The 137865-nt window shown below is 43.4% G+C and overlaps 15 protein-coding genes across 18 annotated transcripts in view; 7 read left to right on the forward strand and 8 right to left on the reverse strand.

Annotated features, from left to right (window-relative positions):
* The window catches only part of tmtopsb (teleost multiple tissue opsin b), a 43943-nt gene extending 21029 nt beyond the window's left edge, over positions 1-22914 (forward strand). The window contains exons 3-4 of the mRNA XM_012821264.2: positions 9936-10169; positions 20719-22914. Coding sequence (XP_012676718.2) covers positions 9936-10169; positions 20719-21012 — 528 coding nt within the window. The 3' untranslated portion in view covers positions 21013-22914. The remainder of the gene's footprint in view (positions 1-9935; positions 10170-20718) is intronic.
* Positions 22915-51001: 28087 nt separating this feature from the next.
* Positions 51002-66028, forward strand: adipoqa (adiponectin, C1Q and collagen domain containing, a). Its single transcript, XM_042710237.1, has 4 exons — positions 51002-51103; positions 63171-63260; positions 64397-64526; positions 64715-66028. The coding sequence occupies exons 1-4, from the start codon at positions 51002-51004 to the stop codon at positions 65293-65295; spliced, it is 903 nt and encodes a 300-aa protein (XP_042566171.1). The 3' UTR covers positions 65296-66028.
* Positions 66029-66551: 523 nt separating this feature from the next.
* and1 (actinodin1) lies at positions 66552-70251 on the reverse strand. Its single transcript, XM_012821259.2, has 4 exons — positions 70191-70251; positions 68610-68654; positions 68267-68400; positions 66552-68138 (listed from the first exon to the last, which is right to left on the reverse strand). The coding sequence occupies exons 1-4, from the start codon at positions 70249-70251 to the stop codon at positions 66555-66557; spliced, it is 1824 nt and encodes a 607-aa protein (XP_012676713.2). The 3' UTR covers positions 66552-66554.
* Positions 70252-72846: 2595 nt separating this feature from the next.
* Positions 72847-75260, reverse strand: cops9 (COP9 signalosome subunit 9). Its single transcript, XM_012821303.2, has 3 exons — positions 75123-75260; positions 74553-74625; positions 72847-73037 (listed from the first exon to the last, which is right to left on the reverse strand). Exons 1-3 carry the CDS (start codon positions 75183-75185, stop codon positions 73000-73002), a joined length of 174 nt encoding a protein of 57 aa, XP_012676757.1. The 5' UTR covers positions 75186-75260; the 3' UTR covers positions 72847-72999.
* A 310-nt stretch (positions 75261-75570) lies between these two features.
* otos (otospiralin) lies at positions 75571-76684 on the reverse strand. Its single transcript, XM_012821258.3, has 2 exons — positions 76669-76684; positions 75571-75927 (listed from the first exon to the last, which is right to left on the reverse strand). The coding sequence occupies exons 1-2, from the start codon at positions 76682-76684 to the stop codon at positions 75743-75745; spliced, it is 201 nt and encodes a 66-aa protein (XP_012676712.1). The 3' UTR covers positions 75571-75742.
* A 991-nt stretch (positions 76685-77675) lies between these two features.
* On the reverse strand, positions 77676-79772 carry apodb (apolipoprotein Db). The gene is made up of 5 exons (XM_031584116.1): positions 79700-79772; positions 78787-78926; positions 78538-78659; positions 78361-78446; positions 77676-78084 (listed from the first exon to the last, which is right to left on the reverse strand). Exons 2-5 carry the CDS (start codon positions 78898-78900, stop codon positions 77852-77854), a joined length of 555 nt encoding a protein of 184 aa, XP_031439976.1. The 5' UTR covers positions 78901-78926; positions 79700-79772; the 3' UTR covers positions 77676-77851.
* Positions 79773-80460: 688 nt separating this feature from the next.
* LOC105894760 (apolipoprotein D-like) lies at positions 80461-81936 on the reverse strand. The gene is made up of 5 exons (XM_012821305.2): positions 81848-81936; positions 81616-81742; positions 81315-81436; positions 81142-81230; positions 80461-80767 (listed from the first exon to the last, which is right to left on the reverse strand). The coding sequence occupies exons 2-5, from the start codon at positions 81724-81726 to the stop codon at positions 80532-80534; spliced, it is 558 nt and encodes a 185-aa protein (XP_012676759.2). The 5' UTR covers positions 81727-81742; positions 81848-81936; the 3' UTR covers positions 80461-80531.
* Positions 81937-82531: 595 nt separating this feature from the next.
* On the forward strand, positions 82532-89472 carry LOC105894770 (putative uncharacterized protein MYH16). Its single transcript, XM_042710238.1, has 15 exons — positions 82532-82680; positions 83228-83419; positions 83588-83618; positions 83749-83780; positions 83860-83932; positions 84066-84221; positions 84450-84567; positions 84698-84748; positions 84846-84923; positions 85093-85149; positions 85271-85330; positions 85449-85501; positions 86624-86726; positions 87349-87638; positions 88293-89472. The coding sequence occupies exons 2-15, from the start codon at positions 83233-83235 to the stop codon at positions 88519-88521; spliced, it is 1518 nt and encodes a 505-aa protein (XP_042566172.1). The 5' UTR covers positions 82532-82680; positions 83228-83232; the 3' UTR covers positions 88522-89472.
* A 1209-nt stretch (positions 89473-90681) lies between these two features.
* mynn (myoneurin) lies at positions 90682-98884 on the forward strand. Its single transcript, XM_031583742.2, has 8 exons — positions 90682-90758; positions 91400-91672; positions 92681-93672; positions 93898-94057; positions 94281-94498; positions 94804-94881; positions 96351-96437; positions 97974-98884. Exons 2-8 carry the CDS (start codon positions 91407-91409, stop codon positions 98183-98185), a joined length of 2013 nt encoding a protein of 670 aa, XP_031439602.1. The 5' UTR covers positions 90682-90758; positions 91400-91406; the 3' UTR covers positions 98186-98884.
* Positions 98885-99060: 176 nt separating this feature from the next.
* On the forward strand, positions 99061-103754 carry lrrc34 (leucine rich repeat containing 34). 2 transcript variants are annotated; one of them, XM_031583743.2, is made up of 10 exons: positions 99061-99269; positions 99416-99528; positions 100912-100976; positions 101940-102023; positions 102122-102250; positions 102352-102447; positions 102533-102687; positions 102762-102917; positions 103114-103240; positions 103433-103754. In XM_031583743.2, exons 1-10 carry the CDS (start codon positions 99172-99174, stop codon positions 103661-103663), a joined length of 1254 nt encoding a protein of 417 aa, XP_031439603.1. In that variant the 5' UTR covers positions 99061-99171; the 3' UTR covers positions 103664-103754. The 2 variants fall into 2 exon arrangements, with proteins under 2 accessions (XP_031439603.1, XP_031439604.1); XM_031583744.2 differs by lacking the exon at positions 99416-99528.
* Positions 103755-103891: 137 nt separating this feature from the next.
* LOC116224368 (leucine-rich repeat and IQ domain-containing protein 4) lies at positions 103892-105285 on the forward strand (the record flags this gene model as incomplete). Its single annotated transcript, XM_031583736.2, has 1 exon — positions 103892-105285. A coding segment is annotated over exon 1 (1071 nt), but the record flags the coding sequence as incomplete, so codon positions are not given.
* Positions 105286-106202: 917 nt separating this feature from the next.
* Positions 106203-114096, reverse strand: lrrc31 (leucine rich repeat containing 31). 3 transcript variants are annotated; one of them, XM_042710221.1, is made up of 11 exons: positions 113848-114096; positions 113409-113436; positions 113097-113309; positions 112289-112438; positions 111944-112111; positions 111505-111675; positions 111133-111300; positions 108464-108631; positions 107945-108109; positions 107614-107784; positions 106203-107523 (listed from the first exon to the last, which is right to left on the reverse strand). In XM_042710221.1, the coding sequence occupies exons 2-11, from the start codon at positions 113419-113421 to the stop codon at positions 107207-107209; spliced, it is 1704 nt and encodes a 567-aa protein (XP_042566155.1). In that variant the 5' UTR covers positions 113422-113436; positions 113848-114096; the 3' UTR covers positions 106203-107206. The 3 variants fall into 3 exon arrangements, with proteins under 3 accessions (XP_042566155.1, XP_042566156.1, XP_031439597.1); XM_042710222.1 differs by having other exon boundaries at positions 113103-113309; positions 113409-113453; XM_031583737.1 differs by having other exon boundaries at positions 113409-113453.
* A 1443-nt stretch (positions 114097-115539) lies between these two features.
* On the reverse strand, positions 115540-125224 carry skilb (SKI-like proto-oncogene b). The gene is made up of 8 exons (XM_012821297.2): positions 124956-125224; positions 122350-123579; positions 118913-118990; positions 118719-118807; positions 118230-118411; positions 117779-118014; positions 116567-116761; positions 115540-115767 (listed from the first exon to the last, which is right to left on the reverse strand). The coding sequence occupies exons 2-8, from the start codon at positions 123484-123486 to the stop codon at positions 115540-115542; spliced, it is 2145 nt and encodes a 714-aa protein (XP_012676751.2). The 5' UTR covers positions 123487-123579; positions 124956-125224.
* Positions 125225-127911: 2687 nt separating this feature from the next.
* zgc:194621 (uncharacterized protein LOC795037 homolog) lies at positions 127912-129925 on the reverse strand. The gene is made up of 4 exons (XM_042710250.1): positions 129342-129925; positions 129040-129098; positions 128478-128561; positions 127912-128040 (listed from the first exon to the last, which is right to left on the reverse strand). Exons 1-4 carry the CDS (start codon positions 129677-129679, stop codon positions 127961-127963), a joined length of 561 nt encoding a protein of 186 aa, XP_042566184.1. The 5' UTR covers positions 129680-129925; the 3' UTR covers positions 127912-127960.
* A 573-nt stretch (positions 129926-130498) lies between these two features.
* The window catches only part of LOC116224369 (alpha-protein kinase 1-like), a 10944-nt gene continuing 3577 nt past the window's right edge, over positions 130499-137865 (forward strand). The window contains exons 1-8 of the mRNA XM_031583738.2: positions 130499-130660; positions 133801-134145; positions 134398-134637; positions 135003-135089; positions 135482-135637; positions 136531-136611; positions 136826-137078; positions 137540-137835. Coding sequence (XP_031439598.1) covers positions 130634-130660; positions 133801-134145; positions 134398-134637; positions 135003-135089; positions 135482-135637; positions 136531-136611; positions 136826-137078; positions 137540-137835 — 1485 coding nt within the window. The 5' untranslated portion in view covers positions 130499-130633. The remainder of the gene's footprint in view (positions 130661-133800; positions 134146-134397; positions 134638-135002; positions 135090-135481; positions 135638-136530; positions 136612-136825; positions 137079-137539; positions 137836-137865) is intronic.

Below are 137865 nucleotides of genomic sequence, written 5' to 3' on the forward strand. Positions count from 1 at the left end.
CCACCCCCCACCCCCCCATGCCCACAGCCACACACACACAAACACACACACACACACTCACACACAAACTACCCAATTCTGAGCTCATTTGGAACAGGGAGCGGAGATGACAAAGCTGCACCAAGCTCATTTGTTGCTGCTGCTCGGCGTGCAAAACATAATGAGCCTTATAGGTGTGTGTGTGTGTGGGTGTGTGTGTGTGTGTGTATGGGTGTGTGTGTGTGTGTGTGTGTGTGTGTATATGGGTGTGTGTGTGTGTGTGGATGTGTGTGTGTGGGTACTGTTTGAGGGAGAGAGACAAAGACAGAGAGAGAGAGAGAGAGAGAGCGAGAGAGAGAGAGAGGGAGAGAGAGGGAGCATGTTGAGCCCCTCCCTAGAGGTGGTGTAGCAGTTGGACGTTATGAGGTGTGGGGAATGAAGCAGGCTCTCATGGGATTTCTTTAAGTAGTCACACTGCCAAACCTCCGCACCCACCTGTCGTGGGGGGGACTGCAGAATGACAGATTCTCCGGACTTGCTCAGCGCATGGGCGGAGGTGTATTGTGTTTCGCTCTGAATCAGTCAAGATTAAGATGACGCCAGTGTCCACGTTCCCCTCGTCTCCTCTTTCTGTTGTTGTAAGTAGGTCGACCCAGGAGCTGGAGTCGGCCTGAGATAATGGCCTGGCAACGCGCTGGGATCCCTCTCTTTCAACCAACCCCTCGTCCTCTTCTTTCACTCAGTCTCTCTTTCAACCAACCCCTCGTCCTCTTCTTTCACTCAGTCTCTCTTTCAACCAACCCCTCGTCCTCTTCTTTCACTCAGTCTCTCTTTCAACCAACCCCTCGTCCTCTTCTTTCACTCAGTCTCTCTTTCAACCAACCCCTCGTCCTCTTCTTTCACTCAGTCTCTCTTTCAACCAACCCCTCGTCCTCTTCTTTCACTCAGTCTCTCTTTCAACCAACCCCTCGTCCTCTTCTTTCACTCAGTCTCTCTTTCAACCAACCCCTCGTCCTCTTCTTTCACTCAGTCTCTCTTTCATGTTCTCACTCTATCGCTCCCTCACAGCTGCCCCTGTTTGGTCGTAATTGAAGTGGAAACTCTGTCCGTCCGTGTCCCTGTACTTGCCTCTGGTCGTCCACGTTGCCGTGGCATCCTCTGACAGTCGCTGGGCCAGCGCCACCCGCCTGGCATCCTCCCCTCGACATGCCCACTCTCATGCCCACTCTTGCAGCTGGCGTCTGTCTCCAGAGGCCACACTTCATGCCTCTTTAGCTCCTACCCCTAATGCGCTTGACACAATATCAATAACAGTTGGTGCTGTAAAAAAGTAAAAAAAAAAAAACATATTGACATTTAGTTACGTAATAGATTGGTGTGTTTGGATTGCATCACTTTTGAGCATGCAATATTTAAGGTCACCCTTATGAAATGTATTCGTGCAAATGAAAGCAGCTAGCAGCACCGCAGCCACAGAGCAGAAATGGATATCTGTTCATCTGAAAGGCACCACCTGCACGTTCAGATACACTGCAGTTTTTTTTTCTTTTCTGAAATTCACACTCCTGGCGAAAAGCAGGCCGTATTGTCTTGCCTGGTGTCCAGTGGTTGGACATGCTTGTCAGGAGAGATTACTCTGCAGGTGTTTGTGCTGAGCAGAGCATGCTGGACTGCTTATGGGACGTGACAGCTCCGTGGAGTCTTATTTATGAGGTGTAGACGTGCGTCTCTCCCTCTTTCTGTTCTCTCTCCCTGTCTCCCCTGGCTCGCAATGTGTACACACGTGTGCTGGTGTGTGTGTGTGTGTGTGTGTGTGCTTGTGTGTGTGTGTGTGTGTGTGTGTGTGTGTGTGTGTGTGTGTGTGTGTGTGTGTGTGCTTGTGTGTGTGTGTGTGTGTGTGCTTGTGTGTGTGTGTGTGTGCCTGTGTGTGTGTGCTTGTGTGTGTGTGTGTGTTTAGTTTGAGTGTGTATTTGTTGCTGTGTGGTGTGCAGTCTTTCCTTTGTGTCTTTTGAGTTTTGTTTTTCTGGCATGTGGAAGTTGTGCAGCTGGCTTACACAATCCATCTTTGTCAAACTCCATCAACACTACGTGAACCCCCCAGGAGGGATCTCACAGCTTAATCAACTCCTCCAAATTACAGCGAGCGAAGTGAGTCCTCCTCTAAAGAAGTCTTGATCACTGAACGTCAGCGATAGCTCTCTCAGCAGGTTTCGTGCACAGGCGCCGAAGCGTTCGATGCAAGACGGGCGAGGAAAAAGAAAGGAAAAGAGAATCGCAGTGAGCATCGCTCTTTCATGTCCCTCTCTCTCTCGCCAAAGTCTACCTGGCAACAGCATGGGCTCCGACGCTCCGACGCTCCCCCGCTCCGACGCTCCCGGGCCTCCCACCTCGAGCCGTCCTGCCGGGCTGACCTTCATCACGGCCCTCCTGAGTGTCCCCGACGGCCGTGGTGGGGGGGAGGGATGGTGGGGGGTGGGGGGGTGGTGAGGCGGTGATCTGCCACATCCATTACTCTCTCCAGTAGGTGCATGTGGAGAGGCTTCCCCTGCTGTGACATCTCCTAGCTGCGCGCAGGATTAGCCTCCAGAGCAGGAGCTCATTATGCCTGCATTGCCATAGGAGGGCCAAACGTGCTATGAGCTGCTACATGCAATTTGTGTATATCAACACCCCCCCCCCCCCCCCCCCCCCCCCACACACACACACACACACACACACACACACACACACACACACACACACACACACACACACACACACACACACACACACACACACACACAGGCACAGTATTCTCACACCTGGCCACTTTGAACTGAGATGCAGTACGACTCTCATTATATGTTGGCTGCCTGTTTGCTGGGATTGGTCGGCGTCTGTGCTGTTGGCGGTTAGAGAGGGAATAAAGGCTGCTTTAGAGAGCCGTTAGGACGTGCAGAGCACAGCATACAACTCAACGTCACCAATCTCATGGGGAGTCTGCAAGCTAAATGCATGCAGGGTCCCAGATGACATGGACTAGGAAAGTTGTTTTCGAATTAGTAACACTAAGACCCTTGAAAACACTATAAGTGAATAAAACTGATTAAAGTTCCTCTCCTGGCATTGATCAACCACTAAAAACTCACCTCATGTTTGCCTCATTTTGTATTTGTGGAGCTATGAATATGCAAACTAGTCCCACCTGGCTTCGCCTCTGATAGCTCTCGTTTGAATGTAAATATCGATATGTAGAGCCCCAACCCACAGGTTGATGGGACTGGTTCCTCAGGTATGTGACGTATGAAACCCAGGCTGTCTGAATTCCGTGTTTTTGAGACGATCATTGGTGCCGCCCCAAGGTGGAAATGCCCAGCAATGGCGTTGACTGCTTATTTTGCTCATGATATTTCGTGTATCATATAAAAAACACTGTATGGACATGTTAACGAGGTTAAAAACTGGAGGGGGTCTTTAAGCAAGCTGTTCAAATCTCATTACTCTGAGAACATTAAAGGATGACACTGATATTGTGTGACAGCATTTGTACCCTTAACAATGCAGGCATGATGAGAAGCATAGGCTGTTGACTACTGAACTGGGCAGTGAGGTGAAAATACTCTGTGACAGACAACAGTCTTCTTTGCCAGTGAGTTCAACCTCAAACAGATGACTTGCTTAGCTGGATTTCACACTGGCACGTCAGTGAAGGAGCAGTGAAGCTTTTCTTCAGGCCTTCTAAAGCCCTATTAAGATGTATTAAGGACCTATTAAGACATTTAGACACTGGTGAAGTATCTGGACTGGATGGAGATGGATTGCTGTGGTGGTGGTGGTGGCTGTTGTGTAACGTAGTGCGCAGCCAGGTTTTTTTTTTTTAACCCAGTTTTACATGTTTCCCATTTCATGGCTGCTGTCTGTAATCCATTTAGCTCTCGAATCATTGCTTTTAATTGCATTTCACTTGTCTTAATAGGGTGTTCAGAGATTTAATTACAGAAACACAAGTGTGGCGCCAGACACCCAGTTGCCTTCATACACACACACACACACACACACACACACACACACACACACACACACACACACACACACCAATTTGGATATGCAGGGCTGTGATTGTGCCCAAAGAAACACTCACACTGAAAACCACACTCGTCCTTGAGCCCAGGCTTCTGTTACTACTTTGTCCAACCTTTGCTGTCACATCTGCATCCTTCAGGCTCTCTCTCTCTCTCTCTCTCTCTCTCTCTCTCTCTCTCTCTCTCTCTCTCACTAGCTCACCCAGTGCACTGTCTCTCTGTCTCTCATCAACATCCACACACACACACACACACACACACACACACACACACACACACACACACACACACACACACACACACACCTCTCTCCTCTCTCTCCTCTCTTGTCCCGACCCCATCCCTCCCAGGCTTGTGCTCTTGGTTGATGTGTCCAGAGACAGCGGCAGCTGGTGGGTAATACTCACAAATCACAAAGGCTTCCCATTCCAAAGTCCCATCATGCCTTGCAGGCAAAATCACAGCATGTGTGTATCCTGCTGATCCTTTCCACACCCTGAGCTTCTCTCTCTGCCTCTGCCAGCAAATTTAGGAAAACTGTGGGTAGTTGTTTGGGGGGGCTGGTGGATCCTGGGGCGACAGTGGTACAGGAGGTAAAGAAGTCGTTTAGTAATCAGAAGGTTGCTAGTTCGATTCCCTGTCGAAGTGTCCTTGAGCAAGGCACTGAACCCCTAATTGCTCCTGATGTGCAGTGTGCCATCAGTGTAAAATGTAAAATGTGTATACATTGTAAGTCGCACATATGTAAGTTGCTTTGGATAAAAGCGTCTGCTAAATGACTAAATGTAATCCTGGTAACATATATATAATCAAAGAATGGCAAGACAGCAGTCCTCCAATTGCTTGACTTACCTAGCTTGTTACTTATCTCAATTAAATGTCCAGACCGCGATTGAATACCACTTCTGAGCAGCTACCTGTTCAGTGTTTTCACTCAAACAAACTCTTTTGGTCTTCGTGCACAGTTCTGGTTCTGTAAATGGGAGACTAACACAGTGACTTGGACCGAGCCATAAACAGCCAAGCCAATCAGCATGGTGCTTCAGGAGCACGGAAGGGAGGGCTGTCATTTGATTGGCTGTTGAGCTCAAATATCAACAACCTTTCGGGAAACTGAAAACTGAATCATTGAAAATACTTCTTTAATCAGCCAAATCAGTGCATATGTGAACACAACACGTTATTTACTTTGACCAATATGACCCCATCAAAACTTGATTAATCGTGATCTCTCGCTCTGAGGTTGTCTTTCTTGCTTTCTTAACCCTCTGGAGTATGAGGCCGTCTCAAACATGACCTTTGTCAAATCTGGTTTTCATGTTCATCTAGTTGTGGCTGTAACCAATTTATGGCCATTCAATCATTTAGTTACACTTCTTTTGAATTCATTCTTTATAATGCATTACAGGCTGTAGGAAAATGGATGTGTGTCAGGTGGTTGATGCAGCAATCTGTCTTTATTCCAGTAAAGTGCAGTAAAGTAGCATGTGGATTCAGCAGTGCAGATCTGAATAACAAGTATCTCCAACTCTAGCCATATATACTGTTTAAGACACCTCCTAGGCTTTTAATGTAAATGAGCTAGGTTTCTAATGCAAACAGGTCTGGCAACCTTTTGTTGTTCTGTATGATAATCAGGTTTCTCTGACCCGCTGCCTGAGATGGTTCTCAATGGCCTACCCCCATTCCCATACTATGATTGGTTGCAGTCACTCACCCCCTCAGTTTGGGCGACAGTGGTACATGAGGTAGAGAAGTCGTTTAGTAATCAGAAGGTTGCTAGTTCGATTCCCTGTCGAAGCGTCCTTGAGCAAGACACTGAACCCCTAATTGCTCCTGATGTGCATTGTGCCATCAGTGTAAATGTAAAATGTGTATACATCCTTGTAAGTCGCTTTGGATAAAAGCGTCTGCTAAATGACTAAATGTAATGTAAAAATGTAGTTTGTTTCCTGACCCCAGGTGTCTGAGCAATGCCCCTGTGGGGTCCTGTCCTTTCTTCCTAATAAAGGAATAACATTACCATTTTGGAGATGATGCTGACCAACCTTTGGTGGTCACAGCAGCTGCTTGATCATGAATCTCCTGTTCACTCACTGGATATATAACTGTCATTTCTTACAAGGCACATTTGTAATGTATTCTAAAATCATGCCTAAGGGATTGCAGTTTTTCTGTAGAATCTTACAATTTTTCTAGAGCAGTTGTAAATATTGTAGTGTAAGAATCTATACAATGCTTCATGAAGCAGCTGCTTTCTCATTAGGATATTTGTCATGAACTTACACTTTTGTGGTTATTATTATTGATGTCAGCTTAGGCACAGTGACGTGGTCAGGTAGAACACACTGCAACTGCAACTGCATCAGAACTGAACAGCACAGCCTGTATGGTCTTGATTCTGCTGTATATACACAGATGAATGACAAAGGCAATATAATATACCCAATATAACCTGAATGAGCAAAAGTATCTGGGTAGAATAACGTTAGATCATCACCCAGCGACTCCGAGGTTCAAACTTAGCCTCTGAATCTGTATGAGCAAGAAGTCATTGCTGAACCAGAGGAAAGCCCAGACTATGGTTTTGTTTTTTCATGTCACTATTCTATGCAGCTAGTCCTTCCTGCCATATATGGATTTGAAGCTTTAAGCTATGTTGAGATGTCTTTTGATGGACTCCTCTTCCTTTAAGTTATGTTGAGCTTTCTTTTGATGAGCTCCTCTGTCTTTTGGCTAGGAATATGGAGGTGAAAAGCACGTGACTAATTTATTTTCTATTTAATTCCATCAACCCAGATATTGTGTTTGTGACTTGAGATTAGGTTCATAACATCCTAAAGGGCATGGCAAGCCTGCTTTCATATTTTCATTTTCAAATATTTCTTTCTTTATTATTATCAATGTATTGCTGCACCACATGTACATGTATGTCTATATGTTTACTCACTTATGTATGTGCATCGACTTCCCTTTCTTGTTATTTTCTCTCCCTTATTCCCTCCCCCTCCTTTTCTCTTCCATTATTGCATTCACCAGTCAGCCTTTAGCAGAGTTGTGTCCTGCTCAAATTGTTTAAAAAATATTTGCCAGTGTGTGCTTGTTCTCAGTTTAGTCTTGGGCATTATAAAGCACCTTGAGAAAGTGTCCATTCTCAGTAGCGCTGTTAATAAATCAAATGCAATTGAATTTAATTGATTTTGATGAGCCTTTAAAGCACTTGTTTGTTTACTTAAATTTGTATGCCATTCGGTGCCTCTGGTCTATCTCTCACAGCTGCAGAGCTATTTGACCCTAATATCGGTTTGAGTTTTCAGAGTTAGCTAGCACACCTCAGGACCACCTCTTCCTTCATTACAGCAAATCACATGTTTGTCTTGTCACAAGTGACATGTAAGAGCTATTATGATTCATTTTCACAAGCCATGTGTCTGGGTATTGTTTTAAGGCACTGCAACTTTCACTCGTTTATTCAAAAGGCTTCCTTCTGTGGCATCAGCTGTGGAAACCTCACTAGCCAGTCGCTAGGTTCCTTTTTTTACCCAGAGAGGTTTAGCCAGTAGCTAGCCGTTCTCACCGGACATAAGTAAGTGTCCAAGGCAAGCAGTTTGAGCAAAGCCTGTCCTCACTTGTTTTTTGGGGGGGACATATGGTGTCAGCTGAACAGGAGAGCTGATTCTCAGCAGAAAAGGGCAAAACGTTGAGAGAAGCACAAGTGGGCAGTAATTGCAGTAGATGCTGAGGGGAAAGAATATTCCTACATTCATCCAAAACATTCTGGCTTTGAAGAAACGTGTACTAGATTGGATCTACTGTTTCTTTATACCTCTGTATTTGTCAGTGACAACCTGGATGTTATTTTTACAAGGAGAGAGTGATTACTCATAAGAGATCATGCTGAGTACTGATTGACATTTGTTCTTTTGTACCACGGTGAAAACAGCTGATCAAGCAGCACTTGCTATGTTTGACCTTACAACACACCCCTGATACGCACACATAAAACCTTTACCTGCCCTTTCCTGATGACTTCTCACCAGTCACCTGTAAATAACAGCTAAAGCCTATGCATGGATCAACAGGGTGCCAATTAAAAGCGTGTCAATCAGCTTGTTGAGCAACGAATTGTGAAATCAGGCTGAATTCCCTGATGAATGTGCTTCCCCTGAAAGAGCTCTGTGATCACCTCGTTTATTTGCCTATAAACATGCCAAATTGATCTAGGAAAAAAATCGCTGGTGCTGACAATCGTTGGGTCTACTGGCCTTGAAAAAGTATGAACATTATGGTTATGAGCTTACGGCTGTCTCTACTGAGGTAAATCAAGGAGCTCTTACTTACTCTCAGGAAATGAGCAAACACTGAGGGGAATATTGGCTGATTGTCAGTGGAGTCACAATGTACTGTACGGAAGGAGAGGCTGACTATAGGTGAATTCATTACAGGGATGTCGGGGTCGCACATTAGGGTCATTGGTCACATGCTGGGTGGGCTCATTTCAGAGGTTTCCTGTCAGGAAAAGGACAAACCCCATTAAACTCAATTAGTCTCCTGCAGTCTGTCTCTCTCCCACTGTGCCCCATGGAAAACTATAGCTCAGTAACTCAGAGATGGAAAATACATGGTGTGGGGAGTCATGCAGCTGATGCAGCTAATATGATTTCACCCCAGTAATCACCTGTGATGTGAAGCACGGATCCAATGGTTTGCCCTGGCTGGGATGACCAGATAGAGATGCATATTCATGCTGCTTAAATCAAGGCCGACAGCAACAGGGCGGCTGGAGCCCAGCTGGACCATGAAACCGAGCGAGCAAATATCCCTGTGCCAGCCAGCCATGGAAAAAGAGGAAGAGAACTGAACCGAAAGAGAGAGGGTGGGGGGAGAGAGAGAGAGAGAGAGAGAGAGAGAGAGAGAGAGAGAGAAACTGACTTTAGAGTTGTGGCAAGCATGCCACATGACAGCCGAACATGTGCCCACACAATGGAGCTGAATCACCATACAGAGGAATTCCACCGTGTTGAAAATCAGCACGTACGCATGCATCTGTCTGTGTCTACAGTGTCCTCCTGCCAGAAAAGAGACAGGGTTCTCAACAGTGTCCTGCTGGAGAAAAGACAGGATTCTCAACAGTGTCCTCCTGCCAGAGAAGAGACAGGGTTCTCAACAGTGTCCTCCTGCCAGAGAAGACACAGGGTTCTCAACAGTGTCCTCCTGCTGGAGAAGAGACAGGGTTCTCAACAGTGTCCTCCTGCTGGAGAAGAGACAGGGTTCTCAACAGTGTCCTCCTGCCAGAGAAGAGACAGGGTTCTCAACAGTGTCCTCCTGCTGGAGAAGAGACAGGGTTCTCAACAGTGTCCTCACTAGTGTTACCACCGGTGCCAACTCTGGTTCTCAAAAGCTGCCATTGGCTTTACAGGACTGTGCTGACAGCACTGTATGAAGCAGGGATATCAACGCTTTTGAAGAACAAAGGCGCTGTAGATATTTTATGCAGTCCCAGCCACTGCAGTAATTAAGATTGCAGGAGTTCCTGAACAGCAGCAGAAGGTCAAACAGCTTTCTCTGAATGGTTGCCATTTATTAGCAATTTAGTTTGGAACTCGGCACGGCAGACTTTGTGTTCGGAGCTGCAGTTGAGACATTGGTGACTCCATTGTTGGCGTAATTGAGGCCATTTTAACGAATGTGCTGTTTGGTACTTGCCTGCTTGTTTGAGAAGCTGCTTTGTCTAGGTTATGTCATTTTCAAGAATAGCCTCTGTAACATTTCCTTTCTCGTTCTTGTTCCTTTCTCGTTCCCCCCCTATCCCCCCCCCCCCCCCCCCCCATCCCCTTCTCCTTCATCTCCTCTTCCTCTCCACTTCCTGCGCTCCATCTTCCTGCGGTTTTGAAGGTGAGCCGCATCAACACGCCCGTCAGCCGTAAGCGGGAGCAGCGTGTGCTGCTGATGGTGATCACCATGGTGGTGGCCTACCTGCTGTGCTGGCTGCCCTACGGGGTCATGGCTCTGGTGGCCACATTCGGGCGTCCGGGCCTGGTGACCCCGGCCGCCAGCATCATCCCCTCGATCCTGGCCAAGCTCAGCACAGTCATTAACCCCATCATCTACATCTTCATGAACAACCAGGTGAGTGGAAAAGAAGTCATATTGTGGAGGCACTCTGCATGAATACATGTGTTTTGTGGTTGTGAATGTGTTCGTTGATGTGCACATATTTGCGTCGGAGGTTGGAAGTACTTGTATGATTTTACACACGTTTTCTTAAAATTAAAAGGTAAAAGGACATTTATCCCCTCAAGTTAATGAGATCATTGTATAAACAAAGTGGCTATTTGCACAGATTTCGTGGCGATGAGCTTAGCACAATTGTTACAGATCCGTGTGTCAATAGTTCGTTAATAGTCCGTTAATAGCCCTTAGTTATTAGCGCCCACTCTTCTAGTGTTTTGGTGGTATTAGCGTAGTTGCCTTCCAAGCAGATGGCCCAGGTGGTGGTTGGCGGGTCCCGGGCCTTGTTGATGAGGCCAACCGCAGATGATTGAATGGGCTATCCCAATATTCTGAGGTCTGATGTTTCTTTTTTAATTACTGATGGAAAAATGATATGTCCATTGGCAACAGGTTTTTTGCTTCTGATTCACATCTTTTGTATCATTCCACAAGTATTCCATTCACTTAATGTAACAGGAATTCATTGAAACTTCATCGTAAGTCAGCTAGTAATACATTGCTACACAACACCTGAAACTTTAAATTCTATTTGTGTGAAGAACAATTTTTTTCTCAGCGGAAGCCACGAAACAGCAACAAAATCATTAAAAAGACATATTCTGGAGGCAAGTCTTTCATCATTTTGGCCAGTAACTGTATAATAAGCAGGACAATGTATAGTCCGCTGGTCAGAATCAAAAAACGAAATTCCTTCAGGACAAACTTGTTCATCCTGTCAGGACTGGTTGCCTATACATTATCCCTTACTTAACTGATTTCCCATGCAGTCATAAGCATTTAGTGAAGATGTGACTCTCCTTAAAGAATAACCTGGGAGGAAACTGAACAGTTCAAACTGGACACACACTGGGGGGCACTGTGACGCCAGCCAATAAGCCCCCCATTTACGGGCGACAATGCCCGCGGGGACACAGGTTCGATTCCCGCCTGCTGTCGTTTCCCGATCCTCTCCCCACCTCTTCACTCCTCCTCACTTCCTGTCCAAAATACTTCACTGTCCTATCCAAATAAAGGCTAAAAAGTATATATATATATAAGTATAAATAAATCTTAAAAAAGACACAATAGTGAGGAATTGGTTGAGCCTCCATGAAGACAGCACTTCTACCCGCTAGACAGAGCCAGGAAAAGTAGAACTTCATGAAAGTAGAAAATTGACAGTGAGTAATTTGATAGAAGAGAATGGCCAAGGGCAGAAAAAGCTGGGAACACAGGTGTGAAACTTGATAATGGAATGAAAGGTCCCAAGAAAAGAATAAACTTAAGGGCTAAATGGTTGTAACTTCATTCATTATATATATAATAACCAATAATATATAATTATAGTAATACATTGCTACACAACACCTGAAACTTTAAATTCTATTTGTGTGAAGAACAATTTTTTTCTCAGCGGAAGCCACGAAACAGCAACAAAATCATTGGACAAAAGCGTCTGCTAAATGACTAAATGTAAATGTAAATGATATAATAATGGATGATATGCTTATGAAAACTCTTAAAAGTGAGATAGCTGTCTTACTACCTCGGTGTCTCGTCAAGGCTGGTGTCTTGCGCGAGATATTTCTACGGGTGAAGGTATCTCAAAAAAACGTCACTTTGTTCCTTCTTTCTCTCTTTTTCCTTGTTTTCTTACTTCTCTCAGTACCCAAGACCCCCCCTCTCTTCTTCTCTTACCTCCCCCCCTCTCTCTCTCTCTCTCTCTCTCTGTCTGTCTCTCTTCTGTCTCGCTCTGTCTGTGTGTGGAGAACAGTGCTGCTCACATCCTCTCAGGCAGGTTGAGGGCCATGACGGCTGGTGTGCATTCTGCTCTCCAGCTGAGGGTCATACCGACACAATCAGACATGTTTTCTTCCTTGAAATGCTGAGATGGGTCAGGTCATCCACACTTATTACGTCGATTCTGTTGTCTGTAAAGAGAGAGACAAACATCTCTCAAAGACAAACACATCCACTGAATGTCAGTCTCATTTAGTCTCTGTGGGAATAGAAGTGTCTTTACGTCTTTAAGTCTTTATTTCCTCAGTTGCCTGCTCATTATTTTCTCTGCATAACAAGTGTTTTTATGATCATTTTAAACTCTGTCCTTTGATTTCACAACACTGTAATGTCTGTCTGAAATGCTTCAATGAATTGTACCACACGTGAAAACTGCCATGTTGGTGTTGCCCTATCAACGGATGGTACTTGTTACTCTGTGCTGAAGATTCTCTGACAAAAAAAAGTGTTTCCCCTTCGGTCACTGAAGAAGACATCACTGCCCTGTATGTCATTTTCAGTCTTCAATTCCTCCCAGCCCGTAACCATGGCAACTGTGAGTTGAGGCGAGTTGAAGACTTAAAGTGCTGTACAGATTCAAGTATTCATCGCCTTCGAAGACAATCGGAGGAGGGAAGCCCTTCGGAAAAAAAGGAGGAACGAGGTTGATATGAAAAAAAAAAAAACAGAAGCAGAGAGCACTTGTGTATGTGAGTGTCTGTCTATCTATCTCTTTCAGTGTGTGTGTGTGTGTAAGAGAGAGAGAGAGGGAGAGAAAGAGGGAGAGAGAGAGAGAACTCTTCCTTTCTATTTGGAGGTAGTTGGTGACTAAATAGGGATGCTTCTCATTTCACTGGGCTCTCTGGGGCCAGCCAGCGCAGTGAGATAATTACATTTACTGATTCCTCCCTCCTTCCTTAGGGATCCCGAGAGTCTCCACACCTCTCTCTGTTAACATTCTCTACTCAAACGGCCACACAAGGCTCACAAGGCTCGCCTTGGCTATGGCTTAAGCTGGCTAGCTAACAACACTGTTAAGTGTTAAGTTAAGTTAAGTCTCCGAGCACACACACACACAAAAGGGAGTGAGAGACAGGTGAAAGTGAAAAGGGTGGTCGTCAAGGTGATGGCGCTGACAAACATGGTGACACTCTGAGATGTGACGCATCCAGTTCCTCTCACTATTCAATTTCTTTTAACGTTTCTTCCAGCGTTTGTCTAGACCTGACTGACTGACAATTGAAGAAGGTCTTTTGTAGTCAAGCTTGGCCTTGTTCCTTTCTTTTTTTTCTATTCACACCTGTAACACTGCCGAGGATAATTGGTGTGGAAATTCAGCTACCTCCACACACGCACGTACGTACGCACAAACACACGCACGCACGCACACACGCACGCACGCACACCCACACATACACACACACACCCTCCACGGGCCAATCATGTCTCTGCCAGAACCTCCACAGCTCATTAGTCTGACACTGCTCCGGCAAACCCTGGAGCTGAGGGAGAGAGTACACTATTCAGGGGAATATTAAGTCATACACTATGAATGTCACAACCAGGTGTCATCCCAGTGTCATTTGGATCTGCCAGGTTAGGAAGAGAGAGTAAGTAAAGTGGGGCAGGACAGGAGTGGGGAGCAGACTGTTCAAATAGTTTGATCGTATTTTATGACGGAGTTTGAAAAGATATCAGCAGAGAGGTCAGCATTAGGGCTTAGTGATGACAGACTGATTAGGCTTTTATTGACAGAGCAGCATCTGGTCAAGTAGCAACTGCTTGTAATCAAACAGCACAATACTTGCTAAAAGTAATGAAAAGATAGAATATTTTGCTTTCCAGGAATAATTTGGAAGGCTTTATGATGTGCACTGAAGAGACGAATATATAACCATTAAGGCTAATGTCTCTATTTTATTGTATCGTTAGGGAACTTTTTATGCAGAATTGAACATTTTCTCAATGTTAAAAACATGTAATGGCCGATGCAGTAAACGCAAGTATGAATCCTCAGTGGTTTCCATCCAGTGCCTTGATGCGGTCGAGCTGAAATAATTGGTGTTCAGTCACCAATTCAGCTGTGAGGTTTTAAAGCAGCTCTGCTCATATGCTTGTACCGCTATCAGTCTGTTACCGCAGGGTCGCAGCCTTAAACAGAGTCACCTTGAATTCAAGCAGAGAGGTACGGGGTGTCTGTGGCGATGCTGACAGGAGGTGATGCATTCTCCCAGAGGCCCCCACGTCAATTAGGAACCAGAGCTGGCACCTTTGGAAGCCCAGGGAGGTCCTCAGCCACCCTGTGGCTTCCTGTAATGAGCCGGAGCATCAGAGCACATTTATAACCTCCCATCACGTCCCCTTCATGCCAGCCAATGAGCTTGTTGGAGCACCCTCAGAACTCCTGTGATGGCAGAGAGGGTCATCCTGTGATGGCAGAAATCTCCCAGTCTCAGCCCCTCAGTCTGTTCTGGTGAATGAGAATCCATGACTTTAGAGATGGCTGTTCATCAGTATGGGTGTGTTGACAGGATCAAAATGAAAAGATAATGACCACATTGAGGCATGATGCTTTTTCTTTGGCTTTTCCTGATGGCAGGGGAGTGGGGTTGAAGTGCTACATTTCTGATTTAAACAGCACTGAAGTGACAGGTACTGGCTGTCTGAAGCGGATCAGGCTCCCTGCCACCTCTAGTGTACTGTTCCTGCTACGTGTTTTGCACCACCAGTGCGTTAACGTAGGTAAACAGACAGCCAAACTCGATTACACAAGCCAGGTAGCGAGCGCCTTGCTCCTTTAATGATTGTCAGGTGAAATGTATTGAGTGAAACTGTAATACAGAAAAAACGGAAAATACTTAGAAGGTATACTAAACACAGCAAGTTACTATTATATTCGTTACATCAAGAATCAGAGCAACAACAGATTACAGCACAGCTGGCTAACAAGTGCTAACGTAAGCCATTAATGGAATTATGAATGAATAACGGTCATATCGCTATCTTGTATATTAGAACGTAAAGTAAATTACTAATAACTAACACTAACGCAGTTCATAGAAATTTAATTTAGGTCACATGTTTATCACAGTATGAGACAGTCAAAAAACTTACAGTCATTGTTTTCGAGGGTGTGAGGGAAAGCATAACACAAGACTTACTATGAGCATAAGTATGTTTCTAGATAACTGTCTGTATTAACTGTCACAGCATTGCCTTTCCCATGAGACGAACATTTGAATGATGACAAAGTAAAAGTCCAATACTATACTGTGTGCGTGTCCATAACAACATTACAAGCAATATACATTTGCTGACCTAAATAAGCAGGGGGCAGAGCATCTAGGATGTGGTCTTTTATTCTGCCACTCCAGAAACAGCACATTGGTGCTAAGTCCAAAGTGGACAGGATATGACATAGATATTTAAAACGTTATTAATGTCACAGAAATTGTAGCAAATTTTAAGCGCGATTTGGACAACATTTGCACATCATTAGACATTTGGCATCATTTGGCTGACATTGATTGAGTAATCAGTCATGAAGTGTACAAATCTCATGTCTGTCCTCCAAGATATTTGTGACATTCTGGTTGCCTGATGTATGCAGATTGCAAAAGAGGAAGGCAGCTCCCACAGCAGATGTCATCAATATGTGTCTGATTTAGTTTGTCATTCCTCTTTGGCATCACACTGTAGCGGCCTGTTTCAAGGGGAGTGCAGCATTACTGTTACAATGGCACTTCTACAATGGCTTACTAACGGAAATACAAAAAATAGTTTCATATTTCATTAATATCTTAAATAAAGACACTCAAGAAAGCAAACTCATTATAATAATATAATTAAGTACCAAAGAAAAGAAATACTAAAGAAATACCTAAAAAGAAATACCAAAAATTGTGACAACAAGAGGTGCTAAAAAAAATATTGGACGTTTTAGACGAGATTTTCAGAGAGAAAAGAAGGACAAGGAAGTGGAAGGCCCAAAGGCCTGGTGGAAACGGTCTTTGATTTAGTAAAACGAGTAATCTATAGCGTATATTATCGATCGGGTTTCTCTTCATCTCGTGAAGATTGTCATACAGTGGCACATCCTGATCTTGGACATCAGTGTTTGGACCCTCTAAGATTCATGTCCTTTGACTAAAGACTGGATTTTCTTGGCAGCAGGCCCAGACGAATTTCCATAGGGTCAGAAACAATCTCTTCTTTTGGACTTAGAAAACATAGAGAGAGTAAGCAAAGTTCCCACGCTCACCTGGCTTCTACAACATCTTTTCCTTTTCTATGCAGACCACTGCACATAAACACATCCACGCACAGTAAACACTGGCACGCACACTCCCACCTATTTAAATGACTAAAGTTTTAAAGGTTTGAGTGCGCACTGTATAATGAGTTGCAGAAATGTTATGTTTATTTCCTAAATTACCTGTATTGTTTCAATATTCTGTTCCAATTGATGAAGGTGTCCAAACAGGGTGACTAAATGCAAACACACAACATGTGTGACGAGTGTGGGACATGCAACCAGTGCTGAGGCAACCTCAAACTTTAATATAATATATTTAATCTCAATGAATAAGAAACATTAATATAATGTATTTAATCTCATTGAATAAGAAACATTAATATAATGTATTTAATCTCATTGAATAAGAAACTTTAATATAATGTATTTAATCTCATTGAATAAGAAACATTAATATAATGTATTTAATCTCATTGAATAAGAAACATTGGTATTCTGCCTTTCAGCACGTAAACACCTATACTTTGTCCTCAAGTCGATGAGCGATGAGCACAGTGCTGTTTGTCATCCCAAAGGCTCACTCATTTTGCAACGTAACATGCCTTTATTGATAGACATCAACATGCATTGGCCACTACAGGCCCATCAAAGAGAACTGTCCTCACACAAAGCAGCAGGCATCAGGCAGCTCAAGTCTTTCAAGTTTATTTCTTGAACTACAACATAAAGGCACAAAATATGATGTGAAATAAAACGATTTAAATGCAAATTTTTCTATCAAAACAAAATCTCTATTGAATGAATTGCATGGCCAGAAGGGCTAAAAATAAAAAATAAAAAAATTACTCTTTTCACTTTCTGTCATCACCACAATTAACAGGCAGCAGGCTGACACAGTCCATTCTCCTCCAGCACCACGGAGAGCACTTGGCTGAGACAGAAGCACCAACCAAATATTAATCTAGTTCTAATCTAAATATTAGTATTATTATATTAAAACTTTTTGTTTGACCATGCAGCAGCTTCTCCTTCAGTGCATAGCTGTAGAACTCTTCACAACTGTATCCAAAAGTTGTTCTTGACATTCATTCCACTCTTGAGAAGATCCACGGAGCCGATCTGTAGAAATTGGGAAAATCATGTTTGCTGAAAGTCGTGTTTTGGTCTGGAAGCTGTTGGAGGAGAGCACGGGTCTCTTCTCTAAAAAAAAGTAATTCAGCTGTCCCTGCTGGAGCTTTGCCCTGAGAGTGGAGATCATTTTATATAGCTCACAGACAGTCCTGTCCTCTCCCTCCAACACCAGAACAACCTCATTGAATATCTTCAATGGTTTCAATGTCCAGCCTGGCACAGTTCACTATGTGAGTCTTACAGTTTGCCTTTATAATACCACCGTTAACTGCTTTTAGCGTCTGGAAAACAAAAATTGTGTTTGCCATAATTTACACTTGCGTTTGTAATTGGCAGTGTATGTAGAAGTCATGTCCAGTCGTAGGTCATTTTCCTTTAGCTTGTTTGTCATCTGGCGAGTGTATGGGAGCAGATGACTCGGTGCTATCCCATAATAGTCAAACAGCTTGCTTTTCAATCCCAACTCCGTCCAGTATCTCACTGACAGCAGGAGAGGGGGCTAGCTTGATACCACAGTCGGCTCATCTGTATGAATGGGAAAGTATGTGTAAGTTTGTTTTCTGTGACGTAACAGAGGAGTTCACCAGCCCCACATCTGCGCAGTTTGATTGATGGCCATCCAATGACCGCCTTTACTGCTCTCTTCTCAGCCATAGGATGAAAGCCAGGCCAAAAACATTCACCAAAGCCAGGCCAAAAACATTCACCAAAGCCAGGCCAAAAACATTCACCAAAGCCAGGCCAAAAACATTCACCAAAGTGGCTCATGTGATGTGACGGTATTCAATAGAATAGATGCTGTGCTGCAGCAGTAATAGCAGCTCATGTGATGTGACGGTATTCAAGAGAATAGATGCTATGCTGCAGCACCAATAGCAGCTCATGCCGGATGGGACGCATCCATGTGTTCTTATTCTGACAATTAAAAAACAAATGACCAATGAAAATGTGGGCCTTTATCTCAATATGCAGGATGCAAGACGAAGGGTCAAAATGCTGTACAGGACAACAAAAAGTGGGACAGGTGGTCACCTTATTCCAAACAGAGTCCAAAGATCAGTTTTTTTCCGTAGAAGACTTACTAAATTGTATAAATTAGATTTTTTTTTTTAATCGTATAAATTAGATTTTTTTTTTTAAATCGTATAAATTAGATTTTTTTGTTGTTGAATGAATGTTTGTTGTGCCAGTAAACTGAGTTCTGAGGACTAGGTTGGACTCGCACATTGTAGCAATAAATTGAACTGAACTGAACTGAACTGAACTGAACTGAACTGAATTATTTAAATTGTGTGTTGGTTTCCTTTTTGTGTTTGAACGCTGGTGAAGTCTGCCTTGAAATTTAGAAATTAAAAAATTTGACAGGATTACAACCAGACTGGCTCCTGAACTTGAGACTGCATGGAATGAACAGGCTGGCCGCAGCTCCAACCCGAAGGTCAACACAAGGGTTTATGTCTCGACGTTTCCTGTGGAAATGTAGTTGACTATACGTATACATGAGGGACTGAAGAGTATACTAAGTACACTACATTTTCTCAAGGGATGTGATGTGTCAGTGTATTTGGATTAGGATTGAGAGAGTGTGTTTTTGCATGTGGTGATGCAATGAAAGAACTCTTCCTTGTTTGTAGTGAACCACAGCATTTTTGTTGCTTTTTTCTTCTGTAAGATTTTGTTGAAATGTGTCTAAGCCCCCAGTACCTTTGTTTTGAAAAAAAAATGAAGAAAGCAATAAACTGGTACTGGGTAAGGACTATACTCAAGGGAATGACTACGGTCTGTGTGTGTGTGTGTTGTAGTATGGGTATAATATATCTCGTCCATGGGAGATTTACTGTCATGACAATCCCCCCCACCTGGGAAATGTATTCTGCTGGTGTAGTGAAGCCTCAGACAGTTTAATTATGATAACTTTATCTATAATGAAGTGATTGGCCCCCGAAACAATGCCTTACTCAGACCACAATGCTCCCCGGGCTTCTGATTGGCTGTTATCTGTATCTGTAGCATTCTGCAGCCAACATGACATTTCCAATACAGTTCTCTGTGTGTGAGGAGGCAGGAGGGGGAGGAGGGCCGGTTGAAAACTCTTCACAATGGTTTCATTCGACTTGGTCCACTGATTAGCGGTGCAATCAGGGGCGGCCGCCTTAGAAAATCAGCCAGAGGTGGGCAGAGACATCAGCCGCCGGCGCTGATGCACCCCGCTCCGCCGTGGAGACGAGGCGTCTCAGTCCTCCGCCCATAATCAGTGTCCTCACGCCCCACGGCGAGGTCTCTCACAAGTTAATGAATTTCTCCAAACAGGAAAGCTTTCAATTTGCAAAGTGAAGCCAGGACCCATTGGAGGCGACTGAGCCAGCGTCTGCTCCTCTGAACGCTTTCATTATTTGTTTTCCACCTCCACTCTGTTGTTCAGCCCAGCATGAGACTGCACATACAGCACAAATGGGACATCAAGCAGCACTCATTAACAGGGAAGCAAAGAAAGGGTGTTATTGCAGATTGTTATTATTGCCTTATTATACAGCCCTTCAGAATGCTGCTTTCCATTGAATTGAATGGGCAATCCAAACTTTCAGTGATTTCGATATTTCTTGATAATGACTGCTGAACAAGAATTAATGACTGCTGGTATTGGCAACGTGTTTTGTGCGTCTAATTAATATCTTTCACATCATTCCGCAAGTAGACCATTCATAGTTACTTGAAGTCAGCATGTAATATGTTGCTACACAACACCTGAAGCTTGAAAGTTCTATTTTGCACTAAGAACAATTTTTTCTCAGCGGAGGACACAAAACGACCACAAAAAAAGAATTTAAAGAGATATTTTGGAGGAAATCAATTTGGCAAGTAACTGTATAATAAGTAGGATAATGTGTAGTGCACCTGTTAGTCCTGTCGGGATTTATGTTTCTAGGATGACCAGCGGACTATACATTATCCCTTATTTACAGCTCAGTCAGTGGTGCGAAAACAAGCCAAACCAAGGGCAGGCTTTGAATTCGAGCAAGTAAGAGCACACTGGAATGTAAACGTACCCATTCTCTTTAGTGCGTAGCTTTCCTTTAGTGAGGGAAAAGCTGTATGCAAGTGGTCAGTAAAGAGGTCATGAGGGCTTTATTTTGATAAAATATTATTTGTTTGTGTGTGTGTGTGTGTGTGTGTGTGTGTGTGTGTGTGTGTGTGTGTGTGTGTGTGTGTTTGTGTGTGTGCATTTCTGCCCGTGTGAGTGTGTCTGTGTGCCTGTGTGCCTGTGTGCCCCCCCCCTCCCCCCCTCCCCTCGTGGGTCAGTTCTACAGGTGTTTCCAGGCCATGCTGATGTGCACCGCCCCGGAGAGGGGCTCCAGCATGAGAGCCTCCTCGCGGGCCACCAAGACCCTGCGGACGGTGCGCCGCGCCAACGGCCACAACATCAATACCTTCGCCATGGCGTCCGCCGGCTTCAACACCACCTACGCCCCCGAGAGCCCCAGGCAGTCGTCAGCGGGGGGTGCCACCCCCTCGTCCGCCCCGGCCGCCCTGCTAGCGCTAGCGCCAGCGCCAGCCAAGCCCACTCTCTCCCTGGTAGCCCATTACAACGGCTGAGCAGGGCACACAAGTCTGTACCTGTGCGTGCGTGTGTGTGTGTGTGTGTGTGTTTATGTGTGTGTTTACGGGGGCGACACACCCATGTCCGCCAGGCTTGGGGGGCAAACTGCTGACTGTGACAGTGAGGGTGGCTGTCAGTGGTGATAGGATGATAGGGAGGCGTGTGGGGAGATGTATACGACATGACATGAGTGTGAGAAAGGACCGGAAAGAGGGGGCACTCAAGTCACGCTGAAGGTTGCCACCATTGAGATGAGGATGAAAGCAAACACGTCGGCTCCTGAACGCATGCTTCCCTGCAACCTTTCTAATGGTATTCAAATGTGCGGTCAAATGGAGAGATGGGGAATGAGGAAGCTATGTGCTCATTGAGAAAAGGACAGCTACGCGGACATTCATTTCTTTTCACAACATGAACCACACTTCAGCCTTGAAGTTCTCAAGGAGACGCCTCAAGCCCTGAACCACCGCGCAAACATTCATGAACCCACTTTGTGGAAAGTGAACATTCCAGTAAGTCAATGCGAACGCAACTGCCAGGCCACAAAAGGTTACGGTTAACCCCTATGAACCCTTTAGTTCTTTGCAATGGCCAAGGATGTCTGACTGCCTGTCATTCTGCTCACATGGTATTTGTCCTCATAGGTACCTGGAGTGGTTTTATGATTGCAGAAGCACCTGTTGGTAAAACGCTTCTGCAGCCGCTTGCTTTCTTGTATAATGCTGTGTATAGGGATGAACCCCAATCTGAATATGTTATTCAGGAAAGCACAAATAATGCAATGCAAACAGATATTTCTTCTACTCAAAATTGCTCGTTTTCTATACAGAAAAAATAATCCATGATTGACACGTCTTTGCGTCAGCTAGCATGTTTCTTCAAATCCATTCATTGTGGATGGCCGCAAGATAAAAAAAATGACTATTTAGTTGGCAACCCAGGACTTTGATTTCTCTAACTAGTCATTTTTTATTTTCTACACATTGTTGAAAAGTGATCACTATATTATCTTCAGTCACCAAGTCAGCACGGCAGAGAGTGGGCTGAGAGCTAGCCGTTCCCTGTTAGCACTCAGGGAAACTATTGCATCAAGGAGGAGGCGTCATGAATCCTCCATTTGAAACAAACCCACTCAATATATTGTTTAAAAAATACATTTTACCTTGTATTTCAGTCAATATTTATCTGTTTAAGATTTACCTGTTTAAGAAACGTGCTGTTTTTATCAGCCGTAGGTTTCATGGAATTTTGATTTAGCTAGCAATGGACTCTGTTGTTGTAACAAAGTTATGAATGTTTCCCTATTGAACTGCAGTAGCATTAACACATCAAGAAACATGAATGCAATATTATTAGAATTTAAGATTATTCCCTTCAACTGAAGGATATTTTTCTATATCTCTTTACTCTAAATAAGTTCTATTTCCAATGCAGAACAGAATCTTTTGATTTATAAAACACTTTCTGTTTTTGATTGTTCAGTTCTGACAGTTCATAAAACTTAGTTTAGCTAAAAATAAAGATAAATTAAAAGAGGGAGAGAGATGAGACGTGTACAGTATGAGGATGTGCAAATATATTTCACAATTAATTATATGTCAATCAATTTGTTGCTTTGAAGGCACAACAATTGCATTGCTGATGAATATTAGGTTTGAAAATACAACCCTCACCTGATTTAACATGACTTCTGGCCTAAACCATGCCCACCTGCGGTCTTCTATCTGAATGAAGCTACAGAGACAGATAATGACATCTGTGTGCACCTCTAATGCTGAAGCACATTGTATTTTTTACTAAAGACCACACGGTGCCCTTGATTATAAAGATAGCCTTGCAGCGCAGAGAGTTTGTTCTCTCTGAAGAATATGCCTGTGAATAAATGTATTGTATAATAAGTGTATTTCCATCATCCTTCATCGTTCTTTATAAGAAATAGAACCAGATATGGCCAAGGGGTCATGCCCTCTCGGTTTTGTGGATCTAAAACATGGACCACTTTGGCGGCAGTTTTGAGCAAACCGAAAGATTTTGCACACAATGAAGCATTTGACCGTTTTTGGCCTGAAGGTGTTGGTATAGCAGTCCCCCACTATAGAGACATTCATTTGGGCTGTTTCTTCTTCCACTTTTGAGAAGTCATCGTTCAGGGTTAAGAAATTCTGACTTTGTAAAGACTGTGTGTACAGTCACGTTGCCATCAAGTGAAGCGGAAGTGAATTAACACATTGTATATTACTTGCATTCTTCCCATGTGCATTTTGTAGTCTCGTTAAAGTGCATTCTTGTACAAATGCTTGTGTGTAATGGAAAAGCAGTCCGAGGTGGTCTGCTGACACCGGACACTTTTCCTTGAATTGTGATAGAGGACTGGGCTCACGACTCCTGTGCTAAGCTGTTCATCTGCGCGGGCCGTCACAACTGCAACCCAGCTGTTCATCTGCAACCCAGCTGCACCTTTCAGGACGTTCCGAAAGAGCTTTTACGCTGCATTGTCTGGACATTATTCTGTGATGAATGCAGACAAGAATGTGTCTCTCTCTTTCACACATACACGTACACTTTAACACAAGCAAACAAAAAAAGAAATTGTGATTTTTAACATGCTTATTGAAATGTTCTTGTGATTCAACTTTGAGAACTTTGACACAGTGTGTTTTAAGAGCTGACGGGTAGAAAAAGTAGAAACATAAATGAAAGAATCTATTTTGTATGATGTATTGCATACTTTAATGATTGTGACAAGGGAAGGATGTTGTGATACATTTCAAACTGTACAGATGAATAAAAGCCAGTTTGTCTACTTCATGCATATGTGGGTATGTTCCCACAGCGGTGGACTATGCCAGAGCCAGAGATGAATGCACCGCATTGAATGCGTCCATGCATTCACCCAGCCAGTGGGTTTCACCCATCAGCTAATAAGCAAATGTAAATGGTTGATGTAATATTGTAGAAGAAGACCCAATGAAGGGTCTATGGCTAAGGACTTATATCTTATATCAAACGTATCTTATTTCCTCTTATTACATCACTGAGTCATTCTACCATCTGTCAGGGAGGCCAAGATTATACAGCACATTCAAAACACTTCTCATTCAGTTCCTGTAGTTTTAGTATCATTTTTTCTTTATTGCATTTGCAAGTTTATGTTCATTTTAGGGGCAGTGCATGGCAGCGCTGGTTTACACAATTAGCGTGTTAGCATTTGTTAAATATTCAGCATGTTATCCCTGTAATGGAAATTAGCACCAAAAAAAACAACTAAGGATTTGCCTTTTAGTTCTATTGATTAACTATAGGTGGCTTGCATAATTGCCATCTGTTAGGGCAGCTAAAAATGATTCTATTTGAACACAAGTCTGATTAGAATGTCTTGGCTTAGGAACAGTTTTCCATCTTATGCAAATGGGATTTGTACTGTAGATATATCCGTGCACAGGATGACAGGGTAATCTGTGAGGAGGGAATGGAATAGGCCTACTGATTTGATGTCATCCATTATGAATGCCTTCAATGTATTTGACTGAAACTCATCCGAAAATGCAAAGCTGCATTCGTTTGATTAATTTGAATTCATGCTGTCAATTCAAGTGTTGTGTGTAGTCACACATTCACAGGAAAAAATGAATCAGATTGGTGATAAATATCACTTTAAATGTAATACATTTAAATTAAACCATGGCTGGATTAGAGGTTTTTTGTCAGTATATTGACAGCATAAACCCTCATAGTCAAAAAATGGTTTTATCAAAACGGATCAAAGATTAAAATACATTTTGAAGTTATGAGTTATGAAAGACTGCTCAAGGATAGTTGCCGTTTGCATCTTCCTGATTTGGACTCCTTTTGTATTGTGTGGTTTTGCTGGACCAGTTTGTAGGCATGCTGGAGCAGGAGTCTCAGGGGAGCCAGATCACTCTTGCAGGGGAGCTGGAGGTATGTGTGTGCTGTCTCCTACCAAAGCTCAAATATCTGTAGATTCTTAAGACATTGCCCTTCATTAAAATGCAACTTGACAAAACAAAAACATTGTGCTTCACTAATGAATGTTGAATTCTATGATGTCAATGCGTCAGATTAAAGATGCATTGCTATGTCCTCATTATAACAAGATGTTTTTTTTTATGCAATAGAAAATATAACACTAAGTATATACGTTTGCCTGTTTTTTGTTTGTTTGTTTTTCATCCTGAGCAAAACATAAATAAGTCATTAAACTTAACTTTCAAAGCCCACAACTGCACTCGACAAGTACACGCCATACAATTGATTGTGTATTCCTTCTTGCCAACATAACACTTTGCCCCTCCGATGAAGTCTGAAAAGATAAATGTCTCTGCGTTGAGTATGTGGAGATTGAGAGAGTTTTCTCCCGTGGGAAACTACTGATTGGAGAGGTGTAAAAAAAAAAAAACAAGTTGGTAGATAGACCTCTTAAGGCCAGTATTTAGGGCATGATTACACCTTGACATTGTCAGCATTCGTGTAGTTTGTGGATGAGCGCTTCCCCACCCACTCAGGCTAAGGACAAACCCCCACCATTTCCTCCGAGTGTTTCGCCGGTCAGACGTGGAGAGGGGGTTGAGGGGGACGATGGTGCCTAAGATTATGGAGGAAGCTGTGTGAGGGGCCGTGAGGGACATTATTCAGAATACCCTCTCACACACACAACTGAAAAGCTCTCACACACACATATGAAATGCTCTCACACACACTACTGAAAAACTATACTCTCACACACACAACTGAAAAGCTCTCACACACACATATGAAATGCTCTCACACACACTACTGAAAAACTATACCCTCACACACACAACTGAAATGCTCTCACACACACATATGAAATGCTCTCACACACACTACTGAAAAACTATACTCTCACACACACAACTGAAATGCTCTCACACACACATATGAAATGCTCTCACACACACTACTGAAAAACTATACTCTCACACACACAACTGAAATGCTCTCACACACACATATGAAATGCTCTCACACACACTATCTCCTCCGAGTGTGTTGCCGGTCAGACGGGAAGAGGGGGTTGAGGCCTAAGATTATGGAGGAAGCTGTGTATACTGGAGACGCTCTGAATATCGATTCCAGGGTTTTTTGTTCAATTCCTTTTCAGGCATAATAAAGCATGAAAATCCATACAGCCAATTACACGAGTCAGGTCTTAACAGCGACTGCAGGCGTATTGAACATGTTTCGCTGCAGACAAAAGACTCCATCTTCAGATGTGGTGGTGATGAAAGGAAGGAAATGAAGGGCTCCGTCTTACCTGGAAGGAGGCGTCAGCCACAGGATCCCACGGCACATCATACATGACTGCAGTGTGTGTGTGTGTGTGTGTGTGTGTGTGTGTGTGTGTGTGTGTGTGTGTGTGTGTGTGTGTGAAGGAGGCGTCAGCCACAGGATCCCACGGCACATCATACATGACTGCAGTGTGTGTGTGTGTGTGTGTGTGTGTGTGTGTGTGTGTGTGTGTGTGTGTGTGTGTGTGTGTGTGTGTGTGTGTGTGTGTGTGTGAAGGAGGCGTCAGCCACAGGATCCCACGGCACATCATACATGACTGCAGTGTGTGTGTGTGTGTGTGTGTGTGTGTGTGTGTGTGTGTGTGTGTGTGTGTGTGTGTGTGAAGGAGGCGTCAGCCACAGGATCCCACGGCACATCATACATGACTGCAGCCGCCTCCCTAAGTGAGACGCACTGTGTAAGTGGACAGACACAGTATAATAGATGCACATATAGATGAATCTGACAGGGGTGTGTGTGTGTGTGTGTGTGTGTGTGTGTGTGTGTGTGTGTGTGTGTGTGTGTGTGTGTGTGTGTGTGTGTGTGTGTGTGTGTGTGTGTGTGTGTGTGTGTGTGTGTGTGTGTGTGTGTGTGAAGGAGGCGTCAGCCACAGGATCCCACGGCACATCATACATGACTGCAGCCGCCTCTCTAAGTGACACGCACTGTGTAAGTGGACAGACACAGTATAATAGATGCACATATAGATGAATCTGTGTGTGTGTGTGTGTGTGTGTGTGTGTGTGTGTGTGTGTCCCATTACCATTAGGTGTCTAGAAAGGCTCTGTGATAGGGGACTAGTTAAACACAGAGGAAGGCGAAGGGAAAACTGGATTGGGCTCCTGACACCTCCAGCTTATTTATAGAAGCATGGTGGTGATGCATGGGCCAAATATTACCCCCCATACTCACACACCCACCCACACACACAGACACACACACACCTGGGCATGGTTGTAGGGGTGAGGGCCCGGGGGATAACGACAGGAGCTAATTACAGTGGGCATGTATGATCACACATTCTCTCTGTCTTTTTCTCACCCTCATTTAAGTCTGAACTGCAGCCAGACAAGTGGAAAGGTTTTTCGAAAGGTGCTACAAAGTGACACATTTCCGTAAATGAGAATCAGAACTGGCTGGTTGGTCGATGGGCACCTTTCCCCTTGCACAATCAGCAGAACTCGTTAAAATTACAAATACTGTGACCATCTAGCCCTCTCAACCTCTGGGAGTGTCATCACTGAGGAAATTCAAGGAGGATTGATTATTCCGTCTGTACAGCGACGTATCCTAAGGGGAAGGCATTGGTGTTGCTGTGAGTGGCATAGTAAAGGTCTTCCACATACACATGAAGGAATGACATTACTGCCCCCACTGTACTGTTCGTGTGTGGCCGGTAAACTACACTTGGTGAGAGCACTTGGTGCAGGAAGTCACATTTCACCAGAAGAGCGTGCGCGCATGTTTTGCACATTTGTTGCACATGAAAGCTCATTTGCAAAGCCCATACATTTCCATTTCCCTATTTCTCCACAGCTTTATGACTGATTCATGTTCACCCTTTGAGACCCCCCCTCCCCCCCCCCCCCCCCCTGCACTCGATCTCTTGCTTCTGAGGCTGAACCATCTGTTGCAGTTCCCCTATGATGGCTGCAGCCGGCAGGTCTGTCAGGTTTAGCTTTGCATCCCCTCCCTCTCCCCTGCCCCCCCTGCCTCTCCCCTCCCTCTCCCCTCCCCCTCCCCTGCCCCTCCACGCTTCCACCCCCCCCCTCCCCCTCCCCTGCCCCTCCACGCTTCCACCCCCCCCTCCCCCTCCCCTGCCCCTCCACGCTTCCACCCCCCCCTCCCCCTCCCCTGCCCCTCCACGCTTCCACCCCCCCCCCTCCCCCTCCCCTGCCCCTCCACGCTTCCACCCCCTCCCCTCCCCTCCCCTGCCCCTCCACGCTTCCACCCCTTCACCCTCTGTCCCCCAGGCCCTGGCCCACCATATGGGACATGAGCTTTGCCTCCAAACGTGCTCAGCTCCTGTGTCTGTACGCGCATACTGCCACACAGATGAACAGACCTCTGAGCGACCCCAGAGCTAGAGGGAGAGAGAGGGAGAGAGAGAGAGAGAGAGAGAGAGAGAGAGGAGTCATGAGGTAGTGAGGAGCAGTGTGTCTGAGAGAGAGAGAGAGAGCGAGAGAGAGAGAGGGAGAGAGAGGGAGAGAGAGAGAGAGAGAGGAGTCATGAGGTAGTGAGGAGCAGTGTGTCTGAGAGAGAGAGAGAGAGAGAGAGAGCGAGAGAGAGAGAGAGGGAGAGAGAGAGAGAGAGAGCGAGAGAGAGAGAGAGGGAGAGAGCTAGAGGGAGAGAGAGAGAGAGGAGTCATGAGGTAGTGAGGAGCAGTGTGTCTGAGAGAGAGAGAGAGAGAGAGAGAGAGCGAGAGAGAGAGAGAGAGAGAGAGAGGGAGAGAGAGAGAGAGAGAGAGAGAGGGAGAGAGAGAGAGAGAGAGAGTAGTGTCTGTCTATCTGTGTGTCTGTGTTTCTTTGTGTGCACAGAGAGAAAGGGGGATGAGAATAATGTACCACAAGTAGCTGCCAGACCCAATTGCTCTCTGGCTCAAAATTGCCCTGATTTTCTGGAAATGGCTTCGCTGATGTTGAGCACTGAAACAGTGACTGGAATTTCAAGAGACAGAGGTTCAATCTCAGACATCTCTGCGACGCTTTGTTCTTTTAGGGTGACACCGCAGGAGCCGTCGTTTGCATCATCTAGATATCCTTAGCCAAGTTCAGAGCACTGAAAATTGAAAATGGGAAAATGGGTTTTTTCATTGTCCATACTTTTAGATATGTGCCATTCTTATTATGAGTGGAGTTTGTAGGTACATATCAGCAGCCTACGTAAATGTATTCTTACAAATAATGGCTTAATATACTAAGCTGAGCACGGAATGAAGGTAGACACCAGTACAGAGTAACTGGATGCATTCACAGGAACGAGTAAAGTAGCCCGTTCCAAGTGATCAATCGTCATCCTCAAATATTGATCTGTAAGCTATTAGAGGAGAGAAACCGACCTAATGTCACATTTGGGACGAAACTCTACCGATTTAGGAATTAGGAACTAGGTTGTTTGTGAGACATAAACACAGTAGGCTATCATTTAGGCCCATGTCACTCAATGTGTTCAGTTGTAAGTGCTTTTTGGAGCTGCTGGGAGTCTCTCCATTTGCCAGCTTGGTTGGAGTTGCTCAACTCAGTGCATGGACTGATCAAAGCCTCTCTGCTGCTCCAAATGTTTCATAGCATTTTCAAGTGTAGAGAAGCCTATGCGCTCATGTTGTGTTGAATGAATTCATGTGGAAAAGGGTCCGTTTTTTTCTCTTCCATTAGCATGACTGAAAGATGTCATGTAGTAGTTGTGTTACAGTATCATTGACTACATGCTAACTGGCTCAATATCCAGTGAGGAATATGCAACACTATGTGTGGGAGGTGTGTCTGTGGCTGAGACCAGGGAAGACACGCTCTGGCACCTGATCGAGGAGACCCGAGAGCTCAGCTGAGACAGTTGATGATGATAAAAAATCAAATTCACAGACAAAGGTAATTCAGCAGACCTATCTATAGGCTGTGTAGAACAACAACAACAACAACAACAACAACATCAACAACAACAACAACAACAACACTGCATAGGGAATCCATTGCTCTGTGTGCACGGCTCATTATTTCCCTAGTGTAGTGGAATGACACCCGCCATGACCCATGTCCTGTCCACAAAAACAACCCTTAATGCAAAATCATTTATTTACGGCATGATTAGGCACGAGGGGCTGGTAGACTACACGTTGTGTCTGAACACGTTCTACCCGGGATCAATTTTCCTATATATGACTATTCCTGGACTTGCCCCTCTGCTTGAAGGCACCTTCAGTGTCTACATTACCTCCTTACAAAAATCCCGCTTTCTATGCCAATACACCAGATACCTGAGACCTGAGACATGAAGACAGAGAGAAACACATTCTCAACAGTAAGCTGAGGCATAACATATGAACTATTGCAGCCAGATGCAGCTCAGAATCAGATGTGATGCTGTCAGAAGAAAAAGCTGACGCATCTCCCAGTAACTGTGTGCAGCCGTGAGCTGGTAGATTGATTGGGCTTGAATGCCTAATCGATGATGACATGCCTGCAGGCATCGACCCATGGGAGGCTGTCAATGAATCGGAAATGATCTATTGGCAGAATTGGATGCTGAAGTCAGCTCTCACTCTTCTCATTGCTCCGGCTTGTCATGTTCGCAGCTCCACAGCGACTCAGAGCAGGAAAGACACTTTGGTTGGTTGAGCAAGCCTTGTCCGTTGTGCCAAAAGGCTCTCTCATTTGTCATGGAGAAATGCAGAAGAAAATGTTTGTCACTTTTGTAGCGCTGAATTGGAACGGATGAAAAACGTTCTGACTGAACGTTTGACCTGAAGTTACTGAAATTAGCAATCCAATCAGTGTATATTCCTACCATGACAAGTGGGTCAAAAACCCCCTGCCTGCCCCCCCCCCCCCCCATTTTCAGGCTTTTACAAGCTTTTAGGCTTCAACAGCTCTTGTGCTTTTTTTGTCGCTCCAAAGCAGGCGTGGATTTCCTCTCGTAGGGCACGGTGAGTGATTTTGAGATTAATTACGCACAGTGATTAATATAGATCGCGGCAATAAGTGACAAGATGAGGAAATGATGAAGGGTCCCATGTCTATGCTAATTTGTTACTCTTTATGGTTTTTGCAGCCTTGCCTTACCAGCGAAATGGCAGGAAAACTCTGAATGTCAGATTTTCTGTGTGTGTGACTCGACAGACTGGCATGGCCACTCTCTATCAGTGTGACTCGACAGACTGGCATGGCCACTCTCTATCAGTGTGACTCGACAGACTGGCATGGCCACTCTCTATCAGTGTGACTCGACAGACTGGCATGGCCACTCTCTATCAGTGTGACTCGACAGACTGGCATGGCCACTCTCTATCAATGCTGTCCAATGGTTTTAATCACTGCCACCTGAATCCAGTTAAAAGACAGATCCAGTCTCATTAAGCAATAATGATTTTTTTTTTTTGTATTTTGATTGATTTTCTTGGATAAGCAATGTGGAATAGAGTCAAAGACTGTCTCCCAGGTAACAGTGTTTTAAATATTCATACATCGACTTTGATACATCAGAGATTTGAATTACATTCAATGAAACTCGCCTTGTGGCTTTGGAAGGCCTTGTGAATTGAAAATGTGTCGCAGACAGCAATCTGAGCGATGGAAATAGGAATAAAATAACTAAAAGTGCTTCCTTATGGATTTGTATTACTGTGCAAAGCAAGGACACAAACACCCAGGGGGGAAGAAGGCTATACCCTGCTATTGCCATCACTGCTTTGTCAGCTCCCGGGGCCCCTTGAGCCCTCTGAGGAAAGGGAGCGCTCCTTGGCTCTCTTGCTCGTGTTTGTGCGAAGCGTGGAAGTGCTCCGTCTCATGTCCGAGGCGCTTCCTAATGAACCCTCTGTTCTCCTCTCTCTGGAGCTGAGGGAGCTGCCTTAGCCACCGCTGCTCCCAGACCCAGCTTACCCATGAGCCCTCTAAGTCACAGCTGTCTGTAAACGTTGTAGAAGTTCTTACCCCCCCTCCCCCACCCCCCATTGCTTCATGTTTTTGCCCAGCGGAACCACAGGTACGTGCTCCAGTAGTGATTAAAAGCCAAGGGGCTCCCTGCTTTATCCTTTAGTATCTCACCTAACTCCATGTAACTCCAGTTTACTCTCATTTCGTGGTATCATTGATGGACACGTATGCTGGCGGGGTGCTTGAGTTTCTGTTCGTGGCTAGAAAAGTGATGTGTGCAGATGTGCAGCACATGAAATCGAATTCAGCTTGCACCAGCTCCTGTAATTTGAAGTCTGCGAATCCCCACTCCAGCCTTTGCTCAATGATTTATTCATATGGGGCTTTGGAGTGTTGTGGGGAGAGAGCAGATGAGATGGAGGGAGAGCAGAGGGAGGAGGGAGAGCAGATGAGATGGAGGGAGAGCAGAGGGAGGAGGGAGAGCAGATGAGATGGAGGGAGAGCAGAGGGAGGAGGGAGAGCAGATGAGATGGAGGGAGATGCAGAGGGAGAGCGGGAGAGCGGGGGAGGAGGCTGGGGGAGGAGTGCAAAAATCAGCTTCAAGGACACCAGCACAGAAGACAAGCCCCACCGTTGCCACGGCCACGACTCCTTGCTCAGGCGCTCCCCTGTGCTCTTGTGGGTCCTCTTCATTGATTCATGCGGGCCTCCAGCCCTCTGATGAGCCGCATTGGCCACAAATGGCCGAGGAGAAGAGACCCTGACACGCTCTACAGGCACACTCACAGCTCCACATGCTGATCCCTTAGGCTGCCTAGCCCTGGGTCCAAGAAGTGGAGAGGCAGCAGGGAAGCACTCCTAAAGAAAGATTAGCCACTGGACTCCACTACAACACCCCCCCCTCCTCTCTCTCTCTCTCTCTCTCTCTCTCTCTGTGATTATCATTCAGGGATATTGCTAAAGATGCGTTTCTTACAACACAAATCTTAGTGTCCGTTGGTGATACTTTTAAGCATAGCGCAGTACGTGAGAAGGAACACAATATGTCCAAGTTATGTTCTCTGACAATGGTGTCTGTGAAAATTGCCACATCAACAGACTTTTGATACTTTTGACACTTTTATTATTGCCACACAACACAGCGTTAGTGGTAATTGTTTTAGTACAGCATTGCAGCTCAGTTCCAGTGGAAAAGGAGTCTACAGGCACCAAAGGAAATAGGCACCAGAAACCATAACAACACACACAAAAAGGAAACACGTGAATGTGAGACTATGTACAGGGAATAGAGATATCTACAGTTGAGTTTCACATCATATCAAGTGACCCAACAGGCAGAAAGTACAACGATTAATGATGTCAAGAGAAATAGGTTGTGTAAATCCCCTGGCAATATATAAGTTGAGAAGCTGATACATTCTTTTCTCACCATACAAAATGTTTTGGCCTTCAAAGAAAAAATGTAGCTCTGCCTTCAAATGTTTCACACACAAGCGATGGCTGATCTACAAATTAAAGCAAAGTGAATTTTCCTCACAGGAAAAAGAAAAAAACGGCGCTCCACATTTTCACTTACGCCGTGGTGAATAGCCCACTCTGTGCCTTATAAGGTTATTTTCGTCACAAGCGCTGATGTCTTGGTGTTTCCATGATTGTTACACACATTGAACAGCTGGAGAGCTGTTTTTCGTGAAGATTTCTGTGTTGAAGTAATCACATGAATTATAGACTTCAACCCCTACCTACAGAAGTAATACTGAAACCATTCATTGCATTCCTTTGTGTTTTCTTCTTATAGCCATGGCAAAAGTCGCTTCCGATCTATATTTGTACCCAGCTAATTTCGTCTGCAGAGACAGGCAGTCTCAATTAACCCTGTACGCAAATTGGCACCTTCATTTATTCTGGTTTTCATTGTTGTTTTAAGCATGAGCGAAATCAGATCTCAGCTGTACAATGGTTAGCCAGCAGACCTTAAAGCAGAGTTAGTTCAAAGAGATGAGATCAGAGACTGATTGCACAAAGGTCACCATTCATTTCAAATCTGTGTGTGTGTGTGTGTGTGTGTGTGTGTGTGTGTGTGTGTGTGTGTGTGTGTGTGTGTGTGTGTGTGTGTGTGTGTTGTCAACAACCTGCTTCTCTGCAATTGAGCACAGCTGACATGGAATTCTTAGGCTGCCATCAAAACAAATGACATCATAGTAGATCTGTTCATCAGACTATTTCTCTCTCTGTCCCCTTTCTCTCATACCTTTCTCCCCACATAACTAAGGCCAGCTGTCAGTAAGGGTGTGGACTTGTTTTTTTTCTGCCTGGTATTTGACAAGTTTCTAAGACATGTGGTGAAAGTGCTGAAAAAAGCATAATGTGTGTGTGTGTGTGTGTGTGTGTGTGTGTGTGTGTGTGGGTGTGTGTGTGTGTGTGTGTGTGTGTGTGTTTGTGTGTGTGTGTGCGTGTGTGTGTGTGTGTGTGTGTGTGTGTGTGTGTGTGTGTGTGTGTGTGTGTGTGTGTGTGTGTCCGGCGCGTGTGTGTTTGTGTGTGTGTGTGTGTGTGTGTGTGTCCAGACAGGTGCACACTGTTTTTCTTATTACTCTCAATGTCAAGTAGAGACTCCAGAGGCACCCAGCTACTGCCGGAGAGAACTCAAGGGACGAGAGTAAACCACATAAAGTCCAAACATACACACACATCACACAACCCCCAACACACACATCTACCTACTCACACGTTCAAATACAGCCCATAGCATAACCTAAATCTATCTAGCAGCCAATCCTTTTTCATTTTTCCTCTCAAATATATTCTTTCATTATCACCCCCGTCCTGTGCTCTTTCCCTGGCTGTGCGCGCGTGAGGCCTGCTAAAAGGGACACTTTAGCTCAGGAATGAAAAGGTTAGCGTGTGAGGCAGAAGTAACATCGAATGCCGAGCGCTGCCCGGGACCGCGGCAGCATCTAAAGCCACCAAATACCGTCTTTGAGCTGTCACTTGTGGATGGCATAGGTATTATCCAGCCTTTATCTGGCCACCCAGAGACTAATAAACCTAGACAATAAGTCGCAGCGAATTCACTTCATTTTGCGGCTCACTGGTCAGAGTGCCCCCTCGGCCCTCTGTGAGATTGAAAAAGCTCAACTTTTCTCCACTGTTTTGGTCCCCAGTCTGGAAGGTGTGGACGGATGCCAGCGGAACGCCCTGCTTCAGCCAATGAGCAGTCTGATGAATAGAGAAATGGACGCCCACTTTTGTAATGGAGTATGCTCTTAGTCACTTAGTAATGATATGCAGGCCTTCTGGATATCCTTCAGTCTTTTGCAAAAGATAATTATGAGGCATTTTGAGAGACAAGAAAACTATGGGAATCCTGCGGTAGTAATATGGCACTTCAGAATAGTGCCCTGGCTTGAATTTCACAGGCACAGACAGGGTGTGATTTGTTGGGTTTAAAAAAAAATAAAAAAGCATGTATTTTATATATTTTAGTTTGCATTAAATGTTCAACTGTTCAAAATGTAACCTAATAGGGCCTACCGTTACAGTTTTTTTACGATTGGATAAACACTCAAATCAAAAGTATTACACAATTATCAAAACCTTTACTCAAGGAGCAAAACAACGGCTCAGATTTGCACCACTATAAACACATGTCAACATCACACTTTTTGCAAAACAATACACACAAGTGATTTGCAAAACACTAAACACACTTGAATGCTTTAGACACAGGAGTATATCAAGAGGTCACTTCCTTGCAATTCCAAAACACTGTGTCAAATAACCACACCTATGACCCTGTCAAATAAACACAGCCATCAAGTGCGCAAACACATGATTGCTTAATTGTAGACACACCAAACAGGTTTAAGCACTATAGAAATGCAGCAGATGAGTTCATCTGTCTTCAACCCAAAATGGAAGGAGTCAGAAGAAGAAGAGTGAGGGTGAAAGGGGGAATCCACAGAGGAGGAGAAGGAGGAAGAAGAAGAGACGGAGGCCATGCCAGAGGCTGAGGTCGAGGTGGATGTAGAGGAAGAGGAAGACCTGAAGCAGGAGGAAAACGTGCTCAAAGAAGAAGAAGACCAAATTTATCAAATAAACTTGAAAGGAGGATGGGGGCCCGTATTCACGCAAGAACAAGATCGAGAGATCATAAACATGGTTTTGGCAAATAATGCTATCAGGCTCAGAGAAATTCAAGCCAACATTATCGGTGACCATGCCATTTTCAATACAGTAATGTCCATCAGGTCTCTCAATCAACACTGGCACACATCCTAAAAAGACATCAGGGTAAAATGAAACAACTTTATTTGTACTGTATTTTCATTTTTTCTGATCTTTTTTTAATGGAATTGTAACCTGTACTGGAAACATAATTTTACATTTGTCTGATTTTTGCTGAGCTTACAGTGTTATGCACACTACTGAAGTAGCATGAAAACTGGGACATGTTTTGTTGTGATTCTCCATGTTGACATGTTGACTGATTTGGGTATATGGAGAGGATTAAATTATATTTTCATCAGTCTGCAGCATTGGTCTTGTGTAGTGTTTGTTGAATTTATTGTATATTTGCACTTTCTATGTGTACTTCACTTACACTACTCTAATCACTGAGAAGTAGAATTGCTAAAAAGTGTTTTAGGTTTATACAGTTTTTTACGACTGGATAAACACTAAAATCAAAAGTATTACACAAATATCAAAACCTTCACTCAAGGAGCAAAACAACGGCTCAGATTTGCACCACTATAAGCACATGTCAACATCACACTTTTTGCGAAACAATACACACAAGTGATTTGCAAAACACTAAACACACTTTTATGCTTTAGACACAGACGTATATCAAGATGTCACTTCCTTGCAATTCCAAAGCACTGCAAGTCAAATTACCACACTTTGTGGCAATTAGTTGAACACAGCCATCAAGTGTTATGCAGTTATGAAAACTGAGACAAGTTTAGTTGTTTTTGTTGTGATTCTCCATGTTTGACTGATTTGTGTATATGGAGAGAATTAAATAATATTTTCATCAGTCTGCAGCATTGGTCTTGTGTAGTGTTTGGTGAATTTATTGAATATTTGCACTTTCTCTGTGTACTTCACTTACACTACTCTAATCACTGAGAAGTAGAATTGCTAAAAGTCTTTTAGGTTTATAACAGCAGTGTGTAAGTGGTACAAACAGAATTCAGTCATATGCAACGTGTGTGTTTCATATGGTAACAAAATATGGTTTTGTTAAATTAGTGTATAGTTTTTACAAGAGTGTTTCATTTTGCAATGGATCTGATGTGTTTTGCTCATTGGGTGTGTGGTTGTGCTAATTGTGTGAGTGAAATGAAAAACAAAACAAAGCAGTCAAAATTGTGTTTAAGCAATCGAGAAAAACTGTAACTTGAAAAGAATTAGGCCTATTTATTGCTTGTTTTTTCATGATTAAACCCCCCCCCCCCCTCTGTTTTTTTGACAAATCGCACCCTGGGCACAGATAATATTTCCCAAAAAGTGAAAAGACAAATGTCTGACTCAGTAAGTAGAGATGTGAGTCTCAGCAAGTGACTCTTTCAAAGAGCAGAGTCCATGATGGCCATTCTCCACACCATTAGCATATTGCACAAATGGGGCTGAGATTGAGACAAGTGGGATTCCCTTTGCAAGTCATATTTAATGAAAACGTTATCTGGGCCTTCAAAGGTCGTTGTCTCCACAGGGTCCAACCATGAAAGTTAATGTCCCCTCTCCCTCCATGAGTCATTGTGGTAATATGCTCACAGAGACACTCATTTTACTCCTACAATTACTACCAAACGTTTAGGACAATGGGGATTACCTCAGGGGTTATTACAGTTCACTGGAGCGCTGGAGATTTGTGCATGTGTGAATGAGGATGTTTTTGTGTGTGTGCACTGGCATAGGTTTATGTCAATGCTTTTTGTAAGAAAAATGAGTTTATTTGTGAAGTACATATATTAACAAAGTAGTACGTACATTACAAGCCATACATACATGTGGACATGTGACAGTGACAGTAGTGTAACTGACTGTAGAGCAGCTGTGCTGGGCTCTGCATGGGGAGCACTCGGGCAGTCACTCCCTCTCTGTGACTTCCTGCACATTCTGATGACAACTCATATTTCCTCTTCCATTTATCATAAACATAGTTATTAACAAAAAGGGTTCCTTTCCTCCTCTTATCTGTCGTAGTGTGCCAGGGGGTATTTTTTGCTCATGCGGGCTCCCGCGCCCTGCAAACGAGGAACTGTTTGCTCGGTAATTCAGCATTCTGTCTTGGGATGATGTGATTATGCCTTCCCGTTTGTGTCCTGTGTTAGCGTGAGTAACTGTGAGTTTCTGTGTTTCATGGTTGTTTGATGGCTTAGATTGGCCCTGTTTCATGTTAGCGTATCTGTCCTCCGTCAGTGTCTGTGTCATGTCAAGACCTGCCTCCTGTGAGTTCTTTGGCCAGGAAATGGCACTCACTCCCAGGGTCATGTGGGTCATGTGGGGCATGGCACTCACTCCCAGGGTCATGTGGGTCATGTGGGGCATGGCACTCACTCCCAGGGTCATGTGGGACACGGGGGGCATGGCACTCACTCCCAGGGTCATGTGGGACACGGGGCATGGCACTCACTCCCAGGGTCATGTGGGTCATGTGGGGCATGGCACTCACTCCCAGGGTCATGTGGGTCATGTGGGGCATGGCACTCACTCCCAGGGTCATGTGGGTCATGTGGGACACGGGGGGCACGGGACACGGGGCATGGGACACGGGGCATGGGACACGGGGCATGGCACTCACTCCCAGGGTCATGTGGGACACGGGGCATGGGACACGGGGCATGGCACTCACTCCCAGGGTCATGTGGGACACGGGGCACGGGACACGGGGCATGGGACACGGGGCATGGGACACGGGGCATGGCACTCACTCCCAGGGTCATGTGGGACACGGGGCACGGGACACGGGGCATGGGACACGGGGCATGGGAGCTGCATTAAAACCTGACATCTCTGCCTCTGTCTGCATTCGTCTCTGCCAGCTCGCTACACTATAATACACTATGATGTATTTCACCAACTGATCATAAAACAGGCTAAATGATAAGATATGATAACTTTTACACAACTCTAAAAACGGTAAAATACAACAATTTCAAACAGTGGGGTATGGCCATTCTGACAGTGTATTGTTTTAAAAGTGCTGAAGCTATCCCTAACGCTCAAGAGCGAGACAAGCGGGACATTGTGTTTCTGCTGTAATGAGAGTGTACTCCATCAAGTGTTCAGGCGAGCTGCATGATGATGAAGCATCTGCCATGACTGAGAAATGTGTCTTGAACTAAACAGCGTTTGTAGTTAATAGTATGCGTTCATAGTTAAGCTGGTTCATTTACAGTTTTTTCCAATCATTTTAGTTCTTGTACCTATACCATGTTCACAAGTGGGACATTTTGTTTCTACTGTGTTCAGGCGAGCTGCATGATGATGAAGCATCTGCCATGACTGAGAAATGTGTCTTGAACTAAATAGCGTTTGTAGTTAATAGTATGCGTTCATAGTTAAGCTGGTTCATTTACAGTTTTTTCCAATCATTTTAGTTCTTGTACCTATACCATGTTCACAAGTGGGACATTTTGTTTCTACTGTGTTCAGGCGAGCTTAGTAATCAAAAGGTTGCTAGTTCGATTCCCTGTCGAAGCGTCCTTGAGCAAGACACTGAACCCCTAATTGCTCCTGATGTGCAGTGTGCCATCAGTGTAAATGTAAAATGTGTATACATTGGAAGTGGCTTTGGATAAAAGCGTCTGCTAAATGACTAAATGTAAATGTAAATCTAAATGATGAAGCATCTGCCATGACTGAGAAATGTGTCTTGTTTTGGCTGAGTCATCCCTGGGACAGTGACTGGGTCACCTACCCTCAGGAGGGGGGAGACTGCCCGCATGTGAGGCCTTCAATGAGGTTAAACTAAATAGCGTTCGTAGTTAATAGTATGCGATCGTAGTTAAGCTGGTTCATTTATTAATGTGACAATTGAAAAAAAATGTATTTCATTATATTATTTCATTATATTTCATTATATATCTTTTGATGAATAATTCATACACAGAATTGTTGACAATGCAGATGATGGCATCCTAATTAGCAGGTGAGATGTAAATGTTTTGTTCTGTTTGTGAGGTCTTGTTTGTGTGGGTGTGTGTTTGTGGTTTGTTTATGGGTGTGGAAGGGAATTAATCCCCTCTGAACGTTACACAGTCTTTGGCCCCAGGTTTCAGAATCTGGTGAGCCATATTTGCTTCCACATTCTCATATCATCTGACTGCATAAGGCCCTGCGTGTGTGCTTTTTGGGGGGTTTAAAAAAAATACTAAAGATATTTTCCATATCAAAATGTGAGGGGGCACAGTGAATGAAGTGGGGGGGGGGGGGCTTCCCACTTGTTTGGTCTTTGCAAACAGAAATGATGTACGTGTTTATTTGCATATAGAGCGGGGAGGTGAGATCCAACCACAGGTGGTCACTCCACACGGATGTTGAGATGGATTCTGATGCCAGGTGTGAACGGACATACCTGTGATCGTATCACCCAAGACGCATGTTGAAATGGATTCTGATGCCAGGTGTGAACGGACATACCTGTGATCGTATCACCCAAGACGCATGTTGAAATGGATTCTGATGCCAGGTGTGAACGGACATACCTGTGATCGTATCACTCCACACACATGTTGAAATGGATTCTGATGCCAGGTGTGAACGGACATACCTGTGATCGTATCACCCAAGACGCATGTTGAAATGGATTCTGATGCCAGGTGTGAACGGACATACCTGTGATCGTATCACTCCACACGCATGTTGAAATGGATTCTGATGCCAGGTGTAAACAGACATACCTGTGATCGTATCACCCCACACACATGTTGAAATGGATTCTGATGCCAGGTGTGAACAAACATACCTGTGATCGTATCACTCCACACGCATGTTACTGCCAGGTGTAAACAGACATACCTGTGATCGTATCACTCCACACGCATGTTGAGATGGATTCTGATGCCAGGTGTGAACGGACATACCTGTGATCGTATCACTCCACACGCATGTTACTGCCAGGTGTGAACAGCCTATTAGAGGGAGTCGCAGACCATGTTTCTAGGTTTGTTCATTTAAGTTGCAATCGAAATCACAAACCTGTGGCCTTGAAGAAGATTCCAAAAACGCAATAATAAACAAACTAAACAACAAACTAAAAACTATAAACTTATTTTTTTTTTTAAACGTGAAAAAAAAGAGAATACATTGGTCTTATAAGGATGATGTGGTGAGGTTTGTGTAAAAATTTGAATTATTTGTAATTATTATAGTTTGTGGATGAGAGTGGGAGAAGTGTGCTTTTAGGAAAGAGTCTCCTCCGCCATTTCCATTCCATCCCACATCTGAGCTGTACGGGAAGAGACACAAACAAGAGAAAGATCCGATAAAGTAAGAGGGAGAGGAGGGGGGGGGGGGATGGAATGATATGTGGAAGAGATGGCAGGGAAATGTCTGGAGAGGCAGAGCGAGGCACAGGCAGAAGTCGAACAGAGTGTGCTTGAGTGATGAGGGAACATCTTGGGTCAGAGTGTGTGTGTGTGTTTGTGTGTGTGTGTGTGTGTGTGTGTGTGTGTGTGTGTGTGTGTGAGTGTGTGTGTGTGTGTGTGTGTGTGTGTGTGTGTGTGTGTGTGTGTGTGTGTGTGTGTGTGTCTGTGTGTGTGTGTGTGTGTGTGTGTGTGTGTGTGTGTGTGTGTGTGTGTGTGAATGTGTGTGTGTGTGTGTGTGTGTGTGTGTGTGTGAGTGTGTGTGTGTGTGTGTGTGTGTGTGTGTGTGTGTGTGTGAGTGTGTGTGTGTGTCTGTGTGTGTGTGTGTGTGTGTGTGTGTGTGTGTGTGTGTGTGTGTGAGTGTGTGTGTGTGTGTGTGTGTGTGTGTGTGTGTGTGTGTGTGTGTGTGTGTGTGTGTGTGTGTGTGTGTGTGTGTGTGTGTGTGTCCCTATATACTGGTAGATGACTGCACATTTTCATTTTTTCCCACTTATTTAAACTCTCACTCATCACAGGGACAAAGCAACAAGTCATTGTGCTTCTCTCACTTTCTGCTTCATCTCAGGAGGTAGTGCTAGAAAAAAGCCATTCCCAGTCTAGGGTGTGTTGTGTTATTGTAATTGCAATGTTTGTCCATCCTTCACCAGTCACCCAACCCTGCCTGATTTGTTTTGTGAGGTCCCAGGAGACATGTGCTAAGGCTCATATTGTAAAAAAAAATTAAAAAAACACACACTCACGTCCATCACATTTTCTCTTATTTTAGAGTAGGGCTCCTGGACTCTGAAATTTGCATTTTGATATGCATAATTCAAAGAGGTGATTTGCATTGAAATGCACATGAGCCCAAGGGTCCTCCACTTATCTCAGAGGCACATTACTTTTTGCCACAAACACATTGGAAGAGTGAAATGAAAGTTGTCAAGTAATGGGGTGGGGAGTAGGGTTGCGTGCGCTGAGACCCCAGCAGTGAAATCAATATGGTATAGTCTTTGACTGCAGCCCCAAGTATTCATGTCACATCTTGAGCAGCCAATGAGCCGCTGTAATGTATGGGAGCGCAAAACATTTCAGGTAGATTGAGGACCTCAACAGAACTCATCCTTAATCAGAGGTGTAAAGTAACGAATTACTTTTACTCACGTTACTGTAATTGAGTAGTTTTTTTGTGTACTTTGTAATTTTTGAGTAGTTTTTGAAATGGGTAATTTTACTTTTACTTAAGTAGATTTTGACTGAAGTATTGTACTTCGCTACATTGAAAATTGTATCCGTTACTGAGTAAAAAAAAAACATAGTTCAAGGCGGGAAACCGAAAGGTTGCGCGAGGCAATTCTCACTGCAGTGGCGATAGAGTGCAGTGGTGCTAGAGTGCAGTGGTGATAGAGTGGATGATGGCGTCCATGCAAGCCACCGGTGCCGAGTCACTAGAGCTAGAGAAGGATGATATTGCGGAATACCAAGAAGATGCGGACGACCAACAAGCGGGAGCATCAAACTTTCCGCAAGTCAAGATTCAAGAAGACGAGGAAAACCCGTGGCCACATCTCAGCAAACAGTTTGCCTTCAAACGCAAAAGAGGCAACAGCTACATAATGACATGTAAGCTGTGCCTGCCCCGCCAGACAGAACTTTCTGCCTACAAAAATTCTTCTTCAAATCTGCGCAAGCATGTGTTGGTAAGTACAGTATTTGTCCCTTTCCATTGGTAGTTGAGACAGCTTTTTTGTTGTTTAGTTAGCTTTGCTCCATTAAGCAAAGTATGCGTTTCATGGCACTAGCCTACTTTTGGCTAGCACTTGCAACCGCCCTGAGTATGCTAACGTCGACTATAGTAAGGCTAGCTATACACTCGTGCGCACCCCTCGTGTCCATCTTTCTGTTAACAGCCGTCATCCAATAGACTAATAATAATTCCATTCCTGTCTTCCATTCGTTTCAGGTCATAGCATTATTATGTTCAGTATCTCATATTGTGTTAAAAACTGCAGATCAGTCATTAGCATTGAAATACACTACACTACAAAAACGGATATTAGGCTAATTATTTGGCTGCCTCCCAATGCGCACACCATCGTTGTCAGACAGTTGGACAAGTCAATGTCAATGTGTATGTCGTTATCTGGAATTTATCACAATGTTTAGTCAGATATTGATAACGATAAGTGGTGGCTTTACAACGTGCACGTCTTTCATGTTCATGCTCAGGGGTCTCGTTTAGCAAGAATTGAGGATTATGAATTGTGATGGATGTAGAAATAGAAAACCTTATGCCAATCAGTTTTAATGTCAGTGTGTTAAATTAACACCACATCGGTTTACATAATGATCGAAACATTTTCTTTCTTCACAGAGGAAACATCCAACTAAACTAACAGAATTCAATCAATCTGTGACCCGCGAGCAAGCCGCAAATCCGCCAGCAGCCACCACAAGCAAGCAGGTCAAAATAAATACTGCAATTTCAATGGGTGGCCACATACGTGTGGCACAGGGAGAAATTGATAAGCTTATGGTTCATTTCATTTGTGAGGGTCTTCATCCATTTTCTTTGGTTGAGCAGCCTGCATTTAAAAAATTAATATCAACCCTCAACCCCCAATGCAAGGTCCTTTCCAGACCCACGCTAATGAAGAGAATAGAGGGAGCTGTCAGCCAGATGAAGGCAAACTTGATATCTCATCTAAGTAAAGTGAGTTATGTAGCCACCACCACAGATTGTTGGTCTGCGCACCGGCAAAGCTACATAGGGGTCACATGCCATTGGATTGATGAGGAGACCTTGGAGAGGAGATCCGCTGCACTTGCATGCAAGAGGTTGAGAGGGTCACACACCTTCGATGTTCTTGCAGGTGCCCTGGATGAAATTCACTGCCACTATCGTATACGGGAAAAGGTGGTAAGAACCACCACAGATAGTGGCTCAAATTTCATAAAAGCATTTAGCATTTTTGGTGAGCAGAGCCAGTCTGAGGATGCAGAATCAGACCAAGACCAAGAATCTTCAGATGAATCCAGTGACGACTACCTAGACACATTCAGCATCCTAGAGCAAGACAATGGCTTTGAGTACCAGCTTCCCACACACCAAAGGTGTGCATGCCACTTGTTAAATTTAGTTGCCACGACAGATGCTGACATTGCAGAAGGGAAGAATGACACCTACAAGAGGCTGTCACGTGCAGCCTTTGGGAAATGTCAAGCCATGTGGAACAAGTCAGGTCGCTCATACAAGGCAGCAGAAATTGTGGAAGATAAATGCAGTCTCCAGCTCATCCGACCCAATCACACGCGCTGGAACTCAACATACATGGCCGTGGAGAGAATCATACGGATCATTCAAGAAAAGGGGGAGGACGCCATCAGGAATGTCAGTGAAGAATTCAAACTGAAAATGTGAGTTTTAATTAATCCAAAAGTATGAAATGTTAATAACAAAAATTACTAGTTATTACAAATGCTACAGTATATATTGTTGTGTGTGTATGTGTATATATACGTATATATATCCATATATATGCAATCATTAGAATGCACTTTACTCAGCATTACACATCTACACATTTCAAACCTTCCCTGTAGGAAATGTATTAACAGTTTTATGTATTTGACTTGTGTTGTACAGGCTGTGTCCAGCGGAAATTGCTTTCCTGACCGAGTACTGCTCTGTGATGAAACCTGTGGTAAAGGCCTTAAACATCCTTCAGTCAGAGACCAACACACACTTGGGGTGGCTTCTCCCAGTGATCTTTGAGCTACAAGCAAAACTCAGCAGGCAGGAGACATCCTCCAAGATGTGCCTGCCACTCATCAGAGCGATTCGGCATGGTGTCCAAAAGCGCTTTGGAGAGATGATTGAAGACCCAGAGCTGATCGCAGCAGCAATCCTTCTACCAAAGTTCAAAACTGGCTGGACTGAGAGGACTGATATCATAGAAGCAGGTATGATTTCATTGTTTAATATCGTACTGCAACCAATTGTTTACTGTAGTTCTCGCGATTTGTTATCAGCCAATACAATGTTATAAATGCTATTATTCTGTATATACTGTCGGTCTGTCATCTCAAGTAGCTATTTATAGCTATTTATGTGTTATGAAGCACTCTTGATGGCAGCTCAATACTTAATTGTCATAAATGTGGTTTGTCATTGAACAGGTCTAGTCTATGTCAGACAACACCTTGACCGGATGGTAGAGGCTGGGGTGGAGCAAGCTGATTCATCAGATGAAGATGATTTCTTCTCCTCCATGAAGTCCAGAAGGTCAGAAGGTACAGGGGAGTTAGAAGGGTACCTAGCCTGTGTCTCAGGCAACATGGATCTTCTGAACTCCTTTCAAAATATAAAAAAATTGTCCCTAAAACTAAATACTGGCCTACCTGCCTCGGCCGCCTGTGAGCGACTCTTCAGCTGTGCTGGGTTGCTTTTCACGGCAAAGCGAGCACGGATGAGCTCTGCACACCTTGAGAATCAGCTGCTGCTCAAACTCAACAAGAAGTTTCTAGATTAGTGCTCTAAAGGTGGACCCAAGTTTAACCAAAAGTTTAAATATACAGTGGGGCAGCAGCATTTTTACTTTTTATTTTATGTGGTTCACATAGTTCTTAAATGCCAAAAGTTCTTAAATGTTATGTTGACATGTTTAATGTCATTGCAATTATATTTGTAAATATTATATTTATAAATATATAGTTCTATATTTGTATTCTCCTTTAATACAAAATAACTGTTTTATGTTTATGTTTAATGTCATTGCAATTATATTTGTAAATATTATATTGTTATATTTATAAATATATAGTTCTATATTTGTATTTATGTTTAATGTCATTGCAATTATATTTGTAAATATTATATTATATTATTATATTTATAAATATATAGTTCTATATTTGTATTCTCCTTTAAAAAAAAAAAAACTGGTTTATGTTTTATGTTTAATGTCAATACTATTATATTTGTAAATATTATATTGTTATATTTATAAATATATAGTTCTATATTTGTATTCTCCTTTAATAAAAAATAACTGTTTTTGGATTGGATTTATGACCCCTTGTTCTTTTTTGCACTGTATAGGAGCAGCCCCCATCAAGTTGTTGAAAGTAACTAAGTAACTTTTACTTAAAGTACATTTTAAATGAAGTACTTTTTACTTTTACTTGAGTAGATTTTTAGATTGGTACTTTTACTTGTACTTAAGTAAAATTTCATCAAAGTAACGGTACTTTTACTTGAGTACAATATTTCAGTACTTTTTACACCTCTGTCCTTAATATATCAGCCGCTACTGTCCTGTTAGCTGAGGACAGAGGCTTAATGTCATAGCTTTGATGATATGTGCACACACACACACACACACACACACACACACACACACACACCCCCCCCACACACACACACACACACACACACACACACACACACACACACACCCCCACACACACACACACACACACACACACACACACACACACACACACAAACACACACACACACACACACACACACACATACACACCAGTACATTGCCCCTAGGGTTGGTAGGAGGTGTAGGTGCCTGTCATTTAGACGCCCAGAGGCCTGGCTAGACATGACTGGCTAGTGATCAGGGCTGTATGCCAAGCGCATGGGCACAGGGGGGCCTTAGAATACCCCTGGGGCCTTAGAATACCCCTGGGCCTTAGAATACCCCTGGGCCCACCGCCGCAGACACCTGGGCCCACCGCCGCAGACACCTGGGCCCACCGCCGCAGACCCCTGGGCCCACCGCCGCAGACCCCTGGGCCCACCGCCGCAGACACCTGGGCCCACCGCCGCAGACACCTGGAAGTGGAGAAAATGAGGTGCTGAAGGTCTGGGAGGAGCGGCCACTTTAACCGGTGGGGAACAGTGAGCTGCAGTGGGGAAACAGTTGGAGCTGCTAACGGCAACACATGTGAGTAAATCATTAAATTGTGAATATCTTCAATGTTATATGGGACTACGGGACGTCAAGGGGTCAGTCTAACTAATGCATTGTCTCTGTTCTCAGCCACGGCAGCCTCTCTGCACCGAGGCGCTCTGTGATTTAGTAATGCCCCTTAGGGAGTCACAAACGCACCCGCTGCACTTTGTGTCAATTTGTCACTGCTGCTGCCGCTATCATGAGGTGTGTGTGTGTGTGTGTGTGTGTGTGTGTGTGTGTGTGTGTGTGTGTGTGTGTGTGTGTGTGTGTGTGTGTGTGTGTGAGTGTGTGTGTGTGTGTGTGTGTGTGTGTGTGTGTGTGTGTGTGTGTGTGTGTGAGTGCAGGGGGGGGGGGGGGTGGGGGGGTAGGAACGGGGTAGGCAGAGGGGCGATTCTCTGTGCTCTGCATTATCTAATGCACAGACATGCTTACTCAGCAGACGGACAGCTCTGAACAGGCAGCAACTCTTCGCACAGTCTGGGTCAGAGCCGCGGCAGCAAGCAGAGCGAGACCGAGCGTGTGTCACCCAATTTGTGCATTTTCAGCATGAGCTAACTGCCACTTGCCTTCATTAGCGAAAAATGAGACGCCTAAGATCAGAGCTGTTGTTGTGGTTTGACCCCAGTGCACTGTAGCTAATCAGTCAGGCGGGAAATGGGATTAAACCTTAAATTAGGTTTTGTTTAGACACTCTGTTTTACACACATATTTACACACATGCATGCAAACATACTTACCTACAAATCCACATAAAGACATTCAAGTACACGTAAAGGTAGATGAAGGCACATACAGACACATACATCTAAACACACATACACTGTACGTACATTTGCAGAGAGAGGCACAAACATACATAGGATGGCAAACACATACACAGGATGCACCGTAAAGACTACCTTACTAGCATATATGTTAAATCGCACCAGAACATATTGACCTTTTAATTTCTCTATGTTTATAAGGAATTTGTTGATCATAGTTAAGTAGGGCTTGATTGGGTGGGAACAGATAAAGAACAACAGGACTTTAGGGGAACAGATAAAGAACAACATGACTTTGGGGGAACAGATAAAGAACAACATGACTTTGGGGGAACAGATAAAGAACAACATGACTTTGGGGGAACAGATAAAGAACAACATGACTTTGGGGGAACAGATAAAGAACAACATGACTTTGGGGGAACAGATAAAGAACAACATGACTTTGGGGGAACAGATAAAAAAAAAAACAGGACTTTGGGGGAACAGATAAAGAACAACTAGATAAGCAAGGGAAAGCAGCAGTTCAGAGGAAGACTATTAGTAGTGCAGGGGAGAACGTGTAGCATGCAGAGGGCCCAGCAGGTGCACGTGATTGCGCTCCCCAGCGCCTCTGTGCTTCAATAGTCATCAACAGTGGCAGACATCTATTGAGCCTGGCCCACTCCATACAGAGAAAAGACACAAACAACACACAAGAGCTCTTTTACGCTTTTTATGCCCTTTTAGATATGTCTGTGGCAGGTTCAGACCTTGAATCCAGTGCGGGGCATTAAGGGGAATAAATCCCCTTTAGCGACAGATTAGGAGTGTGGGGAAAAGCTTCTAGAAGGCTCTTGTGGGAAGCACTCGTGGGTAGAGTGATGCATGGCTCCCCTCTCCACAGGCGCTTGGGTCGGGCACACACGCTCAGCTACCTACAGAGCTCTTCTCACTTGTCTCCGAGCGGCTGCTATTGATCAGTGGAGTTTTCCTGTGCCATTAAGCATGTACACTAGGCTGAGCTGAGAGGCTACTCAAGCCTCACAACAGAGAGGCTCAGGGATCAGGGGTCTGTAGGAGTTATAGGGAGGTGAGAAGAGAGGCTGTGTGTGTGTGTGTGTGTGTGTGTGTGTGTGTGTGTGTGTGTGTGTGTGTGTGTGTGTGACACCATTTGCCAATATTTAGATTTTAAAATACGGGAGGTTTTTCAGGGGGGGGGTTATGGACAGTAAATGAATAAGTAAAAAAAAAATAACCAGTTTTAATTACATGTTCCTTTATATCCATGCTATGACAACAGATAAGTAAGCTATCAAACAGAGCCTTATTTCCACCTCAATCTGGCGAGTTGGTGTGTGTGTGTGTGTGTGTGTGTGTGTGTGTGTGTGTGTGTGTGTGTGTGTGTGTGTTCCTTTCTCCGCCCCCTTACACCTACATCCTACTTAATATTCATTTCTCAAGTCAACCAGGACGACTCATTTTGAATAATGGAATCCCCCGTCCCAAAGGGGTATTTAAATGATCTTTTTTGTGTTTATTTCTCTCTATACTTATGTTATGTTAGCAGAGAGTGGGTTGCCAGGTTGCGGTGACAGATGGGTTGAAGTTGTATGTAGTGTGTGGATTGTGTTTGTAGATTGTGTTTCATAGACAATCTGGCGAGTTGGTGTGTGTGTGTGTGTGTGTGTGTGTGCGTGTGTGTGTGTGTGTGTGTGTGTGTGTGTGTGTGTGTGTGTGTGTGTGTGTGTTGTACGCTGAGGCACGACATGAGAGAAGCAGGAGAGAGAGAATCACTCCACACCGGAGCGAGGAGGCAGCCACGTTCATTAGTTCTCTGTCTCAGAAGAGATTGGGTGACCTGACCACCTCTGATTTGCTCTTCCTCCTGCCCTTTGCCACACGGCCATCCTGCTTTCATCGATCTTTTCTTCTCATTTGCTTTCCAGGAAGTCAGAAGGGCGTCCACATCTTTGTTCGACGTGTGATTGACACTCTTCATTAGTGTGGTCCCCGTCTTATCTCTTTACTGCCATCAGTGGTTGCAATCTTGCAGCACATAGAGAGAATGTATCTTTGTTTAGGGAGGACAGTGTGACAGGGGCCTGTGGCAATGAAGGAGTGTGGAGACGTGATTTTGCACACGGTAATATGGATTGGATTGATTTTAGATGGTGGTGTGATGTTAACTTAAGTCTAGAGGGATCAAACAAACAAAACAAAATTCAAACAAATACAATTCTGATGTATGTGAACAATAACGCAGAGGAGGAAGTGGTATGTCTAGAAACCCACTACTACTTGATTTAGATGTATTATTGCTTTTAATGTGATTTGCCTATAATTTCACCCATTAATGGTACATTTTCCAGAATATTTTCCACTCATGTCTGTTCAGAAACCAGATAATTTATAAGCTAAACAAAAGTAACCAATTCAAGGACAACAATGTTACACTGGTACAATGGTACACTGGTACAATGCTAACAATTTTAGGAATACATGTTATAAAGATATAAATGTGCAAAGTGTAAAAATAAGACTAAACAGACATCCACACCTGATATTTGATTTCACAGTGTAATTCTGTGACACAACAAATGAAGGAATGGAATGCCAAAGCTCCAGTCATTGAGCGCTGAATTTCCGTGGGCCCTGAAGTTCACGGACTTCCTCCTGATCGATCCGAGGACATATGAGGAGCAGAGGTTCATTCTTTCCATTTCCGCAGCTCCATCCTTTTTGTCTTCTGTCTTTTATTACAGTTTGGTCATTGACACTTGCCCTAGCAGCCCCATCTGCCATGTCTCCACACCGCCATCTCAGGGCGGTCCCCGTGGGAGAGGCCGAGGCAGCCGCCGCAGCTGCTGATGAGCCTGCTATGCCCGCTGGGCCTCCTGAAGGTGTAAATAAGAGGCTGTATTATTATTAGCGCTTTTCATGGTTTCTCATGGTAATCCATTCTCCAGGGCAGGGAACACCAGGGGCATGTTTTTTTTTTTAAAAAGTCATTCTTTCACAGGCACTGTGGCGTACCTGAGTTGGTCAAGTGTGTATCCTATCGCATTCGCTTTCCACGCATCAGCACATCAGCTCATCAGGGCAAATAGGAAATCGAATTCCGTTTGGCATGAGACACATGCCTGGCTCCGCCAATAACCTCCACAAACATAACACTTAAATTGCATTTCCGTGCGATAAGCTTTTTCCAGAAACTTTTATACCTGTGAATTTGTGTGTAGATCAGTGTGTCGATGTGAATAGCACCCACGCACACTAGGCTCACAGAGTTGTCTCGGAGGGCTTCATGGTCCATGGGCTAGGCAAAGAGACGCCTGACAGAGTCGTTTTTCGTCATCACACCTCCGCCCATCCATCTGGTATCCTCTGGTATCCTCTGGCATCCCCGCTCCAGAGGTCTGAGGGGATAAAACAGGGTTGAAGGGGGACCCAGTCATCCATTCAAAGCACTTTCCTGCCCCTCACTCTCCGCTTAATCTCTGTCTGCTCTCTCCACCATTATCTATTCTTATTATTATTCTCTCGCTCTTTCTCTCTCTCTCTCAAACACACCTTTCACTCTCTCTTTCTCTTTTCCCTCAGACATTTTGAAAAGTATTTCCAGGGTTTTTGACGGTGGGCCAGAGGCACTCTGGCATGACGGTCCGAGCCCCAGAACCCAGCTGTCAGTGTGGGTGATCAGCAGTGGCACCCCTGATGAATGGCACCCAGATTAGAGGTGGACCCTCCGTCCTCGGCTGCCGCGCTGTGGAGATGGATGCTTCCCTCCGGCCGGTGAAGACCTCCGCTCACACACACTGATAGAGACCCCACACGTCCCCAAACGTCCCCAGCCCACAGTGCTCTAATCGAGTTCTCATGAGGAATCAGGAATCGGTCCCCACACTGATAGAAAACCCCACACAGACACCAAACTCCACACACATCAGTTCCCAAACTGACAGATCTATTTGGACAGAGAGCAATGGCGCTCAGTCACAACATTGATGGAATCCCAACAAAGATCTTATCACCTTACAGAAATAGATTCCACGGTCTCCATAGACCAGTAACATTACAGTATCCTGACTCCGTCACCTCACATTCCGTATGAATGAACACTGACTGAATGTGTGCTTATCTACACACACAGATATGCGGCTAATTTAATAAGCGTATCTCTGGATTTCATGTGTAAATATGGAGATATGCTTAAAGCCCTGACACAGAGACATTTTTAATGAAAAACATATTGTTTCACAGTTCTGTTATACTTCTTGCATGATATCAATCATCTGTCATGCTGTCAGAGTTAAAGCCTGCCTCCGCAGAGCATATAGACACCCCAGGAAAAGAGCTCCGCTAGTCTCTCTTCACTCCATTTTGCTTCGTTTTGTGCATCGGACTCCTGCTGGGATTTCATCCGAAGTTCATTTTCTCCCGGCATCTCCACCATCACCGCTCTGGGAGCAGGCAGGCGAGGGGGTTCAGTTGGCGAAAGATTTATTAAAAGTTCACTTTTCATCTGATCCGAGGTTGATTTCTGCAGAGTGCCGGTTCTACGTGGTAAACTGTGTCAGAGGTATACAAGTCAGCACAGGGGGCGCGCGGGGGGGGGGCGCAGGCACACCAGAAGAACAGAACACTCCCCTAGACACTCACATAAAGGAAGATAATTAAACTCTGTCTCATCTCCCAGGGCTGAGGGGGGGGGATGATGCCCTGGAGCCCCGAGGTAGCCCAGCTCTCTGGCAGCAGCGAGGCAATACCCTGCTCTCTGGCAGCGGCAGGGCTGTTTTTCAGAGTGCAGGCAACACTGTTCTCTAGTGTAATACTGTGCCTCGGAGAAAGTCAGCAGCTTAGTTTACTTCGTTGGGGGCGCAAGGGCAGGAGCCAAGAAGGTGTTCACCGTCCGTGAGCCGGTGGACTGATGAGCAGGAGTGAACTCAGGCCGTGGCGTGCACTTACTTTGTCTTGTCCGGAAAGGGAAGGCGGACGGGGAATTAATATCCGGAGATGGTGTTCACACTCACTTCACCCTTCCCATTTCCTCTGGTTATCTCTGTTTCGTGCACACACACACGCACACACGCACACACGCACACGCACACACACACACACACACACGCATACACACACACGCACACACACACACACACACACACACACACACACGCACACACACGCACACACACACACGCACACACACACACATACACAGACACACGCACACACACACACACACACACACACACACACGCACACACACACACACGCACACACACACACACACACACATTCAACCTCCAAGACTATCAATAGCTTCCTCCAACAGCTTGATTGGAAATCAGTTTTAAATATTTTTGAAAACACAAAACATTCTCTTCAGACACCACATTCAAGCGCTTGTCATTTACACGGTGCTGTTTTGCTTGAGATGAAAACTAGATGTACAGTCCCTAATAATCCCATTAAAACCATCACCAGGAGACAAAAATAACTGTGATGTGACAGTTGAAGAGATCAAATAATAGAAGCCTAATTAGGTGTCTCACGCAAACATGAATAATAAGGCAAAGAGAATGAAGCCTCCATCTGCACTGTGTGTGACAGGGAAGAGGGATTATTTGTGTTTTAATCTGCATTAACAAACAAGATGAGGCAAAAGATGACGCATTTCGTGTTCTCAAGATAAGTAATTAAATGCTGAAAATAAAACTTGAATGTGCTTGATTGGCGTGGCTATCATCCCAGGTTGAGATTTTATGAGGAAATGAGGACTTTAAGCCCCCTTTCTTCCCATATCACGGCAAGCGCTTTCAGGCTGTCTTGCAGTCTCCCCAGATGAAAAGAACATTCAGTCTGAGTGCAGGTGCAGATTGGTGTTTCACAACCAACAACCATAAAGATCTTCACTCTTTAATGTTAGTGTGTTTGACTTCAATACAATTCAATTAGGTAGCTAGCATCTCCCATTTCATCTTTTGTGACAATGGTGTCATGTCAGTATAAGAGGCGGTGTGTAATCAGTACCCAATGGTGTCAGTTGATAATGACAGTTGACTCTTAGCCTAGCTCTGCTCTCAACTAGCGCGTAATCTAATCAACACATTTAATTACCAAACGGGGGTAAAATTTGGATGACTGAATTGGTTCACCTGCTTGAAATAGCAAGGAATAAGTGAGAAGAACCAGTGCACGAGTCCACAGTCAGACCTCCCTTTATGATGTTCTCTACATAACAATAAAGTGCTGCGTCTGCACTATATACTTCTGCAGCGAGTGACTGGGTAAAGCCCTGAAAACTAAACAGTGTCAAATGTAACATTATATCCATCCCTATAGCCCTTAGCCAGTTTGGATTGTTTGGAAGATCAATGATTATGACTGCATTGAAACTGTAATTCTGTCTGTATTTCTGTTGAATATAAATTTGTCGCAGCCGGTGCATCTGAAGCATGTTACCAGAGGCATAATCAGGTCACTTCTTTCTTCCATAGTGGGATGCTAGTCCTGCCCTATCTTTGAAAAACTCTGTAAAGGACAAAAGGTCCCTATGTGTCCATAAATATCTGTTATCTCCACAGCACAGGTGAGTACAGTCACATTTAGATTTCACATTATGAATGATTCATTATAACAAATCGCTGGTGATTGTTATCTAACAAGTGTATTTATAACCACCTTGGAAGCTAATTACAAATTAATATTAATAAATGATACATGTGGTGAAAAATCTCCTTCCCCTCGACTGTACAAGATAAATGATCGCGCATGAGAGAGGCTAACAAGATAAACACCAAAATAGTTCAAGGCTGACAGGGAAATAAGAGCCATCCATCAAGCCAAGGCTGCCTGAACGACCTGTTGCCATGCCGTCAGAGGACTGTTCGGTCCGGGGCTGTCCGCTGCTGAATCCCAGACTGTGGGACTGTCAGATGCTAATTCGCCTCCGCGTTATCAATAAGTCAGTCAGTTTAAGCGCCCCACAGGCAAAGGAATACTAAGCTTATGTAAAACTGTCTTTGGAAGGCTATGTCGGGACCGAGGCATTAAGTGACGAGTGCCCTTGTATTTTTATTCCCCATGCTGATCAAATTTGACGGTGGCGACGCATACATAGTTATTGTATTTGCACTATTTAATGGAGCTGAGGGCTATCTGCCCTCCTGGATTGGATCATTATGAAGCGCTCCATTGAAAGATTGAAATGACGCTCAGTCTTACGCGTCCCAAGGTCATGGAATTGATTTTCATGATGCCCGTCCGCTTATAACTCTAAGCATGCGACACCACATGGTCTCAATGAATGAACACCTGCCCAGACATAAAAAAAAAAAACATCTGTTGTAAAACGGTTGAATGTACCTTTCCACCCCTCAGCATTGCTGCATTATTTACTGGGATTACTGGGCTCAGGTGGGCAGTGTTTTGACTCAGGGCTGCGGTCTGCCCTTGGGGGTGATGGCTGGGTCATTGTTGTGTCTGTTGGCATTACACACTGAGGATTTACTCCCAGCCCTGATAAAAGCACATAGGGAGCCATCAGATAAATCTCCCCCCCTCCCCCCCAGCTCCTCTATGAGCTGTGTATACAATCTGCTTCAGCCTGGAAGATCCTGATGAAAAATAAACCGTAAGAGAAAACTACAGGGTGTTTTTTCTTGTAAAGGTTCTGGCAAAGAGAAGAGGGATGAAGAAGAGAGGGAGAAAAAGAAGCAGACAAAGAAGCAGATAAAGTAGCTGATGGTTTCTGCACTATTCATCATCTGGAATTCTCATAAATAAACACCTGCTTTTGGCAAAGGTATGAGAGCAGCGAACAGATTACTTGCAGGGACACACACACACACACACACACACACACACACACACACACGCTCTGAAAAAAGCCCTCGTGGTGCCCTGACCCATGCATCATATTCACACACACACAAACGTATCTGCCCTCTGCTGTGTATCTGCTGTCTGCGGTGATTCATGGGAGGGGTTGGGGTGGTGAGAGACGCCATCACACTGTCTGCTCACCTGAGGGGTCTGTCCTGCCCTGCCCTGCCCCTGCCCCTGCCCCTGTAGCCTGTATGCAATTTAAAACCCAACAGTCAAGATTTATCAATGCCACACTTTAGGCCTCTCACCAGCACTAGTGGAAGAAGCATTCAGATCCTTTACTTAAGTAAAAGGACCAATGCAGCAATGTAAAAATGAAATGAAAAAAATCCTGCTTACTGTAAGTAAAAGGACGTAAGTATTAGCAGCAAAATGTAGTTAAAGTATTAAAGTAAAAGTACTGGCCTGGTGCCTCTGACTGATATATTATTATTATTATTATTATCATTAGATTATTAATACTGAAGCATCAGTGTATAAGCAGTATGTTCCTGTTGCTGGAGGTGAGGCTAGTTTGAACTACTTTATAAACAGTTTTATATACAGGTCCCCAGGTAAATCTGGGGGTCGTGAGATGATTAATGGGAGAAGAAAGAAGAAAAAACATGGGATCATTTGATATTGAACATTTATTGTAATAAACCATGTGAGAAATTTAGAGGTGAAAAACACTGTTAGGTGGAGCTTTGGTGGAACTTATAGACATCTGAAATGTGACCGTCCGACTACACACTGCTTTTTTTAAGACATCAGAAGCCAAAATGGCTGGAAACCACCGGTGTATAAAGTAGCATAAAATGGAAATACTCAAGTAAAGTACAATTGCCTCACAATTGTACAGTACTTGATTAAATATACTTAGTTAATTTCCACCACTGCTCACCAGTTGTTATGAGTAATGGATCACTCCATAATCAAGCCAGATATATACCATGAGCTTTGAAGGGTGTCCCTGGGGCGAGTGGGGACAAATCAATATGATGACTGTACCATCGACTGATATCTCATGCCCCACGCAGAAATGACAAAACTCAACCAACATATGCAGCTGAAAGCACAATAAGAACCCAAACTCAAGGTGAGAGATGTTTGAGAGAATGCAACCGAGCTGTCAGCCTTGAATGGCTTTTTTTTATCTCCCAGGAGACGGGTAGAAGGAAGCTCTTCACTCTTGCCTTTGTCGCGCAAAGTGTGAAAGCGAAAGTTCACTTCCCTCCCGTGTGTCAAAACGGAAGCTGCACTGAGCTGTGTGAGGCTATGGCTTGGCTATGACTACATGCCAAGTGATAGCTCATCAAAAAAAAAATCTCCCTACATTCCCATATGCTAAGCCTTCTAAATGAGCAGGGGGCACTGGTGGGTATTTACAAAGACTTCCATTAAGCCCGTTCTTAGACGGAGAGGACAGGACCATGACAGATATTGACTGTGCCTGATCAAACCATCTTTCCATAGGCACACACTGAAACTTCTGTAATCCTTATTATGCCTTCTCTCCTGCCTCTAGCCGTTCTAATTATCTCCACAGAGCGAGGACAGTGGGGTCCCTGTCGGTGTTTACTTAAGGAGCCTCCGTCTTCAGTTTAACTTTCAGCTCTCAGCCTTGCCCTTTAGAGTGGGGAGCTGCGGGGAGAGTTTGGCAGCTTGGCGAAGAACTTTTTCGTGATGCATTTTTCCAGCTCACGCATGTCACAGCTCCTTCTCAGCTGAAGGATTCCGCTGTGCCTTTCAAGGTGCAACAAACAAACAAATAAACCAACAACAACAACAACCAAACTGAAAATAGGGTTAAGCGCCTTGTTCATTTTTGGGGAGGATTCGAACCATTTGCAATGGCATTAAAAACCTGGCTCGTGTTTTCGGAGGAAATGATTGAATTTCTGAAATCCCATGATTAACTGCATATGAAATTGAGTTTATGTTTCTTCCTTTAGCCTGGGTAATCCCAGACCAGAGGCGGTGCCCTTCCCCGTGAGCAGCTGGAGGAGGATGGGGAGGATGGAAGGGAGGAGACACCCTCAGCTGGGGCTGATTATGAGGCTGTGTGGGTGGGAGATAAGGGTGCAGTGCTCCTCAGTTAGCACCTGAATTGGCTGTGCTGCTGTGGCTCTTAACCTTTTCATTTGTTTTATCGCAATTCTCTTCACTCAAGGGAAGGGATCATCATTTTGAACTATTAATAGTCCCTAATTTTCCATGTAAATGCATTTTTATTCATGGAAAAAAAATGGGAAACATCAGTGAGACCTAGAGAAATGTATTAGTCTATTTCACATTTGAAAGGATCATTTAAGCATTGCACTGTGTTTAAGTCAGTTAAATCAGTTACTTTAGCAATTATTATACTCTACACACTCTCTCCCTCTCTCTCTTTCTATCTCTTTCTTTCTATATCTTTATCTCTATCTCTCTATCTCTATCTCTCTCTCTATCTCTATATATCTCCCTCTCCTTTGCTTTCATTGGTTTGAATGGTCCTTTGAATGAATGTTTGGTAGATTTACATTGATCAGTTCTTCAAAGCCCTTGTTCCTCCCTGAGTTGGTGCATTCATTCCACTGCTCATTACTTCTGAATGTTCCCTGAGCTTCCATCTATTGTTCAGAATCCTGACACAGCACTTCGCCGGACTTCATACCAGAGTGAATTCACCTTATAAATGAAGTGATCGTCTGTCAGTGGCCTAAGCAAATTGAATCAGTTGAGTCTCTGTATCTCAAGCTAGTTTTAAAATTGTATTTTACATCGAAAAAAGTAATATCAGCACTCCCATAAAGTGACTGATAATGTGGTTTTTTTTTTAAACTGTAGTCCTCAAAATTAGTTGTCTGCGGGAAAGCCAATAGTTAAAAAATGAAATATTGAATTTTGAACGTTGAATGTTGAAATGAAGAAAGAATATTGACTGCCACTGCATGCAATGTTTTACACAGGCTGTTAAACCCACATACTAAGACACAAAGGAAAAATGACAAAATTACAACCTTGCCTCATTTTCAGAGGATGAACGGCCTTGCTCTGAGAATCCTCATTTATTTTTAGAACACAGCATTATGATTGTAAGTAATGATCGATCATTTTATGCACACAATAAATACTGAAGTTGCTCTAGGGAATATTGTTTACCATGTATGCAGCAGCACAAACCGTCCATAGCATATCTCCACAAAGTAAACATTAAATACTAATGTAATAATACTAATCAGAACATTGACACTATTAATATTAGAATATTGTTAATGTATGGTTTTTTTGTTATTCAATGTTTAAATGTTCAAAAGTATTTGTTATTCAAAAGGATACAGTTAACGAGAGATTGCCCATTTTAGGTGCCAGTATTGCAGGATTGAATTGTCCACAGGATGGTGCTATTGTATTATAACAAGTTAGATGTATTGGATTGTAACAGTTTATGATGATGTGAAAGGCTATAAGCAACTAGTGTATTTCCAGCAATATAGACGGAGTTTCAAAGTTGCACATAGAACACTTCACAGCTTCACATTGACCAAAGTCCTCTGCTTCCATAGCAGTATCATGACCAGTTGCTAATACTGCCTGGGACACACACTAGCTTAACTGCAGGGGCAAAGGCTGCATCCTGAGACACGTCTGCTGTGCAAGCCTAAAGAGCAAGTTGCAGTTAAAGTGCAAAGTTTTAGACTCTTTTCTTTAAATTAATTTCTTGATTGTTACTTTTACTCAGTCAGCATCTCATATTTACCCCGCGATTGTCTAAAAGAAAACTGACGTTATTTCCACAAGAAATGGTGAGGCTTTGTTACGTTCAACAAAAACAGGCTGGTGACGCAAGGATGCCTGGTGAAGGCTGTGGTGCTGGAAATCACCGAGAATGGCAGAGGAGAGGTTTGAATGGGTGGGGTGGGCACTGGGGAGTTTTCTCACACATCCAGAATGAAGCACGGCTGCTGCGGTATACACACAATGTGTCTGGGGCTGCAGAAGGTCCTGTTCCAGACACACACACACAGAGAGAGAGAATAGAAGATATATCATACCCATTTGTCTTATTTATTGCTGTTTACATGTCTTTTCTGCTCCATTATGTCATTCCACATGTTTAATAGCAGCCTTGGTTTTTTCCCCAGTATATTTTGATGTTATTTTATAACATAATTATACATGTTATGTTATGTTTTTTTTATATATTTATGCTTATTTAAAATTATCTGATTATTTAAACTCCCTATTTGTAATGCATTGATCAAGCATCAAGGTCATTTGTGCCGTTTAACAGCTGGTTTGAAGAGATAAACTATAGCACAGTCCACTGCTAAGAAATGTGCTGATTGCTGATTGCTGTCGCCTGCCTCTGCCAGGCGAACTTTGATGTATACATCTGTAAGCCTGTAAATTAACTGGGCCTTCTGCTTGCCAGTCTACAGCCTCAGAGATAGGCAAACATCTCTGTTACTGTGGGCTTGAGAACGCCCATCCCCCGTCCTCGCTAAACTTTGTGGTGCCAGGGCCATCTGCCGTGTCATACAGACACAATATATCAGAAGAAATAAGAAATAATATGATCACTTTCGAGTACTCAACCAATACTATATGTGATAGTCATCACTGATCTAGCTGAGGGACACTTCTACTTCCTGCTCTCCCCAGGGTTCTGCTGTGTGGCGTCTATTCACTGAATGGTCATTGATGTTTCAGCCCAGCAGAGTTTTCTTTCACATTGCCTATTTTGAATGCTGGCTCTCTTAATTCTGTATATTTCATGTTTATACCTTCATATACCTGTTTCATGTAATCATGTATGTATGTACATATACCTTCATATACCCGTTTCATGTAATCATGTATGTATGTACATATACCTTCATATACCCGTTTCATGTAATCATGTATGTATGTATGTTCATATACCTGTTTCATGTAATCATGTATGTATGTATGTTCATATACCCGTTTCATGTAATCATGTATGTATGTACATATACCTTCATATACCCGTTTCATGTAATCATGTATGTATGTATGTTCATATACCTTCACATACCTGTTTCATGTAATCATGTATGTATGTATGTACATATACCTTCATAGACCTGTTTCATGTAATCATGTATGTATGTATGTTCATATACCTGTTTCATGTAATCATGTATGTATGTATGTTCATAGACCTGTTTCATGTAATCATGTATGTACAGTATGTACATATACCGCATGTGTGCTGCTGTGTCTTCTCCTCGGACACATATGAATGATGAATACATCTGCTTTCTCCTGATTCTCTCTTCTCCTTTCTCTCCTCCCATCCACCTTTCCTATCTCTATCTCTCCTATCTCTCTATCCGCCCAGCCCCGAGCAGATGGGTCCCCCCTTTGAGCTGGGGTTCTGCTCAAGGTTTCTTCCTGTTTAAAGGGACTTTTTCCTTTCCCCAGTCCCCTTAGTGTGTGTGTGTGTGTGTGTGTGTGTGTGTGTGTATGTGTGTGTCTGTGTGTGTGTGTGTGTGTGTGTGTGTGTGTGTGTGTGTGTGCGTGTGTGTGTCTGTGTGTGTGTGTGTGTGTGTGTGTGTGTGTGTGTGTGTGTGTGTGTGTGCGTGTGTGTGTGTGTGTATGTGTGTGTGTGTGTGTGTGTGTGTGTGTGTGTGCGTGCGTGCGTGCGTGCGTGCGTCTGTGCGTCTGTGCGTGTGTGCGTGCGTGCGTGCGTCTGTGCGTCTGTGCGTGTGTGCGTGTGTGCGTGTGTGTGTCTGTGTGTGTGTGTGTGTCTGTGGGCTTGCTCTAGGGGGTTCAGGCTGTGGGTTCTGTAAAGTATCTTGAGACAATTTCAATTGTTATTTGCCGCTATATAAATAAGAAGACCCAACTCTTCAGAGAGCACCTCCCTTCCTAACTGGCACCTTGACTAGCGCTTAACTTGCACTTCAGCAGTTACATTCCTGCACTTCTTTTTCCTTTTTTCTAGGTCGTTTTTCTAATTCTTATGTAAAGTAGTATTTATTGTTACACCATGTTTTTTTTATTGCTCTTAGCTTGACTGTTCTCTCCATTGTACGTCGCTTTGGACAAAAGCGTCTGCTAAATGACTAAATGTAAATGTAAATGTAAATAAGATTGAATTGAACAGATTTTTAAGCCCAGCCTGTCTAATGTGATTTGGGAGCGCATCCTAGTTCTGGACACCAGAGATGTTTTCGGTTATATTCCCTCTATCTGTGCCGTTTGTTCACAAGGGGCTCTTCATTTGTAAAGATCAAAGGCACACTAGCCCAATGCAAATCCTAATTAAAAGTTGGTGCCCAGCAATGTTGGACAAGAGCCCTTCCTTCCCTCAGCACCAGCTGTATTTTGCCAGGGATATATTTAGAAGCGACAATCTGTGGCAGGAGCGATTGACAAGCTTTCACAAGGGTAAAAGGACTCTACTCACTCCAGATCACTGTCTCTGTCACAGACTTCAACCCCAGGAGTGAGGAGAGAGACTGGAGGTAGGAGCTTTTCCCTGCTCTTTTTTGTATAGGTCACTGTCATCATTTCATTTGAGATTCACAGCAGCATCTGTTCTAATTCTGTTAATATCTGAGCGAGTGAGTCAGACCACCTGTGCCATCAAAGTGGTTAGTGGAGTGTTCAGTGTTCTTGGAGTACGGCTGGAAGGGAAGTGTGCATCCGTCCTGCACTAACATGCTCCTGTGGAGAACAAACACAACCCTGTGCAGAGGATGCTCGGCTCCGCAGGGAGATCTGTGACCACATCACATCAGCTGAGTTTAAAGACTCTGAATCTGTCAAAGAAAAGAGAAGCAAACTGCTAATCTGGCAAAGCAACCAACCAAAACCAATCAAACAAAAAAGTAGCCAGCCACATTAAACATTTCGTCCAACGAGGAAATCACTTATTTCGTCTCCATTTTTTTTACTAAAACTAAACTATATATCTTGTTAAGTAAGAAGAATTCCAGGGTCTGCTGTGGCATAGTTAATCTTTCTTTCAAAAGTCAGAAATAATGACTGTCCTTAAACTGTAATGCTATGCCAGAAAAAAAATATTATATAGATAAATCATAGTATGTTGTGTCGAATGTGTCTCTTTGTCAGATGTTTGCTGCTAGAGTAAGAGTCAACCCAAACCTCTGATAAACCTCCTTGAGCCACATATTGGAAACGGCTACAGACCTCTGATGCAGCACTGCAACATGAAGGTGACAGGGGAGATATTGCTTTCATTTCCCGGTGAGACCTCATAAAGAACTGAACATTTGCAATCCTCTAACTCTTTTGAGATTATCTAAGAGCTCCTCATTCTTTTCACCATAATGGGTAGCAATGTTTGTTCTTGAGCAAGTTGGTTTGCACGCAGGGGTACAGAGATAGAGATAACAGGATAACAGGAGCTACTAAGCAATTGCTACTCTTTCGTCAAGCTAATAGGAAAATAAGAGTTTTTTTGATAAACAACTAATTCCCAGAAATACTAGATTTTGCTGTCTCTAGCATTGTATTTAGAAAATAACTGGAGATACTTTGAACAACTGTAACCACTAAATAAAATACATTTTCAATTTTCAGTGTTGGAACATGAATCATCTGACCTTTCCCATTGTGGTCTTCTTGTGTGTATTGAAGCACCTCTGTGGATTACACTATATACACCAGGCGTATAGTATTACGCTTCACTGGTTTAGGAGCTCACTCCTCAGTGGATTACACTATATACACCAGGCGTATATTATTACGCTTCACTGGTTTAGGAGCTCAGTCCTCAGTGGATTACACTATATACACCAGGCGTATATTATTACGCTTCACTGGTTTAGGAGCTCAGTCCTCCGTGGATTACACTATATACACCAGGCGTATAGTATTACGCTTCACTGGTTGAGGAGCTCAGTCCTCTGTGGATTACACTATATACACCAGGCATATAGTATTACGCTTCACTGGTTTAGGAGCTCACTCCTCAGTGGATTACACTATATACACCAGGCGTATATTATTACGCTTCACTGGTTTAGGAGCTCACTCCTCAGTGGATTACACTATATACACCAGGCGTATATTATTACGCTTCACTGGTTTAGGAGCTCACTCCTCAGTGGATTACACTATATACACCAGGCGTATAGTATTACGCTTCACTGGTTTAGGAGCTCAGTCCTCTGTGGATTACACTATATACACCAGGCGTATATTATTACGCTTCACTGGTTTAGGAGCTCACTCCTTTGTCAGTCCCTCTGATGTCTCATCCCTCTCTGTTTCCAGAGGATGGCTTGTGGTTTGAGGATGGCGCATGGAACACCACAGTGTCTCTCCCTGCTCTGTCTGCTCGTGGCAGCTCATCTATCCTTCTCCCAGGAGGAGGGTGGCGCTGTGCCTGATGCCAGGGAGGCCTGTGCCAGGTGGATGGCCGGTGTGCCAGGCACTCCTGGTCCAGATGGAGTACCTGGCAGAGGCGGGGAAGATGGGTGGCAGGGAGAGAGAGGGGACACTGGAAGTCCAGGTATGAAAAGCTATACTGTCGCTTGCATCTCATTGGCTGATGTTCAGCTATAGGACAGCTATGTGTTGGTTGTGTTACAAATACTAGACCTGCACACAGAGAAGTCCAACTGATCACTTAGAAACGTACACAGTGGCCTTGTCTGTTGCACAGGTGTGCCGGGGGAGAGAGGGGAGCCAAGTGAACCAGGGGAGCAGGGGCTGGCAGGTCTCCGGGGCTTCCCAGGCCTACCAGGGCTGCAGGGTGACACGGGGGCGAGCTCCTTCGCCTACCGTTCAGCCTTCAGTGTGGGCCTGACTCAGCCGTCCACCTCCATCAACACCCCGCTCCACTTCGATAAGACATTCTACAATGAGCAGCATCATTACGACGACCTCTCCGGAAAGTTCCGCTGCAGGATCCCAGGGATATACTACTTTGCCTATCACCTGACCGTCCAGGGCAACGAGGCTCGCATAGCACTCTATCAGAATAGCCGGCTACTGAGCCTCACTAAGGACCAGTTCCAGCATGGCGACCTCGACCAGGCCTCAGGCGGGACTGTCTTGAGGCTGCAGTCTGAGGATGAGGTGTGGTTAGAGCTCTACGGCTATGGGGAGGCTAAGAGGGGCGCAGGGGTGTACAGCGACATTTATACTGACTCCACATTCTCTGGTTTCCTCCTGCATCCCACAATTGAAACTAACCAACCCCCTTTACTCAGCATAGGGCATGAAAGCCAGTTGTTTGAATGACAGTTTGCTGGCCTCTTGTGGCAAAACATTTTTTTTTTCCTTGTTCAAACTGTTGCATTATTAATTGTTGGTTCGAGCTCGCGCCAGTGTTTGTTGGCCTGAGGATGTGACTCTCTGTTCCGTTTCCCAACTGAGATCTGTAGTTGACCGACTGGAAGTGTGTGTCCCTTGAGCCAACTGGCCTTCTCTCAGTGACAGCTGGGGAGAGGCTTAATACTGCCACCACATGAGATACTTTAATTTCATTAGCCAAGGTCATGCAGAAAGCTGTTTGTCATACCCAGATGCCATTGGCACCTATATGGTCAATCAGTGGTTATACAAGCCAGTGTTTTAGTATTCTAAATGATTAACTTTATTGTTTTTTTTTTTATATATTCATCCACAGTTTATAAACCACAAACTTTATTCTGCTCTTGGCTCTGCTGTTCTGCTTATAATCATAATTCTCATCATGTTGTTCATCAGACTGTTTCACTAATACCAGAATGCCTTTGTAAATTGTGCTTTTGTCGAGGCAATTAAAGTGTTTATGTAAGCGGTCTGATAAACAATATAGTATTAGAGAGTATTATTTAATATTGTTGTATGAGACCACCATTTCATTAGTTTTCTTATTAAACTTTTCATTTGATGTATAAGGAACTCACTGACTCAAGTGATGGGAAAGTTTTTTCAAAGCTGTTTTATTTTGACATAACATTCAAATAAAAAAAGTCACTGTAAAAACAAACAAGCATTTCAGATCTAAATGGTTACGGCTTAGGCGAAGCTGTGACAATCATTTCAATAATTGTCATTAAATACAAAAAATGGACAAAAGCCAAAAATAAACAAACTACTGCTGAGGTCAAAGACGCACCATCTATCTTCACGTTCACTATCCACACTCTAAAACTCATATAGAGGATCATATTTGAGTCACTTAACTGAATGTGACAGAGCCCAGGCTACAAGTTTTCCATCAGGAGGGCTCATGACAATCACCATCTTCCCTTGCATGCTATAAGAGCAAAGGTGCACACATTCATGAACATAAACCAAAGAAACATCACATCATATCCCATACTAGTGCTGTCGTGACTCCTTTGGCTGTTGTGGCAGTGGGCCACAAGGTTACTGACTATCCCCTCACTCAGATTGTGATTGTTCTACAGTAGGAGAGTGTGTGTTTGTGTGTGCATTTCATACATTAATCTACAGTCCACATGATTGTTTTCAACAATAATCTTTATTTTCTAACCGATGTTCTCTGATGTTCACTTTTTGTAGTCTCCTGTGTAGGCACGTCGCTCATCCTGGCCGTAGTGGTCACCGTAGCCTCTAAGCATATCCTGGAAGTTGGGGGTTCCGCGATCCTGGGGGCCGAATCCGGCGTAGGGGTCCTCCTGGCCACTCTGGTAGGGGTCCTGGTTGTAGCCGGGGCCCTCGGGCTGCTGCTCGGGGTAGAGCTCCTCCTGGTGCTGGGAGGCCTCTTCATGGTGGTCGCGCTGCTCCTGGTGCTCCTCAGCCGGGTAGGCCTGATGGGCCTCCTCCTGGGGTACATTGGGCTCGGCGGCCTCTGGCTCGTAGCGGCGCAGCTTGCAGTTGGAGTCAAACTCGGGGTCGCAGTCAGGGTCGGGCTCGATCACGCCGTTCCTGGTGCCATCGGGGCTGACGTGGGGCTCGTAGGCCTCGGCCTGGTACGGGACCTGGCGGTGGGCGCCGGAGCGTGGCTCGGTCTGGGCAGGCCTCAGTGGGAAGCACTCCTCGTCGTAGCCGATGAAGCAGTTATAGCCCTCCTTGGTCTTGCCGCGAGGTCCCAGGGGGTGGCGCTCCTCCTGCGGCTCAGGCTGGTGGTGGGCGGGCGGCTGGAACTGGCGACTGGGCAGCTGGAAGCGGGGAGCTGGGAGCCTGTAGGGATGGGTGGGAGGACGCCTCGGCATGGCGGCGGCGGCAGCGGCGGCCGCGTCCCGGAACATGGCGTAGGGGTCCTGGCGTGGCTCTGAGGGGGCAAATCGTGGGGCGGCGCGTTGGGCGGTTTGAGGGGCGGCGCGCATGGCGGCTGAGGCGGGCTCGTCTTTCACGTCCTCTGACTCAGTGGCCAGCTTGTAGGCGGTCAGTGGGTTACACTTGTCATCGAACAGCGGGTTGCAGGGCGTCTTCAGCGCGGAAGCCGGGGCAGCCTGGGCGGCTGGAGCCTCGCCTCCCTTGGCAGCATGGAGGGCAGCGACGTAGGCGCAGTACGGGTCGGTGTGTGGGTTGCAGTAAGGGTATGGCAGGTTCACGCCAGACTGGCCCTTCTGCATCAGGTGTGCGAGGCATTGGGGGTCGCTCTTGGGGTCACAGCCCAGGTGGGCGTAGGACGGCTGAGGGGCCGATGCGGGCTTGTAGCCGCGAGCAGCACGCAGGTGATACTGCAGGCACTCCACGTCTTTAGCGTCGCAGATGCGCAGCAGCTCGGACTTCTGCTCGGCGGACAGGAAGGACTCCAGCACCGGGGTGTAGTAGTAGTAGCCGGTGCGAGGGTCTTGATAGGGGGCTGAGCGGATGTAGGCTGGGGCCTTGACTGGAGCCGGAGCGGGAGCGGGAGCCTTGGCAGCGACTGGAGCCAGGTAGGGGGAGTAGAGGCCATACAGGCAGTAGGGGTCCCTGTAGGGATCGCAGGTCTTCTGTGGCGCAGGTTTGGGAGCCTCAGGCTTGGGCCTCATGTAAGAGGACACACACTTGGTGGGGTCTTCAGACTCAGCGCAGGACTTGTAGATGTCTCCCATGTGCTGCAGGTAAGCCTTGTTGGAGCGGCGGCCCTCGGCACGGTTCTTGTTCTGCAGGTAGGACAGGTAGACACGGTCCAGTTCCTGAACCTAATCACACGGAGACAGCGAGTAGAAAACACAGTTATGAACCATCGTCACATCATGTTATCTGGTGCAGTCTGGTGCAGTTCAAGAAACAATATTTTGATCAAACAAAATCAAATCGGAGGACTCACAGCGTCCGTGTTGCCTTGCTCAGTGAAGTACTTGTACCAGTTCCAGAAGTCAGAGTGCTCCTTGTACCAGCTGATGTTCCTCCTGTTGCGAACCAGTCTCCTGGCTGAGGCTGCAGCCTCTGTCTTCATAGGCTCTGAAGTACACAAGCAACTGGCTGTCGGTAATGGTCATGACAAATGTTTTCAAATCCCCACCACTTGTGTGCTGTGCCCGTAAAATACAGTGCTGTGGGACTGTTGCTTGGTTTCTGTCATGGATAATTTGTGGATACCGAGAGCTCCCAGGCCAGAGGATTATAATTTGAAGTGGTGTGAAAAGTGGGCATCGGCATACAGTACTTACCATCTGCTTTCGACCGCGGAGCCACTGGGCCAGCCACCAACAACTCTGAAAGACAGAGAGGGAGGGGAAAGGGGAGGGAGTGGGAGGTAAACTGAAGGGGGCTGTGTGAACCAGATGTTCCATGTGTCAAAGGCAGGGCCAAAAATGCTTACCTTTGCTAATAGCCCCATGCGGGCTTGGAGAGCTGTTTTTTTATGTGTTCTGGCAGTGGATGGAGCTGTGTGTGTGTGTGTGTGTGCGTGTGTGTGTGTGTGTGTGTGTGTGTGTGTGTGTGCGTGTGTGTGTGTGTGTGTGTGTGTGCGTGTGTGCGTGTGTGTGTGTGTGTGTGTGTGTGTGCGTGTGTGCGTGTGTGTGTGTGTGTGTGTGTGTGTGTGTGTGTGTGTGTGTGTGTGTGTGTGTGCGTGTGTGCGTGTGTGCGCGTGTGTGAGTGTGTGCGTGTGTGTCTGTGTGTCTGTGCTTGTGTATGTCTGTGCTTGTGTATGTAACATGCGTGTGTGTACTATGTTTGTACACGCATGTATTCACAGCGTGTGTGTGTGTGTGTGTGTGTGTGTGTGTGTGTGCATGCATGATGTGCGAGTGCATGTGTGTGTCTACGTGTACATGTATGCACGCATGGGTTGTAGAGGGGAAGGTGGGGGGCGCCTACATACAGGTGGTATTGTGTGAGATTAATCTTCAAACGCTACACATCAGCACTTTGAAGCTGGCCAGCAGGGGGCCCCACTGGAGGGAAAAAAGCTATAAAATGTACAAAGGCCAGGATCCAGCGGGCCCCGCAGGCACAATCCAATTACCAGCGCAATGTACAGGAGCGAGAGGGGCCAACCTGCTCAGCGTGTCGCCACTTCTCCCTGCACACATCTCACAACACTGAGAAACCCCTATGTGACTTTATACCATGTCTAGGGTACTGTGATGCAGAGCTTTTGCATTGAATTGAGCTGGGACTGTGTTTTTAAAATCACTGGCTGTTACAACTGAGCACCTTATGGGCCCGTCACTGATGAGAGGTGAGAGGGGGCGCTTGAAAAATGTTGCTGCCTCAGTGTATCCGCTGTATTATTTTTAACAGGCCTGTTAAACGGCCCTGGCACATCTGGAAAGAGTAGCGCTAGGGAAACAAGCCCCGGTGCTGACACCAGTAACGTTTTACAGGCGAAAGAGCGGGGCATACGCTCAAAGCGGCGATGCTTCTTCATCACCGTGCACTTGTGACGGGTGTCAGTAAGCATTTTCAATCATCTACATCAGCTCTTCAGCCAAATGATTCAACTTGGACACAGGAGTACAGAGGGACATTAGTTCACTTAAACCTGAAGTAATGAGCTTCTGTTCCACCTCTTGATATTACCAAAATGATATACAGGTGTGGATATTTCATTATTCAGTATCTATAGGGGATTTTACTACTGATGAGGGTTCTTTTTTTTTACCACGGGTATCATTTTTGTTGGTCACATGTATAAAAATCTCTAGTTACCAAAAATCCAATAATATTCTCAGTCATTACTGGCTACCTCTTTGTGCCAAGTAGGATCCTAACCATTTCAGGATGCAGGTGATAGTCGTGACTCTTACCTGGAAGCAACACTGTTGCTATGAGAGCTCCCACAAACACCAAGGAGAATTTACAAGTCATTCTTAGTCTTCTAGTCCCTCACACCTAGAGAGAGAAATAAAATAAAAAAAATCACTTTAAATGGGACAGCCATTGTGTAGAAGTGTTACTTTAAGTTTCATCTCATTTGGCTTTAACGCCAGAAACCTCTCAAAGCGACATCTCTTTAGTCGAAATGCTTTAGGTTTGTCATTATTTTACAAAGTTGCTCGTTCTCTTTCTGGATCAGAATTGGCCGTGGCCATCTGTTTGCACAGGTACTAAGTACTTCTTCAATAATGAAACAACTAATAGAGAAAGACACTGAACTGATAAATGGAAAAGTCACAGACCCAGTTAAGTAACCATTTAACTCTATCCAATCCAAAAGGCAGGAAAAAGTAAACTCAACATTGGCATCAAAATCAAATTAGAATGAGTAAATAGAGGAAAAGTCTCTAAGTTCAGGATGACAGTCGAAGTCAAAGTAGCTTTATTGTCAATTTCCTGCATGTCAGACATACAAGGAATCGATAAAAACGTTTCCCACTCTCCCACGGTGAAACATATAAAGTGCACAGGCACAACAACAGATAAGACAAGACATTTAGATACATATAGATATACATATAGATATAAAAAACATACAGATACACGTACAGCAGCAGCAGCATAAGTTTTTCTTTAAAGTTTAGTAATGGCAGCAAAAGACATCCTGTAAGATGTGGGACAGTCTGTGGGCAGATGTGGGCCCTTACCTGGCTGAGGAGGCAGATCCTGAGGAGAAGCGTGAGGGGGCCTTGGGCCTGGTACTTCAGCCCAGAGGATGGCTGGATGGGTACGTGTGTGGGGGGATCCAAACGCCTGGCTTGCACCTCTCTGTCACTACTCGCCCCTCTGAACAGACTGTGCCACCACTGAGGCGCTGGGCTCGTTTTTAAACAGCACCTTGATAATTAAAAACAAAAAGGTGCGTCCCATCGGGCCGTGGGCATGCTGCTGAGCGCCCTGTGATTGGCTTCCGCAAACCTGGTCAGCTGACCAATAGGATTGTGTAATTACAGAGAGAGGGGATGAGAGTGGGAGGAGAGAGGAAAGCAGGGCATCTGGGAACTCCCTTTTGTGTGTGTGTGTGTGTGTGGGGGGGGGCACTGGAAAATGACTTTGGGGGAATAATGTGGTGGTCTGCATCATTGTTCTACTGGGTCTTGAGTGTGTGGAGTGGAAATGTGCTTCCTTGGCGTTTCTCCTCCGCAGGCTCGTTGTGAGGAGGTGTTTACCGCACTCCATCTGGGAAATCTCCATTTCACACGCCAATGGAAATAGCACATTGCTCATCAGCAATAATCTGCCATAAAGCCACCATGATGAAAGAATCATAAATTATTTATTTCAGTATCTGTGTGATGGTAACTTTAATTCTGGCAGTCAACAAGTATCTTCTTTTTCAATTTGTCCCATCATAAATGCTAAATCCTCTCTGCTTAATTAGCTATATTTAATTTTCTCTGAAAGCAGCATGAAATCGATCAAGCACTCTACAAAGTGCTGTCTCTATTTCCATCCGTCTGATTCACTGATTCAGGGTGGCTGGATTTTGAAAGGATGGACCTAGACAAAGAAGCACTTGGATATTTCCCACAAGGAATTTCATACTCTATAGTGTCTCACCTTCTGCTGTCCAGGCATGTTCACACTCACAATGGGTTTGGTACGAGATTGTGGTAGATATGATTCTGTTTCACAAGTTTCTGAAGGGGAATGTATGAGGACTTTTGCCACAAATGGAAAAACTAAACATTTTAATAATTTAAGGATTTCAACACCACACTAAGTACTGCAGCAGTCCATTACAATCTCTCTCTTTGGTATTATAGTATAGATGTGGAGGCTTGCACACTTGGTGACCAAGATCAGTTTTTGGAAAAAGTGTATGATGTTGATTTTGAGGTGATCAGTCAAGCAGGATGATGGTCTGTGTTGTGCTGCTACTGTTGTTGGGAGAGAGTACATAACACAGCTAATCAAAAAATGGTTGCATGAATCTTTAACGAGTTTCCAATTTTAAAAAGAACCTGCACAGATGCCTGAGAACTGGTATTGCAACAGTGTTCTCCAAACATTCAGTGAAACAACACCCCTGCTTTTAACACGACCTACAATTAGTCTAGTGACCACAAACTGACACAAATATATATATATATATGTTTACAGGTGAAATGTCAAGTACAGAACACTTTTCATATTCTGCAATGTTAAGTACAGAACACTTATTGTATTGCTTTAGTGATTATCATGCATATTTGACCCGAGGTAGTTCATGCCTAACATGCCTAACTCGACCTGCTTAAAACAGACGCCACCAGCAAAATATTTAAACACCTATGAAAAATATATATCCTGACAACCGCTCAACTACAAGACATCTGTAACATCTGTGTTTTCATGTTAACACTGGATCGCACGTATAATTATGCACACTCACAGGTGTTCAGGAATGTGCAAAAGACTACAATCTGGGCTGGAAAACAGATTTCAACATGAAAAAAAAACGATTAACGTAATGCTCAGTTTTGAGTTGAAATGGTTGAGATTTTAAAGAATTTAACAACATCTGGACACACATGAAACTTCTTCTTTTTTTTTTTTTTTAACACAAACGTTTATTGGAACAAAGCTTTACCAAACGGAAATAATAAATACATCATCGTGTTTGCAGACAGTGGAAAAATATAGGCTGCTGGCTTTAAAATGTTGAGCATTGAAGTGATTCCAATCAGGGCCCCCCGATCACTGGATGTCATCATCATCAAAGAGATCTTCAAAATCTGCAACAAGTTTAAACAGAAGTTAGTATTTCTGTTCATCTCAGAATACTCAAATGATTACTTTTCAATACATCATTTCAAATGACTGGAGTCAACAAGGCCATGTTTCACTCTGACAGGTTAACATGAAGTAAAGATGTTGGCTGCGTCAGACAGACAGTTTGTCTGTGTCTGACAGACAGTTCGGCTGTGGCAACACTCAACAAGAGAAATAACCTCTGGTTTTGTTTCACAAGGAAATTTGAAAGGCAGTGTTCGGTAGCAATCTGTCACAATCCTTTTGATTTACAAACAACACGACATCCTAAACAGCCTCCAACTGTACAGCAAGAACCCGCTCCATTATACATCTCCATTTATTAATTTGGAAGATGCTGTTACTAGTGAGGAACAAAACAAGACAATAGCTGATCAAGGAGAAAACATTAAAAGCTAAGCACCATACATTTCCTGTCCAAGATAATTAAGAGACTTTTCGGAAGCACGGAGGAGAAGCCAAACAGTAGTGAAAGAGCTTAGAAAAGACTTCATATATGGCCCTGCACTGCACCTCATAACACGTCTCGAGGCAAAGCCCCTGCTCTATCGACAACGTGTCAAATATCTTCAAAGGAAATGTGAACTTTTGCACAAAAAAACATCTGGAATGGATGTTAAGTTTGGCAGCAAAAAACGAGGCCTAGTAAACTGAAGACACCCCTGATGTTGAAGAGAAACCCATGGCCTCATTGCTCACAAACTCTGAGAGCACAAGTATCACCGACTCAACAGAAAAACTACACTAATAGAAAACATTTCGTCCGTTTGTTATGTTTCCATGTTTCTTCTCTAAATACCTACTGTTTAGAGAGTTAAACTCATCTCAAAGTGACACGTGTTCAGCCTCTTAATCCACTAAAAAAGGATGAACTGTCTACAAAGCAGGAGGCCATGCTGCGCTGGAGCCAACAGAAGCCCATAAAAAACCTTTACTGAGGCAGTATTTCACCTCCCATTTACGGTTTCAAAGGCCACATTTTTTCAAGGCTGTCCTGTGCCGTGCCAAAACGGGTTTTCTTAAGACCATAGATGTGAAGGGGGGAAAACAAATAAACTAAATTGAAGACCCTACCTGCTACCAGCACTTTGGAACCTAATTATCTGTTACCAAAACACAAACAGCAACGTGGAATACCTATAGCAACAATAGAGTTCTTAGGCATACATTCTGACCGGCCTTTGTTGCACTGCTTTTCCACTGAAATGCTTTCAGACACATTAGCCAACAACACTTGCTATTTGAGCAATTTACTGAAAAGCACACATCAGTGTGAAGTTGTAATCTGATCAAATATTGACAGGTAAAAGTGTCCCATTTGGATTGTGATACCTCCTTGAACCTAAGATAAACAATAGTCAATGAAACTACCAGAGTCGTAGGTATTCAGGTCACGTTTCTGGTTTTGCATGCGAATAAATCACATAAGTGTTCAGGATAGTCAGTAAAAAGCACACACACGTCTGTGTTTTCCTTACCATTGAAGAAGTCTGAATGTACAGCTTTCTCATTTGCAGCCAAGTCCATCAGTAGACCACTGCTTCCCCCTGCCTGAAAATCACAACATTACAAGCACTGTGCGTTTTCTACAGGCATGTCAAAATTAACCTAGTTAATAATGATGTTACTCTATTGTCTGCTAAGGTTAAGTATTACGTTAGTCTTAAAAAAAACGATGGCTGGACCCGTAAATATACTAACGTCACCTACCTAGATAAGTCACAAGATTATGATATCAGGTACCTGATAGGCAATTTAGCGAACATTCGTTAGCTATAGCCATGGCAGTTAAGTTAAAGTTACCGAAGACATATGCTGACAAATAGCAAAGCATAAATATACGTTGTCCTGCTGTAGTCCGTTAGGTCTTATGAGTTTACTAAACAGATATTCAATCTGAATAAGCTACGTCTTGATATTTTACCGTGAACCACTGGGCAGCCGGCTAAGAAGCTAACGTTAGCTGTGTTATGCTAGCTAACGTCGATGCCTCCGTCTGCTTTACAGATTTATCAACATAACTAAAACAGTATGATTCAATAAAACACCTCGTCCAAATCCACATACGGTCCTGCACCCTCGGGAAACATTTCATCGACGGCTGGCTTCATGTTGATGGGCTGTTGAGCTACAAAACTCTGCAATTTGTTGCTACACTTAAAATGGTCCGACTTGAACACTGGACAATGCAATTTTTTTTCCAGCTATATAGTCCAACCATGGTGTTCCTACAATTTTCACTAGTCGCGGCTATAAAACCTGATATGTCTAACTTTTTGTCGTTTTTTGGTGTTTATAAAATAACAAAAAACTATGCAACTAAGTCTTTTTATGACAATCTTATCCATTGGTTATATGTATATCAACATAAATAATGTAGACCTACATTCATTTCAGCATTACTTTATTAGTATACATTATGCAGTACATTGGTCTGCCATAAGTAACAATACAGATGTACATATGCCACAATGTTTATGGTGGTACAGAATTTTCTTTTAACTAGAATATACTTTCTTATTTACTAACATATTTTGTATACACTCAAAAAAATTGTTGATGACATATTTATATATGACAATAAAACAACGTAGATCTCATGCATGTAATATCAGTTGCACCTCTTGAACCTTGTTGACCAAATCATGTCTGCCTATGCATAATGTCTCTACTCTGGCACTTCTGGCACCTCATAGCCTAAGGTGTCTCCAAGGTGTTGATGGGCATAGAATGCCCGCGCCATTTCATTGATATGATTGTAGGCACCGATGCTGCGGAAGTACTCCACGTATCTCCAAAAGTCAGACGTGGAGTAGGGCCAGTATGGTACTGCAGGGGGCTCATCATAAGGCCCTGAAAAAGAAAACACATGCATTTATTGGACGCACACACATTTGAAATGGAGGGTTGAAGCAAGATTTTGCTAGCTTTTAAAGAAAAAAAATAACAGGAAGCATGCTAAAAACAACTATTATTGTAGCTACAGCAAAATTAGGATAAAAGAAACAGTAATTATTTGTCTGATGGTATACACATGAGCAGAATATATTTTTACCTCCTTCAGGAATGTACCTGGCACCTATGATGGAAACGGGAGAGGGAGACAGAGGAAGAGCCTTGAGTACAGCGCTCACAAAGAAGTGATTCAGCTGGAGGAAAGTTGGGTTCTCTCTTGGGACTCTAAAAATGTGAGGGGACTCTATTTCCTCCTCAAATATTATGGTTTGCTGTTGCACAGTCCTCTTGGGTAAATGTACACTTTTATCATATGTTGCACATAGTGACACTGAAAACACGTTATTAATAATTAATAAATGCTGAATTGAACTGCACCATGCTTGGTTGATAACGCATCATGGTTGTTAATGGTTTATGCTTGACCAAACATTTAAATGAAAGAAAGACTTTCTTGTAAAATAATGCCAACCAGAGAATGGTGTTTACCAGAACAGATTCATAAAAGTTATGTGATATGCTTTCTGCTGGTTGTGGTGATAGATAAGTTGTTTGCATAGTTGTAGGGTGTAGGGTACATACGGTACTTATGTACCTGAGTCCATTTAAAAAGTTTTAAGTTAAATGTTTAACACTTACCACTGAAATGGTTCATGATGCAAAAGAGAAACAGAACACAAAAATGGAAAAACCACTTCATTCTTTCCTAAAAAAACAAAAAAAACAAACGGCTGTTTGTAACCTAGGATTAAACTATTTTCAAAAGACAAATATCATAGCTACATATAAACCTTTTTCCCTTGAGCTATTATTTCTTCTAAGTGTGAACATCACATAAAATGTTGTATAGCTTACCTGTTTACAAACTCTGATGTTTTTCCACCTCTGATATGCAGCAGCTATGGTGTGGTGTTTCTGAACCAGAGCAGGGGACTCAAATATAAAGAAAATCTGTCCTCTCCTTATCCCCTCCCCTCCTAATTCAAAATTCTCATTTTCACATAGCCCGTGATGTATTCAAATGATCTACTGACTAACCCTAACCCGACTGGATAAACACACTAAAATCAATTAATCCTTTTATTTTTAGTTGACTTCAACTTTTTTGCATTTTTTGTCATTTCTGGCACCATTTTCTGAGAAAACAAATAACCCAGTAAACTAAAAGTAACAGGTGAGAATGTTAAACTTTATCTTCAGTGTTCTTTGGAGTAACACGGAGAATGCTAATAATCAGTTTTAATTGTAGGTGAATATAATATTAAACAGACATTCCTAGTCTCCTGTCCCAATATCCACACTTGTTCCACATTTGCTTTCTTGGGTTCTTGGGTACTTACTGCAAAAGTACATGTGTGTCCCAGTGTGCTAGTAAATCAAAGTACAGTGCACTTGATGTGCATTTTTTTCTGTACTTTGGCTAAGATCTCTCCTGAATCTGCCATGCCTACCTACTCGATAATATGTAAATGTCTATGTAAATCATAAATGTGGCAACGGGGCAAAATGTGGGTATTGCTACAGGCCAGTAGTGGCACTGTACTCTCCAGATGCAGTAGCACCTACCCAACAACAGGGGGCAGTAAGAACACACAATATTTGCAGGTGCTACTTTCAGAAAGATTCTTTAATTTCAATCTTGGTTAAATACATCTATTTAAAAACCCAGTAATAAAGAAGTTTCCCAATCTACTTAATATGACAATTGATCATTTATGTAAGCCAAAAATAAACCTCTTCATTAAATAGGCTACAAGAAATGTCCTGCAACTGGGAGGTTACACAAGGTATAAGTCATACAACAACATTCTAGAATAGCAACTCAGAAGATATCACAACCACGCTGCTCTGTTGCCTTCATGCCGCTGATGTCAATTTTGGCATGAAAGAAAAGTTCCTTGGCACGGAACACAGTCTCAGCTGGCAGGATGCGGGAGCGGCCAAGGATCCAGGCATAGTCTATGTGGAAGACCCTCATGATATCTGTGCAGGAGTAGATCACAGCCACACTGGAATAGTCGGTGGACAGGATCCAGTATGGGCTGTAGGGAGTAACTGTGACCAAAGACAAAAGGGAAAGGAGAGAGAGGGGAAATAAAGTTTCTTTTAGTTTCTTTTAATTTCTTCAATTCGGAGTGTCTGCTTATTTCAAATAGCCGTTTTTCTACTCATAAGTATAAAATTAAGCCCCCTGGGTACCTGGGAGATTTCAGTTAATGATAATGTGATTTCTGTATCAGCCTAGGACCAAACAGTGACTTCAACCAAAACAGACGGTGTTCGGCTGGGACATCTGTTCAATACAAATGTTCCATGTGAAATGTTACTCACAGTAGGAAAAGCTGACTCCAAGCTTTGCCGACTCCCTGGCGTCCTGGATGACAGCAGTTCCCTCTGCTGTCCTGACCTTTCCTTTACTGTAAATTAGCAACATAATATATTGTAACCACACATGAACAGGGTACTATCACCGACAAGTCTATGTGACGATAGGAACGTGTCACCTACTAGGTCTGCACATTGAGCACTTGGATGGTATGGTCAGGCCTCACAGCATAGTTAGCTTCAATACATTTTCCTCTCTCAAAACTTGCAGGGAGTTTTTCAATTTCATACCATTTCCCAATGTACTGATAGGAAGTAAAAAAAAAAGAGAAGAAATTCAGTTAGGGTACTTTATACATTATATTTACCAAATATTCAATAATAAAAGCATGCAACCAAAACTATTTTCTGAGGCCAGATGATCAAATGTACCCTGTTGAGGTCAAAGTTGGGTTGAACCATTGGTGTCTGACAAGGCCCCCAGTGCAATGTTTGGGCAGCGATGAGTGGAAGGACCAGTGGCAAAAGCAAGATGATTGTAGCCATTATTTCCACACCCAGATTCTTTTCTCCTAGAATGATAACATGTTTTAGTTACGCTAAGTAGACATAACACACAGAGTGTATAGGGGCTTAGACTGGACAAAATACCAAAACAGAATTTTGTTATCAACATCAACATCAGTCAAGAAATAGCGATGTAATGATTCTCTCAGCTGAGAAGTCTCACAATAGATTTAATCATATGGATGAACACAGAATTGTTTTGGGTAAATCCAATACTTTTGATTAAAGTTTATTTGTATAGGGTATGATACATTATGCTCTCTATTTCATGTCTTCGTGGTCATAAAGACTACATTAGCAAAGAAACATTATCAAAAACAAAGGGATTAGGTAGATGTAAGGCTCATGTTTACAACAGTTGCTATAGGCCTATATGACTTCGGTTTGTTACACCTGTTAAACCAGTTTTTCTAGGACATTCTATGTAACACGTCGATGGCATGCGTGCGTCTTTTTAGACATTATTCAACAGTAGGCCTACAGATATTCAACAACTCTTAACATTACAAACATTACTCTGTTGAAGTGTTACAGATCCAAACTGAGAGGATGTATTTCATGTGGGTTTATTGTAAACCTTATATTTAATTCAGGAACAGACAGGAAAAGTCCCTTAAAATGCTCAGACAATTTAGCTCCTTCTGATACAGTAAAACCTCCAGCATATCGAATGCTTAAACATTGTTCGTCAAAATGAACCAGTCGGCCAGGTAACAATGCAAAAAAAATAAGCTGCCATTTGCCTGGGTGTTTGCAAATAAATCGAATAAGTTCTTACCTGCGTGAAATCCTTTGTTGCAGTTCCAGGGTAAACGGAGAATGTGAAGCAGTCGGGGCACTCCCTTGACTCTGCCTCTCAAAACAAGAGTGTCAAGAACGCTGATATTGTCGCATCAGGCGGCATCTAACTCGAAGCAGGTGATAGGGTAAATAGATGTCATGGGACAAGACCGTCGGGACAAGAGAGGTGGCACTGTACCCGAGGACTACTAATCCTCGTGTGTGAATCATGCCTGCATGAGAACACGTTCTATACTTCATCAAGGAGTTTTGTGTTTTAAGGTCTTCATTTAGCCTACATAAAATTAATTATTACCTAGTAAGCTATATATATATTTTAAATCATGTGGGCCATGTGAATATGGAAACATTTCCTTTAAGACTTATTAAGTATTTTGTTCCATGTATAGAGTTGTAACATAAATGTTGTCAATACAATTATTTTGTCTTCCTCATGGACTTCAGTCTGACCTGAACTTGATCCTGATTCTCATGAATCCTCCTTCTCTTCAGCCTGACTGTTGTCTTTGTTGGCTTGGTTTGCATAATCGCCATGCTAGGAGACTGCTGTTTGTTTCTGACTGCATGTCATTATTGCGAGGGGCAGACAGTAGACAGACAGTTTTTCAAATATTTCCCCACATATGTAACCTGCCACTGCTATGGAGACAAATGGAACTGATGCTTTCATTGGTTTTCCTTTCAGTGAGTCATTTCGCATGGGACACGTACACAAATAAACAAACAGCAAAACAATACTTTTTGCTCAAATATTTTTTATTAGGGTGAGATCACAGATAACTCCAATGCATTGCTTTATTGCATTGCCCTTAAGGCATAGCATCACAGCCGATTTGGTCAGACAAAGTCATCTTACTAAGGCTGACACCATACGACTCCAGATCACCACGCAGCTGATAGAATACGTTGGTAGGCAACGATCGGGAGCGCGAAAGGATCCAGGCGAAGTCCACATTGAAGATGCCGTAGTAGTCTGTGCAGGAGTACACCACTGAGTAGGAGGCATAGTCAGTGGAGATGACCCAGTAAGGAGCATCTGCTACACCTACAGGACAGGTGGAGATGGTAAGGTGCATTGCAAAGGATTATATGGAGGAAAGGAAGATATCCTATGCTGAATTAAAAAGTTGCTCTCTCAGTAATTAGCCTTACAGTTAGCTACAGGAAACCTTTCAAAATTATATTATATATATATATATATATATATATATATATATATATATAATATCACAAAAAAACAATATCCAACATTATTCACACATTTATTTTTTTCAATGGTGGTAGAACACTTCAAACATGGACAAACATGGTAGCTCTTTGTTGGAGAAAAATATAGCTACATCAGTGATTTACTTGATGTTCAGAACTCCCTGTTAAGAAGTGGATTATTCACATTCATGATTCAAATTCATAGTTTACCATTATCGAAGGTGACTCCCAAGATGGCTGGTTCGCCCGGGTTTGTCACTGTGGCCTGCCCTTCGGTGGAGTCAACCTTCCCATCTTGCCTGCAAACAAGACACCAGGATATTCCTTTAAAGTTCCTAAACACAGTGGTGCTGCATTAAACTGCAAGGCAACAAAGAACTCACAGCAGCTCAGCATTCACAACCTTGATGACTCCCTCCTGCAGTATAGAATAATTGGCTTGGGGACACTTCCCTCTCTCAAATGCGGCAGGGAGCTTTGCAATTTCATACCACCTACCAAGATACTGTTCAAAGTGAATATGGGAAAAAGTCATTATTTGAAAACAGGAAACCATGAGTATGGTTGATTGAAATTCATTATGAATCATCGATTAAAATGACTGTAAAAGTAATGATTTTCACATCAAATATCTCAACATTGGCTTCCTGGACAGTTTCTTTATGTTATTCAAGTTTTTCTCACTTTGCCAACATCAAAATCTTGCTGGACTGGTGGCGTAGGGCAGCACCCAAAATGGAACGTTTGTCCATTTACCGCCACAGTCAGAGCAGCAAGCATTAATAAAACTTTCATTTTGCCCGGTTCCTTTCTGTTAAAAAAAAAGAGAACAAGAAAAACATTAAAGAGCCAGTGTGTATAATCTATAGGCTACAAGGTGTGTTCATGGAATTCAGAAACAGATTAATTCTCTTACCAGTCAGGATGTGCAATGATGTGTGCTGATCAAGGGTGGCTTTTTATACACCACTGTTTCAAAGGACCTAGCATTCAACCAATGAGCTGCTGACTACTCTCTAAGGCCAGAAAAGATTTCATAATAATGTGTGCACAAGGACATGCTTTGAATGTGTTTTGTAACTGGAGGTCAATGTCACCACACTGGTATATTTTGCTTGCTTTGGTTGTGCTTCGAAAAGAAAAGGAAGAAAGGGTGTGGATGTTGTGTATGCCAATAGAGAGGGAGCTATAAATATATAAAATAAATTACCTTTTTTCTAAAATCCTACTCAGTCAGGTTTCAACATGCATTGACCTTGATATATTTCTAATTATGCCTGAAAAAGGAGGCTGCACTATTTTCTTCCACTTTAATGCTAATATAATATCATCTGCTTGATTTGCCATTCCAAACCAAACAGGCGGAGAGACGAGTCTCTGTTTATGGTAGACTACACTCAATTTATACACACATTTTCCAGTTTATTAGGTACGTCTGGAGAAAAATAATGCATATATACAACAGTCCTGCAACAAATCCCCCTTCATGATTGATATAGTGTTTAATTTATGTTGAAACAATTTGAGAGGAGTGGCGATTCAATTCTCATCATTTGGAGGATAAAGTGTCTAAAAGAATGTTCTGATTTCCCCTCCCCCTGAACATGCGGCCAGTGCCAAGTCACACGCATTCCAACTCGTTTCTACGCGCGCATCATCCCAGAGTTACCTGATTGTCACCACTTGGCCCATACAGGGAAGCATGAATTCCTAATTATGTAAAATTGATATATAGCACCTACAAAAAAGGTAAGTATTGTGATATTTCTTTTTAATAAGTTGGTTGGAAAAACATTTAATTAGTACAATTAATAGCATGTACATATAAATAGTATTACAATGAATTAGCTAACAGTTAGTTAACGTTAACTGGCTAAGTTGGAAAAGCTAACGTTAGCCTTTTCGCTGGCTAATGTTAGCCTGGGAACGAACTATCTAGCTAGCTAATTATCTTAAGAGATGATTTTCAAGTTTCTGTTTGATGTTTAGCTGATTTGTGTGTCTAATGTAACGTTAAATAAGTTGCCATGGTAAAGTGTAACTTGGAGAAAGATTGGAGATTATTTTTAGATTACAGTTAGTAGGTAGTATTAACAGCTAGCTTTGAATAAGTTAGCTAATGAATATCTAGCTATAGCAACCATTACATGATAATGTTAAATAGCTGACGTGACATGACGTCACATAGTGTTTCACAGTGAAAGTGTACATATTGTTGACTCGCTGACGATGTGAACATTTAATTTAATTTGATTAAATCAGGCTCAATGACATAAACTTTCAATTTTTTTTCTAGAAAAAATGTTGAGGAGAACCGTCTCTCAACCGATTGGGCTTGATCGGGATGCCCAGCTTAGCAGCTGTATGTCATACGCCTCCATGCAGAATTTGACAGTTTATGCCAGAAACAGATCAAGTCTTGTGCTTGACAATGATTGGACATCAATCGTTCATGATCAAGCTGAAAGCAGGCAGTGGGAAAATCAAGGTAGACTTCCTTGTTTTGTTTTCTTGCTATTAAAATGATTTTAAACACATTTCTGATAGTATGTATGTATAGTATTGTTCAGAGTGGACAGGAATGAATTACTATTAAAAAAGAAGAGCGTTCATCTTGACCTAACCTTTAACATCTCACTGCTCTTCTTATTTTAAGGTGAAGGACTTGCATGGCCACCCATAGGAAGGTGCCATTTTGATCAGTTTCATCATTTACAAGTTATTCAGGGAATTCTATGTTTACATCAACATTTATCTTGTTAAATTCTGTCTTTAGTTATAGATTACAAGGTTTTATTTATTGTGTGTTCTTTGTAGAGCTGTGGGATATGAAGGGCCTGATCATGACGGTAGGAATCTTAGAATCTTAGAATCTTCTATTTGTGATCATGTCAAGTGCCTATCAATGTGTATGTGTTTCTTCACCAGAGGTAGAGGTCGCAGAGGAGTGTGAGGCCGTGTACGCGGCAGAGGAGGACGAAGTCTGGAACTCCTCTGACCTGTGAGCGAACTATCTGAAAGAAAGGCTCTGTGCTTCAGAGCTGTCATGCCTTAAGAAAGAGAGTGCAAAGTCACTGTTACACCACATGTCAGTGTCACTGTTGTGAAACACCAGTGTTTGTACATGTCCTTAGGAGCCTGGAGGTGAAGAGAGACATAGTGGAGCTGCTGCACTACAAGAACCGCCTAATGAAAACAAATGGGGATCTGCAGAAGGCCCTCGATGCGTGTGAGGACTCAAACGCTCACCTGGAAATTGAGAACTCTGCCTTGAAGAGCCAGGTCAAAAGGTGACCAGTCCAATGACATAATGGTCCCCAGAGCCATAACAAATAGTTGATGACATTTATTTTGTAAAGTGTACAGTTTTACGGAAATTACTGAAAAATGTAATAGAGTTTAGTACAGAACTACAGGCATGATAGAAAAATTGTGAAGTAGTCAGAAGATTACTGAAATGTATAATATACTGAATAGCCAGAGTGCGCATTTAATACATTTAAAGTGTGGTTTTGCAGTATGAAGCAGTCCATTCAGGATGCTGAGCAATTGATGGAGGAGATGGACGGGATTCGGGGGGCGCTAGGCGACAGTGAGACGGCCAGCAGTACACTCAGGGCCAGCATCAGCAAGCTGGTGAGTGTCCATTCTGCATAGCAAGTTAATACGTTGACAATGTATCTTAATTATTTCATGTCAGACCTTGCCTCTGACAATGAGGCTAAGCATGCATATCACCATCCCCACTGCATTTGTGTGCTCACAGGAAAAGGAAAAGAAAGCTCTGATTGACCAAATTGATACAATCGCCAATGAGGTACAATTAAAGGGGCTCTTCTAATCTGGAAAAAGTATTTTTTTTTTTTTTTTTGTCAGTGTTCTCTGTTCACTCTCATAATACTTGATTTCAAAAGATGTCTAACCTTTTGCCTGAGAGGGAATTGGACGAGAAGAAAATAACAAATCTGAGTCAGCAAGTCAAGGCTTTGCAGGTATTTGTGTTTCCCATAAACGTACTATTAGAGAGTAGTGTTGACTATCTGTGTCCATTAGTATGACACAAACATACACATTCACACACTAACGCACATACCACCACAATGACGTCCATGTGATATAATTATAACTTTAACTACCACTTTTCTCTTTTACTGGGTGTAGCAAGAACTAGAGGAGACGAGAATGCAACTCGATGAGAAAACTGCAATTATTAAGAGTGTGGGTATTTAACCTAAACTGAACTACAAGCATAAATATGACATCAGATTGCACAGATGACATGACATGATGATATATGATACTCGAGATATTACTGTTATTCGGCTCTTTTTCTTCACAGAAAGACTTTGTGATCAATCAGCAAAAAGCCTCCTTAGAGGAGTTTGCTGCCATGGAACAGGCATGTTTAATCAGATCTGATTTCAAATTCTTGAAAAGATTTTATCATTGTAATTGTATTAAATGTGAGGCTACTGCATAACTGAATAAAATCTCGCTTTTCCTCCATTGCCATGTAGACCTTGAAGAGGGCCGTGAAGGACCTGGAAGGCCAGTTGGAACTAGCACTGGTGTATGTTTCATGGTTCTCATGCTGTCTGTGATCTCTCTCTGATTGGGCCAGATACTCTTGATTACTGTAGGATCTCACCTGAGTCTCAACCACAAGTCACAAACAACCCTGTGGTCCCAGTAGTGGATGTTCAAAATAGGCGTGTAGTAATCATTCGTGGTGATGTTTAAATTCTGTACCGCTTTTGTGGATGTTCTGCCTTTCTTGGGCATAATGTTAGATTTTGGTTTATTTAATTGCGTTGTGTTTCTTAACCGGTTTAAACTGTACAGAAAATAAAATAAAGATAGTAAAGAGAACTGTTTCCCTGAACAGAAAACTTGACGTCAGATGACACTGGATTCAAATCTTGAAAACATTTATTGGTTAAAATAGAATAACTGTGAAAGTTACTAAGTATACTGAGATGGATTTCAGAGTAATTTCACCCTATCGTTTCAAGATGTCCCTATGATGGCCTTGCAATATTTCTGCGGTGTCTCTGCACTAAATGTTAGAGAACATTAGATTAGATTCAACTTTATTGTCATTGCACAGAGTGCAAGTTCTGAGACAACGAAATGCAGAAAAAGCTCCTCAGATATACCACTAAAGAGGCGTAAATCACACACCCAACAGTTGCACAGAGTATCTACTGATTCTGAAGCAAAACTTATCAGGGAGTAGTGTACAAAGTGTGAAGTGATGTTCTTACATCGAAGATCACATATTAGATGCAAAGATTCTGGAGAGAGACGTCTCTCCACCCTATCTGGACCCCTTGACTAGTAAGACGCTCTAGCCAGACCTAAACCATGTATCTTTAGGCCACTTTGACGCACATGGCCATGTACAGAAAACATTTGGTACCAGCAGCATTGTTCTTCAGATCACAGAGATAATCTACTAGAGAACACCCTTACATTGAGGGTTACGTCACATCGTGAGAGGCATTGGTGTTTTCACTGAAACCATTGCATTACATTTGAAATTACACATAAACTAATATAATTAATAATAAGCTAAATCTATTCTGTTGATGGCTGAATTCTCTTCCAGCCATACAGAAAAATAAAAGGTGTTTATCCTAAAATAGAGATTAATCAATACACCATAATCTTTTGGTTGTTTTATTAATGACAGCACTGCAGGAGGAAGTTTCCTGCATCAAGATGGAACCGTCTCAGCTGCAACTGAGAACCGTTTCTCTCTAGCAGAGGAACTGGGGCTGATGCCTGGACTTCCGGTGAGTTCTCAGAACCCAGTTTTCCAAAGGTTTTGCACTCTTAATTAAAACCTGCAGTCCACCTGAAGAGGATCTGAAAAGCATAGGCTTTTTGACTGACCATACATCCAGATTGTTGCCTGCAGTCACTAATTATCTGATTAGCTCTCCAGAGTAGTCTTGTGTGAACATCCTGACGGAGAAATATGAAACTCTGAAGTATGTATGTGTGTTAATCATATGCCTTTGTTAGCTGAAAACATGACTTTTCTGTTTCTGTATATCTTTGATTCTTAAGTGCTGACGTTTCTAACTCTATGTATGTGCTTAAAAGTGGACCTTCTGTGTGTGTGTGAGTAAGCAAGGGCTAATAAGAAGAACTAGTAGTCCTTCTTTTCTGCCTTGCTGATGCATTATGTTGCAAAAAGTATAGCAAGATTACCTCAGATGTAGGAGACCCAACCCATGGTTATCTTTTTAACTTTGCTTCTCTCTCGTGTGCTGCCGTTTGGGCGTGAGGCCGGGCTCTCTCTCTCGTCTGCCAAGCTTGTTGTTGTTGTTGTTGTTGAATAAATGTACTTATATGCAACTCCGGAGTCCTGAGCGAACTTGAGTGAATGTTCACCTAACACATCCTTTACAGGAGTTTGATGATGAGGGGGAGGAAGAGGAAACCATAGAGGTTGAGGAAGAGATTCTGAAGGCAATTGTAGCGGACCAGAAAGAAGATTCCAGAGAGGTCAGCCTTGAGAAGGACGTAGTAGAGGAAGTCAAGTTTGAGGACGTGGACAAGGAAGTTGTTCATGAGATGCAGGAGGTCACCAAACTCTCGGATGAGAAAAATGTCTTCAAACATGACCAGGCTGAAAATGTTGAGGTAGAGCAGATAGGATTTTGTGCTGCAGAGGAGGGAGATAAACTACAGCATCAAAGGTACAAGTGAAGTAATCACTACAAGTCACACTACACTTTGATAATGCTTTATCTGAAACATCCAAACTATTGATGTACATTGTATATGTTTGTATGTGTATATTAATATTATATATCCCTGAAGCATTTATTAGGGTATAGGGTATAAGTGCTAGTGTCGTAGGATTTGACTTACAGATGAACTTCAACTTGCAAGACATGCGCTAATCTAAAGGGCGAAGGTGTTCCCATTTTTAAATCGTCTCCCAGAACTCGACAGGCATATCCGAATTGCTTCTTGTGTATTCAAAATACGTTTTATTGTTAGTTTTTTGGTGGAGCATGGTGAGGTGTCCAGGCACAAGTCCTAACTCATTTTGACTGTGTGCACTGTAGTTCTTGCATTGGTCAGATCATCCAGCAAGATTTGGGCATTTTAGCAAAGAGAACTTTTCCATTTTTCACAGCCAAGTGATCCAGCTTTCTTTGACTGTTCACTATGTTGTTTAATTATTAATATATATTAAATGTGTGCAAATCACCATAATGTCTTGATCAGTAATGGGGCTGATCCATTTTAAGTTCAGCTGTAAGTTGAAACACAAGGCCCAAGTAGTTACAGTATATTGTACCTAAGTGCAATGTTGTCCTTCTCTCTCACCCTCTCTCCCACAGGCAAAGTGTGGACTGGCTGGGTGAGGCCTACCACAGTTTCAGAAATGGAGTCCTAGTTGCCTGTGCGTTCAGCCTGGGCGTTGTGCTGCCTCTGAGCGTCGTCAGTGCTGCTCTGCCACCCTACCACAGTGGCTCTGGCTTGGGCTGCTCAGACTTTCTCTGGAGCACAGTTCGCCAAATCCTGCAGCCCTACTGCAGTGTCCAGCACAGCAGCATGCCACCATGGTAAAGGCAACATGTGGCGAGTTACGTGGAAAACGGAACATGGAAGCTGTAACAGGACATTGGCACCCAAATCTCTCCTCAAAAAAGAATGGTACAGGTTGCAGTTGCCGTCATAATTTGATTTCTCTTTTGGCTGTTTAATTTCATTGTCACAATATACTGATTATTCAACTAAAATTATATTTTTTTTCATCTTTTAATAAGCTTTAAGTTTTAGACACAACTCATACATAATATTTATTAACTGAACACAACTAGTCTGGTGCCTGTATTCAAGTCCAAATGTGCATTAAATAATATTGGCATAAAATAAATAATGAAGAACTGCACATTATAGGATATAAGGTACAATTTATTAACAAGTGCCCTATAAAACTCGATGGCCATGCAATCCAGAATGAATGAAGAATGTGAGCTAAGGTCTTATAAATTCTGCTTGAATGTGTAATTGGAACCTATATCAGAGATGAACTTAGCATGAATTAAAAAAAAAACCTTCAGTAGCATTGTTGTATTAGATGAATCTCTAGAAGAGAGATCAGGCTATTTAGGCACAAGCCATTCCTAGCGTCACAAGAGGAGTCGAAACTAGGCTTGTCCATTCCTAGCGTCACAAGAGGAGTCGAAACTAGGCTTGTCCATTAGAAGCATCACAAGAGGATTATAAACTAGGCTTGTCCATTAGAAGCATCACAAGAGGAGTAGAAATGCTTCTCAAACCACATTGATGGAAGTGAATGAAAAGTTAAAAATGGGACTCAATTAGAAATATAGCACTGCTGCCAACATTGCTGTTCCTCAGTCAACAGCAAGTCAAGCTGGGGGGGTTGAAACGGAACGAAAAACACGAGTCTACCTAGATGTACATGAGCTGCAACCATTCTGAATACCAGAATGTTCCGTGACGGATGGAAAGCAGCGGAACTGGAACTAGATTGTCTTGTATTGTTGTTACCCTACAGGCAAGATAAGCTGTATGAAGTTCACTCAGTACAGAGGGCACGGTTGTGGAACAAACAAGAGTGAACCCATGAGACGAGGGACAAAGACGTATTGGTTTAGAGAGAACCATCTGAGGTTATTACGTGGAAAAAAGAATTGTCATCTGTCAGGGAAACATTAAGACTTAAGAATCATTTAGAATCAGGCACTATTAGTTTCCATCCAAACGTCTTTTCTGAGGAAGATATATGGGACACATGAGTACGTCTTTACAACCACTAAAGTTGACAAAACTCTTTGGCACCTCATGATGGCGCCCTAAGGTGGCCTCATGTTGATATGTTTCAACATTTGAAGATAGATAGATAGATGGATACTTTATTAATCCCGAAGGAAATTTAGGTCATCCAGTAGCTTATACACTTAACTTAACTCACAAACATACATACACAAATCACAGTAGAAAAACAATACACATAGGGAGAACATGTTCACATGGAGTGGGGTGTATACAGATATTATACAGATATTACAGTGTGCAAAAATTGGTTGTGTCAGTGTTGATGTTCACGAGGAAAGTAGTGCAAAGAGTGCAGAGAGATAGTGTTCATGTGCTTGTGTGGATAGTGCAAGGATTGATTACTTGTGCGTGTGTGTGTGAGGATAGTGCAAAGTGATATAAATAGTACAGTCTGTGCAATGGGCTAGTATAGCCAGTAAAAGAGTAAAAAGATGAACAGTGGGATGGAAAAAATTAAGAGCTGAGAAGAGGTTAAGGAGGTGTAATAAGAGGCGCTGAGCATTCAGAGATGAAACCCTGATTACCTACTTTCTTCCCATGTACCCTCCAGGCATCTGAGAATTTTTTTAGGATTGGGTTCCAGGGTAACAAAAAAATATTTTCCCCCTGTTGTTTTTTTTACCACTTAAAAAAGGTGTGGATGGAAAGTGTATGTGTAATAACCTACCTGAAACTCACATAGAATGCATTCATGTCTATGTTAGGCCTATGTCATGTTATGAAAGACCAATTATCTTAAATCAACAACCAGTCAGTTTAAAATGTCATGCACACATAAGCACTTAACCTCAATATGGCTGTGCATAGTAAAACATCTTAATCTTTGATGTCAGTGCATGATCGTCGGTTCAAGTGTACCCACTCCAGCCCATTGGGCGGCGGTAATAATCCTAACTGGTCTCTGTGTGAACCAAACAGAAGCATTTTTAACGGATATGACATCAATCCAATTCCCCCTGACGTCACTGGAAAATGGCTGACAAGAATAAGGATTAAAGGTAATGTCGTATTGCAACTGTATTTGTGTATTACAAGTTTCATTTTTAATCTGATCTAGTTTTAGGCTTTATTGGCTAATAGCACATGTAACTGCTACGTGAGCAGTTGTGTCTGGACTCCCCAACTTTGCCTCCTACGTTTTCGGCCAGCGCTTTCGAAATAAGAGCCCTTTTTGTTTTTATCGTTATCCACACTGTCGATTCACATATATTTTTATATTTGCTAACGACGTTATTGCTTACACTTACTATGTGGTTTCACGATTAGTAATATTAATTTGCCGCTGCCATGCATTTCCCTCTAAAATGAGTCATTATAAATCTATTATCCTACTCTTGTTTGAGATCGTAAATTGAGCTACAATGTAACTGCTCACACCTAAGTCATATCTGACGCGGGAACTTTTATTTCCCTTTCGTTTATGCTTGCATGCTATTTTCAAGTTCATGCAAATCATCCGAATTCCTACTCCAATTACTTAAATATCTAAAATAGCTCAAATTGCTGCTTTAATGGCTAAATTATGTTTTAATATAATACATTGGAATATTTACCTTGTCCAATTTGTTTAATAAAGACGTCTAATAAACAAATGTCCAGAACATGTTCAGCAAATCGTTTGTTTTGTTTATCTCCTCAGATTGATCATGTCAACCCTTGTTCACGCCGAACTCCTGCTGGAGCAGCTTAAAAAGCAAAGAGACCGGGGATTTCTTTGCGACTGTACAATTATCGTTGGTCCGTCGCGATATCAAGCCCACCGCAATGTTCTCGCAGCCTTCAGTGAATTTTTCGCATCTCGAATTGCGCTTGAAGCAGAGGGCGTCACAACTTTAGACCCAGAATGGGTGAACGAGGCAACGTTCCAGAGACTTTTGACCTTTGTATACACTGGGAATCTGAATATTGAAAGGTAAGCAGCCTATTTTCCATCAATGAAGTGAGGGATTCATTTTATTATAAAATGTATTAAACTAAAACAAAGCATATGAGTTAATATCAGGTACTTGTTTTATCCAGTTGCTGACTAATTGTTAATATCCAACATCAAAATGTATAATCTAATTTACCCATTCTATCCTATCCTAATCGTACAAATAATATCAGAGTTCACATTCTGACCACTTTTTGACCTTGGAGGGGGCTCTTCTGGGGCAGAGTGTAACATTTCCTACTTTACAGAACGATTTACCTGGTATATTAGCTTAACGTAACGTGAGTGGTTTCATGGCAGAATTCTTTTGATTTATAAAAAGGCTAGTCGTCATTCGTTTAAATGCCACTTGAAGGGGAATGCTCCTTTCCACCCATAACTGATAAGGAATTTTTTCCAAAGATCATGTAAGTCAGTTACCCTTATTTCATCAAGAAATTTCGCTGAATTTCACAGCTAAAACTAATCCAGCTAGTTGCCTGGTGCCATGTGGTGACGTTGTTTCGAAAGTTGGCTATTAGCTAGTTAGCTAATAGTAACATTAATTCCTCCAGTTAAATAACTGTTCCTCATGAATGCACATATTTATGTTCGTGCACATTGCAGAACCATTTAAATTGCCATAGGTTAGTGGACATAAATAAGTGAATGAAATGTTTATAGGTGTGAGTTTTTCCCCTCTTTATGCATAGCTAGCTCGTGACAGTTTCAGACAGACAAGTGAGAAACTTAATATATAAATATAATTGACTTAACATACTTCGCAATAGTTAGCTTAAGTTGGTTGTCGTAAGATGTAAGATAAACTGTGTTATGGGCAACTACAACGTCAATTAATTTGTAATTGCTTGTCTAGAGAATACTAGCTAAAGGTATTTGAGCCTTGTCAAACAGCCATTGGCAGATAGACCTCCGTCTTTCACATTGATTGATTGATTGATTGATGAATTGGTTCTATATACATTTTGCCTTTCTCTTTGCCTTTAGTAATGATAATGTTTCGGACATACGCAAAGCAGCCGCCTTCTTGGGAATGCAAGAAGTGCTGAACCAGTGTGATCGCCTCTGCCAGAATGACGAGAAACCTAGTTTGGATGCGATCATACTGGCTTGCAACGCTGTGGCAGCGGCAGAGGCGGCAGTGGAAGCTGCAGTAGAGCGTTCTGCTCCAAGCCCGGAGCCTGTTGACACACTTCCGCCCGTACCTGGAGTGGAGCAGAGTGAGGAACAGGAGAACACGGAGCAGAGTGAATCCCAGGGGAAAAAGTCATCCACTCAGACCACAACCGAGTCATCCCCACTCAAAGAGCAGGCAGCATCGACGGGTAAAAAGAGGGGCAGGAAGCCGAAACCCAAGCCCAGTGTTCAGACCCCTGTGGTGGAAGAGAGCAGTTCCCCCAGAGGTAGGGGAAGAGGCAGAGGTAGACCGAGTGGACGGGGAAGAGGAAGGCCGGTGGGTAGCGGAAGAGGAAGAGGACGTCCCCCAAAGAAGGTGACGGCAGAACCAGTAAGTGAAATGCCCTCTGATGAAGCTGAACCGAGCAATGAAGTGGAAGCAGTCAGTAGCGTGGATGACCCCGATTTCACACCTGGAGAGGACGATGACTCCCTGAACCCTGCCAAGAGACGCAGGAGCAACCGCAAGAGGGTCCCTAGCAAGAAGCTGAAGGAGAGTTCCGCCTCTGCCGCAGAGGTCGAAGTGGAGGTAGGAGATGGCGAGGGGGAAGAGGAAGAGGAAGATGGGGAGGAGGAGGAGGAGGAGGAGGGAGAAGAGGGCGAGGAGACCAACCTGCCCAGGTGTCGGCAGCAGGGCAAGATCAAGCCCATTTGCAGCAGTTGTGGCAAGCTCTTCTCTGAGTTGAGTAGCCTGCGCAGGCACATGCGCATCCACAAGGGCCTGAAGCCCTATGAGTGTCAGCTATGCAACCGCACCTTCAGACAGGGTAACCAGCTGAAGACACACATGCGCATTCATACAGGTGAGACGGCTCTGATGTGTAGCCTCATAAAACCAAGTGAAAATAGATTTCTAGATTTGATTGCTCAATTACCACATTTCAATTTAACAATATCTAGTAACTTTACCTAAGCTCTCTTTATCTTATAACGGAGTAATATAATGGTTGTTAGGATCTTTATTGATGATATGTAATAAATCATTAGGTAAAAAAAGAGACCTGAAATTAGTATTTCCCTACTTGTAGGAGAGAAGCCATTCAAGTGCGACAAATGTGACAAGTCTTTCGCTCAGAAGTGCCAGTTGGTTTTCCACTGCCGCATGCACCATGGCGAGGAGAAGCCTTATCAGTGCAACGACTGTGGGCTGCAGTTTGCGACATCAAGCAACCTCAAAATCCACTGCAGGTGACCCCCTATTTCAGATCAGAAATGCTTGCCTAAGTTATTGTATCGTACAGCTCTTTTTTTTCTACAGCATTGTTAGCGTCAGACCTCAATGTAGTGGCTAGAGAAATGGCATGTAAAAGTCTTTTTAAAAATATTGCAACTTACACAAACACATAATGTAGACAACTCAACCTTCCTAATCTAATGTCTTTCCTATCAACGTTGTCTTTTTTTTCTTCAGGAAGCACAGTGGCGAGAGGCCGTACAACTGTGAGTTGTGTGGAAAGTGTTTTGCCCAGGCCAGCACACTGACCTATCACATGCGGCGGCACACAGGCGAAAAGCCGTACATCTGTGACACGTGTGGTAGGGCTTTCGCCGTCTCCAGCTCCCTCATAACTCACTCGCGGAAACATGTAAAGGAGAGACAGAAAAAGGAAGAGGAGGAAGCTTCATCCAGTAAGCAACTTCGGTTTTATTTCATCTGAAGCAACACAGAGCAATACAGAGCAAGATGACACATTGATCCCCAGTGCGTGATTATTAGCATATCAAAATAGCCCATCAATGATATGGTTGTGCAATTCATTGGGTTTTTTTTACTGTTATGTTCGGTAATGTGTACATAATGTTGAGTCTGAGTAGCCAGTATAGGTTGTATATTATGCTGAAGACTCAGCTTGAAAAAGATGTTTCGCTCTACCCTTTCCCATGGCCCCTCTCTTACTCATGACTCATTATTTGATGAATCATGTGACCAACAGATGCCCCGTACCTGTGTCTGGTGTGTGGGAAGAGATTCTTCACTACTGGAGAGCTGAGGAAACACATGGACACTCATGGTAAAAACTACATCCTTAGCCAACACCAGTTATTACTATAATGGGTTCAAGCAGTATGACCTGGTCGACTCGCAGTGTCCCACAACTACATCAAAAATGGACCGTGGAACACTTATCAGTTACATGTTCTAATCACAAATAAACATCTGGAAAAACAGGAAGTCAAGATCACATTTGAACTGATTTTTCTAGTTTTCTGTTTTAGTCGGAAAATTGGAAAATGCAACAAAAAAACGGAAATTGGAGTTGGACTATTCAACGCTGTGCTGATGTCATATCCTGAATTCCACCTAGGTGACGGTGACGAAACATTATGCTAAACAAACTATGATTGCAACTGATGGTCGCTACCCTTGCGCCATCTTTAGACAAACAACTCATGCACAGTGAATGACTGTATCCAATGCTGACGCTGCACTAAGGGGCCTACCCTGTAGCCTGTATCATGTCCTCAGTAGATGAATTCAAGAGTGTAGCTCGTAATCTTCTCGAGGATTTGTTTAGGCTATAGGCCAGTAGGTACGTCCAAAACCTCAGACTAGACAGGGCAGACACGTCAATATAGGCCTGCAACACTTTCACCAAACCGGAACGTAGCCACGCTGGTCCTCCATCATTTGAAGCTACCGCAGATGTGACTAAGCGATTTCCTTCCAAGTCACAGATGATCCCACTTGTATTCGTCTTAGTACCAAACTCCTGTATATCAACGAGGTGCTAGCATCCCTGTTGGGTCCTACGTTCGTCTGCAGGATTGACGATCCTCCACAATATTACAAATTACTCTCAGTCATCTAGTGCTGACTTGATGTAGCCTAGACAGGATTAGTGCAGCATCAGCATGGGAAAACATGAACTCTACTGCTCAGGGAACAGTGGATGCTAGTTACACTGTAGGCCTACAGGATTTTTTTTCCCTACATCACGTAAGGGTAACAACCATCAGTTACAATCACGGTTTACTTACCATAATGTTTCTGGTTTTCACTTGTTGACACCAGAAAAGATTCAAATAGTTTGGTATTGTATAAATAATGTATGCCTAGGCCTTCTCATAGGCTGCAGACACCATCCCATGACAACGGGCCTATTGGGCAACAATTCATCTCAATCCTCTGACCTAACCTGGAAAATGGAACAGTTTTAGTGTTCCATGCGATAGTGTTTCATTCTCAAATTTGTCAATGCTGAAAAAAAATCGAAACTTTGGATATTTGAACAAGATATTCCAAATGTTCGTTTGTGGTTAGAAAATGTAACTGACCATACATGGACCAAATTTGTTATATTCTTCTGGCTGTTATCTGATTTGTCTAGCAATGCTACCGTAGATGTAAATATTCTTGGCTTCCTCAGTCCTTTGACTGAATTTGGACTATTTTGTTTTGTAACGTTGGAGCTTCTGGTGATTTCTTGTATTTGATTTGTTTTATGCATACCTCAAACGTGTTTTTTACTTTTTACTGTAGGATATAAACGGGTAAAATGTGATATCTGTGGACAAATGTTGGCCGATTCGAATGGTTTGAAGAAGCACAAGGAGAAGAAACACAGCAGTAAGATGTTCTTTTTTACATTGGCATGCTGAGCCCATCCATAGTTAGGTGCATGTTTTAAGGAACAATATGTAATATATTTAATATTTATTGTACTAAATCGTAAAATGACGACGTGACATGTTTAGGGAAACATGCTAAGTTGAAATACTGGCTTCTCTAACTCCAATGTTACAGCCAGTATGTCCTATTTTGACATTTCCATTCTGGTGCGGAAAGATCTGTTTGTGTTTTGGCCTGTGTGATCCCGCCCACTGCCCATTTCCCAGTATCATTTCAACACCCAGGGTTGCGTGATAAGAAACAAATTGGCAGGCGTGCAGCATAGCGTGCAGCAGCCATGAAAGCAAACGAACGAACAAACAAACTGGATCAATGGAGATAATAAGACCTAGACCTAAACCCAACCTAAAGAAGCCTCAGCATCCTTCTGAAGAGGTCCACGACCAGAGACGTGGTCAAACGATGCATTTGAAATGCTGGAGACAGCTTAGGGCCCAAGAGGGCTTTGAAAAGGGATGCTGAGTTAGCTCATTTTCTCCTGGACAGGCGGTGAGCATTTGAGATATACAGCCGGTGAAGTGATCCCAGCTAGTGCTGGCTAACACAAACTGCTATCAGTCACATCAGAGGAGCGGACAGGCCGCTGGCAACACCCATGTGACAAAAATATACATCAGAAACCGCAAGTGTGACTCTCTAAATTGACTCAATTTACAATGACTTATTATATGTTGAACAAGTACTAATGTGCAAATCGAGTAACTTTACTCATGCCCATCCCTACCAACTAGCTATTTATATATCTTAGATATAAGAAATAATAGAAAATAATAATAGAAACCACATACCCATTTTAGAAGAGCTTATTCAATTTTGTTACTGAATCAATGGATATGGTCACATTTTGATAGTGTTAGATTTCTAGATAATAGGTAGTAGTTAGCTAGGTTTAGTAAGGATGTACAATTTTCTGTGTACATTATTGTCGATTATGGCAAACAACTCTCCAATATTTAGAATTTGGACTAGAGTAACTATTTATATATATATACACTTACACTATATATAAATGCTTGCTGTTAGTGTTGCATATTGTTCCTTTAAAGATGGATGTCATGAAAATTTAGAGCTGAAAAGGCCAACAATATGTTGTAAAACGCTAACAGAGAGAAACCCAATCCTAATCTCCCCAAGCACATCATGTCAACTATACTGTACGTATGTATGGGATGGAGTGTTCAAGATCTTGCATGTACCTATGCCTAAACTGACCACATGGTCAAACATGTTCATTTGTACCCAGAAAACTATTTCAATACTCCTTCATACTTCCTATACCACAAACTTTCAGAGAGCACTACACACGTACTGGTCAGAAGTTCCAAGTAATTCAAGTGTCCGTTAGAATTTATAAAGACCATTACAACTAGTATTCATACACATAAACACAGTTGACAGTGACTGTGACATTTTGGTTTAACTGTTGTAATTTGAGTGACGATCAAAGACAAATCTCCTCCTTCCCACCAACAGTTGTACTTGAAGAGACCGCTGAAGCCCTCCCTCTCAACATCCCCATTGACCACCAGGGGCTGATTGCTCGCATGTGTGCATCTCCGCTTAACCCCTCCGACGTCACAGAGGCAACCAGCGTCACATTCGAGCAGCTGGAAATCCCAGCGGACTCTGCCACATCCATGGAAACCACGCAGATCGTCATCGTCCACACAATCCAGGCAGAGTAACAGGACCTAGGGGGCACTACTGTGGAAGAGCATCATTTAATTACAAAGTTGGAAGAAGTTTGGTGCCAATACCGTGGCATTAATGCAGAATAATGCCGCTTCAGTCCAGATTTTGAATTATTGCATTGCAACCTCAAAGACATTTTTTTGTTTAGCTTTGACGAATTGACGAATTAACGAATTAACGTTAATGGGGTTGTGTGTTATATTGTTTTATTTTATTTTTTAAGCAAGAAAAAGTGTGAATCTTTGTGGTGTAATACAAAAATAGAAGACTACCCTATACCTGCCCTCTTATCACTTCTGAATGGATGGAATGCATGGAGTGTGTAATTTTAATATATAATTAAATCCTAACTTCTTTTTTTTGACATTGCTTGAGAGGTAGAAGTAAAGGTTTGGTTAATTTTTTTAATCTTTAAATCATTCTGTATACAACAACTTAGTCAATGTCCACCACCAGTTGTGGTCAACCAGTCAACATTCCTCATTTGTGTAAAATTAAGGAATCTGTAATAAAGGCAACCATAAATGTTCAGCATTCCTCGCTGAATCATATCATGTGAGGAATTATAGCCCACGTTAACCAAATTTATACTTAATTTCTCCCCCTTGCTCCATGGTATTTAAACTGGTATTTATTAAGAAAACTTAAGTTGCATTTGTAATAAATATCTCAAGTCAAGATGTTAATTTTAACAGAATGGAAGATGAGTTGTTGTTGTAGTTCTGAAGATTTGCTTTCCTTTGTGTTGTAACTGACAATTATACTGCCTCAAAGACCATCTTTTAAGGTAACCTTATTTACCTGTAATGGCTTCAACATGGTATGGCTAATGGGTAACATATGGCCGTGTTTTCTAGTTCATCCTCAAAGGTATATGGCCTACAAAGTGACGACACATCCTGGGAGGGCATGTGTCGTTGCTATAGGAACGTGGTCAAAGCTTTTTGCCACATTGAGTTTTGTTTTTTAACCAAGAGAGATGTTGGAAGATATCTATTATAATGCTTGTGCAGAGTTGCAAGTGCCCATAAATGCATATATTGTACACGTACTTAAAGACGCACGGGAAAATACACGGTAGGTAAAATTACCTGTAACGTTAGTTAAATCGGTTTTTTTTCTTGGCTCGCCTTTAATCATGCTATGCTAACGTGAACAAAGTTGCAGTTGCTCACCCTAGTAGCAGTTTTTGCTTAACATTAACGTTATGTCATGTTTGACAGTGACACCATGATCTATTTGACTGGAAACGATCGGCTGAAGGAGGTGCAGAAACTAAATGACAATGACATGCTTGCGGTATCAAAAATCCTTCTTAATAATCAATCAGTAAAAGGTAACTCCATCTGTTAAGAAACTAGAGGTCTATTTTGTCATATTTCCATATCCCTTCACTGAATGTGTCCTTTGTGTCTTTATTTCCAGTTTAACAGCCCACATTCAAACTAGTTGATTGTAGTTCAGCCTAGCCTATTCAACATCATTAACACAAGGACCAGCCTCTGATAGATAGTAGCCCAACATCAGGCAGCTTTTAGAATTTAGCTAGGTATTTATAGACCATAAGCGTAAATTGTTAATCTAATCATTTGAGAATATTCATCAAGCATTCATTATGAAGCAACGCCCTCTGGTTGGTTTTGTATCAGTCAACAGAATACTTTAATCACTAGTTATTATTTTAAGATACTTAGATTTCACCAATCCACAAGTAACTTCGTATGGTTGTAACCCCACATGTCTGATACTGAATGCGAGGTTTTGCATCCCTAGGTGTACGTGGCCCTTGGTGCTAGCTCCAGGGTCATAGCACTTCTTGGTCAATAGCTCAAACCCCGTTTTGCCCCAAATTCTGTACTTTTTATGGCAAGCTGGCATCGCTTCTAGGAGGCACCGAGCTCATTACGGTTCAAATGCGGAGTGGCGGCAACAACAACAAAAAAGCTCAATACCAGCATGTGCTGGTAGAGGGTTTAGTAAGTACGTAAAGTGTATTTATATAGCGAAATAACACAAAAAGAACACGATAAAAAAAAAACAGCCATGTTGGTTCGTTTGAGTCACAACAAGACGCCGAACAAGATATCAAAATTCAAATGGTGCTCTTTCACCTGTTGAAGCGGTCAAATCTTTCAACTTTTTGCTACTTGGGGCAAGCACATTCTGCTTTGACCCTGGTGATGGCAGCTTGCGGCGGCTATATTTAAACCTATTATTATGATGGTGTATACCCCTGTCCTGTTATAAATGTCTATATTTAAACCTATTATTATGATGGTGTATACCCCTATCCTGTTATAAATGTCGATACTTGTAGGCCTATGTGTAGCATTTACTATTATGTTAACATATTCTTGCCTTCAACTAATAATCCCACATTTTATATATATATATATATACATGCATATTTTTCAAAACTTTGTAAATAAATACCAAGTACAGTTATACAATTAGGCTAATATTGTTGCTCATGTATACATGAACATTAAAAAAAAATGCTCAAATTTAGCACAAGAATATATCTGTTATAAAGTCACTTTCATCTTAAAACCATAGAACATAACTCACTGGTACTGCTTCACACCAGTGTACAGCCGCCACATCCACAACCTATAATTCCTTAATTATTCACTCGATTACTCAGCCTTCTTCACGTTTTTTAGGTTGTCAAGGAAAGTTATTTTCTAATTTATTAAGTGCAATGTTTCCTTTTCTTTAGGTTTAGATATGAGATATAATGACATCACAGACCAAGGAGCAAGACACTTAGCAGGACTTCTTCAGGTGGGCTACTGAACCCCATGAAATACTGAGGAATTGATCAGTCCAATTTTGATCAAGATCCTCATGAATGATAATGATACGATGTTAGCCCACAACAAGCAGTGGGAAAGGCATCATTTGTAGACGCTAAAGTGAGCTAATTTTAATAGCTCGCGCTATCTTTTGTGGGTGCACGTTGTGGTATGTTAACAAAAACACTGATTCAATTATCACCTCTAGATATATGCTGTAATAAATGCTTCACTTCACTAGGCTCCATTATATTAATTACACACATCTAACACATTCACGTGAACACTGTATTATGCTTTTCATGATTTCAGGCATCTCCTGATTTTGGGAGAAAATAGAAAAACATTATGAAAGTTTTGTCCAGTTCCTGTTTCTGAAATAAGCAGGTCTAATCCAACTAATCACTTGGTTCTTTCCTGTGGTGTGGCATATCATTGCTTTTGCTAGTCTGTCTTTGTTGGTCTCATGAATATGTATAGAAGTTGCCAAAGTACATAGACAGTACAGTACATTGTGCTGCTATTTAAAGGTCCGGTGTGTGGTTTTTAGTGGCATCTAGTGATGAGGTCGCTGAATTGCAACCAGTTGAACCAGCATGTGTGAGTACCTGCAGTGGCTGTCAAATGGCATAAGAACGAGAAAAGCCCTATCCCGAGGCAGTGTTTCGGTTTGTCTGTTCCTGGGCTACTGTAGAAACATGCCAATGCAAAATGGTGGACTCCACGGAAGATGACCCACTCCTTATGTAGATACGAAGGGGCTCATTCTAACCTAACGAAAACACAACGATTCATAGTTAAGGGTAATTATACACTGATGAAAACATAATTATGAATACTATATTCCATTTCTACTAATAGATGCCACTAAAAAACTACACACACTGTATCTTTAAAACCGTAATTAGAGTATAGTCCAATGTATGTTTCTTAAAAATGTCTGTTTGAACAGGAGAATGTGGCCGTTCAGTCCTTGGATCTCATGTGTAACAACATTGAGGCCGAGGGTGCAGAACACGTTGCCAAAAGTCTTCATGTAGGTAAAGAGTGGGCTTCTGTATCAACCTTACTGAATTGCAGACTGGTCTTTTCTGTCTTCTGTCATGAATTGCCCCTTTCTATTTTCTTTAACAGTTAAACAAAACGTTGATGTCCCTGAGATTGACGGGGAATAAAATTGGAGACAAAGGAGCCATGCATTTTGCCAGCATGTTGCAGATAAATACCAAGCTGGAAGAGCTAGACTTCTCCGACTGTGATTTGGTATTGATACACCACACCACACCACAACAGCACTAACTGTTTTTTTTTATCAAAAGGCTATATTTACAGACTCTCGGTGCCTTTTAATTCCCTGTCCTTAGGGTACTCAAAGCTTAATAGCATTTTCCATCGTCCTGAACAGCAATAAACACATCCGCTCCATCAACCTGAGTAGGCCACTGCTCTACAGCCATCAGGTAACGCTAGGTGGTGGTAAGAATACATGTGGTTAAACTTTCTGTCTTCATTTTGTCAAAAACATTGCCTGACCTCGTTTTTCAGGAGGAGCCCACTATTCACATTGCCCGTATGCTAGTAGTGAATCAGACTTTGTGTGAGCTGCATCTCGGGAAGCATGAGATGACAGACACGGGTGTGGAGAGGCTGTGTGAGGCCCTGCAAGTCAACAAGAGCCTGCGCTACCTGGACCTCCGCTGGTACTTAACCACATACACGTCACCACTCTCACTCGCCGTACATCTATTCTCATGTGACATGTGTGTTCATGCAGCAACAAAATCACGAGGGATGGTGCCAAGTTCCTAGCTGAGGTCCTGAAACAAGGCTCTCCTCTGGAGATACTCGACCTGTCTGCCAATCGCATCGAGGACGATGGAGCCATGCACCTTAGTGAGGCCATTTTGCTGCCAAACTGTAAACTCAAAGCGTAAGTGACACTTGTCTGAGCAGAGATGGACTACAGTTGCTGTTCAGTTGTATCAAATATTTTCTTAGTTAGTTGTTCTCAGCTCTTACGTATTTTGTTGCAGAGATTGATTCTCCCAGACCCCCTCTGATACTGTGTGTGGCATTATTTGAAATAACACATCGCCCCTTTTTCATTGACTGTTTGGTTTCTACAGATTGTCCATCCCTTGCAACAACATTGGTACTCTGGGCCTAGTAGCTTTTACAAAGGCCATGAAGATCAACAAGTCGCTAACTCATATTTACATCTGGGGCAACAAACTGGAGGAGCCTGTGTGTGTGGTGAGACATACCTTACCACCACCAATAGACTATAAGCAATGTATGCCTATCCTGTTGGGTAGTCTAATATTTTGTTGCACAGTTCTCAAGGGTTATGATTCAGGTTACTGTAAGTCAATGTCGGATAAACTGTACAATACATGATGTAACAGCGCCCTCTGCTGTATGTCTTGTCCAACTGCATGTACACAGGCATTCACCAAACTCATGAGGAGCGGCCGGTTGCTGGAGTTGCACACCGACGTCTCGCCCTATATGGTGGATGGCCATGTGTGTTTGGCAGAGGTGTTTCATGGTTTGCGCAGGCATTTCTACTGGACTCCCAGCTACGGTGAGGATGGAGAGTATGCCAGCAATTCAGCACTGGCCCTGTCTGACACTTCGGATGATTTTCTGCCTCATGACATTTTTGGCCACTCCTGATCTTAAAACTTGACATAAATGATCATTGGAAGTAACTTCACAAAATGAGATCTATTGTAGACTAATAATAATAAAATATTCTTGTGAACACATTGAAGTGGTTGTCATAGTTTCTCATCGGCTGCGCATGGTCCTACTTATATACTTATACTTATATATTTTTTAAGTAGCCTATTTGTTGAAGGGAGAATAAGCCTGAACAGGTTTTGTGTGGTTATCAACAATTATTTAAAAAAAAAAAATGTAAATAGGCTTACAAAAACTTGATATCTGTATCGCAAGTAACTTTCTTGTCAGATGCCTTATGACGCTACAAAGATGTGTGTTGATATGACGTACGGTGTGTCTTAGCCTATGGTAAATCTTACTGATAGATGTCTAGACTCTTAGGCGCGTTAGCAACCAATCCATATGCTAGACTAAAATGTGATTTACTAAAGGAAAGGACATAGGCCAAGATAATTTGGGGCTACTTACTGGCTTTCGAGAATAAGTCAGCTATTGTGTTTTGGCCTTCGTGCTTTATTGAGAGAACTAGCAGGAGAACAACCATGACGGCGCTACGATTCTCCAATGACTTGACTTGCATATTCGGGGATGGGACACAGGATTTTAAACGTATTGAACCCTCGTTGCCGAAGGGCTGTAAAGCCAGAGTTCTGTTCGTGGACTGTTCATTCCGCTCTCTCACGGCCTTCCCCGTTCGAGTGTTTCATCTCCAACATCTGGAGGAGTTACACCTGGAGGAAAACTTTATCTCTGCAGTACCTTCCGCGATTAGTCGTCTTGAAAATCTCCGTGTTCTTTATTTGCACAACAATCTTCTGAGTTGCGTTTGCGAAGAGCTTGGTCGGCTGTCGCATTTGCGTTCCTTGGACCTGAGTCAGAATCCACTCAAATGTCCTGAACAAATGCAGGATGTGGTCCGTCGCTTACGTGGTTTGCGTGAGCTCAGGTTCTACAGCCTGGGCCTTGAAAAGCTCTGTGATTTGATCTGCAAGAACCTCTTCAGACTGGAAATTCTGGGCTTGTCGGACAACGCCCTCACTGCCCTCCCTTCAGAGATCACCAACCTTCAATTTCTAAGAGAGATATATTTGAATAACAACTTGCTCCAGATCTTTCCAACCGGGCTGGCTGAACTTCCCCGCCTGGAGATCATCGATGTTGGACTGAATCAGATCAATACCCTCTCGGATGATGATGATTGTGGATCTTCTTGGAAGAAACTCTTTGTGGCATCTAACCGGCTGTCATCCCTCCCTCGATCTCTTTGCAAATTTGGCCACCTCACTGTCCTGGACGCCTCGAGTAACGCCCTCACCAGGCTGCCTCACTGTTTCAGGGCCCTTACAGGCCTAGTAGACCTGGGACTCTCCAATAACGTGCTTAGGACATTTCCTGCACAGGTTTGCATGCTCAGGTCTTTGCAAGTGCTGTATTTGAAGAACACAGGCCTGAAGGAACTTCTTCCCAATGTGGCCAATCTGCAGACTTTATGTGTGCTAGACCTAAGTCAGAACAGTTTCACCTCTTTTCCTTCTGAGATACTCTCACTCGTCAACCTGGAGGATTTGAGCTTAGATGACAACCAACTGAGAGAGGTACTGTGTGTGTGTGTGTGTGTGTGTGTGTGTGTGTCCTTGTATTCATCAATATCTAACAAAGAATGGTCAGATTTTGGTTTATAACCTTCTAGATGGTTCTGTACACTGTACACATAGTAGCCATGCAGTCGCCCCTGACTCTGGGTTGCATGTGGCACAGATCTAATCAGATCTATTCCAGTTAGCCACTAACTTGATTAAAGCACAGCATCTGCACATTACGCAGCTCAGATATCACATAGCCTAAGACCTAATATCAGAGTTTCAGAGTTCATAATCATTCAGAATACTGAATGAACATCCACACCAGGAATGAATTCTCCATCACTCTTTTGTCATTGATTGTGGTCATTTTAAATAATTGTATTCTGGATCCACAGATTCCTGCAGGTATACAGTCATTATCTAAGATCAAAATTCTTGGTCTATCTGGAAACCAATTCTCTACTTTTCCGACGGCTATTTGTGAGCTGCTGCTGCTGGAGAAGCTTTATCTCGGCCAGGACCAGGGCATTAAGCTCGCTTCTCTTCCACAAACCATCTCTCAGCTCACAGTAAGAATGCAGTTTTATACAATGTATTTCATAAAATGTCTCTCTCTGTATATGTATAAATATGGATATACGATATGGACATTTTTTTTCCAGAAACTCAAAGAACTCTACATGGAGAACAACTATTTAGTCGACCTACCTGATAGTATTGGCAAGATGCATAAACTAGAAGTCTTGGACCTTCGTAACAACAAACTCAAAGCTCTTCCAAAAACAATTGCTTGCTTAACTGGTAATAAATATGTGTGTGTCTCATGTACTACATAATGTGCAGTTAACATCTGTGAATAAAAGAATCAACCTCTCTATACACAAGTGCTAACAAACACCACTGTCACATAAATGACCCATAAAAATAAAAAAAATAGGGTAAAAGTGTTATAGTGATATTTGGTATGTTTATTAACTGTAATTGAAGTAGTAGTAGTAGTATGTCATCTATTTAAACATTTCTGATACAATTCTCTTTCAATAGTGAATGTATTTCCCTTTCAGGATTGAAGAAGCTTTACCTTCAGACTAATAACCTGAGCTGCCTCCCAGTAGATATGTCAAAATATCTGAACCTCTGCATTCTCATGCTAGCTGAAAACCCCATGACTGACCCACCATTGGAAGTCTGTGAACAGGGCGCTGCAGCAGTAGTTTCCTATCTCAAAGAGAAAGTCTGGAGAGAAGCTAGCTGTTTAAAGGTATGACATCTACCATACGCCCAACATTCTGCAACACGTTGTTCTCTGGTGTTGCCATGGGAATCAACAACATATCCTCATTATGTCTGCTTATGTGAGACACCTATGGCTAAAAATAGATATCTGTCTATTAGTGTGAAAGCATCCCTGTAATGTTAAAACACTGTTCCTAACTGTGTGTTCTTCACCTTACATCAGATTCAGGCTTGGTGGAGGGGGACAATGGTAAGTAAGAAGTTAGGGCCTTTTAAGGAACCAGAAGTGACAAAAGGTGGTAAACACTCAAAGGACAAAGACAAGGCGCCCAAAGGAAAGGATAAGACGGCACCAAAGAAGAAAAAGGCATAAACACATTTTCACCAAATAAATGCCTTCATGTATATCCATTCACTTTTGATTTGAACATCATTGTCTTGGTAGGAATCATGCCTGGAATACCATAATGTTAAAATATGAATTGATCCTCTTGTTTCACAGTAGAGACTCTGAAAGCATTTTCCGCTTGCTATTTTGAATTACAATTAAGCGTACCATTCAGTGTTGAGGCATTCAATTCTAGAGCAATTCCTGAATTTGAATTCTCGATTTGTTTTGTAATGGTACTTAACAGAATCACATGTTTCTCTCCGTCTACAATTGAAGTGAAGTGCTGAATCGATCTGACTATGGGACATAGGTGAGCTCAGTTCGTCACATCCCAGCGTGTCGCTTCTTGCTCATGATGTTCTCCAGCTTGTCCCTCTCGTCTTGCCGTAGGACCCAGTGCTGCAGGGCCACGTGAGCGAGGGAGGGGAGTGTAGCCACCGCCTCCAGCAGGGCAGGCAGCCACGGGGAAGCGGGGGGCGGAGAAGAGGACGGCCTCAGGCTGACGTCCAGCTCCTCCAGAGCCCTCAGGCCCCCGGCCCCCTCACCAAACAAAGCCACCCAGCCCGAGTCGCCCACGCCGCCGTTGTACGACAGGTCCAGTCGCTTCACCTGGGAGAGCACTCCCCGCTTGGAGGCCGATGCTGTGCAACAAGACACCCATGTTCAAAGACCCAGATGAGGCAGAGCAAGTACAGCTGTGTGGGGGGCTGATGTCAGATGAAAGCCCTTACCTAAATGAAGCACGTCCTCTGTGGTTAGATCGCAGCTGCTCAGTCTCAGGTCCTGCAGCTTGCATGATGTGCACGGCAGGCCTCCCAGGAGCAGCTTCAGATTGCCTCCCACACTCTTACTCCACGACACGTTCAGCCTCTCCAGCTGTGAGAGCGACGGCACGGCCGAGCCTTCGGAAGAAGGAAAGATGAGTGCGATGGGTATTGTCGGGTTTTCCACGTGGTCAGAGATTTTTTTTTCGTCAAGTTGGAAAAGAGAATGTGTGGCTGTGTGTAGGCTCACTCCGGCGCCATGTTATCGGGATCATTGTGTCAGGTCGTGATTTCTTACCCAGTGCTTGGTATGAGTCCGCGCTCAGGCCACAGTTGTTCAGAAGAAGTCTCCGTGTAACGGGAAGTGGTAGAACAGAGAGGAGAGACTGGAGGCAATCTCCAATCTTTTTGTTTGATGACACATCCAGCTCCTTGAGAGCACTAAGGGATGGTATTACCTGGACTAGAGAAATGTATACACACAAATACACACATAAGCTGTGGTAATCACACACACACACACACACACACACACACAGACACACACAGACACACACACACACACACACACACACACACACACACAAGCTGTGGTAATCACACACACACACACACACACACACACAGACACACACAAGCTGTGGTAATCACACACCCACCCACCCACACACACACACACACACACACACTAATGCATTCACACACACACACACACTAATGCATTCACACACACACACACACACACACACACACACACACACACACACACACACACACACACACACACACACACACACACACAGTTACACATCCATACCCAAGGCTATTGCATCTTCTTCTGTTAAGCAACACAAATGGATATCCAGGCCAGACAGGTGAGTCATCTGTGCCAGGCTCTTGGTCATCTTGGCCAGTCCTCCGCTGGCTCCTTTGTTGGCAGACAGGTCAAGGCGCTGCAGGGTCGGAAAGAACTGGAGTGCTTCCCCTATAAATATTGTAGAAGAACTAAGTATGAATCATCAGTTGTGTTATTCAAAGTGAGCTCATGCTTTAAAAAAAAAAAATTACATTTGTTATGTTTTGTTATTCTATTTTTACCTCATTTTTTTACCTCATTACATTGCAAAATTGTTTTACTGATTCATTGCTTCCCATAACAAACATGTAATGGGTAGGCAACAAAAGCCATTTTGTTCAAAATACATGACATTCAACCTAGAATAAATGGTTAGGAATAAAAGCTTTTCACTGATTTATAATTGTTTGAGGTAGGCACACATCAAGGAGCATCTGAAAGCATGGCAGGTTTGAAATTGAAATTTAAGCAGTCTGCCAATTATTGCAGTACTAGAGATTTGTTTGCTATTTGGGACACGTCATGTTAAAAAGAAGTAAACACAACTCTCATTCTCACTATCTGCCAAGGCTATTCACTATGCAATTGTATGCTTCTGGTCCGACTGCTAGCAAATTAGCTTGTTAGTTTTAAACATAAACTGTAGTGCCTCTTGTAGGTTAATGATTCATGCAAATACACCTTATGACACGTTTTACAACAAACAGGTTTGTTTTTCTGGTACTTACAGTGCATTCAGAAAATATTAAGACCCTCTTTTTTTTTACATTTTGTTATGTTGTAGCCTGATGCTAAAATCGTTTACATAATTTTTTGTCCTTCATCAATCTATACCCTTTACCCCATAATGACAAAGTGAAAATAGGATTATTTTGCTAATTTATTGAAAAGAAAAAAAACGAAATATCATATTGACTGTGTATTGAGACACTTTGAGCTCAGGTGCCCCCCCATCGTCATCGTCTTTGAGATGTTTCTAAACTGACTGAACTTCTGACTGAAGTCCACCTGTGGTAAATCCAACTGAGTGGACATGATTTGGAAAGGCACATACCTGTCTATATAAGGAACTGCCTGCAGGGCTAAGATCTGGGGAGGGCCATCAAATAAAATGTTGCCATACTGAAGGATCCTAAGAACACAATGGCCTCCAAAATTATTAAATGGAAGTTCTGAACAACCAGGCCTTGATAAGAGAGGGGACCAAGAACCCGATGGTCACTCTGGCTGAGCTCCAGAGGTCCTGTGCGGAGATAGGATACACTTCCAGGAGGGCTTTATGGCAGAGTGGCTAGACGGAAGCCTCTCCTTAGTGAAAGACACAGGAAAGCCCGCTTAGAGTTTGCCAAAAGCACTTGAAAGACTCAGAGTGAGAAACAAGATTCTCTGGTCTGATGAAACGAAGATTGAAACTGTTTGGCCTCAATTCTAAGCAACACGTCCGGCGGAAACCAGGCACCGAACATCACCTACCCAATACCACCTCAACAGCGTAGCATGGTGGTGGCAGCATCATGCTGTGGGGGTGTTTTTTCTGTAGCAGGAACTGGTCCAAAGGAAAACCTGGTCCAAAGTGCTCGGGACCCACCTTCCAAGAGGACATTGACTCTAAGCACACAGTCAAGACAATGCAGTAGTGGCTTAGGGATGTCTCTGTGAATGTCCTTGAGTGGCCCAGCCAGAGCCTTGACCTGAACCCAATCGATCATCGCTGAAGGGACCTAAAAATGTCTGTGCACCGATGGTCCTTCCCATTCCACCTGACAGAGCCTGAGAGGATCTGCTGATTGCCAGAAAAATCCCAAATCCAGTGTGCTTGCGCGCCTGTGGCTGTCATACCAAGAAGACTCGAGGCTATAATCGCTGTCAAAGGTGCTTTAACTAAGTACCGAGTAAAGGGTCTAAAACATATGTCAAGGTGAGTTATTTTAGTTTTTCCTTTTTAATACATTTGTGAAAAGTTCTACAAATCCTGTTTACGCCTTATGGGGGTCATTATGGGGTATTTGAGTATAGATTGATGAGGCAAAAGATGAGGCTGATTGTGCTGAATGATTTCATATACATAATCCTGCATGGATTCTTTATGGATTCTTTAGCTAAAACAATGACATGGCTAAACGTGTGTGGTGTGTGTGGTGTGTGTGTGTTGTTTGTGTGTGGTGTGTGTGTGTGTGTGGGGGTTTGTGTGGTGGTGTGTGTGGTGTGTGTGTGGTGTGTGTGGTGTGTGTTGTTTGTGTGTGTGGTGTGTTGTTGTGTGTGTGTGTGTTGTTTGTGTGTGTGTGTGTGTGTGTGTGTGGTGTGTGTGTGTGTGTGGTTTGTGGTGTGTGTGGTGTGTGTGTGTGTGTGTGGTTGTTGTGTGTTGTGTGTGTGTGTTGTGGTGTGTGTGGTGTGTGGTGTTGTGTGTGTGTGTGTGTTGTGTGTTGTTGTGTGTTGTGTGTTGTGTGTGTGGTGTGTGTGTGGTTGTGTGTGTGTGTGGTGTTGTGGTGTGTGTTGTGTGTGTGTGTGTGGTTTGTTGTGTTGTGTGTGTGGTGTGTTGTGTGTGTGTGTGTGTGTGTGTGGGTGTGTTGTGTTGTGTGTGTGTGTGTGTGTGTGGTGGTGTGTGTGTGTGTGTGTGTGTTCTGTCTTACCGAGGATGCATAGATCATCCTGTTCAAGGCCACACATGTGTAGTGTTAGTGACCTCAGTCCATGAGCAGCATTCAATGAGGAGAACAGTTCCCTCACCCCGCCGGTTGCAATCCTATTGCATGAAAGATCGAGATCCTCTAGATTTGTCATCAAAGGAAGGGCCTGGCCTGATTCATAACAATAACACCAGTGTGATCATTAGTGTAAACAGATATATATATATAGAATTGGTATACGCTTGTTATATGAACACTTCATTTCAGTTGCTGATGAAGGATTTAAAATCAAACGTACATCTATCGAATTTACTCTCATACATAACTTATGGAAGAAATCTCTTTTTTATCAGCTGTGTTTTCCTCCTCACCCACCCAGTGCCTTAATATCAGCATCAGTGAGCTGGCAGTCTACCAGGCGAAGCTCCCTGATCATGCAGCCGTAACGGAGCTGGCTGGTGAGGCTCCGCAGGCCGGCCCCCCCCACCCCTGCGTTCCAGGACAGGTCGACAATCTCCAGCAGAGGGACAGAGTCCAGGCTTTCCCCTGTGACATCAGCAGTAGCCCTTATTAGTATGAACTCAGGAAGTGTAAACAACGCTTGCTTCTCTTGTTTGTTGATCTTTGTTTTTAAAAGCTTTGTTCAAGAATAAAAAGAATAGGTTTGGGGTTAAATGAAAAGAACTTGTTTGTGATAGGGAAGCCTATTGATTTATGCCTTTCATTTATACACATGCCTAATAAATTTCAAACAATAACATAACATCAGACTCAGCCTAAAACAGGATACGTGACATGGATATATCTGTCTCACCGAGTGCTGTTAGGTCCTGGGCCGTTAACCTGCAGCCACACAGTCTCAGACCTCTCAGCTTTCCAACGTGCTGCAGGTGAAAGGTCAACGCCTTCAGTGATCCTCCTACGAGGTCATTCCAAGAGAGGTCTAACTCCTCTAACTGGGTCAGGAAGGTCAACAAAGTGGCTGAGTGGATACAGAAGGAGAAGGGCAGGTAAGTGGGAAGTGATAAGATAAGTTGATCCAATACCGGCTTTAAACCGGATTCGCTTAGAGGGTGAGTAAACAGTATGAGGAGGGTGTAAAGGGAAAAGTGGATCAGGGATTGATTACTATCCCAGGAGATTGCTGTAGGATGCTCACCCAGCTCTAGCACATCCGTGGCTGTGAGGTCACAGTGGCTGAGGCTGAGGGTCTGGCTATCTGGTTTCTTCCCCAACTTCTCCACAAACTGCTTCACACGACCCCAGCCCACCACAGACCCAACCTCCGTATCCACAGAGTCCGTGTTTTCTGTGGCACATTCATTTGTGTCCGTGAGTGTGTGTGATTTGTACTCACATGGATTCATTTGTGCAGTTCCTTCCCCCCTCATGGCTACTGTCAGCTGTGAGACCTTATATAGACAGGTATGTGCCTTTCCAAATCATGTCCAATCAGTTGGGTTTACCACAGGTGGACTTCAGTCAGAAGTTCAGTCAGTTTAGAAACATCTCAAAGACGATGATGATGGGGGCACCTGAGCTCAAAGTGTCTCAATACAAAGTCAATGTGATATTTCGTTTTTTTTTCTTTTCAATAAATTAGCAAAATAATCTATTTTCACTTTGTCATTATGGGGTAAAGGGTATAGATTGATGAATTGCGTTAGTTCTGTCACAAAGACACTTCACAGCGTCCCCATTACGGGAGTTTTGACCTCCTCATTCTTCTGTACCAAGGTTACTCTTTAACTTGGAATGACCCACTGCACCACCACACCTCTAACTGCTATTTTATAAACTCATGATATGCACGTTAGCTTAGCTTAGGTAGAGGACATAAACTTTACAAAATTCTAACAGCCAACAGTTGTCAGTTTATTAGGTCTATGTTGAATGACAGGCATGTGTGACAGACTACAGCCCAACCCTGCAGGTGGGAGGCCCGTGTCTCTGTAAGTTAAGCTCACCTGCTCCTGACTCTGTGTTCTTCCCCTCAGAGTTATCTGATTCCTTCATCTCTGGGATGCCTCCATTTTTCCTGTCATTGTTCTCCCCGGGCCTGAAGAGGAAGCCAACAGGTTTCTGTCGCCGCTCTGTGAAGGAGGTCTTCCTTCGGATCTGGTTCATGATCAGGTCTATAGCAGACCTTTTCTGAGAACCATCCCGGCTACGTTGGGCGTCTACAGAAATATTAATGAAAGGTTTTTGTTCCATAGGCAATGTTATTAACTTGCTTGGGAATTTGTTAGTATCACAGTAGTCTATTCACTTTAACATACCTGATGATTCCATGCTTTTGCACAGAGGCTGCGAGATAAAGGTTGCTTTATAATGTCCAAGGAGTGAACAACACAGTTAGGTAAATTATTGACAAACTTCACTGCCTTACATCCAGTAAATTTAGTTAATATTCGAGCACTAGTCTTATTTGTAATTTATATGAATACTTTAATGGGCATAATAATTGCATAATGACTCGCTCTGAACGGATATGTACTCGTATCCTGCTTCTCAGAATGGAAACAGGATGTTGTTCCCCCAGAAATCAATTTGATACTCTCTCTCTCTTACTATCCAAAGCGCATATTCTACCGCAGTTCTTCCACTCTGTCTTTTCGTATCTGACATCAATTTAAACAGGCTATATGTATGGCAAGTACATCAAAATGGTGTTTCTGAGCTGACAACTTATAGCATCATTTTTTTAGTATCCCAAACCTGGAATAGTGATCCCGGAAATACAGTCTGTGCCTACTTTGAAACCAACGCGAATGACTAAACGAATAGCATTTGCCTTTTTAAGAAATGACACTTCACATGAGCTAATCGTTGACACAAGAACTATTGACTACAGTTGATACCGAGCGACAAATTATTTGAAATCCATGTAGAGACAGAGTTGGGTCGATCCGCAATGGCTTGGTATGCTAGACTTGATGAATAAGCAGGCAGAACAAGACACGAGACAGCCAGGTGATGTCCCACCGGAGGCGTGTTCGAAATGTACTGCGATGAGATTTACTACCCCAATATGCAGGGCCTCACGTTATTCTGCAGCGGAGCAATAACCACATAACAGATCAGTGGTGATAATATGTCTTTGTTAATTACAAGAGGAGGTAGGAAATAAGTGTACAATCCAAACTCAAACAAAAAAGTTCGACAGTGATTTGGAAAATAATTTAACCAGGCTATATGTATGGCAAGTACATAAATACAAAGATTAACCATTTTTAATTGTCTTTAGCCATGCATAATGCTCATATGAAACAAAACCCCCTACAATATTTGAAGCAGCATAAACCAAGTTACAGGATAGAGACTATGGATAAACATAAATGACATTAAATATTGATGCAATAGGATGGTAACACTTATAAAACATGAACTTTACCTGACTTACATCTGAGGTAGCTACACTTTTAGCAGCTAAAGTGTCATAAGAATAAATGACGTTGATTGTCAAAGAGAGGGCAATACAGATAACTGATGGGACGGGTCTTTATAAGAGTGCTGAAATTCTCTTTCCAACTCTTTTAAATAAGACACATTTAGACCAACACGTCTGAAATTATAAATCACCTTGGGACTTTATAAAAATTGTAAACAGGGAAAAGAAGTTTTTAAAAAAACGTTTTCTTAAAAGACATTTCAAATCCAAAGTTGTTTCAAAACACAATTGTTTAAAGAATAGGTCCAAATCCATCTAAAGTTTTAAGTCTGCTTAAGCTTTTGTATTTCAGTAAACATGACTCATACATACATTTAAAATGTACATTCAAACATACATACATACATAAAATATAAATGTATATTAGGAACACATTAAGTACACGTTCAATAACACATACAATGTCCTGTTTTTATGATCTGTTAATGAACAATAAATAATTCAATATAATATTTACAGTGTCATATACTTTCTCTGTAATTCTGGCTGTTTTGTTTTTCAAAGTTATTAAAATATCAGATCTCATTTTTGCAGTAGATAAAGCACAAATGAGCCTGGTGATTATGACATGATATCCATACATCTTTACTTCTATACATATCCTTTCAAACTCTAACCTTTCATTTCAGAGATAATGATTCTTTATCAATTTCCAAAGCATAACAGTTGTATACAATGTATGTATTTGATTTAATTAAATGTATTATCAAGTTATTATCAGTCAAAGAACAGTAGAAACAAACCAATACACAATTGTAAAAATTGCCCTGTCATATTTGCCAGTTAGGACATCAGAGAAAGAACTAGTGTGTTTTTCAGGCTGATCTCATTTTTGGCATCAGACTATTATGGTTAGAAGATCTTTTCTGGTGACGGTAGCACCAAGTCACATCTCCAGTAGTGTCTGGCGGTTTCTATGTTTCTCAGTGTAATTCTGCGAGGCTGCTGCTCCGAGGTTGCTAGGGGGTCCTGGGTGTCTGTGGGTCGTTACTGGGCGGTGTCAGGAGGGGCAGTTCTGGGGTGTCTGGGGTCTGGGCCGTCTGGGCCTCGGAGCCCCTCATCTGGTGCTGGAGCTCTGCGATGGTGCGCTCCAGTTTCTCCCTGGCGTGGCGCTCCCGACGCAGCTCCTCCTGGAGCTCTTCACGGTCCTCTTCAGCGCGATCCAGCCTCATGCGGAGCTCGAGCAGCTACACACACACACACACAGAGAGACACACAGTATGGCTTAGTCAAAAGGAAACATCATGTCAGGCAGACAGGATGTGGCAGCACACTGACTCTGACAGGTGGAAACACAAACAGCAGGGGGCACTAAGCAACAACCCTGGAAAAAAAAAAAAAAAAAAAAGCGAGACGGGTTGGGGAGGAGAGGTCTCCAAGGCCACAGCTGCTGGGAGACCAAACAAAACAATCTATCCAGAGAGCCAGCAGACTCGTGGAGCCACATGCAGAGGCATTTAGGAGAGACTCTAAAAAACGAACTTTGGAAGAGTCTGGACTCTGAGAGAGAGAGAGAGAGAGAGAAAAAAAGATGGCTCTCGTGTTCTTTCCACCGTTACCAAACGGCTGTATTTTGTTTGATTTTGTGTGGCTGACTACGGAACAGATTAACATGCAGTTACTCTAGTTAATCTGTGCCAGGCCCAGCAGCATATTTGTTCTGCTGCTCTTGTAACAGACCGATCCTGACTACACCGCAGTTCCTCCGTGGCACCACGACAGCTTTCACTTTGGCACCGACAGAATGGACCCAAAATCAAAGAAAAAGATTCCTATCCATTGCCCCACAGAAACTGTAAAAAAAATGTCCTTTTTCTTCCTTTCTTTAATAATTTCTTCACTATGACCTATTTTAAGACAAAACCCCCCCATTGTTTTCCATGTTACTGTGTTGCCCATCTCTCCCCTGCTCTGCCCTGCTCTGCTCTGCTCTGCTCTGCTCTGCACTGGTCTGGTCTGGTCTGGTCTGTGCTGTGATAGGCTTACCTCGGCGGAGTAATGGCTGTCTGGCAGCGCCTCGGCGCCATCTGCTCTGTGTGTGGAGGTGTGCTGACGGAGGAGCTCCAGACAGCTCCCCGGCCGCCGCCGCTGTCTCAGAACGTGCTCAGTCTGCGCCGCCTCCAGCCTGCCCTGCGGGTCGCACTGCTCTGCCACCTCAGCCTGACGCAACACCTCCAGCTCCTAGTCACAGGACAGGGGAGGGAAGAGACAGGGAGAGAGAGAGAGAGAGAGAGAGAGAAGAGAGAGAGAAGAGAGGAGACAGAGAGAGAGAGGAGAGAAAAAAAACAAGAAGGGGGGGGATGGTGAGTTTGTGAGCAAGATGAAGCAGTGTCTCACACAAAGCCACACTCAGACACGCATAATCATATGAGCACACGAACACATGCACACACACATACACACACAGGCACACAGGGAAACTGCAGAAAGGGGAGGACAACACACAAGTGTGTGTAGTGTTCAGGTGTGTGTAGTGTTCAGGTATCAACACAAGTGTGTGTGTGTGTTCAGGTATTAACACAAGTGTGTGTGTGTGTGTGTGTTCAGGTGTGTGTAGTGTTCAGGTATCAACACAAGTGTGTGTGTGTGTGTTCAGGTATTAACACAAGTGTGTGTAGTGTTCAGGTATTAACACAAGTGTGTGTAGTGTTCAGGTATTAACACAAGTGTGTGTGTGTGTGTTCAGGTATTAACACAAGTGTGTGTAGTGTATTAACACAAGTGTGTGTAGTGTTGTAGTGTACAGGTATTAACACAAGTGTGTGTAGTGTATTAACACAAGTGTGTGTAGTGTTGTAGTGTACAGGTATTAACACAAGTGTGAGTAGTGTATTAACACAAGTGTGTGTAGTGTTGTAGTGTTCAGGTATTAACACAAGTGTGTGTGTGTGTGTGTGTGTACAGGTATTAACACAAGTGTGTGTAGTGTATTAACACAAGTGTGTGTAGTGTATTAACACAAGTGTGTGTAGTGTTGTAGTGTACAGGTATTAACACAAGTGTGTGTAGTGTATTAACACAAGTGTGTGTAGTGTTGTAGTGTTCAGGTATTAACACAAGTGTGTGTGTGTGTGTGTGTACAGGTATTAACACAAGTGTGTGTAGTGTATTAACACAAGTGTGTGTAGTGTTGTAGTGTTCAGGTATTAACTATTCTCTGAGCCAGCGCTCCTTGAGGAACAGACCCTCTCCACACACCTTCTCTAGCTGCTTCTGCTTGTGCAGGGTGGTCTGGAGCCTCTGCTGCTGGGCGGTGTACAGCTGGAGCACCTCCATCACCATGCTGTCCCTGCTGTCCTCCCCGCCCCCGCCCCCACCCCCGCCAACACTCTTCCCACGCAGCGACGTCGTTTCTATGGAGATACTCTCTGCCAGCTCCTTGTCTGGGCATCCCCGCTGTGATTGGACGGCAGGCCCATTGCTTGGCAGAAGCTCTGTGACAGAGAAGGGGGGGGGCGTTAGAGACAGAAGTCAGTGCAGAAAAATTGGGGGGGGGGGGGGGGGGCAAATTCACCAATGTGCCCAAAGATACTACACAACACCAGCTAGTGTAAATCTGCTCTCTAACACACACATATGCATCTGTTCCCTCAGGGAAAACCAAGAAAAGGACACATAGATGTACAAATACATGTGGCTTTAGACTAACCAGTTGTAGTTGGCATCTTGCAAATGGAGCTTTTCTCATCCAGAGAATGTTGTTTATTCTCAGGGCTAAGGATAGCTCGGAGCATCTCAACACTCAGAAGACCCCCTTCTTCTACAAGTCCAAATTCAGGAACCAGAGCTGTGTTGAGACCATTAAGCTTATTCTGCATATACAACAGCAAACTGGAAAGAGAACGACAAAGAGCAAGATTATGATCATCATAAACCACAGCATGTACAGACGGCTCATAGTAGACCAAGATGGTGGCAATTCGTCTGGAATGCATATTATATAGCAATAATATTGGAAAAAAAGAGCTTAACATTTCTACTGTACTGTATATATTTGTAAAACAGAAATAGCTGATTATAAAACAATGTTTTATAATTACACAATTAACAGTCTAAGCTACTAACAACATTCTGTTTATTCAAGAACTGGGGCACAAAGATCACAGGCAGTCACATGAAAATCAGGTTTGAGCAGTACCTGTGCTGCATGATGTCAAGGTGGCTTGGGTTGCCTTTCATGTGGGGATAGAGCTGGCTGTCAAGGGCAAAGACAGGCTGAGGCGCTGCCTGAACAGGAGGAGACAAAGCACAAACGAGACGAAGCGTTAGAGGCGTGGGAAAAGCGCTAACGGTGGAGAAGTGCGGTCAGTGTCGGGGAGACAGTTGTCATACCTTTCCATCTGCGTCTGTCTCAACATGCTCCTCCCTCATGGAACCCAGATCTAACTCAATCTTGGGTTTGGCAGCGTCCTGAAGTACACACACACACACACACACACAAAGACAGACAGACAGAGATTTAAAAAATGTGTGGTGTATAAAGGTGACAATTATGGCATTTCAAAAAGACCTTGACATTCTGGTTCTACTGTAGTTGCTTTTATTCTAAGGCATTTCATTTCCTTGAACAGATGACCAGACAGACAGAGACACAGACGGAGAGAGAGACAGACAGACAGGCAGACACACAGACGGAAAGAGAGAGAGAGAGAGAGAGAGACGACGACAGGAGCACACAGACGGAAAGAGAGAGAGAGAGACAGACAGACAGGCAGACACACAGACGGAAAGAGAGAGAGAGACAGACAGGCAGGCACACAGACGGAAAGAGAGAGAGAGAGACAGACAGCAGACACACAGACGGAAAGAGAGAGAGAGAGAGACAGACAGGCAGACACACAGACGGAGAGAGAGAGAGAGAGACAGGCAGACACAGACGGAGAGAGAGACAGAGGCAGGACACACAGACGGAGAGAGAGAGAGAGAGACAGACAGGCAGACACACAGACGGAGAGAGAGACAGACAGACAGGCAGACACACAGACGGAAAGAGAGAGAGAGAGAGAGAGAGAGACAGGCAGACACACAGACGGAAAGAGAGAGAGAGAGACAGACAGACGGACACACAGACGGAAAGAGAGAGAGAGAGACAGACAGACAGCAGACACACAGACGGAAAGAGAGAGAGAGACAGACACAGACACACAGACGGAAAGAGAGAGAGAGAGACAGACAGACAGGCAGACACACAGACGGAAAGAGAGAGAGAGAGACAGACAGGCAGACACACAGACGGAAAGAGAGAGAGAGAGACAGACAGACAGGCAGACACACAGACGGGAGAGAGAGAGAGAGAGAGACAGACAGGCAGACACACAGACGGAAAGAGAGAGAGAGAGAGAGACAGACAGGCAGACACACAGCTGCTGTTTCTGGTGGCCTGTCTGGCCCCGCCCTTGCTCTCCTTCCTCTAAGCAGACAGGAATCTATGTCTGGACTCCAGTGGGGCAGCATGGGAAGCCATTACATAATCTCTGGGTAACATAATCTGCTTTTAATGAAAACCTTCCACCGGGCCAGTCACAGCGCCTCATATATCCATGCTGCAGACAGCGAGGCCCCGGAGGGAAAAACCGCCTGTACAGTGTACACACACCCCTAGAGACAACATCCTCTTCACAGACGCTGCCTCACAGGGGGAGGGGGGAGGGGGAGGGGAGGGCGGGGGCAGCGAGAGAGAGGAACTGTGTCTGACTGGGCTCCAAACTCCACTCGCCAAAAAAAAAAAAACTGTCTGTTTCGGGCAGGTTAGCTCCAAACCGCGGCGTCTGAGTCAGGAAATGCACAAGGGGGTCAACCACAAGTTTGAGTCTACACCCAGGTCTTGTTTTCTTTCCTTTTCAGCATTCAGGCGTCTCAGCAAAAATAAGAAAGGAACATTCTAGAGATGGCTGACTAAATTACATGGGATTTTTGGCATAACTGACGGTCAAAAGAGGAGCATTTCTCTCTCTCTCTCTCTCTCTCTCTCTCTCTTTCTCTCTCTCTCTCTCTTTCTCCCCCCCTCCTCCCCCCCTCTCTGTGTGAGTGTGTGACAGTGTGAGTGTACACGCACGCGTCTGCTCAGAGGCCATGCGGGGGAGGGGAGGGGAGGGGAGGGGGGGGAGTGGGCTGACTGTTATCTGTCACGTGTCAGCCATAACATGAGAACACTAATCCACCCAGTTATTTACAACATGTGACGCGGGCTGACACGCTCTCCTCCCCCTTGCTATAGCACGCCACCACCTACAATCATCCAGACAGGGCTCACCAGACAGCTTAGACTGCCTGGTCAACCTGTCTGTCTGTGGAGGAGACACACGTCCACGTGCAGTGCACCTCAAACTGGGTCAGCAAGTCAACCAGACATTCAAGGTTACTATTTAAGGAGCACGACCTAAGGAGACATTTTTTTTTTTAACATGCTGTAGATTTTGGAGAGGCTAAACAAGTAAATAAATCCAACTTTTCACAGACACAGATTAAAATGTCTAAAACTGCTCTAGGATTGCTCCAAAAATGTACTAACTACTAAAACTACTAACATCCTCCACCAAAGAACTCATGTGAATACAGTAACTCTTCCATTATGGGACGAAGAAAGCGCACTGGACGAGACTACAGAGGACCAATGTCAAAGTAACCCCTTCACACAGTCAGCCAAGGTTGTATGTCTGCCTCCCAGTCAGCCTCCTGGCATCTCTATTGCTTTGAGAAGCCACTGGGGGAATAAGAGGCTAACGTGTTTCTCGTGACTCATTTTAGTGTGGTATCTGTCCACAGTCTGTCAGTGTGGTTACCGAACGGCCTAATAACCTTTTACACTGAGCTGTGGCTGTGAGTCTGGCAATGCATGCGGAGAGACCAGGCTTGTGTTTTCAGAAGTGGTGTTGCTAACGCTGTTGTTTAGTCTTCAGGCCTTATATAATGAGATGGAAATCGACAGAGTGTGCTGCGAGCTGATTGGCCGATAGGTAGGCCGGGGCCGGGGGTCTGCGCTGTGGTTGGCTGAGAGAGGGGGTCCTGTGAGGTGAACATGGGCCCTGTGAGGGAGGTGCAGCAGGCTGCAGGGACATGTGAGAGACTGCCCTCAGCTGCTCTTTCCCCGTACTTCTCTTTCTCCGATCTTTTATTTCTCAGTATGTCTCTCCCCTGCCTCCCACCCCTCTCCCCTCTCCCCTCTCGGTAGCTGTGGTTCTGCTTGTTTATGTAGAAACCGTCAGTGAGAGCTTGAGAGCCAGGCGACCCTGTCTGATCCCTGACCGTCCCTTTCCTTTGGGGGGGAAACATCTGCTCTGGCCTGGTTCTGACCATAGCCTGGTGACCATCGAAATTTCAAGAACTAAACACTGAAAGAACTTCTCTGTTTTTACTTTCATTGATCAAAAGCCCTAACAATTAAAGCCTTAAAAAGCCTTATTAATGTTTCGTCTCATGAATGGTAGCCACTGTGGCCTATATATGTGGTTGTCTCTGTTAGAGACAATAATGAAAGCCTTTCTCCACATAGAACCGACAAATACAAAGGCTGTTTGTACAATCCATATCGGCTCTCCCTCTCACTGTATCTGCTTATGGCTGTCTGTGGTTACACATTGCTTATCTCCTAAAAATAGGGCGAGCGTCTGGCCCTGGACCGCAGTCTCGCCAGAGTTCCTGCCAGCGCAGAGCCAGCAGACACACGGAGCTAAGTTTGGTTTCCTGCATTTGAAACAACTGCTGTTCATGTTCTTTTAACACCACCAAATACAGTAACAATGAATCATTTAAAAAATAAATAAACTTACAATGTTGAGTGTTTTCTTCTCCAGTTGGTGGAGGTTGGGGAATTTCTCCTTCATTTTCTCCAACAGCTGCTGGTATTGCTCTTCGTCAGGTGACCCGACGTGTTTGCGCCCCAGCTGCAAGTAGCAGGCCCACCTGTCTGAGTCGAAGCCCCAGTGACAGGTGCGTTTGTCCGGCCGCCGGTGGGAGTGCATGACGAACCTCTTGGGGGAGAAGAGGACGCGGCACTGGGCGCAGCGCACGCACGGCGCGTCGGGGGCGGCGTACAGACGGGGCACAAACACGCCCTGGCATTTCCCCAGGCACTGGTGCTCCACCCAGAACCCGCCAGCGTCCTTGCCCTCCTTCTCGCCCTCGTCCCGGTCCTTGGGTGCCGTGTCTCCCGGGTGCAGCAGTGCGTTGCAGAGGCGCTGCGCGTCTGTGAGCGTGATGAGCCCGCAGGACGGGGCCCCCGGGGGCAGGACCCCCGTGACCTTGAGCACGTGGAGCTGGGCCGCGTCGCAGCGCGAGCAGTAGACGTAGAGCTGGTCGCACACGGCGTTGATCTGCTGCAGAGAGAAGTCTCTCAGCACCGTGTTGAGCACCTGGGGCAGGCACAGACGCCACTCGCCCCCAACGGAGAAGCAGGAGATGGGCTCCCCTTCCAGAGAGCAGAGGGTCAGCTCCGTAGAGCTGTCCGGGGCCACCAGGAGGGGTCCGCCACCCGCAGCACCGCCGCCCAGAGACTGGAGAGAGGTGTCCTTAGCGTGGCTGTAGTGGCCTGAGAAAGTGGCAGGGCCGCCCAGAGAGCACTGGCTGCTCAATGTGAACTGGGCCAAGGTGTGCCTCAGGCCGGGACTGAGATCCAACACTCCCCCATTCTTCAGCAAAGGGAAGTGGGTGTAAGCCAGGCTATGACCAGAGTTCAGTGCTGGATGGTGGTCCATCAGCTCTTCCTCGTCCACTCTCTCTGTCTTGATGCTGATGGTTTTGGGGAAACAGTCAGAGGCCTTTCTCGACTTTGGGCTCATTGTAGCCATTATGCGTTTTTTAATGGGTGTGGCTTCTTGTGGTTTCTCCCTGCTGTGTCTCTTCATGGAGCCCTTGAAAGGAACTTGGCCCATGTGGAGATGGAATGGATCGACCTGGAGGCTGGCCATGTTGCAGTGCCCTGGCTTGGAGATTTGTTTTCTTCTTGTTTTTCTTATCAGTTGGGAATGCACAAAAGCTGCAGTGCTTCAGGCATGAAACATCTTCAAATGTTCACCAAAATGGTCAAAACAGTGAGAGAGAGAGAGAGAGAGAGAGAGAGAGAGAGCGAGAGAGAGAGAGAGAGAGGGAAAAAAGATGTAGATCTGTGAGAATTCCAATGAGCATAGTGTATACAGGAGCAGGCCAAGCCCTGTCTGACACAATAATGACTAGACAAGAGATGACCTGACCCAAATCAGGAGAGGTGGGCTTAACGTTTGTCAGTCATGCACTTCTAGCCAACTAGTGGGTGGGATTTGTTTTTATTTCACAGTGCAAATGTCAATGCCACACTGACTGAAAGCAAAAGATAGTATTGTAGCCTACTGATCATTTATCTGCATGTTCAAAAATAAGCTCCCCCAACTTATTAAACTGCATACTGACTTCAACTATAGATCTTGAACCAACAACTACAGCCATGAATTCCTCAACCTTCATTTAAAAAAAAAAAAAAAGCTTCGCCCTGCCCTTGTAAAGAAAATATGAAAACACCCAAAAATCGAACTTGACACTTCCTAGACTGTACACTCAAACATGTAAAACTACCTCTCAATATGACTGAAATGCAAAACAAATCGGCCAATGTTGTGGGATTCCACTTTCGTTTTAGAACCCCGACTAATTCTTTGAAAACGCCTCACGAAAATCCCCGTCGTTGTTGTGGCTGGAACCATCGCCTTATATTGGAACGGAGTCCCGACATTCCATCCACTCCCTCCCACAACTCTATCAGTCACTGGCTCTCTCGGCTATTCCCCTCCCCCTTGCCGTGGTAATGACATTCACCACTGCAAGACCCTCCACGGGACTACCCCCGACCCCCTCCAATCGTTCCAGTCCTTCTACAGTCTTTTCGACCTATGACCTATTTGTACACATTTATTGAAAATAGATATTACCCGAAAGAGTTACTCGCATGCTAAATATAAAGGCTAAAAACGACGCTAGTTGGCCGATCGTGGGCAAACAGCAAAGGGATTCCGTTGCGTATGGTCTCAGGCTTGCCATGGAACATACAGTACATCGCATACGTTTTTACAACACTAAAACGTGTTGTCTTGAGTGGTTCCTTCGATCGTGGCACTTTACCGTGTGTAAAGTTTACAGTGTGTAAAGCACAATCTTTGTTACAAAGTCTAGCGAATAACAGGGACGATAGAGCTGCTACATTTTTAACATCAAATCCGTTGTATCCCATACTAGGCAGTAAAGACCCAGTTAATGTTATGCATTTCTTCCCTACCTAGGCTACTACCATCTCTGTGGAGGTTCGGTCAACCAACCGTTCATTAGAACTAAACAGAAAATGTAAACTATGTATAGATTCATTGAAGGAATTACAGTCACTTCATCGTCAATAGCCATTTAATCTTACCTTCTTCGTGAGCGCAATATGGCTGGTCAGATCCTGAGATGCGATATTTCGTTTTACGGTCCCAAATGGTGCGAAAACACTGGCTTTGAATGGTTAATCGAGAATAGTTCGGATTGAATTCACGACTCCAGCGTCAGAAGTTCTGTCTTGATTGTCCCTCGTCCGAAGACTGATTGCCGAGCTGGAGGCTTGTGGGTGATAGACCCTGCAACGTCAATCCACAACCCTACAACCTACGTCACCCGCCAGTGCTCAAGCATTAGGTATGTAAGCGTCAGACAGTGGGACGCAGTTCATAGGAAGTCTGTCTCGCAGTCTGGATTTCAAGTTAAACAGTCGCAGTGGGGGGAGACCAAACAGACAGCAATGGCTGAAAAAAATATAGCTTGACTTTACGGGATTTTTTGAAATATAAATACGACGTTAGTTTCTAGAATGAGATTTTCACGACGACGAATTGTAGACATAATTAAAGGGATGTATTTACACGCCCGCACGCCCGCACGCACACACACAACGCACATATGCATTCCTGGAAGCTAGGCTAGATACATAGGCTATCCAATAGTTTTTTGTAAACAGAGCAAAGGACACCGGGCATAGTAAAATGTGCATAAAACCAATGTAACACATGGCAATAGCATGTTTGAGTTCAATTTTAATCAATTGTTTTTCACTACTGGGACACAAAGACGAACAGAGGTCAGTCTTCAGACTGGATAGAAACTCGGTGGTAGTAGGTTAAGCTGCGTGTAGACTCCCATAGCCTTCCCTAGCTACTGTATAAGTCGGGACCTGTTTGAATGTGTATTAGTCTTTGCCCATTCAGACTGTTGTCCTGTCTGCATAAATTCTGGAGTGCTGGACCATTCCAGCCAGACATGGATTTGCATTTTCTTTTGTCTATCTGTTTCATCCCATCAGGACATTAGCATACTGCAAATAGTGACAATTCCACCCCCACTTGTATGAAGCTTTGCATTTGAATGCTGCCTGTCCGCTGCAGACTCCTGCCTCTTCCCAGTGATTAGATCATGTGAATGTCAAGTGAGTAAAGCCCAATGCAGCCATTTTTGAACTCAAGTGTTTTTGTGCCTGTGTGCCTTTTTTTTGTTTTGTTGTTGTCCAAGATATTCTTGGAACTTTTAACTTGGGGAAATTAGCCTTGAACTGCCACCACAGCGTATGTCTGGCCTCGTATCCCCTGGGCATTTCTCTCTCTGAATATTTCTCCATCTGATCAGTATGCCTGATGAAATTCAGAAGGCTATTGTCATGGGATCTGTTGTGGCGGTTTCACTTCCTCTGGCTGCGAGTGGTTGAGTGATTCAGTACCATGTAGGTAGGAGACAGGTGTGGAGCAACCGCAGCAGACAAACTGGCACAGGGCCTAGACAGGCCACATGAAAGACAAGCAGCCAGGCCATTAAGAGGAAACAGTACACTCTATGGTGACTCATTGTGAACTCACAAACACACCCCCGTCATATCACGAATATCAGGTTAAAAGGCATGAACACACATAGAACAAATATAAACTCACGCGTACACACATACACAACACACATACACAAACACACAACGTATCCAGTGGGCAACAAAGTAATGTTACAATTGGTAAACAAAATGTTTCACTTTACTGGAACATGACACATTTGCAAATGTAAAAGTTTTATTTCACAGCATTTTTTTCTACAATCAAATTGTGGGAAAGATTGTGCTTTTTTTTTTTGTTTTTCGATTATGTCCCATTTTTATTTGCAAATGGATCCTTGAGAAAACAAACAAGTCTTCAATTGCTTGAGGATTAGATCTCAGCTTGAAAAACAGGTTTGTGTGGGAGTTTAGCCAAAGACCACTGTAAGCCAATGAGATGTCTCCTCTCATTTGCCTTCAAGGTGAGGCTCACAGCGGAGGGGGCATGAAAAGACACCCAGTATCAAAGGGGAAGAGAGAAAGCCTGAGGCAAATCCAAATCTGTCAACACTCAAATACAGTTTTGTGTTTCGGGAATGCATTTGAATTGATCTACCAGATGAAAATGCGTTACATTACAACAATTCCAGAAAACACTGGAATCACTAATGACCTGAACGTTACTTAGAAGGCATACACCGAGAAACACACGGGGAAATAGTAGTTTTAATGTAACAATCTTCTTGATCATAAGGGTCCAGAGAATACTACATTGCAGAGGCACAAGTGTCCGCCTGCCTACAGCATGCCCTGGCCGTGTCCACCCCGCTCCCCTCCCCACCCACTGTGAAACCCAGTCGGGCACTGGTTTGTATTTTTTTGAAAGGCTTGAAAGTAGGAAGTTCTCAAAATACATACGGATGAGTGGACAAATCAAAGAAAAAATGTGTTGCTAGGTAACAGGTATAAATAAATTGCTTGCTTTGTGAGCTCCGAGCAACAAAACTACACAATGTGCAATTATATTTGAGTGACATTTTGTCACTGACAGACAATTGGTTGATAATTGTATATCTATATTCATGTATGTACACCTGGCAGAGCTGCACATGGTTTGACATCTGGAATGTATCCTCATTCTGTTAGCATTACAGAGAAGGTCCTCTACTACAATACTATGTACCTTAATGGTATTTAACAGCAGTCAATCAATCACATCCAGGTATTAAAGGCTTGGCCACTGTACTTTTAAATCGTTTCACAACATAGTGTAAACCAAAGTTCTGCTTTATGACTGCATCTACATCTAGATGTACAGTCTTTCAATTTACACAGTATATAAACATTTATCGGTGGTCAATTTTTTTCAAGTATTTTTACAGCCGTTTTACAACGTTTGCTTTAGATTTCCGCCTTGGTGGCAAGAACTTTACTCGATGACACTCGGGGATGTTTGTAAATCATATTGTTTCACCTACAAGTGAAGGAACATAAGATATAGTTTTGTTAAAGATGAATCATCTGTTTCGTCACTGTTTTGCTTATGCTCACATGGTATAGTATTATATCCTGCTAACTTTGTTTGTACTCTACCACCTGTCTTGGCTTTCTTCTTGTTTGCACTTCTTGCTGTTGTTTTTTCTAACTTCCTCCAGGGTTAAACAGCCACCTACAAGAATATAAGGGGGGGGGTGGGGAGGGATACAAATGACTGTTGATAATAACATGAATGTTGTATTATAGATACAAGAACTATCATACGGCTCAAAATACATGAGGAAATGGGTGCTAAGGGGCTGATGGGGCTAAGTGGGGCATCATTTAAAAAATTAGGAGGTCAAATAAGGCATTTTGTACACATGTGTTTTATCCAACACTGAAGCGCCCCCCAGTGTTCATTGTCTATACTACAACATACATTTTAAATTGTAAATGTTTTGTAATGTAAATATCAGCTCCATGGTTACCAACTTATAAAAATACATTTAAAAACAAAAAATATTATCTGACTTATATGTGACTAACCTCAGTCATCTGTCGAATTTACATGTGTCTATATGTAACACAAACATGCAGAGCCACCCTTTAGGCTGCTCAGTGACTTACCCACAGAGCTGGGGGCCAAGGATATGTAGCCCATGGCCCGACTCAACCGTAGGTCCTCCAGAGCAGCCAGCTCGGCTTCAGCCTCTGACAGACACAATATAAACAGGATTTGCTGTCAAACAGTAGCTCAAAACGAAGGGCTCTATTGACAGTTGACAGAGGTAAGGGATTTCTTAGACATGTTTTCATATAGAATGTAATAACAATGTCACATCAAGTGTTTTGTGCCATATGTGAGCTAATTTTTGCTGCCACGAAATCTACAGATCTACACCCAGGATGTATTGTGAGAGAAGAATGTCCTTTGCTTCTTGTGCATTTTATAATGCTTGTTTTCTTGATTTTGTTCATTTTTGTGTGTAGCTACTTACATCTATGTGGCCCACAAAATGTTAATACCTGCAAAAAATATCTTGCAACATAGAAACACCATGGATAGGTGTCTTATTTTAATTTTAACAGCCCATGTTTTCCACTGCAACAAGTATTTTTATTTTTATCAAAAAACTATTGATCATTTGAATGGTAGAGTGACTAAATGCACCAAACAACATAGACTTACGTTTCTGGATTTCAATTCTCCTCTTTGGGTTTGGTGGGATGACTGTGAAGGCTTTGTGACTAATAATAACAGAGAACAAGCACAATCTTGTTATGGAAATTATTTCAGCCACCAACTCCACCAAATATCTAATCAGTAGGCTATGCTGTAGTTGCCCAAATGTAAGTTGTGAGAAGATATGGCCAACCGTCTTAGAGAATGTGCCTAGTGGTTCTTGAAGGATTAAAGTAAAGCAGACCTACCATATGGTTGCAGGCAGCTTTAGGATGTTTGAGACAAAATTATCATATAGGCTTACCTACCTGTGAATTTCATGTATCACTCTGTGCTCGGGCTTTGTTGTTGTCCGTTCATCTTTCTGTCCAATAGGCGTGTTTTGGGGTTTAGAGGAGGTCGCACACGTTTTCCCCTTCTTTTCGCACTTTAAAACATGGGCATTCGTCGTCGGAGGTTTGGTAGACTCGGTCTTGTGCTGGTTGAAGGAAGCATTATATCTTGTGCAACTTGATGCCCTCTTCTTCTGAATAACCTTAGTGCGTCTGGCGGGTGGGCTTTCAACAGTTTTTGACCTGACGTTAATGTCAACGATTTTCGGCTTAATCTCAACTGTTTTCGGTTTAATAACTCGGGTGTTGGGCATTTTTATAGGCTTTACAGACTGACCGACTATAAAACGATTTAAAACTACATGAGAACCCCTATCCGCAAAGTATCAAATCCTCCTAGGTCTCACCTGCATTGGCATTTTCGTTGACCTCCTGTCTTTTTTCAACTTGTCATGAACAGTTCGAAGATTAAGTGGCCATATGCGCATTTCACATGGCCAACTAAACCGCTGTTCACTTCTGCCCTCCGGATTACAAAGGTTGTCACCATGGTAATCCAATTAATGGCATATTAAACACAGCAAAGAACACTGGGAGTTGTAGTAGCCTACAGAGACAGACAGAGGCCCTGATATTTCAACAGGAGGCAAATTCATTCTAGCACAACCTACTATAAAGGAGTTAGGCTATTGTATTAATCATATATAAACTATGGTCTCTGGTATAAAATAACCTGATACTTTGAAAGATAATGGTTCAAATATTAAAACACATAACGTAGGCTACGTCCAAGTATTTGTCTGGAAAAGGCACAAAAATGATGTTTGATAGACAATGCTAGGCTCACAACTTCCACCATGGCAAAATGACTCAATTAAGCCTTATATCCAAGCTAACAGAATACAATTGGAAAGAACCACATATGCGGTTCATTTACCCGACGTGTAACCAGAATACATTATTAAGTGCATGTTTGGCTTTAAATGGCTGCTAAACAAATTAATTTAAAAGGCAATGTAAATTAATTTATAATGAATTTATAAGCAATTAATTTATAAGCAAACTAAACATTGAAACGCATGCTGCGAGAGGTCTACTGTTTACTGTATGTTTGGTACTGTATGAGGTCCTCCTACACTCCAAGTGGTGCTGTATCGCTTTTATGATTCTGCCTGTGCACGGCTTATCGCCACTCTCTACTGTTACCTTTGACGCATTAGGACATGACGGGATTGTAACGCTCGCCAGAAACGGTCACTCTGTGATGAATGATCTCTCTTATTGACTTCGGGCAGGTAGGAGCAATAAGCTGCCAGTTAAGACTAGTGGGCTTTGTAAGGATCTTCTTGACACGGCGTTTATTTTTCTTTTTCGTTTGATCGAAATATAGAGCATGCGTGCATATTTGTTTCAGATAAAGCATTTCTCCTCTCATGACTTTCATTTTGTAGCCTTTACCCAATGTCCGGTAAAGTTGAGGTGATTTATCATCTCGCCGATTTTGCGAGTTTGATGGCAATTGGACATGATGAGAAAAGAACCACCGTCTCGATTTCGACAGTCCTAGAATTCAAGGAAGTATGACATGCAAATTGTACACATCAGTTCTGTCATTGCGCATACACACGCCCATTTTTCAGCTTGTAAATCTCGAATTTGGGGATAATACAAGTGCAGTGACGATGGTAAAATAATAGGCCTCCATGGCGCTATTCTAATTTCAGAGAAATGCTGCATATAAAGTGTATGATGCAGGTGACAGGTTACAGTCATGGGTACAGTATGCTACAGTGTGTAGCCATATTTCGCCTAATGCTTCTTTATGGTAACTTGTCAAGGCTATGTCAAATTCTATTTCGCGTTTGAATAATCCAAGCCCATTTATGATATTTTCAGATATTACAAATGTCTGCATGTTTTGAATCATATTCTCCCTGTTTGGCATACCCTTTGATTTTAAAATAAAAAAAATGACATACGATATTACCTACTCGTCTGAAAAGGGTGCATGCAAAAAAAATTATCTCTGACGTATTTAAGACTCGACATTAATTAATCGTATCGGTGTGGTGAAGCTTTAGCTTTATAGCAGTTCGTTTTGCATAAAGTGTTGTGGTTTACAACTTCCTGAATGGCTAGTTATCTCAGGCACAGCATGAACTGGAATGTTCAGTTGACACAGTTGATGGCATAGCTACTTAACCTACTTGTTCGTGCAACAGGATAAATATGACATATTTAGGATGTAGACTGTCGGCTAAACAAAGCAGAGGGGTCGTTGGGAAGCCTATTTGTCAACTGAAGGTTATTCATTTTACCAATTGTAGCCGGTTTCTTGTATTGTGTGTTGTATTGTACCTTTTTTGCAGGCTAATTAGAGGCCATGCGTGAACACTTTTTGATAGATCCATAATCACTCTTTAGGTGGATCGACTAGCAATCCCATAATTAAATCACTCAGACATTCTAATAGAATCTTTATTTGTTAGCCATTTATTTGCCATACAGTTAGTTGCTTTTGCCAAGTTAAAATCTGGTTAAGAAGTTGAGGGGCTCTAGCCATTGACTGGCATTATCATTAACTATTAATGTGTTGGCTACATTATATAGTAGATATAGGTTTGGCGTAGTATTGAAGGCTATAGTCTACACTGTGCTATGCCGGTAATAAGCTGTCAATTTTGAACCATGCCTAAATGTTTCTAATTTCAGGCTTCCTAGATGTCAGTGTAAAAGGCCCTAAGCGTTTTCGAATGTACATATAGATTAAGTTTGTTCTGCAAAGGTGTTATTTATTGACGTGAATCACGGAAGATGTTTTCTTCTTCTTTTTTTTAACGCAAAGCGCTGAGAAGCCCACGGCAAAACTACTGCTGGATTCGTTAGCAAATAAACTATTTTGCGCTCCATGCACCTTTACCTTGTGTATATACTACCCCACTACCTAGGCATACTGGTGTAGCTACTCAGTCTGTTCACACAGCCTACTTTGTGCTTCAATCCTGTAACAAGGATTGCTCTACAAGGATGCATTGGCCCGGTGGTTTTTGTGTCACTTTCTGGCCCGAGTTGGAGGAATTCTAGAATGCAGTTTATTGTTTTTTGAACACCACAGAGAGATAACAGGCTCATGTATCCTATTTCAGAGAGTTAAAGTCAACGTCTCCCGTCGAGCATTCTCCCAAGACGTATTATAAACATTTAGCGATTATTTGGCCTTGTTGAAAGGGAACAGATGACAGTGGCAATCCAACTGATTTCTGCTAAATTTACGCTGTACCTTGCACCGGCTGTGTCATGGTGGCTCAAAGCCAATTTCATTGACTGCAGCTGAAATGTTCTGTTGAACACAAAAAAAGCGTATGGACTCTAGCTGTTCAATCTTACAGGAGGTAATGAGAGTGAATGATACTTTAATTTGTTTGGCATTGGGCCAGATTCAGCGTGTTCTACATTCTTTTTAGTTGTTTAAAATGATTGCTTAGGCGTACAGTATACATCTTTGTGCCATAATGCAGTCTTTCAGGCATTTCTTACTTAATGCGAGGCTCTCTTGAAATACTGGGTAACGATGTGGATATATGGTTATGTATTATTGTATCGGGACTCCTAGTGAAACTTTGAAGTTAATAACGGATTGCGATGTAGCAGTACATATTGTTAAGCCATAATGGGCTGGTCTCTACAAACAATGGGTTAGAGTAGGCTTTTTTCTTGGCCAAGGTAATAAACTTGTATCCCAGGGCTGTGTAAACTAGGCCTTCTTCCACACTGTGCTTGATTTTTTTTCATAACCAGTGCATGCATTCTGTCGTTTTGAATCCTTCTAGACTAATAGTCTTATATTAATCCGTATTGATACTGATATTTTGAAAATTGTGATTATGGTCGCTTTCATTGGAGATATCTAAAGCAGCAGAATGCTCTTACCGTTTTTGCAGTGTATCACCAAATTACACCACTTACCAAGCTAGTGGGCATTTATCAGTGCCAACTGGGCTGTCTGTTGGTTTTTAGCTAATTAGATCGCTTGTTTACACAACAACATAATGCCTCTTTAACAGACCTGCATGCAGTTCAACCATGCAGGATCCAAAGCAATACAATAATCATTCTGCACTCATTTGGTGGAGAGTTCATTTGAACAGCTCAGCAATTAGTACGTTTTGTGTGCTTTTATATAAGGAAGAAAACAGACATTTGTAACTTACATTACAATGGCACAATTAAGTTACATTTCCTTTGTATGACGCCAGGATCCTCTCGTGAATTACTCTGGGAAGTGAAAAGACAAGGATAACAGGCTTAGATGCAGCATCAAAACAAATCCCTGCACACGGAGCTTCATAATTGAAAGCAAAGCATGTCTACTATTAGAACAAGGGCACTACGGTTTGTAAAACTCTTTGCTTTTTGTACTCCTTTGTTTTCGCAGCCTCCTGTTACCAGACCCACGAGAGAGATGGACAGGGAGCCCAAGAGACTATCGGAAACCGAGAACAGAGGGAGTCCGGCTGAGAGTCCAACTGTGAACCCCTCTAACCAGCCCAAAGTGAGCCACCACCTCCCCAAGCAGGCCAATGGCAGCAGTCTCCCCTCCGTTCAGGCCAAGACCAACAACCCTCCCAGCCTCACCAATGGGAACAACCTCCTGAGACAGCCCAGTGGCAAAACCCTTCCCGGCCAGGCCAACGGCAACCAGGGCAGCACTTCAGACCATCACACGACCATCACCACCTTCCACACCACCCCCACTCCTACTGACCGGAAGGTTGTCCAGGTAACTGAGCCCATCCGCCCATCTCCACTCACACACTCACACTTTTCCTTCCAGTTCAGAGCACCTCTCACACCACTACTCGGTAGCTCCCCTAGTGGACCTCCACCTCTCCTATCAGTCGGTGTAGCACAACCTCCATCCCCAATGTCTCACGTGTTGCATCTCACCTTCACTCTAACCCTTAGTCGTCCCTGCTGTGGGTCGCCCGTTCTCTGTACTGTGAAATCTGCTGTGATACTTGGGCCCCGTTAGGTGATCCACCAGACCAGTCGTCAGCCAAGAGGGTCGGCTGCTCAGTTGCTGCATCAGATGTATACAGTCCAGCAGCAGCAGCACCAGCAGCAGCAGAAACAGCAGCAGCAGCAGCAGCAGCAACAACATGGCCTGCTTCATGCAGCGGCTCAACAACAACAACAACAACAACAACAGCAGCAGCAGCAGCAGCAGCAGCAGCAGCAGAAACGGCAAAGCCATCTGCCAGCCGTGCAGCAGGTGCAGAATGCCAGGAAATCATTGAATCTGCCCCGTCCAATCAGTGCTGAGATGTGCAACTGTCCTGCATTCTGCATTTCAACCTTCCCATGTGTGATATTGGTGCCTGCATGTTGTTATAAAAAAGTTATTAACTGCTTCTTTTACTTCTGCTAATCTTTGGCTGCAAGAGTTGCAGGAAATGCTTTGCTGAGCATCACCTTGCATGCATTTGGGCTGCATGTTTTGGTGTCTTTGAGTTACCGCCTGCTCGCACCTACCGGAGTCTTGCCACAGTGTGAACCATGATCAAAGATTTTTGTAGTGTGTGTGTCTGCACTGAGGGTCTGCTTGCAATTTAACTTGTGAATGTCTTTCCATTTCAGGTCAGAATGTTTGGGGACAAAATGTCATCTTCGTCATCAACCAGCGAAGGAACACCGGTGCCTTCGCCACAGCAGTCCTCCAAACCGGTATGGCTTTCCTCTAAAGAGTGGAACAAAGACGACACAAATGTTTGCTGGGATATCTGACACCAGTTACCCTTAAACACATACACTTTCACATAGTGGTTTTGGAACTGAAAACAGGAAGTCTCTCCCCATGATGTATAGCTTCAAATACCTTGGTCAGAAAGAAGGGACATTTTACTATTATAACCTTTAAATAGTTACTAGCTTCTGCCACATGTGATGTTGTATGCAAGCTGTGTTTAGGCTATGCTCTGTCAAGCATGATTAGATATTCTGTACATATTGTATGGGAATATCACAAGCATGTCTGGGCTCTTCATGCTGAGATGGTTCTTAACTGTTCCTACGTGTCTTCTCTCATTCTAACCTGCTCTATTTTTTCTGATTTCTAGGTCATGTCACCCAGTTCTCCTGGGTCTACACACATGGTTCAAGCGTCCCAGAGTCCTATCCCGGTGACTGCGCACCAAAGGATATCCCAGCATGCTTTGCTCCTGGGCAAGAGCCCCTGCACCAGTCAAGCCCAAATGCTCTTGAGGGCTCAAATGGTACTACAGGAACTCTACCAGATAGATAGATAGATGGATACTTTATTAATCCCGAAGGAAATTTAGGTCATCCAGTAGCTTATACACTTAACTTAACTCACAAACATACATACACAAATCACAGTAGAATCACAGTAGAAAAACAATACACATAGGGAGAACATGTTCACAGGGAGTGGGGTGTATACAGATATTATACAGATATTACAGTGTGCAAAAATTGGTTGTGTCAGTGTTGTAAGGAAAGTAGTGCAAAGAGTGCAGAGAGATAGTGTTCATGTGCTTGTGTGGCTAGTGCAAGGATTGAGTACTTGTGCTTGTGTGTGTGAGGATAGTGCAAAGTGATATAAATAGTACAGTCTGTGCAATGGGCAAGTATAGCCAGTAAAAGAGTAAAAAGATAAAAAGATGGACAGTGGGATGGAAAAATTAAGAGCTGAGAAGTTGACCAGTTCCTCTTCTGAGATATCATATTGTCACGTTGTTCTTGCGCCATTGTGTGAGACCTTTGATACAGTCTCAGTTATGTCGATATTATTGGACGTAGCATAAAAGGGCCGTTTACTTCCTTGTTTCAGTTCGTTTCCTCCCTCTCAGAGAGATCTTTGCTTTTCTGTCTTAGTCACATGTCAACAGTGCAGTCAAAATGTTACAGAAACGTTTAGAGGATGCTCCCAAGAAGCATCGTGAATAGTCATGTATCCCAGCAAGCCAGACCAAATGTATTTTCTTCTCCTGATGATATTTTGTCTCCCTTTGAGCAAATCAAGCACCTCTTTCGTGGTTCGCTTGCCTGTAGCTTCTCTTTGCACACTCCACTCCGTAACTTCATAACTCTTCACGTCTGTCTTCTGTACCTGTGTGTTTCTGTGCTGCCATTCTCCTTGGGCTAGCAGCTGATCTTAACCTCTGCAGTGCGGCCTGAGCTGCCTGTCCTGTCCTCCTCTTCCTCTTCTCGATTTTCCTCCTCACAGGTGAGCTGTGGTCGGTGTGGAGTTGTATGTGATTTGACTGAGGAAAAAAAGGTTGTTCTGCTTTGGGCAGGACTCAATATCTGAGGATGTGTTAGAGAGGAACTGTGTTTAGGGATGTGCCATTCTGCACTGCACTGTACTCAAGGAGTATTCTGGTTAAAGAGTGACTCGGGTGCTGACGTCTGTCCCTTCCCCCCTCTCTCGTCGTCTGTAGCTCCAGAGCCTGACCCTGCGTCCACCTCCGCCAGGAACCTTGACAATCCCGCCAAATCTCCCGCTGAAGGCCTCGGCCACAGTCCCGCCGTCAGCGGTGCCTCGCCTGAGGGCCCCCGTCGTCCCCCTGAGGCTCAGCCAGTCTCCCTCCTGTCATGGCAGAGAGGCATGTAAAGTTGGGGATAGCAGCCCTACCTCTCCCCAAGCAGGTGCAAAGAGCCCACCTGTGCGCCACCTCACCGTGCCGCCTCCATGTACGTCACTGGCCCTCTGCACACACTCACCCCGTTAATCATACGCTGTAAACATGGTTGAGAAGGTTTTATGTTAAAGACAAAGACATTTTCTCATTTGAATGTTAATAAACAAAGTGGTACCATGTATACGTAGGATTTCATTCTATAGTACAACATATATATATATATCCATTTTGTTTTTCAAAAGGTTTTATGTTAAAGACAAAGACATTTTCTCATTTGAATGTTAATAAACAAAGTGGTACCATGTATACGTAGGATTTCATTCTATAGCACAACATATATATATCCATTTTGTTTTTCAAAAGGTTTTATGTTAAAGACAAAGACATTTTCTCATTTGAATGTTAATAAACAAAGTGGTACCATGTATACGTAGGATTTCATTCTATAGTACAACATATATATATATATATCCATTTTGTTTTTCACAAAAATGCATTGCTTTCTCATTTCAGCCCTGTACAGCCCAATCCAATCCCACGCATTGGCCAAGCACAAAGCCAGCACCCCCGGCAACCTTAAACGCTCTCACAGTCTGATGAGTTCCCAGCAGCCAGCCAGTCTCCAGAACCACACCCCGCCCAGCAGTCCCCAGGGTCCCACGCCAAAGAAGCCCTTACCAGAGTTACTGCGCTGCCCCTCCGCCCAGAGCCTGCTGACTCAAGCAGCGTCCTCCTTCTCCGCCTCCAGCCCGTATACCACCACAGAGAGGACCCAGACCACTAGCGCCACTCACGCCACTCACGCCACCGCCAGTCATGCCACCTCCCCGACTTTAGCC

This window comes from Clupea harengus, chromosome 17, assembly GCF_900700415.2.
Source record: "Clupea harengus chromosome 17, Ch_v2.0.2, whole genome shotgun sequence".
Lineage (NCBI taxonomy): Eukaryota > Metazoa > Chordata > Actinopteri > Clupeiformes > Clupeidae > Clupea > Clupea harengus.

Coding starts and splice junctions, on each gene's coding strand:
- LOC105894760 (XM_012821305.2), bottom strand. CDS start 81,726: ATGAAAGTTTTATTAATGCTTGCTGCTCTGACTGTGGCGGTAAATGGA. Junction 81,437..81,615: donor AAGATTTTGATGTTGGCAAA/GTGAGAAAAACT, acceptor CACTTTGAACAG/TATCTTGGTAGGTGGTATGA. Junction 81,231..81,314: donor GTTGTGAATGCTGAGCTGCT/GTGAGTTCTTTG, acceptor TCTTGTTTGCAG/GCAAGATGGGAAGGTTGACT.
- adipoqa (XM_042710237.1), top strand. CDS start 51,002: ATGTCTCCACACCGCCATCTCAGGGCGGTCCCCGTGGGAGAGGCCGAG. Junction 51,104..63,170: donor CCGCTGGGCCTCCTGAAGGT/GTAAATAAGAGG, acceptor GTTTGCTGCTAG/AGTAAGAGTCAACCCAAACC. Junction 64,527..64,714: donor GGCAGAGGCGGGGAAGATGG/GTGGCAGGGAGA, acceptor TCTGTTGCACAG/GTGTGCCGGGGGAGAGAGGG.
- mynn (XM_031583742.2), top strand. CDS start 91,407: ATGTCAACCCTTGTTCACGCCGAACTCCTGCTGGAGCAGCTTAAAAAG. Junction 91,673..92,680: donor GGGAATCTGAATATTGAAAG/GTAAGCAGCCTA, acceptor CTTTGCCTTTAG/TAATGATAATGTTTCGGACA. Junction 94,882..96,350: donor GAAACACATGGACACTCATG/GTAAAAACTACA, acceptor TTTTTACTGTAG/GATATAAACGGGTAAAATGT.
- skilb (XM_012821297.2), bottom strand. CDS start 123,486: ATGGCCAGCCTCCAGGTCGATCCATTCCATCTCCACATGGGCCAAGTT. Junction 118,808..118,912: donor AGACAGACGCAGATGGAAAG/GTATGACAACTG, acceptor CCTCCTGTTCAG/GCAGCGCCTCAGCCTGTCTT. Junction 115,768..116,566: donor ACAGCCATTACTCCGCCGAG/GTAAGCCTATCA, acceptor GTGTGTGTGTAG/CTGCTCGAGCTCCGCATGAG.
- cops9 (XM_012821303.2), bottom strand. CDS start 75,185: ATGAAGCCAGCCGTCGATGAAATGTTTCCCGAGGGTGCAGGACCGTAT. Junction 74,626..75,122: donor CGTATGTGGATTTGGACGAG/GTGTTTTATTGA, acceptor TGTGATTTTCAG/GCAGGGGGAAGCAGTGGTCT. Junction 73,038..74,552: donor ACATTCAGACTTCTTCAATG/GTAAGGAAAACA, acceptor AACTTGTTGCAG/ATTTTGAAGATCTCTTTGAT.
- lrrc31 (XM_042710221.1), bottom strand. Junction 112,112..112,288: donor CACGGATGTGCTAGAGCTGG/GTGAGCATCCTA, acceptor GTATCCACTCAG/CCACTTTGTTGACCTTCCTG. Junction 108,632..111,132: donor GGATGATCTATGCATCCTCG/GTAAGACAGAAC, acceptor CAATATTTATAG/GGGAAGCACTCCAGTTCTTT.
- lrrc34 (XM_031583743.2), top strand. CDS start 99,172: ATGTTGGAAGATATCTATTATAATGCTTGTGCAGAGTTGCAAGTGCCC. Junction 99,529..100,911: donor TAATAATCAATCAGTAAAAG/GTAACTCCATCT, acceptor CCTTTTCTTTAG/GTTTAGATATGAGATATAAT. Junction 100,977..101,939: donor ACTTAGCAGGACTTCTTCAG/GTGGGCTACTGA, acceptor CTGTTTGAACAG/GAGAATGTGGCCGTTCAGTC.
- and1 (XM_012821259.2), bottom strand. CDS start 70,251: ATGACTTGTAAATTCTCCTTGGTGTTTGTGGGAGCTCTCATAGCAACA. Junction 68,655..70,190: donor AGCAACAGTGTTGCTTCCAG/GTAAGAGTCACG, acceptor TCTGTCTTTCAG/AGTTGTTGGTGGCTGGCCCA. Junction 68,139..68,266: donor AGCAAGGCAACACGGACGCT/GTGAGTCCTCCG, acceptor CCGTGTGATTAG/GTTCAGGAACTGGACCGTGT.
- LOC105894770 (XM_042710238.1), top strand. CDS start 83,233: ATGTTGAGGAGAACCGTCTCTCAACCGATTGGGCTTGATCGGGATGCC. Junction 84,568..84,697: donor GGGCCAGCATCAGCAAGCTG/GTGAGTGTCCAT, acceptor GTGTGCTCACAG/GAAAAGGAAAAGAAAGCTCT. Junction 85,150..85,270: donor AAACTGCAATTATTAAGAGT/GTGGGTATTTAA, acceptor TTTTCTTCACAG/AAAGACTTTGTGATCAATCA.
- apodb (XM_031584116.1), bottom strand. CDS start 78,900: ATGGCTACAATCATCTTGCTTTTGCCACTGGTCCTTCCACTCATCGCT. Junction 78,660..78,786: donor CCAACTTTGACCTCAACAGG/GTACATTTGATC, acceptor ACTTCCTATCAG/TACATTGGGAAATGGTATGA. Junction 78,085..78,360: donor TGGAGTCAGCTTTTCCTACT/GTGAGTAACATT, acceptor CTTTGGTCACAG/TTACTCCCTACAGCCCATAC.
- zgc:194621 (XM_042710250.1), bottom strand. CDS start 129,679: ATGCCCAACACCCGAGTTATTAAACCGAAAACAGTTGAGATTAAGCCG. Junction 128,562..129,039: donor GAGAATTGAAATCCAGAAAC/GTAAGTCTATGT, acceptor TGTGTCTGTCAG/AGGCTGAAGCCGAGCTGGCT. Junction 128,041..128,477: donor CTTGGCCCCCAGCTCTGTGG/GTAAGTCACTGA, acceptor ATATTCTTGTAG/GTGGCTGTTTAACCCTGGAG.